This window comes from Odontesthes bonariensis, chromosome 3, assembly GCF_027942865.1.
Source record: "Odontesthes bonariensis isolate fOdoBon6 chromosome 3, fOdoBon6.hap1, whole genome shotgun sequence".
NCBI classification, from domain to species: Eukaryota; Metazoa; Chordata; class Actinopteri; order Atheriniformes; family Atherinopsidae; genus Odontesthes; species Odontesthes bonariensis.
Genome location: NC_134508.1, coordinates 35,323,154 through 35,467,332, shown reverse-complemented (window position 1 = coordinate 35,467,332; position 144,179 = coordinate 35,323,154). Strand labels below are relative to the sequence as shown.

General features: G+C 41.3%; 1 protein-coding gene, 2 long non-coding RNA genes and 1 pseudogene across 3 annotated transcripts; 1 reads left to right on the top strand and 3 right to left on the bottom strand.

Annotated features, from left to right (window-relative positions):
* Positions 1-34,953: 34,953 nt before the first annotated feature.
* Positions 34,954-35,878, bottom strand: LOC142377489 (uncharacterized). The gene is made up of 3 exons (XR_012769519.1): positions 35,832-35,878; positions 35,546-35,726; positions 34,954-35,065 (listed from the first exon to the last, which is right to left on the bottom strand). It is a non-coding gene; the product is annotated as an uncharacterized LOC142377489 (long non-coding RNA).
* Positions 35,879-36,541: 663 nt separating this feature from the next.
* On the bottom strand, positions 36,542-37,997 carry LOC142377488 (uncharacterized). Its single transcript, XR_012769518.1, has 3 exons — positions 37,909-37,997; positions 37,018-37,255; positions 36,542-36,748 (listed from the first exon to the last, which is right to left on the bottom strand). It is a non-coding gene; the product is annotated as an uncharacterized LOC142377488 (long non-coding RNA).
* A 4,239-nt stretch (positions 37,998-42,236) lies between these two features.
* LOC142376981 (dynein axonemal heavy chain 8-like) lies at positions 42,237-97,001 on the top strand. The gene is made up of 93 exons (XM_075460684.1): positions 42,237-42,276; positions 58,658-58,710; positions 58,794-58,973; positions 59,251-59,335; positions 59,638-59,789; positions 61,272-61,458; positions 61,681-61,844; positions 62,069-62,245; positions 62,733-62,846; positions 63,081-63,188; positions 63,320-63,421; positions 63,535-63,681; positions 63,768-63,965; positions 64,301-64,377; positions 64,482-64,581; positions 64,733-64,852; positions 64,942-65,077; positions 65,189-65,376; positions 65,450-65,530; positions 65,712-65,828; positions 65,970-66,089; positions 66,298-66,382; positions 66,506-66,600; positions 66,697-66,803; positions 66,907-66,973; positions 67,121-67,244; positions 67,927-68,090; positions 68,175-68,301; positions 72,888-73,123; positions 73,248-73,352; positions 73,461-73,574; positions 73,661-73,723; positions 74,018-74,118; positions 74,233-74,370; positions 74,476-74,716; positions 74,820-75,019; positions 75,263-75,416; positions 75,508-75,671; positions 75,801-75,903; positions 76,177-76,281; positions 77,458-77,619; positions 78,115-78,339; positions 78,418-78,590; positions 78,703-78,881; positions 78,965-79,152; positions 79,259-79,345; positions 79,433-79,540; positions 79,622-79,756; positions 79,885-80,046; positions 80,141-80,387; positions 81,130-81,371; positions 81,472-81,612; positions 81,705-81,936; positions 82,528-82,670; positions 82,764-82,898; positions 82,986-83,108; positions 83,199-83,412; positions 83,506-83,615; positions 83,716-83,879; positions 83,953-84,145; positions 84,245-84,367; positions 84,456-84,586; positions 85,876-86,029; positions 86,218-86,382; positions 86,578-86,804; positions 86,889-87,007; positions 87,122-87,225; positions 87,544-87,720; positions 87,803-87,970; positions 88,607-88,822; positions 89,024-89,161; positions 89,247-89,374; positions 89,544-89,715; positions 89,812-89,967; positions 90,062-90,217; positions 90,307-90,489; positions 90,641-90,746; positions 90,841-91,093; positions 91,356-91,546; positions 91,627-91,748; positions 91,837-91,952; positions 92,041-92,243; positions 92,825-92,898; positions 93,636-93,788; positions 93,876-94,031; positions 94,480-94,596; positions 94,677-94,778; positions 94,888-95,048; positions 95,577-95,733; positions 95,817-95,969; positions 96,141-96,330; positions 96,504-96,625; positions 96,710-97,001. Exons 1-93 carry the CDS (start codon positions 42,237-42,239, stop codon positions 96,995-96,997), a joined length of 13,683 nt encoding a protein of 4,560 aa, XP_075316799.1. The 3' UTR covers positions 96,998-97,001.
* Positions 97,002-103,926: 6,925 nt separating this feature from the next.
* On the bottom strand, positions 103,927-143,654 carry LOC142376980 (dynein axonemal heavy chain 8-like; annotated as a pseudogene).
* Between the last annotated feature and the right edge of the window lie 525 nt (positions 143,655-144,179).

Genomic DNA, 144,179 nt, shown 5'->3' with positions numbered 1-144,179 from the left:
TTGAAGTCGAAGAATCCTTGAGAACAGCAGGAAGGGTTGCATTAACTAGTGACGCTTTGACGTCGAGGTCAGTGGACTCGTACATGACTGTAACATTGCACCACATCACAGAGGACTGGGAACTGCAGTCTTATGTAGCCTACTCCAAACGCGAGCGGTACATGAAAGCCACACCGGGGCCAACATCGCAGACCTCCTGCGAAATGCAGCAGAAGAACGGGGGATTGCAGACAAACACTTGGTTGTTGTAACAGACAGCGCTTCTAATATCTGTGTCGCTGTGTCGGGATACGTCCATGTCAACTTAATCTCGCATCACAGCAGGAATTAAAGCTGCCAACAGTAGCCAGGCTTATGACGAGAGTGCTGCGCATCGCTGCCGCTTTGGAATGAAAGCAGAAAATGTTGCAGCTTCCGAGCCACAAACTCAAAACTGACGTAACCACGTGATGGAATAGTGCAGGGGTGGCCAACCCGCGGCTCCCGAGTGACTCATGAGCAGTCCATTTTATTGGAGTAAATATTTGAAGTAAGGTGAATTGACTGAAAACTTTTTTTTAACAGATAAGCATGTTGATCAAGATTAATTATGTTGGTATCCTTTGCAGCTGAAAATTTGTCTATATATCGTGATATTTGGTATCGTGGTGTCTCTGGCGATTCCCACCCCTACTGATTATATCGAATCGCAATACTTGTAGAATGGCAATTATCAAGAATCGTGATAAAATCGAATCGTGACCAAAGCATATTGTCCCACCCCTATCATTTAGGTCATATTTTTGCACAGCAGAACACAGAACTTTGTCCCGCTCACCTTCTGCTTCATGACTTCCACTTTGTCCTTCAGAGCTGGCACCAAACTGTTGGGCGGCAGGCCCGTCTCCAGCTGACAGATGCGGTCGCTGTATTTGCTGACCTGTGAGCTGAGCTGGTCTGGCTCCAGCTGTCTGAGTGTGGTCTGGAGGCGGGGGAACATTAAAGGACACCGTGGAGCTTAGAACCCACACTTCCTTGTATGAGTGATCAGTCTGACATCAGGTGTGCGCCTCACCTGCTGCCATCTGGCCCGTAAAGAGTCCCATTCCTCCAGGGAGTCCCACAGGAGCTGCGTCAACCTGAACTCTGCAGCCAAGTCCTTCAGTGAGCGAAACTCAGTGGCCTCCATCTTTATTCGCCAGAACAGAGGAAGAACAGAGCTGTGATGAACCAGGTTTAGACCATCACCCCACCTGCTCCTCCCTCCCAGCTGCCATCCTGACTGATTGGAGTTCGAATGTTTATCAGAGTAACTGCTCAGAAACTCTGATCCGGGGCGGCAGTGGTTCACCGTGTAAATGCCTTCATGGCCTCTGGTTTTAGAGTTTCCTGTTAGCAGTGGTTACTTTGGGCTCAGTACTCAGTTAGGCTTTGGTCCTTTGTGTTGCTCGTAACTGGAGGCAGTTAGTTTTAAAACTTGTCCTAAATGACACTGAAACACAATTACCTTTCACCCATGTTGGAGGCACAAGGTTTAGGGGTGTGAGTTAAGTGGAGAAAGAGAACTAATACTCTAACATCCCTCACCAATCTGGAGGATCCCGAGGTGTTCCCAGCCCAGATGGGATATATAATCCCTCCAGTGAGTTCTGGGTCTGCCCCGGGGCCTGAAAAAACCTCCAAAGGGAGGCGACTAGGAGGCATCTGAACCAGATGAACTCCGTTGAGCAGCTGAAATCTGGGATTCAGCAGGAATGGACCCAGATTCCTCTGAAAAACTGCAACAATCAGTATCCTCAGTTCCCAAAGCATTAAAAAGTGTCATTAAAGGAAGCTGATGGAGCAAGATAGGAAACATGACTCTGGAACAGCTTTAACTGAGTGTTGCTGCTTCAGATTCTACATTTGGTTCTGTTTCCTAAATACAAAGAAGCTGGTCAGTGAAGACTCTGAGAATCTTTTTTTTTTCTTGTTTCTGTTAAATAAACTTTTCTGGAAAAAGGGTTTGTGATTTCTGAGTTAGCAGCGACTCAGAAAGATGCTGGAGGTTGTAAAATGTGGGAGTGGCCAGGCTGAAGTTTGTGAACCCTAACTGCTGAATATCACTGCCGTTTCTGCTCTGCACCGGAAAACAACTGCGGCACCTTCAGTTTCTGCTGGAAGGAATTGTAGGAAGACGCCTGAGCCTGAAGATCTTCGATGGAAATCTGGACTTCCTGCAGTCGGAGACGCACTTGGGAGGAATCTGCGTTGATGTTGAGGATATCTGAAACCTACACGTAAAAAAAAATAAAGTAGAAGCAGCGTACATGCACACGAACACATCAGGAGCACGAAAAAAGAGGAGTATGTGGAGTATAAGGATAGCTTGTAAGATATCCATCACTGAAACAGAGATAATCTCCAGATACCTGTGACCGGACTCTGATTTCGTTGACCTTGTGCTGTAGTTCCTTCATGTCTGTGCTCAGGGATCTGCAGAACTTGCTCATGCTGGAGTTTCTCTCTACTGCTGCACAGGCGATGTAGCCAAGGAAGTCGTCCATGTAGGGCTCCACTGAGGCAAACTCCACGTGGTCGTCGAGGGGCATGGGAAGTGAGTACATTCTGATCAGATTGTACATTTTACAAACTGACTCCACCTCCTTTCCGATGTCCAAAGTCTGGGAGGGACAGAGGATGACATCAAATACAACATTTGCTGTCACCTTTGACTGTAATTGGTTATTTACTCCTGTTAACAATAAGCGCACGCCTCACCCTGTCTTCTATCTCATCCAGGTATATGAGAGAGCCGGCCATCTCAGCAGTGGTAGAGGGCCGTAACTCCAGCTTCGAATTGGCTTCTCGAATCTCGGCGAGAATGACATCTCGTTTCTTTCTGGCCTCCTCGTTGATGGCCTGAAGTGGAAGAGGATAACGCTGATTTCTGCACAGATTGGCCATTTGGTTTCATCGCAGGTTGTATTACCGAATCGTGAGGTCTGATAGGGAGCAGACTATTTCTATGATCTAAGAATTGAAAAGCTCGTCCTGACCTGCAGAGAACAGATGGAAGAAGTCACAATCTGGTCTTTGAGCTGTGTGTTGTTCAGCAGCAGCAAACCGAAATGTCTCTTCTCTTTGATGTCTAACGCCTGCTTGTGTTGACTGTTATAAGATTCCAGCATTTTCTCAAAGGAGACCAAACCTGTGAGGCCAAGTCAGAATAAACAGAATGATCCCCTTAAACATAACTCCTAATGTACAGCTTGCATACACTGATACGTAAACCGATCAAAAGGTAACTCTGCTTCTGTGAAGTCTTTCTGTAAACCTTCACTCAAGCTTTCTTTAAGCAGGTAGAGCTGCCTTTGACACACGCGCGAAACTACCAGGGTGGCACGGGGTGGCAGCTGCCACCACTGAAAAGGGGTCTGCCACCCCACCTGCCACCCCAGTCAAAAAATACCAACTGATGATTTATTGGATAATTATTATTAATATCGTTTTAAGATCAAATCAAATGCAAAACAATCCGAAATCGGTGTCAAACTGCAGAATGTTAAATTTGAAAAAGAAACACGTTGGTCCACCCCCCTCCCCCCCATCACGAATGGTTGCATCCATATCGCAGAATCTCTTTGCCTTGACGTGGAGTCAGGACTCAAGCTGTCAGATGGAGCCTGTTCACAGGTGGATAACATGCAACAAGTTTAATATGGTTTCCAAACGTTTATAATTCCTCATAGATGGAAGGCGCTGTACAAAATAAAAGTATTATTATTATTATTTTCAAGCCAGTTTGAGTCTCATTCATGAAACGTTCGTAAAGTTACGAACGGATTTGCACCAAAAAAAATCTCTGGATAACCGCTAGCTACGTTTTACCTCATGTCACGGTTAGCCACAAGATAGCTTTTCAAGCCAGTTCGGTAACTAGATAGCTGGCGCTACCTAACTGAAAAACGTTGATAACTAGCTAGCTGCTGGCTAGCCTTTGACATCTTGAACTTGAAGTTTGTTAAGAGATTTGCTGCACAGCACAGCAATCGTCGCATACAGCTTCTGTAAATTTGATACTGTATAGCAATCAGTTGATATACATGTTTTATTATTGTTATTGTTAATGGGGGAAAAATAAAGAAATTGTTCTCACAAACCTGTCTAACCTATTCTGTACACATACACTCACAAAATACTTTGGCAGGCAGGCCTTTGAGGGAGGGCTTTACTTCTAGGATAATGCTGGAATTTTGTAAAGTGCTGGGAAGTCCTCAAATTTCTAAATCATTCCTATGGCTTGATTTTGCTTTCAAAGTGCCTCAGATTGATTCGATTGAATTAACAACGTTCAACATTTTCCATCCATTATCTATACCGCTGAATCCATCGATCGGGTCGCGGGGGGGCTGGAGCCTATCCCAGCAGTCAATGGGCGAGAGGCGGGGTACACCCTGGACAGGCCGCCAGTCCATCGCAGGGCCACATAGAGACAAACGAGACAAACAACCATACACGCTCACACTCACTCCTAAGGACAATTTAGAGATGCCAATCAACCTAACATGCATGATTTTTTGGACAGTGGGAGGAAGCCGGAGTACCCGGAGAGAACCTCAACATTTTCCACCGGGGGGGGATATATCAAATATTGAATTTATCACACTTGGGTGTTGAAAAAACTGTTGTATATGGGTTCATATAAAGTACAAAGTAAGATGGGCTTCCTAAAAAATTTGACACCCTACAATATATGCCTGCCACCCCATGTATAAATCAGTAGAATTGCCACTGCTTTGACACAGTAGATCCTGCCACCTGTACTCTCTGAGATGGGGAAACCAGGCATGGCACCGGTCATACCTCAGGGACAAACACCTGGATCCACCCTCCTTCTTGCATCACTGCTCTGCAGATGATACCAAACTGTTCCTATCCCACTGTGATCCCACTGTTTCTGTGCTCATTTATCTGATTTACCCACATGGAGGAAGGAAATTCACCTTCAACTCAACCTCTCAAAGACTGAGCTGTTTGAGATCCAAGCCAATCGTTCAATCCAACAGAAAAACTGCCTCTTCAACTTCCTTCTAAGCGAAGGCCACAAGAAACCCAGGTGCCATGATGGATGAGCTCTTCTTTTCTCCTTCTCTACCTTTAAGAACATCTCTTCAGAGAACACCTCCTCTCCTCTCACCTCTAACAGCCGAACACGCCTGACCAACACTTCCTTATACTGAAGAATACACACTGAAGCTTGTTATTCCCCATTTGTACGTCACTTTGGATAAAAGCTAAGTGACTAAATGTAGATGTGGTGTCATTTAAACTGTATAAATTTAGTCAAACAAACTGAATTTGTGGTTTTCTTTCTGACTTATTTGTGTTGGTTTGAAACGCCCCAGATTCTTTGTGCTGTTAAATGTCATGTTTATGTGATAGAAAACAGAAGTGGTGCTTATGTGCTGCAGATTACCTCGATCCTGCTGCCCCATCACACCCACATTCAGACTCTTCTTCTCTTTGGAGGACATTAGAAAAGACTCAAACGTGTGACAGTACACCTTTGCCGCCTTAAAGGCCTGCTGGACTAAATCCTGAAGGGGAGGGAACAAAGGTCAGTCCAGACAGAGTACAAGCTAAACAAGTGAACAGGAAGTTAAAACCCACCCTGATGCTTTGCTTGACACTTTGAAAGTGAGTATCTGTCTGGAGGATCATCTGCAAACAGGGACCTTCTTCGTATTTGTTCTTCAGCCCCTATAATTCAACATAAAACTGCATTAAATGTAGGCATACTGTGATATTAATGACATATCAACATGAACATTTAGGACAGTTATCCTGACTACACCCATCAGGCTGTTGGGTTTTTACCTTACACTCGTCGGTCATGGTCAGCAGATCGAAATCAGGATCTGCTCCGAGCGGTTTAACTGACATCACCGTCTTCTCAAACTGCTCGATGACCTCTGCGACAGCCTCCTGCAGAAATCATTCAGGTGTAAGGTTCTGAAGAGGAAAAGGAAACTCCAAACTAACAACTGAAATCTAAACAAACCTGCCAGTCTTCCTCGGAGGGTTTGAAAGTCAGACCGTTTGAGTCCAGCATCGGCTCACACACCAACAGAGGACGGACGTTTGGGTCCTGCGACGCCGCACACTGAAGAGACACACCAGCAAAAACCAAAGTCAACGCGGCTCTGCTTCTGCTCCACAGGCTGATCTGCTGTGAGTGTCCTACCTTGGTGTCGGTTTGAGCTCCAGCAGCCTTAGCGTTGCGGCTCCAGCTCTGACTGACGGCATGGCCGGGCGTCCGAGCCACCTGCTCCTGGATTACAGTCAGAAGCTTTTCGGCTGCGTTCACCACCGGGTAATGCCAAGTGTAGACCAGCAAATAGTCGACCAAATGAATGAAGCTGGGCAGGTAAGAGACAAAGAGTGGGCGGAGTGATAACTGACCGGGGGGGTACAGTACCACACTGAGTAAAAGGTCAATTAAAAACAAGTTCAATCATTTGCAAATTATTTAGCCAGTTAAAAATAGTATAATATAACATTTCAGATGATAAAAGTAGAGATTTATTTTCTTTGTATGATAGAATCTGAACTTAATTTATGGATGCAGGTTTAAACCATGTGCACCGAAATGTACACTGAAATGTTTTTAATGGACTTTTGCCACCGACAAGCATAAAACTGAAAATAACTTTGGAATAGTGGGGGGTGCTGCAGGGTACCGGAGTCCTTTCTGCGAGCTATTCGGTCCATTTATAACCAAAGTAAGATCTGTGTCCATGTTCTTGGTACAAAGCGGAGCTGGTTTTCTCCACCAGGCCTGCCCTTCGTCACCGATCCTGTTTGTGGGATCAGTGACATGGTCATGGCTTCTTCAAGCCATGACAATGTCGGGATGAAAGTCGGCTCCTCCAGATCTGAGCTCCTGGTTCTGGGTCGGGGATGAGTCTCTGCCACAGCTGGAGAAGTTTCAGAATCGCCCACCCTCCAGGGGGAGGAGCTCCACCATCCGGAGGGAGCTCGGAGTCGAGTCGCTGCTCCTCCACATAGAAAGGAGTCAGCTGAGGTGGTTCATCTGGTTAGGATGCCTCCTGGGAGGAGGCCCCGGGTCAGAACCAGAACTCACTGGAGGGATTATATATTCCATCGGACCTGGGAACACCTCGGGATCCAAAGGAGGAGCTGGAGAGGCTTGCTGGGGAGAGGGATTTCTGGGTTTCCCTGCTGGACCTGTTGGCTCTGTGACCTCTGATAAGGTTGAGGAAGACGATGGATGGATAATAGAAGACAAAGACTTGCTGGTCATTCTGTGGAGCCTTTGAGGCAGAACAACTTCAAATCCTGGTTCATTGAATTCTTCTATCCTGAAGGCAGATCACTTTGATTATTCTAAGTAATATTTTTAATCTGAATTAATCACATTTTTATTGCTTTTAAAAGCTGGAGAAGACCTGGAGCCACCGGACAGATAAGTTGGGAATGTTTCAGATATCACTTGCATCCCATTTTTTTTTTCAACTGTTTCTCACTTTTATATTTTGTCTTTGTACTGTTCTCCATACACAGGGTTTTAGAAAATGTGTAAATGACAGCATTCTTATTGACCTTTTCCACAGCTTGAGACAGAAAGCACATAAAATCAACAAGAAGTAAGAAATGTCCTCACTGGATGAACCGGCAGGAGAAGCAGTTTAGCCCCTGACGAGGTTCCTCGTCATCTTTTGGAGGTGAGTGAAACAGCAACACTTGGATCTCGCTGCTTCTGGACTGATACTCCAACATGTAGTCACGGCCGGCACCAAGTGTAATCTCCTTAACCTTCTCTTTAAACTTCTCAAGAACAAGCCAAACCTGAAAAAAAAAAAAGGCCCACAGAGATGTAAAAATCCATGGATATACTGCACAACGGAAATGTTTCTGCACAGATGGACGACTGCACCTCTTCCAGGTGTTTGATCTGGGTGTCCTGGAACTCCTGCAGAGTGTATGTGTGCTTTCTCTTAATGTGACAGAAGTCTGGGACACAGACTTGGCTGCACATTTTCCTGATTTCTCTCAGTGCGGGACCAAGAGACTGCGCGACATATTCAAATGTTGACAACAACACAAGATACAAATGGTTTCTTTCAGCATATTTACACTGCGTGGTGTTCAGTTTTGAACAAAATTAACATCTGAACAAACCTCACTGGCAGAAGGCAGAAGGTTATGGAGGAAACCTCTAACACAACCAGACTTGAATCTTTTCAGCTCCAAAACGTTGGCCTGCCAGATGTAGAAGTACTTCCACTTTTTATAGAGAGCAAAGAAGGGGATCTGAAGTAGCCTGCGGAGGTCCACCTGCGGCTCTATGGCAGTGTACTTAGCCTTGTCCATACTCAGCGACATCTCACGAAAAAGGTTGTCGATGTTGGAATCACGGTACAGAGAGTCACGCTCCTGCTGGGTGCTGCGCCGAACCAAACGTGGCCTTTTCAGGAGACTCTGGGATAACAGAGCAGAGACAAAGTGGTGGAGAAACACAAGGAAGGATGAATTTCCTCCTGCAAACATGAAGCTGGAGCTAAAACAAAAGCTTTGGCTGACGTGTATGAACCTCTTAAGCACATAATGTGAACTCTGCCTAATCTTAATGTTGCCTTTATTCTACAATAAAGAAGTTACTTCCTCATAGAAAACACTTTGAGGAACTCGTCCACTCTGCTCTGTGAGCAGTGTTTAAGGTGCATGTTTGATTAAACTATTACACCTGTGGAAATAAAAGCTCTTGGGTGTTTGACCTTGGGGTCACCTTGCTGGGACATCCACTCCTGGGAAGATTGACAGCTGTCCTGAATGTTTTCCACCTGTGAATAATCTTTCTCTCTGTAGAACGATGAACTCCAAATAGTTTGGAAATGGCCTTATAACACTTCCCAGATTGATGGGCAGCAACAATTGCTTCTGTAAGATCATTGCTGATGCCTTTCCTCCTTGGCATCGTGTTAACATACACCTGAATGCTCCAAAACTTCTGCTTTTATAGAGGTGCTCACACTGACTGATGATCAATTAATCAGTGCATTGATCAGCAGAACCTGGCTGCTAGTAAACAAAGACACAGTGTAATATGTCATGTGTTCATCTGAGTTTGTTTTTACTGAATTTTGCCACCTGCTGAGGAGCAGATTATCTTTCTTTTTTAATGTCCGAATTGGTTGAACCTGAATTCAAAAAGAGCAAACTTTCTATTTTACCTGCCTGTAGACGGGTTGATTTATATGTGATCACAAAATAAATTCAGAGAAAGGAGCAAAGACCAAAACACAATTCATTCGTCATACAAGCCTGTCACTGACCTTTGTAGTGGACTGTGGCTCTTTCTCAGCTAAAGACAACTGAGCGTTCCTGTCTGGAAGCAACGTCAGCTGACGGGCTTTGATGCGAGGACTGTCTTGTTTTTGTGTTTCACGCCTCTTGAGCTCAACCTATTTTAACAAGAAGCAAATGACATCTGCAAAAGATCCATAACTATGATTTGATCACAGAGCACAATTTCAAATAATATCTTACAAATCATTCACATATTACATTCAATAGAAAATAGTACAAAGACAACATGTCGCAAGCAGAAACTGAGATATTATTAATATTTTGGCGGCATCCTCATTTTCATCCACTTTAGCTCGCCGTGCATGATTTCTAAACTGAATTTCAGATTTTATGAGGTTTGATATGAGGAGGGTGGATCACTCGTAATGGGAAGAAACAGCAGAATGGACTGAGAACCTTTTCCAGAACTCTGAAGTCACATTAAAAAACTGTTCAAAGAATGATGGTGTAGCCATTCCTGAGGCAGGCTCTCTGTTCCAACAGCCCTCCACAAGTCTTCAGTCTTATTTCATTTGTTGCAGATTGATTAATCGGGTCAATTTTTGCCATTAATTTAACTCATTGGCTGCCAGCCATTTTCAGTGAAGAGAGAGCCATACTGCCAAGTGTTTTACAGTATTTTGACTGATTTTCCAAGACCCACAGAAAACTGTGTCTTATGACTATGTACACACCGAAATTACCAAACGAAAGAGTAGACTCTCTTCTTTCATCAGGAAAAAAAAAGCTTGTTTCTACCATTTTCAGTCCTTTAGTAATAGACAGTACAACATAGGTTGGTTTCACCAAAAACAGCTGTTTGACCAAAAAAACGGAGAAAACAAGCTTCTTTTTTTTTGTGCAAAGTGGCACTGCTGCCACCTTGCGGGTAATTTTGCCAGTATATTCTCTGTTTAGTGTTTGCAAGCCTAAGAATTAGTGACAAACTCCGCTAGATTGTCCCCCAGCCCGCTCCGTTAAAAAACGCAATTGACGTCTATAGACGTCTTTGGCAGTCAACGTTTTTTTTTTAAATTGAAGTCTATAGACGTCAATGGCACCGAAAGAGTTAATAATAAGGAGGCGATAAACCGCCTGTGACTGACCTTTGCAGTGGACTGTGGTTGTGGGAGGGCATACGGCTGTTCGCTGTGTTCATGTCGCTGAGCGTTCCAACCTAGAAAAATCATCTGGTCACGAGCATTCGTGTGTTGAAGGATGGGATGTTTCCATGTCACACGTCTCTTCAGCACAGCCTTCGTTAAGAAGCAAATGATCCACACTGTAACTATTTATTTCAACTTCAATCCTGTTCAAATATCATCCTGAAATAATAAAACCCCGAATCCTGAAAAAGGGCGGCGTGTTTAACGTGAACAAAAACAGAAAGCAATGATCTACAAACCTCATGAACCAAGGGAAAACATGTGAAAGTGGGATATTTTAGCCCCTCGTTAAAAATGTGAACCTGATGGCAGCAGCACGTCTGAAAAAAGGTGGAACAGCAGCTACAAAAGGCTGGAAAAGGTCAATTGTAATGGCAATAAACATTCTGCAACTATTAGGTTCATTAGCAACAGGTCACCTGAGAAGAGCACCTTAGAGAGGGAGAGTCTCTCAGAGGTAAAGATGGCCTGAGGTTCAGTAGTATGCAGAAACTGTGGAGTAGTATCAGAAAAATATCTATTCTGTTCATACTGTGAATTAAATATTGATTCATGAGATTTGCAAATTGTTGCATTTTGTTTTTATTTATATTTTACACAGCATCCGAGGAGGTTTTAATATTTGCTTTCACTCTGCTTCTTTGGACTGGCGTTGCTTCACAAAGGCTGACATACCACTGGAAGGATTAACCTCAGTGAATAATTTACAATATTCCCAAATATCTCGGTTTATCTTTCTCACCTGTGGGTCTTTTACAGGTCCTGGAGGTCTTGACGGGACAGTTAAGGGCTGCAAGTCAGGGAGCTTGTGCTGCCATTCTGAAACAGTTTGTCAATGAGAGATAAACATTTTTCTGATTGATTTATTTATGAAGTATTTAAATGTGTGGTATAAGCTTTTCCTACCTCTGGAGTTGCTGTGTTTGCTTTGACCAGAAACACCAGGCAGAGAATCCCTCAGAGATCCAGAAGCCGTGTCACTTATCCTCCCAGACTTTGGAGGGCAGGACATCCTGTTCAAATCCTCTTCAAAAAAAGAATTTGTAGAAGTCCTTAAATCTACTCAGGTGAAAGATAAATATACTTTATTGTTCCTCAAATATATACACAAGTTTAGTAGTATTTTGCTCATGTACCAACAAAAAGGTGTGCTAACTAGAGCTATAAGAAAAGTATGCTAATGTCACACTTTGAACAATTTTTCATAACACAAATAATTGTACTCAATTGGAATATTTTAAAAGAAAACAGGCCTTAAATAATTTTTTTTTTGTTAAATATATATTGAAGTGCACTTATTAGACTTGTTTTCAAAAGTACAAATACTTACACTTCAAATTCTGCTTTTCTACGATTTAATTTCCACTAAGATATGTTTTGCACAAATTCAGTTGTTTCAAAATATCAAACTTAAAGTTAACAAATCATTACCACACTTTACTAAAGATTAGTCTGACTGCAAGTACACATAAGTATGCTAAAATTATATCTTTTTGTTGACCAAACTTTGCCGGAAGCGAATTTTAGCTAGTTTTAGTTAGCTAGTTTTAGGTCAGAGGCAGTTTTCAACATTGAAATCCGATTAAATTCATATTATCCAACATGGTTCATTTCTGGGGAAAAAAAAAGGCTTTCTTGATAAAATATTATTTAAATGATATTCAAAAGCACATACCTTATCAAGGTATGTGTCTTTGTGATGCGAAGTTTTTCAATTAGCATTCACGACCAACCGCAGTTATTTGTGCCGTTAATGACCGTTATGTAGCTGTAATGATCGGTTTCCCAACGACATGGATGCGAGCAGGGTTGCCCATAGATACGTAGACGCCTCGTAGACTGACGCTGCCAATTGGAGCTGACGTATCAGCGCGGCCGCCATCTTGGATGACTGAGGACGGTTAATATCTTTTTTTTTTTTTTTTTTTTTTTTAATTGCAACAACACATCAAAAACAAACATTGTAAAGGCGGGGTACAGTGCAATAACTAATCAAAAGAGGGAAAAAAAATTATAAGTTGCCATTAAATCAATAGTCCTTTCGGCATTTCGGCTGTTTAGTCCTTCTAAAGAGTTCAAATAAAATTTGAGTTCGTTTTTGAAAGGAACAAAAGATGGTTTCCTTCCTCCCCATTTACATTTATGAATATGGTATTTTCCCAAGATTATAAAAAGATTTAAAATAAAGATATACGGTACACAAAAATCATCTCTTTCAAAGAAAAGTAAAATATCTTTCATACTTAAAGAAACATGACAAGACCATACCTCAAAACACAGACGCTCAACCTCAATCCAAAAAAATCTTGAGTAAAAACATTTGTAAAATAAATGACAAATAGATTCAGACGTAATACCACAGAAAACACATAAATCTGGCAGATCAATTTTGAATCTTTGTAAAAGTGTGTTTGTGGGGTAAATTAAATGTAATATTTTAAATGAAACTTCCTTGACTTTATTATTTAGTACATATTTATTAAGGCCAGGCCAAATTTTATCCCAATCAACATAGGCAAACAAGCCATTCCAATAACTTTTACACCTTGGAGTAACAGGTATTTGTATCATCTGTCTCAACCATTTATTATTACATTTTCTATCTCTAATGTTTACACCATTAAGAAATATATTGCTATAAATGTGTGGATTAGACTGCTCGCAGGGAGCTTGAGATAGTATTCTCATAAAACCATTAAGAATAGCATCAAATACAATACTGTACTTTCTAGGCTGAATTGGGACAGCAAATTTATTTAAAAATTCTGAATATGTAAGGAACAAACCTTGATAGTTAATTAACTGAGAAATAAACAAGATGTCATTACTAATCTAATTTAAAAAAAAAATAAATTTCTTTTTAAAAGTAATGAGATGATTGTTCCAAATAATCTGTTTGTTAGGTGAGAAGTTGCGTGTGTAGGTCAAAAGCCAACAGAGGAGGACTTGTTTGAGGACGGTTAATATCCCCAACTACAATAATCATAACTCCCCAAATATTTACCAGATTTTTTGGTTTGTTACAACGGCAAAGATTTAGTTATGATACAGGACGCTGTCACACAATAAAAATACGTGCTTTCATGCTGAAAGACTTTGTATTATGCTCTTTAACAAAGATATATTGGTAAGCTATGGCATATTGATAAATGTATAAATGAATTTAAATATAAATTTCATATTTTAATAAAGAAACAAGTTTAAGTGTTCATTTGAATTTATTTCACGGTCTCTCACACACACACGGACACACACGACCCTTCTGTAAGACACATATATACAAGCTCCCATTTAGGATTCAAGGATTTTTTATTAGGGACCGAGCAGTGAAACTGCAAGGACCCTATTGTATCTGTAAGGTTTATTATTATTATTATTATTAGGGACCGAACAGTGAAACTGCAAGGACCCTATTGTATCTGTAAGGTTTATTATTATTATTATTATTAGGGACCGAACAGTGAAACTGCAAGGACCCTATTGTATCTGTAAGGTTTATTATTATTTTTTTTTTCTCCGTTTTTCTTTCTTATTCTTTGCAAAAGGTACTCGAAACCTCAGGAAATTTTTCGAGCGCCACCTGCCAGTCGACGACATGAAAGAATCTAAACTTTATATTTTTGGGAGTCGCTCATTGACTCTGTAGCGCCCCCCTATAATGCTTAAAAATGGTCCCCTTAATAGGATTAGTTTCGCGTGGGACAACGAAATTCGGTACACTCATTCATCATGCCCAGACGCACAAAAAAGTCTCCTGCCGCCATGGTCCCACGTACACAGGAAGGCGGCCATTTTGGATGGAAAGTGCGTTTTCGTGCCATTTTTGACCGATTTCACGCCTTGCTTAAGATCGAACTTGTCCTACAGATTTAATGCTACAGACTTGAAACTTGGCCAGGTTACTCTTAAGACATGAGGGGGGGATTCATGGAGAAACGTTTTCAAAACTTAAAGGGCGTGGGCTATTTGCTATTTGGGGAGTTATGATTATTGTAGTTGGGGATATTAACCGTCCTCTGTCATCCAAGATGGCGGCCGCGCTGATACGTCAGCTCCAATTGGCAGCGTCAGTCTATGAGGCGTCTACGTATCTATGGGCAACCCTGCTCGCATCCATGTCGTTGGGAAACCGATCATTACAGCTACATAACGGTCATTAACGGCACAAATAACTGCGGTTGGTCGTGAAAGCTAGTTGAGTTCAATTGTGTTTTGAGGTATGGTCTTGTCATGTTTCTTTAAGTATGAAAGATATTTTACTTTTCTTTGAAAGAGATGATTTTTGTGTACCGTATATCTTTATTTTAAATCTTTTTATAATCTTGGGAAAATACCATATTCATAAATGTAAATGGGGAGGAAGGAAACCATCTTTTGTTCCTTTCAAAAACGAACTCAAATTTTATTTGAACTCTTTAGAAGGACTAAACAGCCGAAATGCCGAAAGGACTATTGATTTAATGGCAACTTATAATTTTTTTTCCCTCTTTTGATTAGTTATTGCACTGTACCCCGCCTTTACAATGTTTGTTTTTGATGTGTTGTTGCAATTAAAAAAAAAAAAAAAAAAAAAAAAAAAAAAAAAAGATATTAACCGTCCTCAGTCATCCAAGATGGCGGCCGCGCTGATACGTCAGCTCCAATTGGCAGCGTCAGTCTACGAGGCGTCTACGTATCTATGGGCAACCCTGCTCGCATCCATGTCGTTGGGAAACCGATCATTACAGCTACATAACGGTCATTAACGGCACAAATAACTGCGGTTGGTCGTGAATGCTAATTGAAAAACTTCGCATCACAAAGACACATACCTTGATAAGGTATGTGCTTTTGAATATCATTTAAATAATATTTTATCAAGAAAGCCTTTTTTTTTCCCCAGAAATGAACCATGTTGGATAATATGAATTTAATCGGATTTCAATGTTGAAAACTGCCTCTGACCTAAAACTAGCTAACTAAAACTAGCTAAAATTCGCTTCCGGCAAAGTTTGGTCAACAAAAAGATATAATTTTAGCATACTTATGTGTACTTGCAGTCAGACTAATCTTTAGTAAAGTGTGGTAATGATTTGTTAACTTTAAGTTTGATATTTTGAAACAACTGAATTTGTGCAAAACATATCTTAGTGGAAATTAAATCGTAGAAAAGCAGAATTTGAAGTGTAAGTATTTGTACTTTTGAAAACAAGTCTAATAAGTGCACTTCAATATATATTTAACAAAAAAAAAATTATTTAAGGCCTGTTTTCTTTTAAAATATTCCAATTGAGTACAATTATTTGTGTTATGAAAAATTGTTCAAAGTGTGACATTAGCATACTTTTCTTATAGCTCTAGTTAGCACACCTTTTTGTTGGTACATGAGCAAAATACTACTAAACTTGTGTATATATTTGAGGAACAATAAAGTATATTTATCTTTCACCTGAGTAGATTTAAGGACTTCTACAAATTCTTTTTTTGAAGAGGATTTGAACAGGATGTCCTGCCCTCCAAAGTCTGGGAGGATAAGTGACACGGCTTCTGGATCTCTGAGGGATTCTCTGCCTGGTGTTTCTGGTCAAAGCAAACACAGCAACTCCAGAGGTAGGAAAAGCTTATACCACACATTTAAATACTTCATAAATAAATCAATCAGAAAAATGTTTATCTCTCATTGACAAACTGTTTCAGAATGGCAGCACAAGCTCCCTGACTTGCAGCCCTTAACTGTCCCGTCAAGACCTCCAGGACCTGTAAAAGACCCACAGGTGAGAAAGATAAACCGAGATATTTGGGAATATTGTAAATTATTCACTGAGGTTAATCCTTCCAGTGGTATGTCAGCCTTTGTGAAGCAACGCCAGTCCAAAGAAGCAGAGTGAAAGCAAATATTAAAACCTCCTCGGATGCTGTGTAAAATATAAATAAAAACAAAATGCAACAATTTGCAAATCTCATGAATCAATATTTAATTCACAGTATGAACAGAATAGATATTTTTCTGATACTACTCCACAGTTTCTGCATACTACTGAACCTCAGGCCATCTTTACCTCTGAGAGACTCTCCCTCTCTAAGGTGCTCTTCTCAGGTGACCTGTTGCTAATGAACCTAATAGTTGCAGAATGTTTATTGCCATTACAATTGACCTTTTCCAGCCTTTTGTAGCTGCTGTTCCACCTTTTTTCAGACGTGCTGCTGCCATCAGGTTCACATTTTTAACGAGGGGCTAAAATATCCCACTTTCACATGTTTTCCCTTGGTTCATGAGGTTTGTAGATCATTGCTTTCTGTTTTTGTTCACGTTAAACACGCCGCCCTTTTTCAGGATTCGGGGTTTTATTATTTCAGGATGATATTTGAACAGGATTGAAGTTGAAATAAATAGTTACAGTGTGGATCATTTGCTTCTTAACGAAGGCTGTGCTGAAGAGACGTGTGACATGGAAACATCCCATCCTTCAACACACGAATGCTCGTGACCAGATGATTTTTCTAGGTTGGAACGCTCAGCGACATGAACACAGCGAACAGCCGTATGCCCTCCCACAACCACAGTCCACTGCAAAGGTCAGTCACAGGCGGTTTATCGCCTCCTTATTATTAACTCTTTCGGTGCCATTGACGTCTATAGACTTCAATTTAAAAAAAAAACGTTGACTGCCAAAGACGTCTATAGACGTCAATTGCGTTTTTTAACGGAGCGGGCTGGGGGACAATCTAGCGGAGTTTGTCACTAATTCTTAGGCTTGCAAACACTAAACAGAGAATATACTGGCAAAATTACCCGCAAGGTGGCAGCAGTGCCACTTTGCACAAAAAAAAAGAAGCTTGTTTTCTCCGTTTTTTTGGTCAAACAGCTGTTTTTGGTGAAACCAACCTATGTTGTACTGTCTATTACTAAAGGACTGAAAATGGTAGAAACAAGCTTTTTTTTTCCTGATGAAAGAAGAGAGTCTACTCTTTCGTTTGGTAATTTCGGTGTGTACATAGTCATAAGACACAGTTTTCTGTGGGTCTTGGAAAATCAGTCAAAATACTGTAAAACACTTGGCAGTATGGCTCTCTCTTCACTGAAAATGGCTGGCAGCCAATGAGTTAAATTAATGGCAAAAATTGACCCGATTAATCAATCTGCAACAAATGAAATAAGACTGAAGACTTGTGGAGGGCTGTTGGAACAGAGAGCCTGCCTCAGGAATGGCTACACCATCATTCTTTGAACAGTTTTTTAATGTGACTTCAGAGTTCTGGAAAAGGTTCTCAGTCCATTCTGCTGTTTCTTCCCATTACGAGTGATCCACCCTCCTCATATCAAACCTCATAAAATCTGAAATTCAGTTTAGAAATCATGCACGGCGAGCTAAAGTGGATGAAAATGAGGATGCCGCCAAAATATTAATAATATCTCAGTTTCTGCTTGCGACATGTTGTCTTTGTACTATTTTCTATTGAATGTAATATGTGAATGATTTGTAAGATATTATTTGAAATTGTGCTCTGTGATCAAATCATAGTTATGGATCTTTTGCAGATGTCATTTGCTTCTTGTTAAAATAGGTTGAGCTCAAGAGGCGTGAAACACAAAAACAAGACAGTCCTCGCATCAAAGCCCGTCAGCTGACGTTGCTTCCAGACAGGAACGCTCAGTTGTCTTTAGCTGAGAAAGAGCCACAGTCCACTACAAAGGTCAGTGACAGGCTTGTATGACGAATGAATTGTGTTTTGGTCTTTGCTCCTTTCTCTGAATTTATTTTGTGATCACATATAAATCAACCCGTCTACAGGCAGGTAAAATAGAAAGTTTGCTCTTTTTGAATTCAAAGGTTCAACCAATTCGGACATTAAAAAAGAAAGATAATCTGCTCCTCAGCAGGTGGCAAAATTCAGTAAAAACAAACTCAGATGAACACATGACATATTACACTGTGTCTTTGTTTACTAGCAGCCAGGTTCTGCTGATCAATGCACTGATTAATTGATCATCAGTCAGTGTGAGCACCTCTATAAAAGCAGAAGTTTTGGAGCATTCAGGTGTATGTTAACACGATGCCAAGGAGGAAAGGCATCAGCAATGATCTTACAGAAGCAATTGTTGCTGCCCATCAATCTGGGAAGTGTTATAAGGCCATTTCCAAACTATTTGGAGTTCATCGTTCTACAGAGAGAAAGATTATTCACAGGTGGAAAACATTCAGGACAGCTGTCAATCTTCCCAGGAGTGGATGTCCCAGCAAGGTGACCCCAAGGTCAAACACCCAAGAGCTTTTATTTCCACAGGTGTAATAGTTTAATCAAACATGCACCTTAAACACTGCTCACAGAGCAGAGTGGACGAGTTCCTCAAAGTGTTTTCTATGAGGAAGTAACTTCTTTATTGTAGAATAAAGGCAACATTAAGATTAGGCAGAGTTCACATTATGTGCTTAAGAGGTTCATACACGTCAGCCAAAGCTTTTGTTTTAGCTCCAGCTTCATGTTTGCAGGAGGAAATTCATCCTTCCTTGTGTTTCTCCACCACTTTGTCTCTGCTCTGTTATCCCAGAGTCTCCTGAAAAGGCCACGTTTGGTTCGGCGCAGCACCCAGCAGGAGCGTGACTCTCTGTACCGTGATTCCAACATCGACAACCTTTTTCGTGAGATGTCGCTGAGTATGGACAAGGCTAAGTACACTGCCATAGAGCCGCAGGTGGACCTCCGCAGGCTACTTCAGATCCCCTTCTTTGCTCTCTATAAAAAGTGGAAGTACTTCTACATCTGGCAGGCCAACGTTTTGGAGCTGAAAAGATTCAAGTCTGGTTGTGTTAGAGGTTTCCTCCATAACCTTCTGCCTTCTGCCAGTGAGGTTTGTTCAGATGTTAATTTTGTTCAAAACTGAACACCACGCAGTGTAAATATGCTGAAAGAAACCATTTGTATCTTGTGTTGTTGTCAACATTTGAATATGTCGCGCAGTCTCTTGGTCCCGCACTGAGAGAAATCAGGAAAATGTGCAGCCAAGTCTGTGTCCCAGACTTCTGTCACATTAAGAGAAAGCACACATACACTCTGCAGGAGTTCCAGGACACCCAGATCAAACACCTGGAAGAGGTGCAGTCGTCCATCTGTGCAGAAACATTTCCGTTGTGCAGTATATCCATGGATTTTTACATCTCTGTGGGCCTTTTTTTTTTTTCAGGTTTGGCTTGTTCTTGAGAAGTTTAAAGAGAAGGTTAAGGAGATTACACTTGGTGCCGGCCGTGACTACATGTTGGAGTATCAGTCCAGAAGCAGCGAGATCCAAGTGTTGCTGTTTCACTCACCTCCAAAAGATGACGAGGAACCTCGTCAGGGGCTAAACTGCTTCTCCTGCCGGTTCATCCAGTGAGGACATTTCTTACTTCTTGTTGATTTTATGTGCTTTCTGTCTCAAGCTGTGGAAAAGGTCAATAAGAATGCTGTCATTTACACATTTTCTAAAACCCTGTGTATGGAGAACAGTACAAAGACAAAATATAAAAGTGAGAAACAGTTGAAAAAAAAAATGGGATGCAAGTGATATCTGAAACATTCCCAACTTATCTGTCCGGTGGCTCCAGGTCTTCTCCAGCTTTTAAAAGCAATAAAAATGTGATTAATTCAGATTAAAAATATTACTTAGAATAATCAAAGTGATCTGCCTTCAGGATAGAAGAATTCAATGAACCAGGATTTGAAGTTGTTCTGCCTCAAAGGCTCCACAGAATGACCAGCAAGTCTTTGTCTTCTATTATCCATCCATCGTCTTCCTCAACCTTATCAGAGGTCACAGAGCCAACAGGTCCAGCAGGGAAACCCAGAAATCCCTCTCCCCAGCAAGCCTCTCCAGCTCCTCCTTTGGATCCCGAGGTGTTCCCAGGTCCGATGGAATATATAATCCCTCCAGTGAGTTCTGGTTCTGACCCGGGGCCTCCTCCCAGGAGGCATCCTAACCAGATGAACCACCTCAGCTGACTCCTTTCTATGTGGAGGAGCAGCGACTCGACTCCGAGCTCCCTCCGGATGGTGGAGCTCCTCCCCCTGGAGGGTGGGCGATTCTGAAACTTCTCCAGCTGTGGCAGAGACTCATCCCCGACCCAGAACCAGGAGCTCAGATCTGGAGGAGCCGACTTTCATCCCGACATTGTCATGGCTTGAAGAAGCCATGACCATGTCACTGATCCCACAAACAGGATCGGTGACGAAGGGCAGGCCTGGTGGAGAAAACCAGCTCCGCTTTGTACCAAGAACATGGACACAGATCTTACTTTGGTTATAAATGGACCGAATAGCTCGCAGAAAGGACTCCGGTACCCTGCAGCACCCCCCACTATTCCAAAGTTATTTTCAGTTTTATGCTTGTCGGTGGCAAAAGTCCATTAAAAACATTTCAGTGTACATTTCGGTGCACATGGTTTAAACCTGCATCCATAAATTAAGTTCAGATTCTATCATACAAAGAAAATAAATCTCTACTTTTATCATCTGAAATGTTATATTATACTATTTTTAACTGGCTAAATAATTTGCAAATGATTGAACTTGTTTTTAATTGACCTTTTACTCAGTGTGGTACTGTACCCCCCCGGTCAGTTATCACTCCGCCCACTCTTTGTCTCTTACCTGCCCAGCTTCATTCATTTGGTCGACTATTTGCTGGTCTACACTTGGCATTACCCGGTGGTGAACGCAGCCGAAAAGCTTCTGACTGTAATCCAGGAGCAGGTGGCTCGGACGCCCGGCCATGCCGTCAGTCAGAGCTGGAGCCGCAACGCTAAGGCTGCTGGAGCTCAAACCGACACCAAGGTAGGACACTCACAGCAGATCAGCCTGTGGAGCAGAAGCAGAGCCGCGTTGACTTTGGTTTTTGCTGGTGTGTCTCTTCAGTGTGCGGCGTCGCAGGACCCAAACGTCCGTCCTCTGTTGGTGTGTGAGCCGATGCTGGACTCAAACGGTCTGACTTTCAAACCCTCCGAGGAAGACTGGCAGGTTTGTTTAGATTTCAGTTGTTAGTTTGGAGTTTCCTTTTCCTCTTCAGAACCTTACACCTGAATGATTTCTGCAGGAGGCTGTCGCAGAGGTCATCGAGCAGTTTGAGAAGACGGTGATGTCAGTTAAACCGCTCGGAGCAGATCCTGATTTCGATCTGCTGACCATGACCGACGAGTGTAAGGTAAAAACCCAACAGCCTGATGGGTGTAGTCAGGATAACTGTCCTAAATGTTCATGTTGATATTTCATTAATATCACAGTATGCCTACATTTAATGCAGTTTTATGTTGAATTATAGGGGCTGAAGAACAAATACGAAGAAGGTCCCTGTTTGCAGATGATCCTCCAGACAGATACTCACTTTCAAAGTGTCAAGCAAAGCATCAGGGTGGGTTTTAACTTCCTGTTCACTTGTTTAGCTTGTACTCTGTCTGGACTGACCTTTGTTCCCTCCCCTTCAGGATTTAGTCCAGCAGGCCTTTAAGGCGGCAAAGGTGTACTGTCACACGTTTGAGTCTTTTCTAATGTCCTCCAAAGAGAAGAAGAGTCTGAATGTGGGTGTGATGGGGCAGCAGGATCGAGGTAATCTGCAGCACATAAGCACCACTTCTGTTTTCTATCACATAAACATGACATTTAACAGCACAAAGAATCTGGGGCGTTTCAAACCAACACAAATAAGTCAGAAAGAAAACCACAAATTCAGTTTGTTTGACTAAATTTATACAGTTTAAATGACACCACATCTACATTTAGTCACTTAGCTTTTATCCAAAGTGACGTACAAATGGGGAATAACAAGCTTCAGTGTGTATTCTTCAGTATAAGGAAGTGTTGGTCAGGCGTGTTCGGCTGTTAGAGGTGAGAGGAGAGGAGGTGTTCTCTGAAGAGATGTTCTTAAAGGTAGAGAAGGAGAAAAGAAGAGCTCATCCATCATGGCACCTGGGTTTCTTGTGGCCTTCGCTTAGAAGGAAGTTGAAGAGGCAGTTTTTCTGTTGGATTGAACGATTGGCTTGGATCTCAAACAGCTCAGTCTTTGAGAGGTTGAGTTGAAGGTGAATTTCCTTCCTCCATGTGGGTAAATCAGATAAATGAGCACAGAAACAGTGGGATCACAGTGGGATAGGAACAGTTTGGTATCATCTGCAGAGCAGTGATGCAAGAAGGAGGGTGGATCCAGGTGTTTGTCCCTGAGGTATGACCGGTGCCATGCCTGGTTTCCCCATCTCAGAGAGTACAGGTGGCAGGATCTACTGTGTCAAAGCAGTGGCAATTCTACTGATTTATACATGGGGTGGCAGGCATATATTGTAGGGTGTCAAATTTTTTAGGAAGCCCATCTTACTTTGTACTTTATATGAACCCATATACAACAGTTTTTTCAACACCCAAGTGTGATAAATTCAATATTTGATATATCCCCCCCCGGTGGAAAATGTTGAGGTTCTCTCCGGGTACTCCGGCTTCCTCCCACTGTCCAAAAAATCATGCATGTTAGGTTGATTGGCATCTCTAAATTGTCCTTAGGAGTGAGTGTGAGCGTGTATGGTTGTTTGTCTCGTTTGTCTCTATGTGGCCCTGCGATGGACTGGCGGCCTGTCCAGGGTGTACCCCGCCTCTCGCCCATTGACTGCTGGGATAGGCTCCAGCCCCCCCGCGACCCGATCGATGGATTCAGCGGTATAGATAATGGATGGAAAATGTTGAACGTTGTTAATTCAATCGAATCAATCTGAGGCACTTTGAAAGCAAAATCAAGCCATAGGAATGATTTAGAAATTTGAGGACTTCCCAGCACTTTACAAAATTCCAGCATTATCCTAGAAGTAAAGCCCTCCCTCAAAGGCCTGCCTGCCAAAGTATTTTGTGAGTGTATGTGTACAGAATAGGTTAGACAGGTTTGTGAGAACAATTTCTTTATTTTTCCCCCATTAACAATAACAATAATAAAACATGTATATCAACTGATTGCTATACAGTATCAAATTTACAGAAGCTGTATGCGACGATTGCTGTGCTGTGCAGCAAATCTCTTAACAAACTTCAAGTTCAAGATGTCAAAGGCTAGCCAGCAGCTAGCTAGTTATCAACGTTTTTCAGTTAGGTAGCGCCAGCTATCTAGTTACCGAACTGGCTTGAAAAGCTATCTTGTGGCTAACCGTGACATGAGGTAAAACGTAGCTAGCGGTTATCCAGAGATTTTTTTTGGTGCAAATCCGTTCGTAACTTTACGAACGTTTCATGAATGAGACTCAAACTGGCTTGAAAATAATAATAATAATACTTTTATTTTGTACAGCGCCTTCCATCTATGAGGAATTATAAACGTTTGGAAACCATATTAAACTTGTTGCATGTTATCCACCTGTGAACAGGCTCCATCTGACAGCTTGAGTCCTGACTCCACGTCAAGGCAAAGAGATTCTGCGATATGGATGCAACCATTCGTGATGGGGGGGAGGGGGGTGGACCAACGTGTTTCTTTTTCAAATTTAACATTCTGCAGTTTGACACCGATTTCGGATTGTTTTGCATTTGATTTGATCTTAAAACGATATTAATAATAATTATCCAATAAATCATCAGTTGGTATTTTTTGACTGGGGTGGCAGGTGGGGTGGCAGACCCCTTTTCAGTGGTGGCAGCTGCCACCCCGTGCCACCCTGGTAGTTTCGCGCGTGTGTCAAAGGCAGCTCTACCTGCTTAAAGAAAGCTTGAGTGAAGGTTTACAGAAAGACTTCACAGAAGCAGAGTTACCTTTTGATCGGTTTACGTATCAGTGTATGCAAGCTGTACATTAGGAGTTATGTTTAAGGGGATCATTCTGTTTATTCTGACTTGGCCTCACAGGTTTGGTCTCCTTTGAGAAAATGCTGGAATCTTATAACAGTCAACACAAGCAGGCGTTAGACATCAAAGAGAAGAGACATTTCGGTTTGCTGCTGCTGAACAACACACAGCTCAAAGACCAGATTGTGACTTCTTCCATCTGTTCTCTGCAGGTCAGGACGAGCTTTTCAATTCTTAGATCATAGAAATAGTCTGCTCCCTATCAGACCTCACGATTCGGTAATACAACCTGCGATGAAACCAAATGGCCAATCTGTGCAGAAATCAGCGTTATCCTCTTCCACTTCAGGCCATCAACGAGGAGGCCAGAAAGAAACGAGATGTCATTCTCGCCGAGATTCGAGAAGCCAATTCGAAGCTGGAGTTACGGCCCTCTACCACTGCTGAGATGGCCGGCTCTCTCATATACCTGGATGAGATAGAAGACAGGGTGAGGCGTGCGCTTATTGTTAACAGGAGTAAATAACCAATTACAGTCAAAGGTGACAGCAAATGTTGTATTTGATGTCATCCTCTGTCCCTCCCAGACTTTGGACATCGGAAAGGAGGTGGAGTCAGTTTGTAAAATGTACAATCTGATCAGAATGTACTCACTTCCCATGCCCCTCGACGACCACGTGGAGTTTGCCTCAGTGGAGCCCTACATGGACGACTTCCTTGGCTACATCGCCTGTGCAGCAGTAGAGAGAAACTCCAGCATGAGCAAGTTCTGCAGATCCCTGAGCACAGACATGAAGGAACTACAGCACAAGGTCAACGAAATCAGAGTCCGGTCACAGGTATCTGGAGATTATCTCTGTTTCAGTGATGGATATCTTACAAGCTATCCTTATACTCCACATACTCCTCTTTTTTCGTGCTCCTGATGTGTTCGTGTGCATGTACGCTGCTTCTACTTTATTTTTTTTTACGTGTAGGTTTCAGATATCCTCAACATCAACGCAGATTCCTCCCAAGTGCGTCTCCGACTGCAGGAAGTCCAGATTTCCATCGAAGATCTTCAGGCTCAGGCGTCTTCCTACAATTCCTTCCAGCAGAAACTGAAGGTGCCGCAGTTGTTTTCCGGTGCAGAGCAGAAACGGCAGTGATATTCAGCAGTTAGGGTTCACAAACTTCAGCCTGGCCACTCCCACATTTTACAACCTCCAGCATCTTTCTGAGTCGCTGCTAACTCAGAAATCACAAACCCTTTTTCCAGAAAAGTTTATTTAACAGAAACAAGAAAAAAAAAAGATTCTCAGAGTCTTCACTGACCAGCTTCTTTGTATTTAGGAAACAGAACCAAATGTAGAATCTGAAGCAGCAACACTCAGTTAAAGCTGTTCCAGAGTCATGTTTCCTATCTTGCTCCATCAGCTTCCTTTAATGACACTTTTTAATGCTTTGGGAACTGAGGATACTGATTGTTGCAGTTTTTCAGAGGAATCTGGGTCCATTCCTGCTGAATCCCAGATTTCAGCTGCTCAACGGAGTTCATCTGGTTCAGATGCCTCCTAGTCGCCTCCCTTTGGAGGTTTTTTCAGGCCCCGGGGCAGACCCAGAACTCACTGGAGGGATTATATATCCCATCTGGGCTGGGAACACCTCGGGATCCTCCAGATTGGTGAGGGATGTTAGAGTATTAGTTCTCTTTCTCCACTTAACTCACACCCCTAAACCTTGTGCCTCCAACATGGGTGAAAGGTAATTGTGTTTCAGTGTCATTTAGGACAAGTTTTAAAACTAACTGCCTCCAGTTACGAGCAACACAAAGGACCAAAGCCTAACTGAGTACTGAGCCCAAAGTAACCACTGCTAACAGGAAACTCTAAAACCAGAGGCCATGAAGGCATTTACACGGTGAACCACTGCCGCCCCGGATCAGAGTTTCTGAGCAGTTACTCTGATAAACATTCGAACTCCAATCAGTCAGGATGGCAGCTGGGAGGGAGGAGCAGGTGGGGTGATGGTCTAAACCTGGTTCATCACAGCTCTGTTCTTCCTCTGTTCTGGCGAATAAAGATGGAGGCCACTGAGTTTCGCTCACTGAAGGACTTGGCTGCAGAGTTCAGGTTGACGCAGCTCCTGTGGGACTCCCTGGAGGAATGGGACTCTTTACGGGCCAGATGGCAGCAGGTGAGGCGCACACCTGATGTCAGACTGATCACTCATACAAGGAAGTGTGGGTTCTAAGCTCCACGGTGTCCTTTAATGTTCCCCCGCCTCCAGACCACACTCAGACAGCTGGAGCCAGACCAGCTCAGCTCACAGGTCAGCAAATACAGCGACCGCATCTGTCAGCTGGAGACGGGCCTGCCGCCCAACAGTTTGGTGCCAGCTCTGAAGGACAAAGTGGAAGTCATGAAGCAGAAGGTGAGCGGGACAAAGTTCTGTGTTCTGCTGTGCAAAAATATGACCTAAATGATAGGGGTGGGACAATATGCTTTGGTCACGATTCGATTTTATCACGATTCTTGATAATTGCCATTCTACAAGTATTGCGATTCGATATAATCAGTAGGGGTGGGAATCGCCAGAGACACCACGATACCAAATATCACGATATATAGACAAATTTTCAGCTGCAAAGGATACCAACATAATTAATCTTGATCAACATGCTTATCTGTTAAAAAAAAGTTTTCAGTCAATTCACCTTACTTCAAATATTTACTCCAATAAAATGGACTGCTCATGAGTCACTCGGGAGCCGCGGGTTGGCCACCCCTGCACTATTCCATCACGTGGTTACGTCAGTTTTGAGTTTGTGGCTCGGAAGCTGCAACATTTTCTGCTTTCATTCCAAAGCGGCAGCGATGCGCAGCACTCTCGCCATAAGCCTGGCTACTGTTGGCAGCTTTAATTCCTGCTGTGATGCGAGATTAAGTTGACATGGACGTATCCCGACACAGCGACACAGATATTAGAAGCGCTGTCTGTTACAACAACCAAGTGTTTGTCTGCAATCCCCCGTTCTTCTGCTGCATTTCGCAGGAGGTCTGCGATGTTGGCCCCGGTGTGGCTTTCATGTACCGCTCGCGTTTGGAGTAGGCTACATAAGACTGCAGTTCCCAGTCCTCTGTGATGTGGTGCAATGTTACAGTCATGTACGAGTCCACTGACCTCGACGTCAAAGCGTCACTAGTTAATGCAACCCTTCCTGCTGTTCTCAAGGATTCTTCGACTTCAAGCTTAGTTCCTCGGTAGAGTTTAGGCACAGCCGTCTCGGCAAAGAAATGGCGAGACGTAATCACATACCTGGGCTCAAGCGTCTTTAACATGTTGCAAAACCCGGCATTTTCCACCACGCTGAATGGACGGATGTCTTTCAGCATGAAGTAAACAATGGACTGAGTTAACTTCCTTGCACGCTCACAATGTGAAGGTAGCTTTGCCAATCTCAGTGTCCAGTGTCGGTTGATTTATTTTTTTTTTAATTATTGTGTTTTTGCAAGCGCTGGTTTCGTTTGGCCCCCCTCACCTGCCAGTGCTGCTGGGTGGTAACAGAGAGGTGAACTCTTATGTTAGTTGTGTTCCCAGAGTATTTCCCTTTCGCACTAGAGTCCCTGCAGATTGCATGTGTCATGTCAATGTCTTTCTTTCCCTCTTTGTTCAAAAGTCCAAAATAAGTCCAGACATTTGACTTAAATTTTGATGGCGCATTTATCAGTTCTCCTCCCGACATGTTGCTGTGATCACCTATGACCTAGTTCACGTGCCAGCCAGATTTTACGAGAGCCGCGCTTCGCTGTGTTGAGCGCACCAGACAGTGAACGGTTAGCACCATTTAGTGGACTAAAGAAGCAATTGATTTTATTTTGGTGCATAATACAAAGTTTATTTTTTAGGTGTATGTGACCAAAATATCGATATTTGGTGTTTCTGAATCGATACAATATCGCCACGCCAAATGTCGCGATATGTCACTGTATCGATATTTTCTCCCACCCCTACTAAATGATGTTTTATCCTTCAGCTGCCTGTGATCAGAGACCTGTGTTACCTGTGTGTGAATCTGGAAGACTGGGAGACCCTGGAGGGATTTTTGGGCTTCTCACTGAGTGTTGAGGAACTCACTGTGGCTGCTTTGGAAGAGCTCAACATCTTCTCCCACGAAAAGGACATACAAGAGGTAACACACATGTTTACACTACAAGATTGTGCTCCAATTCTGCTCCGATTCTGCTCTGATTCTGGTCCTGAAGAGCAAAACACAAAGACGACAGAGAAAATGGAACGTTTCACTTCTTTCTTTTGACTGGATCATTCAGTCAGGATCATTTCCTGTTTCTGGTGTGTCCTGATCTCACAATCACTAAGTTGGACATGCAACCATTTCACTGTTTTTGGGGGGATTTAGACCACCTTGAACCGCGTCCAGATGAAAAACGACACTCTTTAGACTGGACTGGATCAGTTCTGGAATAGGTGTTAGATATCTAGGAAAAAACAAAGGTGAAAAATAATTTTAGAGCTGCCTGGTACAGGTTGAAAGCACCTCGGTCCGGCCCCAGAGCGCATGTGACACCATTAGCTCTAAATATTTAAGATGTTGGCTGAGAGTTAAATCAAGAAGGGGGATGTAGAGAAGAGAAATGAGTGAATAAAAGCCTGCGCGATGCAGAAAACAGGCCTTTACTCCTCGTGGAAAACCTTTTTCCTGAATAAACTGCATCGATATTTGCTAAAGGTTTGGTGTGCATTACAAAATAAAGCATTTTGTGGGGGGGGGGGGGGGGGGGGTTCAGTTCTGCTGGTGGTCTGCCAACATTATGCTGCACGTGTACACACATAAATAAATGTGATGTAATGTTTTCAGGCCAAAGCTGTGACTGTGAGAGAGGCCAGATGTGCGAGTAGCACCCAGACACAGGAGGAGACGGCAGAGGAGATGCTGTGATGTTCAGGCTCCTCCTGTAGAGAAGATGGAGGCTTGTGCCATCAAACAGAGGTTCACCTCAACCACTCACGCTTTATTTATTGCTTTAACTTCTCCGACACTGTCCTGTGAAAGTGTTACTTTTATTTATTCATTTTCACAATTACCATTAAAGGAGATGAACTGGATGACTTTCACCATTTTATGCATTATTGTTGTTATTAAGTGTACGCTCCCTGTTCAGGTTTAGCATGTGGAGATAACTGACAGTAAATATCAGGTTCGTGTTGATGGATGTGTCCTTCATGTTGACAGAAAAAAGAGGCAGTGGCATTTTGTGCAATTGTTAAAGCTGAAATTGTACAAATGAGCTGAAAGATGTTGATGAGTTGTTTCTGTTGAATATAAAACTGTCACATGAGACACAAAGTTGTGTTATACCATGGGTGTCAAACTCTGGCCCGCAGTGTAATTATATTTGGCCCGCGAGGCAATCCCAAATGACTACTAGAGCTGACCACCCAGTGTTATAGACAAAACCCGAAAGTAAAGCAGCACCGCGATTACTGCGTGCCTTGCGTGTTGGTCCCATTAGCGGCAGCCCTGCAGGATGCTTTCATTGAAAAACCATTAGAGGGCACCGGCAACTGTCAGACTGTCACACTCTGCTGGCACGCAGTAATGGCGGCAGGCAAGATGGCGGGCCCATAGAGTTCTCGTCGAATTTTTGTATACAGCGCATTAGCCGCTAATACTACAAATCCCATAATGCTCTGCTGTTGTTTTGGCGCGTCAATCAGGACAAGACCCAGAAACTTTCACCGTGCTACCCCTTCCCAAAAATGTCGAAAAGAAAGGCAGAAAACCGGTGGGAGGAAGAATATCTGTTTACATATATAAAAGACAGACCTGTCTGTCTTGTTTGTGGAGTCAGCGTGGCTATAACTAAGGAGTACAACATTAGACGACACTATGAAACGAAACACGGTGATAAGTACAAGGACCTTGACATGACTCAAAGGAGACAGAAAGTAGAGGAGATAAAAAGAAGTTTGGTTTCACAACAGATTATGTTCAAAAGAAAAAGCTACATCACAAAGTGAGGCTGCTCATTTGTTTTCCACCAAAGAAGGGGGTCTCCATCCCGTGGTATTGGCTTCTCTTCTGAGTACCGGCGCATTTCAGTAAAGGCATCAGTTCCAGGTGTGCGATGTTCCTGGAATGCAAGGACTTGGGAGTCAAATTCTGCCCATATCCCACCTATTGCTGCAGGTGAGCTTGAGGTAGTTGCAGGAGCAGCCACTGAGACAGAGCCGGTGGCAGAGCTTGTACTTGGTTCAGGAGCTGACACTGAGGTCCGGTTCACTGACTGCATTTCAGTGATCAGTCGTTTTTTCACAGCTTCAACATTTGCCATATCACGGAACCCGAGGTTTTTAAATCTTGTGTCCAGGAATGTGCTGACAGCAAGACCATAAAAGGTTTCAATGGCTCTGAGACGGTGCTGGCATCGTGATCAGAGCTCAGCAGCTAGCTTGATACCTTGGCTCTCATGAGTTGCAGTTGATCTCCGAAGTAATGGAACCAGGGGTATCACTTTTGAAACTGAGGCATGTTTCTCTGTCGATATCTCTTTTGTGACCTCTTCGAATGGTCTCAGGGCATCAATGGAGAGACTAGCCATGGACCAATCTTCCTCACTCGAGCACAGTGAGCGTTTTCCACAAAGACAAAGTGCTGTAGTAACAGCTTCCTTTTGCTCAAGTAGTCTCTCAAACATGTAAAAGACAGAGTTCCACCATGTTTCAGCTGACTGGATCAGTTTGTGTTCTGGTAACTTTGGTTGTTTCTGAATTTCTTTGAGCCTCTCTGCTGCTCTTGTGCTGTGGTGAAAGAAAGCTACAATAGCTACAATTTGTCTCCCATTAAATTTTTCCTACTTGGAATCTTGTAGCGATGATCGAGTGTCTTTACAAAATTCCTAAAACCCTCATCTTCAACCACAGGTGTATATCCTTAACAATCATTTCAGCAAGAGTCCTTGTGATATCCATAGCTCTTTGGGAATCCTCTAGATAAATGAAACAAAAAACGATTGAGTCATAACCTCATAACCTGTAACAATGAGCTTAGCCTAAACATAGGAATACTACTGTTCCTTTGACAGTCAACTGGTTTTCCTCATCATAGAAATGTTTTTTAGAATTTAAAATCCATAAGCCGGCAGATATGCTGTGATGTTTACTCTGCGGGTGCTGTTTGGCGTCTCTTAGGAAACTCAGAAGGAGGACTGAAGGGATGCCCATCGTCTTCCAACCGACTGACCCGGCTCTGCAGTGTGCTGATCCGCAGGCAGGACCCTCCGACTCTGCCAACTGCTGAACCAAATTCAGTCAGCTGTATACATCCAGAGTCAAAATAAAGCTTTCATTCACTGCAAACTGCTGATGCTGCTCTACTTCTTACTGAAACTTCCCAGGTTGCATTGCCACATTTTATAGTCTTTATGAAAGCATGAATGGTTTACCCACAAGGTGGAAAACAACCACCACAAGCCGGTCGGACGCTAACTGCTGATTGTAAAAGTGGCCTCCTAATAATGCCACATCGATGAAGCTGAAACGGTGTTCAAATGAAAGTTGGCAGGTGGCTTTTTGGTGAAGCAGCGAGTGCTGCAGCGTGTCGGCGCCACGTGGACACAGAACATTCAGTCAACATTAGTCTGTGGTTCTCCAAAGATTTACAAGAACCACTAATGACTGTTTGGAGAATGCGTGCAGAGGCTTTTGGGAAAATAAAAACTCCACCATGTTCTGAGGACTGACCACTGAAAATGCAGAAGGCTGTACCACATTCAAAGGAACAATCCTTCAGCATCCTGAGGTCCTCATGAAATATCTGGGATACACTACAGGAGACCTGTTAGTTCACTCCTCTGTTCAAGTGGGTCACTTTAGGAAAGCGGAGGGACCCACTCCACTCCACTCTGCCCATCTCCTCCTCAGGGTCTGCCTCTTTTGACATCTGTGGTCAAATGATAAAGTCGCTCGTTTATCTTCTTTCTGGTTATGCAGAAAAAACAACGCAATTCCAAGTAAATAGTTGAAAACTTGACATTGTTGTCAATTTTTACAAAGATCATTTATCTTTGCATATAAATCTTAAGCCTCGTTTCCACTATGCAGTACGGTACGGTTCGGCTCGCTTTGGGGTCAGCTTGCGTTCCCACCGTACAAAGGGGACCCTCAGGGGTGGGCGGAGTGCGTGCCGAAGCGTAAATAGCAAATAACAGCAAATACCAAATAACATCCATAATTTGGAACCACCTCCAAGCTTCTTCAGCTTAAAGGATAAGACCGGTTTTTTGACATTGGGCCCTTGATTTCACATTATAACATGATGTTCTACTCACCCCTGCTTGTTGTTGGTCATTTGGAGCTGTTCCGAAGATATTCGCGAGGCGTCTGGCTGCTCTCTTGAGATATTCGGCCATGAAACAGTTTCCTATGGGCAAGCTTATACAGGCACAAACTATGCTGTTTGTAATTTATTAATTACTCTACACTAGCACTGATAACGTGGAGGTGCGTCGCTTACTTAAAAAATCCGGGTTACTAATTTTGAATTTTAGCCGAATGAATAAATAGGCAGCAGGTCTGTGGGCTGTCTGTGGCAGTAGCACCAGAGGACGTCAGTAACACCCACTTTACGACGAAAAAATCTAAATTACAGTAATCCGGATTTTTTTAAGTAAGCGACGCACCTCCACGTTATCAGTGCTAGTGTAGAGTAATTAATAAATTATAAACAGCATAGTTTGTGCCTGTATAAGCTTGCCCATAGGAAACCGTTTCATGGCCGAATATCTCAAGAGAGCAGCCAGACGCCTCGCGAATATCTTTGGAACAGCTCCAAATGTTCAACAACAAGCAGGGGTGAGTAGAACATCATGTTATAATGTGAAATCAAGGGCCCAATGTCAAAAAAACGGTCTTATCCTTTAAAGCTGCAGTCTGCAGGATTTGTTGTTGTCATACGTAAAGTCCTACTTTTTGGCATTTTAAGAGTTTACATGATCTATCAGAACGCTTAAAGTTGAAAACAGTGACCTCCGTGGTCGCAAGATGCAAGAAATGCTTATTTTTTAACCGAAAAATAAAAAGTTATTCAACTTCCTGTCCCGCCCCATCAAAGCACATGAGAACTCGTGCAGGCCTAAGTGCACGCCAGATGCGCGTACACGACTCCTCATTCATCAGCTCACCGTCATTTGCGATCATGGAAGACACAATGGCCCTCATTTATCAAACTTGCGTAAGACGAAAAACGTGCGTAGGTCGTGTGTACGTTCTTTTCTGCGCAAAGGTTGGCATTTATCAAATCTATCGTGAACGCAGGAAAGATGAAATCGCCACGACAGGTCTGAGGCCGTGTACGCACTTTTCCATTTTGACTTGCGGTGACTGCAATACAGCAGCGTCACTAGTGCGTGCTCAGGAGTCGCAACAAATCCCTAGGTTAAAATGACAGACTTATCACTTTAAAGATCCTATGACATGAAAATAAATGGAGGCTTTTATATATTTTTAGAGGCTTTAGTGGTCCCCTTATACTGTATTATACTGTATATAGGCAACATTCTGCCTTGGTGCAGAATTACAGCCAGTCCCAAAATGAGTTTTTCTTAGGATCCTCAGAATGAGCTGTTTAGGGCCTGCAGCTTTAAATGCAAATTAGGAGGAGAAAGACGGGGCAAAGCGGAGGGTGGGGGTGTGGCCTTACTTCCGCCCTTGGTACCATGCGCAAATGCGTTGTGAATCGCTATGGCACGTAGAACAGCAGTCGTTCAAGCTTTTCAATTTGACCCAGAGTCTGATCCAGATGGAGAAGAAGTTGAAGAAGTTGAAAATCAGCGACTACAGCAGGACGTCTCTGAATGGTTAGTTAAGTATTTCGCCGTTAATTTAGTTTGTTTTGCTTATGTGTTGTTACAGATATTATCATGTGGGCTTAGCTACCTATGCTGAAGTAGTTGTATGTCTAGTTATATCAGTAATCTTTGTCATAAAAAAGAGCTATGCAGCCTTCACATCCATGTAAATCATGTTACACATTACTCATGATTTATTCCTGAAGATAAATGTTCACCGTATGAAAAATAATATTTGATTTACTCCAGAGCACATTTGATGTTTACTTATTCAACAGCCACAACATCCGCATTTTCATTGAAATGCATAGCAGCCAGGTAGAGTCTGGAAGTACAAGATAAAAATATTTGTTCATATTGACAGATATTTTAAACTAAAATTCCTAAAAGTATTGAGTAAAGATTTGTTTTACCTGCACAGCATTCCAATAAAGGGAAACACTACATTTTTTGGAGCAAAACGAAGGATAACTGCATGGAAAGCCTCCAAAGATGACGTTTGGTGGTGGAGGCTCAGTTTTTCCACATCCTTCAGCGTTCTTTTCTTTGTCAGCAGAGACTCCAACTTGTAGAAAGCTGGAGTTTCTGCAAACAATAACAAAATATCTTATTAGAAAACAATACAGTAACAAATATCACAGCAATGACCTCGTTGTTTGCTTGTCTGTTTGCTGTTTTAACATTTTGCCTGCATATTGGTTGAGATACCTGCTTGGAGCCATTTCTTTTTGTCCGTTGTTGTGCGGATTGCATGCTCACACTTGGGGTAAAGAGGATTCTCATGCGTGTGGATATCTTGCATATGGTTGAGGATCGCGTTCCACTTGGAAATTCTCTCTGGCCCTGAGGTTGAATTAGCTGCAGTCCAGTATATGTGGTTGTTGATGCTTTTCATCCACTTGTTCAGTTTCTCACAGTCTTTCATCTTACATAGGACTTCCAGTTTCTTTGAAATTCCTAAAATGAAAGCAAACAACATTCCACTTAGTAAAGAGTAAGAGTGACAACTATGCTGTAGCAATTCAAAAAGAATTTCAAAGCATTTGATAATATTGACTCATAATGTCAGCATTTGACTGTCCAACATCACTGCTGTCAATTTTTCTGATGACACAGCAGTAGTTGACCTAATTTCTAAGAAAAATGAGCAGGCTTGCTTGAATGAGGTAGATAGACTTTCAAACTGTTGCCAAGACAACAACCTACTCCTATTGTTACCAAGACTAAGGAGATATATATAGATTTCAGGCAATATCAGCAGAAAGTCTACCAACCAGTCCAGATTAACGACTCTGAGGTGGAAAGAGTAGATCTTGGTGTTGATATTTCTGAACATCTGACTTTGACCAAACATGTTGATTCACTGATGAACGCCAGCGTCTTTTCCACCTCAGATGCCATAAGTACTTTAGGTTACCTGAAAACCTGAATAGTTACCTTTTGCGAAGTGCCACACATCGTAGTACTGGGTGATGTTTCTCTCCCTGAGGAACTTTTGAACTTGAGGATGACGATCGGTGACAATGCAATCCAGTTTGACGTCACGCGACTCGAGCAAGGCCAGACTCCTCGTCAGGCCCTCTTTCTCCATATAGCAGCTACCACCAACCTCGTTGCTCTGTCACCACAGAAAAAAAAACACATTAGTAGACAATGTATTATGGACCTTGATTTTTAAATTACAGCAAATAACCCCTTTACAGAGTCAATTTCAACAACTCACCTGGACCAACTGAATGTCCACAACGGTGTTAGTTTGGAGATCCATCATGGTGAAACTCCCATATTTTGCAGAGTGACCTGTTAAAAATTGAGTTTAAATAATGACACTTGGAATCACTATTCAATACATATTATGTATTCTTATATTTAGGTGCAATTCATAACTTCACATAACAACACACTGCTTAGAGCCATCAGACCTGGTCCCTGGCTTTTGTGTGTCTCAGAGCCAGCACTATTACACTCTGATTGCTGGCCTTTGGCTACAGATAGTTGGAGCTAAAGACCTTGATAAAACCACCCCCTGCCTGCTGTCATTCCTTTGAACTTCAAACAATATCACTGTACAAAATACAATACTTCAGTCAAGTAACAATACCTGGAGAATCAGCCCTCATGTCACCACCGAGTATGACTTTTTCCTCCCGAGTAAGCCGCTGCAGATTCACATCCTGTGTGACTTTCCAGTGGTGAATAACTGCAGGTTCAATGAAGGCTCTGGCATGCCGGCGAAATGTTTCATACCGAAACAACTCCAGCTTCATTGCCTTGAAGACCTGGGTGTGGAGGGGAGAAATAATACATGTAATTTGATATAAATACAAGTATTTCAGTTACGGTATCTACAGTTGCACATACTTTACCTTTTCTATTTGTATGAAAGATGCACCACTCAGGTACACAGCGGCAGAAAGGTGCATGTTTCCAGCTGGCGTGCTACCCAGGATAGGCTGGCTATTCCATTGTCTTCTAAATGTGCAGTGGGGACACCGCTGCTTCACAGACAGGAATGTCCCCAGCCTTTGAGTCTTCACATCACATGCCCGTGTGCAGACCGGACATGCATTAAACAACTGCATGATGCAGTTCTCGTACACTATGTACTTCTTGATGTGTGTGGAAGTGGAGGACTCCTCTCTATATAAAACCACAAAGAAAGCAAAACACATTTTGAGTTGATCAGATTGAGCTTTCATCTGGACAGTACTTTAAACCAGCACACTCCTTGAAGCCGGATGAATAATCTGTATGCACATAAATAATCCTAAAAGTAATGCTATAAACAACAACAGTCTCGCTGAGACCAATCCTTCATGTTGGAATGCCATACAATTAAAAAAAAATTATGAAAGTTCTCACAATCCCTACATTTTCTTCACACTCACACACAGATAATGATAACTTACAGCCTCAGTGTAGAGTTTTCGGACGCTGTGACAGAGTCTGCAGGGTCATAAGTGGAATCCTGTCCCTTTGGGGTATCCACTAAAGAGCTTCCCTCCAATGCATCATCTTCCTGCTCCTCCTCAAGATCCAATCGAGGTCTTTTGGATGGTCTCTTTACTGGTGTTGATGACAGGAACAAAGGGTCTACATTGGACGTCCCAACACCAAAGTCTTTGCAGGAGACAGTTGCCTGGACACCTGCAACAAATATCACCATTGTACCGTCAGGATGTATGTTTGTTTGATATGTCAAGTCATTCATGTGTATGACATATGATGTATTCATACAGTGACAGCACTCTTCTAACCCAATTTCACATGTGGGACAATAAAGTTAATCTCATCTTATTGAAGGTGGCTAGAACATACCTTCACTTCTTTCTTTTTTTTACTTTATTGCCAATAACGTATAGGCAATACAAACAAACACACCACACAGAAACAGACAAATAATAATAATAACAATATTATACATAAAACACACATATACAAATAAAATTGAAAATTAAAATAAAAATACATTAGAAAAAAAAAGGTTCACCTTGATTGCAAGCTTATGTTACATTCGTCTTATACAATTATATGCTTAACCAATATAAAGAATGACAGGTGTCCATCTCCTAAGGAAAAGGGGTAATTTTAACTGTAGAATGGCAGTCATATTTTCCATCACTTGGACTTGATTACACCTCTGTCTCCATTGAGCCACTGTATGAGGCTCAGGCTGCATCCAACGCATTGTAATAATTTTTCTTGCGATCATTAGTAAGACATGCAAAATATAACACTGGTCTTTAGTAAAGTTTTGTTCTGTTGTTTTCTCAAGCAAAATAAATACAGGGTCAAAATACCTTCACTTCTGATGTGGGCCTTCAAAGTCCTAAAGGATAGCTGTGTGGCTACAGTATGTGTTTCCAGTTGGTCTGTCTGGCAGGCAACATCCCTTGAGAGGCAGCTGAATAAAAGCACTTGATGTGCTGGCCTGTGTAGATACAACAAGGTCAAATTAGTACAAGTTATTACTTTGTCTATCTTCCAAATGCAAGTTTGAAGACTTAGCCCTATGCTAATCGCTAATCGCGATTTTGACATTCTCAGCTGATTGCTCTGGTTTGCAAAGATGGACGTAGTGCTAGTCATTTTAATCAGGGGAAAGGCAGATATCGTGCGCGCCATAACACCAACAGCAGGACGGCTATCAAAACAACAAATAAGTACACAACACTGGCGTTACAGTAAATGAGGTGTCCACTCGCATACCTCATGCTATTTACTGTTACATTAGCGACAGTAGCTGCATTAGCTATTAGCTGCAGAGCTAACGATACTTTCAGGACACTTTCTTGTGGTAACAAGCTATTTAACTATACTGTACATACATAAAAGCAAGACAATTATAGAGCGTTAAATTACTTACTTGTCCGAGGTCTGTAGTTGGGCCAAAGAGAGTTGGTACTGATCCAGGGTTCATTTTAAGACGATCGGCAAGGCCAGCTCGGTATTGGCCCAAGTTTTGGAAACAATCCTCCGTGAAATGTTTGGCGCACACATACACAAATCTCTTCTGTTCTTTTGTCACTTTCCCAGAAAAAACAAAATCTGACCACTGGCTCTTTAGGGGTTCTGATGCAGGAGCTTTAAAAAGATTTTTTAGATCCGTTGTACATCCATGTACAGAGCAAATGTTATGCTTTCGATCAGCCATGGTGTGTTAGATATCCTACGCAGAAAAATCAAGATGGCGTTGCGCCGACTTTCAACTGATTTTACAATGAGCTGGCCAAAGAGCTGTGGGCGGGGAAAGGCAGTTTATTGGCTCTGGGTGGAAACAACCTCCACGTCATAAGCGGGCATACGACATAAGCGGCGGCTTTCTCGAGCAGGCCTTCTGCATGGTCACATTTCCAAAGGCAGAGAATAATTTCCAGTGCATGGTTTAGGTCTATCGTCATTTTTAGACACTGGGGGACCGCAGGCAGGCTAGAGGAACTCATATTAATGTTAAACAACCTTAAAAAGTGAAAATTTCATGCCATGGGACCTTTAAAGAAGGCCCATGTTTTATTTGACTTCAACATAAATATAAACATAAACGCAAATTAAATAAATTAAACAACAACTCCGTAATTGGGAGAGTGATGGCTCATTATTCAACCGTGCACCCTCACACCGAACAAGAGAGGGGCTTTAACTGCGCATTCGCGCACGCGTACCCCTGTGGAGAGCTGTATATGGCTCCTAAAGCTGGATCTGTCTCTCGGCTGCGGGGGGAACCCTATACGCCCGAAAAGGTATGCAACATTATTATTTCATGCGGGGATCTCCATAACATTGCCCAAAACAATGGAGTGCCATTTCCAGATGTACATCCAGAGGACCCCGCACCCAGAGATCCCTTCCACCAGCCTGCACAGCCAAGAGCGCTCAGGAGGAGAGAGGAACTTATTCAGCGATTCTGACTTTCGGTAAGCATTCTGTTATTCAAGGAAAAAAGAAAGGAGAACAACGATTTCTTTCAGCATTTATTCTGAGACTTCAGTGTTTCATTTATGTCTTTCAATGTACTGTCGATAGATTGCACGGTGTGTGTTAAAGCCATCATCCACTTCACGATCTCTGTTTGTCTTTCTAGGACCTCTGTGGTCAACACGGCTGGCCGGTGTGACGCTGCAGACCGGGGGGCAGAGGCAGAGGCTTCGGATGTTGACGGGCCGCGTATTCGTCGCGCGGGTCAGGTGACCCGGATGCCATTTTGGATTCATCTGTGAATGAAAAATATTAGTTTGATTAGGAACCTCATTTGTGTTGAAAATTAAAGCAACTGTTTTATTTAAACGTCTTGGGTGTGCAGTCATTCTTACCATTCTTGAGCTCTAGCATGGGCGCATCAGTGTCAAGTTTCCCTGGCACGCCCGATGAGGACGTAGCTCCGATCACGCCAGCCACCCTCTCCTCCCAAGGCACTCAAATCCAAACCTGGACGCTGTTGACAGCTGGGACGGCTGTCAACAGCGTTGACAGCGTTTCTTTGCCGCCTTTCGTCTATCCATGTCGCAAACTCTAGAGGTGCGGCCTCTCAGCCCCTTTTTGTAGAAGGCGTGGTTAGGATCATTACGATGGATTTCGGCCGCCGGATTTATCAACAGCCGCTCGATTTTACGATGGGATTGGTGTGGTACGCATGTTCTCTAAATCCCACTTGAACCTCTGCGTACGACGAGTTCTCCGCTCATTTCTACGATGCTTTCTACGACGGCTTGATAAATGAGGGCCAGTAAGTAGACTAGCCCGTAATGAAGTTCAATAGTCTAGATAAATAAGCATGGGGACGAGCCTACCTTGTATCGCGCGTGCACAATCGGTGATTGACAGGCAGCAGAGCCCCGCTCGTAACCTGACTGGTTACCTTGGCTACCTGGAACCTGTGTGCTAGGTACCCCAAGCAGAAGGGTTTAAAAAAAAAAAAAACCTGCTGCGTCCTGTGAGCCGAGTTCCGGCCTCGTTTTGGCGTTGACGAAGGTAGTCCAGCTAGTTGGCTGGGGTCACAAAAATAAAGCGTCTTGTTTCTCAAAACAATATGCGTTCAAAAGAGTAATACATTTGCATCACAAAATGGTTATCCAGAAAAAGTCAGACCTCACAATCGCTTGGCACTATTTTTGCCTCCCTTCATAGCGACAGCTGCACCTGTTACGGTGTTTACTGCTCGGAAGCAGGGGACTGCTCGGTCTGCTTTTCGGTTTACACAGCCTGTAGTGATATGAAGGGAGAGAGAAATAGCGCCATGCGATTGTGAGGTCTGATTTTTTTATGGCTACCGATTTTGTGATGCAAATGTATTACTCTTTTGAACAGATATTGTTTTGAGAAGCAAGACGCTTTATTTTTGTGACCCCAGCCAACTATCCGGACTACCTTCGTCAACGCCAAATCTCAGCTAGAACTCGGCTCACAGGACGCAGCAGGGAGTAAGAAAATGTTCATAAATGATGTTGCTAATATGGGATGTCATACAGCTTCATGTCAAAAGAGGCGAACTATCCCTTTAAGACTTTGAAAGTCATGTAGTGTGACCAAAGCTTAACATTAAATGCCAACCTGACAGAATTTAAGCAGCAGTTTGTTTTTGTTTTGTCAGACTCAGTTGGATCACTGTAAGCGACCTGTAAACTGTATTTGGATTGGATGTCTTCATTCATCTACCTACAAGTCATTATAAGAGATGTAGACAGAGCTTAGTAGCACAATTCAGTCATTTGTACCGAATGGGAGAGGCAACTCTCAAACCTTGCTCATCTCATTCAGTTTTGCTTCACCCTAAATCCTTAAAGGCTGCCTTTTAAAGGAAACACGCTTAAAAGATGGAATTAGGGTTAAGTTGCACTTAGATAAGATTAGATTAACATCATTACAAAAATATTTCCCTTTGACTTCCTTTTCTTTATGCAATGCGGAGTCCAGTGCCTTCACCACCAAGGGACAGTGAGGCCAGATGTCAGGAGACAGAGAGCAGCACTCAAGAGAAAATCAGGGCCAGGCAGGGGACCCGAGACGATTGTTTCCTTATAATGTGGCACAAGTTGTGTAAGATATTGTTTGGGCTTCATAGAAATACAGCAGTGTAGATGTTGGTCTATTTACATTATGAACTTCTGATATAAGTCTCTCTCTCTCTCTTTCTGGGCTTTCTGCTGAATTTTCTGTTGTCCCTGTTTATCTTCGTTTGCTCAGCCCTGTTCATCTGGAGGAAGATGAGAATCTTGAAGAGGCAATTCAGTGTTGTCTACTAGAAGACTGTGCTGTTAATATTCTAAAGTAAGAGTTACAAGTATTTTTTTACTACAGTAAAACTCTTGTTTACACCAGCGTAAACATCGCAAACAACATGGAACAATTCCTCATGCACTGAAGGTGATAGTGGAGTAAATGCAGAGGTAGCCAAAGGTCTGTTTATCTTTGTCATTGTCTTTTCTTTAATATAGGTCATCTGAAATGCCGAGCAAAGAAGAAGTTGCAGGCCTTCTACAAGCTCACAGTGAGAGAGTTATAACATCGGAAACAAGACAGATCTATATCAGTCGAGCCAATGCTTGGCCAACAGCCCAACGTGTGTTTAAGAGAACCTGTTTTGCACAAAGCTGTGACATGATGCTTTATGTCACATTTGCAAGCCATGAACATGACGCTGAGGAAGATGCTGCCGACCTTGGAGGTCCCAGGCGAGAGTTTTTCCGATTACTGGTGAAGCCTATCTTCCAAGACAGTGGAGCTTTTGAAGGTTTTTTCTAAATATATTGGTTTGAAAATGCCAGAGTACACGATACAGAATGCGGTGTTAATTTATTTAATCTTTCAGGCACACCAAATGGATGCACACCAAGACTGAACATTCTCCACTTGCAAAATGGACTGTATGGAACCATTGGCAGGATGAAGTCTACAGTAATAATAACTGTAGGGGCTGAAGCACCTGCATTCCTGTCCCCGAGTGTCATGGACTACATTGTGTCTGGGGACATCCTTCAACCTAAAAAGGTAATGGGCAATATTCTGACCTGAAGACTATTGTAGCAAGCCTTTGCTTTTTTTGACTATTCCACAGCAGTACAGTTACTTTTATTTTGGTAGAATGCATTATCAAAATAATTTTGGTTTCATATTACCCAATAAATAACTAAAAATGACTTTCTTGCCATTGGTAGGTAACTAAGTGTAAGTGAAATGCTACATAGTACTTCTGTAAATGTTGATTAAATGCAGTCATTTGAGAAAATAAGATTTTTGGGGGGGCTTTTTATGCCTTTAATGATAGGACAGTTGGAGAGAGACAGGAAGCAGAGAGAGGGGGAAGACATGCAGCAAACGACTGTCCGGTGCGGGACTCGAACCGGGGCCCACTGCAGCAAGGACTGTAGCCTCTGTACATGGGGCGGCTGCTTAACCCACTACACCACTGACCACCCTGAGAAAATAAGATTTTAAAGATCTGATCTGTAATATTTAGGTTCAACAGGCAACCTTGCAGGATGATTTGGAGAAAGCAGTCAGCAGCTGTGACTAATGGCGATATAAGGTGAGGGTCTTCCACTTGTTGTCACCATGGCCAACAGAGATTTGTTTGTGAAAAATGCAGTTCTATACCATACTGTTGTGCAACGGCAGAGCTGTCTTGATCAACTCATTGATGGCTTGTCCCACTATGGAGTAAGATTCACCTCACAGTTCTGTATCATATTTGCTCCGTGCTGTGGTAAAATTACTAAGAATTGTCATATCCACATTTAACCATAACTACTCATTTTTATGGCCTTTCATTTATGGTGTTGAATTTCCTTCTAGGTTTTATCACTCCTGAGAGAGAACCCCAGCTTGCATGTGCTGCTTGACATACCAGGAAAGGTCAAAGGTCGAGCAGCTGATTTTGTAGCTGGTATTCTCAAACCAAGCTACTCTGTACTGGGGAGCAACGGAAGAGTTAGGGAGGAGTTGATGATGGGAACATTTAGGGAGTTTCTCCAATGTCTTGAAAGTAAGTTTGTATTTTTAATTCAGTATATTATACAATAAGGAAATCCAGGAAACGTACAGATTTATTTTATTCTTTACAACTCATGAAGCTGTGCCTATCTAATGTTTATGTACCATGTAACAAGAATACAGTTGTTATGATAGCTTGTAAGAATAACATTGCTTTTTCACCAAAATACCTCTACAGTAAACCATTAGTTATTCAATTAGTCATTGATTCAGTCTTTCTTAAACCTGAGTATTTCCGAGTCTCCAAGTCAACACTGGTTTCCCTTTGCTTTCAGATCAGGGGTCTTCAACGTTTTTCAGGCCAGGGACCCCCAAACTGATGGAGAGTTGGAGCAGAGACCCCCCGACTATTAATATGGCATACAATTGTGTTTTATATTTAACGGGGCCTAGTGCCGTTTATAAATATAGCTACTCTGTTATTGTACATTCAATACTAAGCTATTCAAATAATACACAGGTTAATATATTCATGTCTTTATTTTAAACATGTGCAAGGCACAGGGTTGCCGTGCCACTGCCATTTATAAACAAACATCTTGCATACAACACTGAGCTATTCAAATAATCCACAGATTTTAACTTTAAACATGCATGTAGATGGGGCAATGAATCCTCAAAGCATCTGTGAATGGCACACGTGTGCACAAAATTTGTGAGAAAAAATTGTTTGAAAAAAAAAAAAAATTTTTATTTCTTTTTTTTAAATGTTAAAAATTGTCTAATCAACCAAAGATTTCGCGACCCCCCTGCAGTACCTCCGCGGACCCCCTGTTGAAGACCTCTGTTTTAGATAAAGAGCTGAGAGACACATATGGGGACAGGACTCTAACCGAGGAGGAGGAGGCATTCCTGAAGACTTTGAGCCCTGGTCACATCTTTGCGTTTGCTACAGGGAGCAGCAAAGTCCCAGCCATTGGTTTTTCATCCAACTCCTAAATGAATATTTATTCATGATGAAGACAGATATCTTCCCACTGCACATACGTGTGCCAACGAGCTTCACCTTTTTGTGAATGCAACAACAATGACTGATGATGATGAATTCAACTACTGCTTCCTAGTGGCATTAATGAATGGATTTTTATTCAGCACCATTTAAACAAATGTCAGGATTCCACTCTTTAGTTTCGGATATGAGGTGCTATTAGTATTTATGTTGTCTACAACTGGACTAAAGTATTGTTGTGTTTTGAGATGTTTAACAGCTACCATTAAAGTACAAGTAAAGGCTTTGTTGTTGCAAGCACAACTTTAGCATAAATGTGCTGTCCTAGTTTTAATTTTTACTGTAAATCTACTAATAATTCACTGAAATCAGTTCATCAGGCTGCTGTGTTGTTCTGTGTACCCTCTGCCCCTCGCATGGTAACAACCCTAAAACTTTCCACTACAGCCCAGTGGCTGATGGTGTCCATGTGTAAATGTATTCCATAGAGGAGATTTGAGGCATATAGAGTTTGTTCATATTAGAAAGCAGTGGTTTCAATTGCATTACATAAAAAAGCTGAAAAATAAAGACTATAGCTTGTGTTTTCCCATCTTGCTCCACATTCTTTTCATCTTGTTATGAATTTAACTCGAGTTAAATTAGCAACTAGAGTTACTAGTTTTTTTATACTCAACAAACAGTAGTGAAGGAATGAAACTATGTACATTTACTCAAGTAAGGTACTTAAGTAGAAATTTGGAGTACTTTTCAGATCACATTTTTTAATTCCCCTCCTCACCATTGAAAGCCATGTTTATTCAGATTCACTGATGTTGAATATGTTGTGACAAACTGAAGAATGTGTTCTTTCTCCTCATCCTACTCCTCCTCAAGCTCTTTACAAAAGTGGACTTTTGAAAGTGCAATGAGGCTAATGTTACCCAGTTGTCCATGTTATGCTGAGATCACACATTTACAAGTTTATCCAAAATAAACTGTTGTGTTCTCTGAAACAATGTTTTGCCATTGTTGTTGTCATGTAGAAGAGGGTTAATGGCATCATTCAGTTCTTGCAAATCCCTGCCATTCAATGGGGAAAATCCTCTTCTAGAGTTTGGTGAGGAACAAAAAACTATCCCTGCTGTTGAGAGTTCTGGGTTGTGAAGATGAGGCAAATCATTGTCCAGACTAAAAAGCTGAACTGGTGTTCTATCTCCTTTAGCTGAGATAGAGTGATTGTTAAATCCAGCTTAGAATTCCTCCAAAGTACGGTTGATTCTGGGTAGAAAGAGGTAATGGAGACAAAATAGGTCTGTTGCATTATCTATGTCTAGGATACTCAGGGATTCCAGTTCATAAAAAATGGGTGCATAAATATGGCTGCAGTTTTTGTTCAAGTCTCGGTTAAAACGCTCGATCCTCTGGTTGTGTACAGAACTTCCTGTTAAGACAGAGCCTTCAGCCCTGCTTGCATGCATGTCCTCCCAAATCTGAGCGTTCTCTCCTCTGTGATCAGTCCTGATGTGCAGTGGTCTGCCAAACTGTCCAACAGCTGCAGTGAAGTGGTCTCTCACAGTTTCAGCACGATTATTGTTGGAACAGTGAAGACACATCAACATCCTACTGTAGCCGTCTATGGCACCTTGAACAACCAATTTCCACCTAATCAACTTGTGATTTCCGTCGACATGCCATATAAAATTTGGATGTGGGACAGAGTACACTCGCCGAACTATTGCTGTTCTTCTCCTGGCTAAGACACCAACTGGGTCCATCCTTAGCAGTGAATCTCTTACACGTTGTCTTTGAACCACAATGTTTTTGGAGCGGACATGCCCCATAAGCATCACTTCTCTAATATTTGGGTGTTCAGTTTTTATTTGTGACACTTCAAGATCCAATTGTTGATCACTGATGCTCTTAAATTTTGACGTTGGGATGTTATAGTCTTGCAGTAACTTGTAGAAATTTGGCCTCGAGATTGAAAGAATAGATGCCGCTTCTGTAAAGGTGGTTTTCAGTGAAAGAACATGTTCAAGCTCCTCTTTGGAAATCTGATGTCTTCCTTGTTAGTCATTCTAGAACACAGCAAAGAATATGACATTTGGCATGTTTCTATAACAAACAAGGGTTATTCAAGAGGAAATTATAGACCTAACAGATGAGCATTCACATCACTCATCATCTTTCTGACTGAAGAGAATTATAGATTGTACTGTTTGTTTATTTAAGGAATGTTTAACTAAATAACATGGACCATCAAAGATGAGAGGTTACTGAGAGGTAAATGAGAAGTAAATCAAACAAATATGAACATGAATATGAATGAGTACTTACTGAGCAAGGTCTGTTGCTGGTAAAGGTATGGTAGCGCTGGAGCAGGAACCCTGAGGAGTTTTAAAATATAAACAAAATACCAAAGACGTTATTATATTGTCACGTGTTAGTGTAAAATATGCCACCATGATTGGAAACAAAACGGAAACAGTATACCACACAGAAAACAAACAAACAAACAAACAGCCAGCTAGGTTACATGAGTATGAAAGTATACCGAGCGGTATGACGTCCCAGTGGAGGTGGTGGGTGTGGCTGGCCCAGGTGGGATGTTGCAGCTGGTGGGAGCCTGAAGAGACATTAGCAAAATATTAGCAACATTATCTTTCATGTGTTTTTTCTTTTTATACGCCCAGCAGTCAAAAACCACCGATGTGATTGGCGAAGGACAAAAAAGCAGGACAATGTAGAAACAAAGAGAGATAGATTTTATGCTTTTTTACAGTACGCACACTATACATATATATATATATATATATATATATGTATATATATATATATGTATATATATATATATATATATATACACATACACACACACACACTAGTGGTGGGCCGTTATCGGCGTTAACGTGCTGCGATAATTTGAGAGTCTTATCGGGCGATATAAAAAATATCGCCGTTAATCTATTCTCAAAGTTGGGTTGGGAACTGGGTCAAAATAGGTAGCCTAAGCAAACTGTGATGACTTTTACCTTGATATTTTAGCTCGGGTGTGGGCCGATGTACTTTGTCTGCCGTTAGGTGTGATTAAAACAGAAGAACGCTACTTTTCAGAAGCCTGTGCTAGGCAGTTTATGGAGGTCGCTTATCTGTGGGGGATAGTTGACAAAATCTGCCCTGTTGGAACAGACAGCGCTCCTAATATGGTGGCCGCAGGGAGGATACTGCGCGTGTGGCGCAACAGAGACGCACTGCACACAACGCTATCTCAACAGCAGCACCATCTGGCCCTCCCAACAAGTGCTGAATATGAGAAGTTGGCGTAGCTAGAGAAACTGCTGGAGCCATGCATGTGAATAAACTGGTCTGCCCTAATGTTGCTGACTCGCTGGAGAAGCTTCGCTTGAGAATTTGCTTTGGTAGCTTTGGTAGCTCGTGACGTCACATTTAGAATGTTCAATTCTTAAAGGCCCCGCGGCTATGCAGCACCCCCGCGGAAAAAAACATGAGGAAAGAGAGGGCAGGAACACGAATAAACATGTTGTTATTTACAATTTGTTATACAAGATATACATCACTTTTACAAATTATTATAAATAAAAAATAATCTATGCCCACCACTAATATATACATATATATACACACACACACACTTTGTTTCATGAACGAGGACACAGTGGTGCTGGTATACTTGACTATTCATGTTGTAAAACAGCAGAGCGCAAGTTACAGTGGGTAAACATACACCAGGAGAACCACCGATGCAGTACCACATAACAAAGACAGATAGCAGCAGCAACACATTTATAAAGGCAGGTGGCAGCTAGCCTGGGCGAAAGCCGACTGTTGACTCTGTCAAACAGTCTGGGAAAACCCAAGAGGAATCCGTTTCCATGGAGGGCGGGACCTTACCCAGCAACTTAAATTTATTGGAGTAACGGAGTTCCCTTAACCAATGATAATGTTTAGAAATGACGTTGGTTATGCGCCGAGGTTCATGCTTACTCTCGCGAGGCTCTAGCTCGCGAATCACGCTTCCCACATCCGCTTTCATTATACCGGTACCATTTGATAAATCAAACTTTTCCCAAAGCCAGTTGGAAGGAGAGCTACGACATCCTTGCCACTAACAAAATTGACGAGGCATTCCTCTTGCTCTCGTTTTAATTGTGTAATGATCTCCAGAGTTGAGACAACTTCATGGATAGCTTCTAGCGTTCTTCCGTCACCATGTTGATTTCCGCTGCGGTTGAACTACAATTATATGGACTACAATGGACTCCGCGCGTGAGTTCTGCGTCACCACTCGCAACTGTTTGCTGATTGGCAAAACACTGAGCGAACCGAGGTAGGGGGATTTGGCCAGACTATGTGCGGAGCCAAAATCTTTGGGCGGAAGTACGTAGGATGGCGTCGCCAGGCTAGGTGGCAGCACATGTCCTGCAACATCTCCCTTTTCTTAATTAAAGCAATGGCATATGAACTGAGACCTGAAACAAAGGCCTACTGAGTACTCAAGAAAGTTACTTGTTTTATCATGCCAAAACCTATCACTGTTGTACATTATACCGGCAGCGACAACAACATAAACATTTGGCAACATAATACAACTGGTTTTATACTGGCAGCAGCAACTTCATAAACAAACATAAACATTTGGCAACAACCAGAATACATATTTTTCTTTCCCTTCAGAGATCCAGTCTTTTAGGTGGCCTGGTAATCCGACCATAGCGTGAGGTGACTGGAGGCCCTGTTGGTGTGGAGGTTGTATCAGCAGCTGGGCTATCAGCATGCTGAGGTGGGGTAGCACACGGCGTAGCACTGAGCTCTGGCCAGTGAATCTCATTGTGAAAAAAGTATTCATACCATTTTCCTTCAGCAAAACCTGAAAATGGGTCCCACAGACCCAAGCCAGGGATAAGCAAAGCAATATTTCACCAACACACACAACACTGTATAGAAAAGGAGCACCAGCACCACACACACACTATTGTATGTTCTATTAGTTCGTAAAAGAAGGAATCGAAAACAGTCAACCTGCTGGGTGAATTTATCTAATCTGTTATCGGTACCACGTACAACTCAGAATACAAGTCTGTTGTTGAGAGCGTCATTTCCTCTTGCATCATCTGTTGGGGCAGCAGCATCAGAACCAGGGACCTAAAAAGACTCAACAACCTGATAAGGAAGGCTGGTTCTGTTCTGGGGACGACTGTGGAACCTCTGGAGACAATAATGCAAAGAAGGATTTTGCATAAAATCAAGAGAATTATGGACAACCCTGAACATCCTCTCCATGAGACTGTTATCAGAAAACAGAGTCTCTTCAGTCAAAGGCTTCTTCAGTTTGGATGCAAAACGGACCGCTACAGGAAATCTTTCCTGCCCACAGCCATCAGCATCTATAATAACTCTTTGATTTAATTGAGCTACATCAACATTTAATTTCCCTCTGGGATAAATAAAGTATTTTTGAATTGAATTGAATTGAATAAAGTGCATTGCAGTAATCTAGCCGAGATGTAATAAAGGCGTTGATTACTGTTTCAAAGTGCGTATGTGCAAGGAAGGGCTTCACCTAAGACCAGATACACTGAGACTAAGATACAAAAAAAGCTGGACTTCACTATTGCACCAATTTGCCGGTCCAATTTAAAATCACTGTCCATCTTAAAACCCAAGTTTGCGACTGTTGGCTTCCTGTATTGCACCAAGGGGCCCAAGTCAACAGGAGGGGATTTGCAAGAGCCACTGGGACCAAACACCATCACTTCTGAAACAGGAAGGAATGCCGTTGGACCATCCTACAGGATGTGACGGACCACAGTTTCTGTTGAGCATGAAAAATATAGTTTATTATTTTTGACTGGACCACAGGAGTTGGTCCTAAATAGGTGGACTTTGAGCCTCCAGCTGCTGTGCAGACGGGTGAAATGGATCGGTCATGTCAGCTTCAGGGCCTCCTTTTGAGAAGTTTTGGTTTGTAAATGTTTGTCCAGCAGACCCGAGCACGACACATTCAGCAACAATGTCCATTGGGTTTTACGTTTACATCCCCCATCTGAGCTGGGGGACTGATGTAGAATCATTTGACGGGGGCAGAATGTCAGTTGTACCATTTCCCATTGCAGACACAAACCACATATTTGTGTGATTTTATTTGATCAATTTATTTATACGCCATTTATTCTTCACAGCTACTGTTGCTGATAATGCAATATTCTGCCCGTACAGTCTGTTTGGTTCCCAAGCACCTACGTAATTGTTTTCTGGTGATGATGCACGCCTCCTCCTCATTATATCCACTCAGGAGAGTCAGATCAGGCCAAGTGATTTCTCCAAGAATAAAAAGCAACAACAGGCTGGCTGAAGATGCACTTAGACTTTCCTCAAAGCTGCTGGGGTTAAATGCTGGGGCCCTTGTCCACTTGAAAGCATGACAAGCTGTTCTTATGGAATAGCCAGCCCTTTCAAACCCTTTAATTACGTTCACATCTTTTCATAGCTGACACCTGATCTCAGGTGGTAAGCTGTTATTCAAATGAATTGTTCTGCGCTATTTATCAGCATTCTGAAAAGGCTGATTTGTTTATTTCACAAGAGCAGGAGAGCCGCACACTTTCCACATGTTATGTTGAGAAGTGATCATTTACATACGAGGTGGCTCCAGTGCTCTCTCATCTGTACCCTCTTCATACTCACTTTCCTTTTGACCTACTATCCACTGGATACAATAACGATCAGCTTAACTGCCTCGTGTGTTTCTTCAGCCTTAATGTTTGTTCTCATATATTTTCTTATGTGTGCAGCAAAGCAGTGAAAGCTTTGGTTGGCATAATGATCACCAGATGTGAACACAAACTACTTTGTAAAGCTGCCCATCCCCTTTGGCATCTTTATTTTGTTGTGTTACAACTTTGACATGTGTCTGTTTTTTTGGATTTTTATGTCATAAAAGTGAAAAATAACTGCATGTATGGGTTGTTTTTTAAGGCCTTCAATTATGATCCGTTGCTGAAACTTGCATATTATGTCCATTTTTATTCAATCAAAGTGTCTGAAGATCCCGGTATGTTTAAAGCTGTTGTGAGAAGCCCCACCACTGAGCAACATCAACTTGTGTTTCATTTTGTTAACAAGCATCACGTCGGTACGTGTGCAAAAAGATCCCGTTTGATATGTTGTGTCAGAATCATTGATCCAACTTTTAGTCTAGAGTGTTAATCTCATTAGAAATTATAAACATGTCAGTCCACATCCATCTGAACTTATAAGCAGACTCTTTTTGTCAGGGACTGACGGCACATTTTTATACTTGATCAAAGAGCCACCTGCTGGAGGAAAAGTAAGAGCAGATGTTTAACATTATTTTCCATATGATGGATGGGAAGCTGTTGTTTGAGTATCATCCGCACAGGTAAAAGTAAAGCAAAATCATTGTCATTAAGACTTTGGCTGTGGAGTCATGCTGCTTATTGCATTAAAAGTGAAAAAACACGTCGCTGAAGGTGTAAAATCAGTTGAACGACCAGTTGAACCCCATGGCTTTCGTATGCATCACGGGGAACAATGTCTGCTTTAATGTCTTTTACTAAGTTGTTTTGCAGGAGATGTGCACGTAAAATAATGTTTCTCTTATAGAATCCATCATATTGGGCACCTCAGTCTTAGTAAAAAATGGAAACGTACAGATCAAGCAACTTTGAAGCTTTTCTTGCAACCACAGGCCTCCCCTGTTATTCTTTCAGCGTGTTGCACTTCTGAAGACTGCTGGGATCACTGCTGGCATTAAAGCTGCAGTCTGCAACTCTTTTTCAAGCATAATGCCTGGAACTGTCCGGGGATTCTGAAAGTAGTACATTAAATACCCCAATACAAAAAAAAATGAGTTCTCTAGGTCCCCTATATGTCCCGCTAGGTCCCTCCAAAGCCAGCAGGTTTGTTTACAAAATTGCAGACCGGACCGGTAAAAGGTAACCAATCAGGTTTACGAGCTGGGCTCTGCTGCCTGTCAATCACCGATTGTGCACGCGCGATACAAGGTAGGCTCGTCCCCACGCTTATTTACCTGGACTATTGAACTTCATTACGGGCTAGTCTACTTACTGTGTCTTCCATGATCGCAAATGACAGGTGAGTTGATGAATGAGGAGTCGTGTAGGCGCATCTGGCATGCACGTCTACGTGCACGAGTTCTCATGTGTTTTGAAGGGGCGGGACAGAAAGATGAATAACTTTTTATTTTTCGGTTAAAAAATAAGCATTTCTTGCATTTTGCGACTACGGAGGTCACCGTTTTCAACTTCAAGCGTTCTGATAGATCATATAAACTCTTAAAATGCCAAAAAGTAGGACTTTACGTATGACAACAACAAATCCTGCAGACTGCAGCTTTAATGTAAAGTTATTCAATTCAATTCAATTCAATTTTTTTCTGTGTGAGTACACCTGAGATTGATGCCGGAGAGACTGCTTTGATTGAAACATGGTGGAAGTCCGCAAGCTTTCCAGAACTATTTAACTGTGGTATTTATAGATCAGAAGAAGAATCTATCATTCCTCTGCTGGTGCTGCAGTCTCTCCAGTCTCTCAATCTCCATGCTTTTTGGTTCAACTCATCTTTAGCAGCATTTTGTCTCTTATGGGCTTAGCTCTGTCTGAATGAGGCTAACAGAAAGAAGCCACGGGCATCTCAGAGGTCAAGTAAAAGTGTTTTGCATCTTAACAGCATGGGGCTAATGTGCTGGAATTGTGCACACACGCGGCACACTTAACCTGGAAAGTAGCCAGAGTTTCTTTGTGCTGGTTTACTCAGCTGTGGAAGGCAAGGTCCGACCGAGTCAGATGACTCAATTACGGATACCCGACCAATCTCGCCTCGGGATCAGGGGGAATCGGGGAGGGGTATCTCTGTCTGAAAGGCTCTAACAAAGGCCCTGCCCTGCTTACTCTGTTCGGACAAGGCCCATGGACAATCTGCAGGGGGGATAATCCCAGCAGCACTAAAGAGTTCTCTAAGGAAATGATGCTCACTTTAGGGTTTAACAGGTTATCTCAACATTACATCTTCATGCAGGTTACGCGTATCGATGTTTCAAAAGTTGTTGTAGAACATATCTGAAGGAGGCTGACTAAAGTATGTCACTTGATTAAAGTTTTACTGGTTAAAACCCATTTTAACCAGTTTGAACTCTGACCAAAAAAATGAATGAGTCTGGCTGGCAGATCCTTCATCCACCCTGTGGGATTGAATGTAGGCCTTCTTCACCAAATAATAGGGGGCACTCATAGTTTGACCCACCCAGTTAATGTGTTTAACCCCTTAGGGCAGTACATGACTGGCTGTTTAAAAGGGCTCATGTTTAGTGAATTTTCAAGGCTCATTTAATTTTGTGTTGATAGTTTGTATGTTACTGTTTTGTCATTTAGAATTTAAGATCATTCTTAATGAGTTGATGACGATGAAAAGATGAGTGACCTCAGGAAATACAGAGAAGCAGTGGGTAGCCTAATCTATCTTAGTTCATGCACTAGACCAGATTTGAGTTGTGTCGTAAGTAAACTTTCACAATATTTCAGTGCGCCAACAGAAGAGCAGTGGACGACTGTAAAACATGTACTGAAATATCTGAAAGGCACAATTGACAAGATGCTGTGTTACAGGAAATGTGATGATGGGTTACAGTTGGTGGCTTATAGTGACTCGGATTTAGCCTGATTAACATAGACTTTCAAATCTCTTCGAGATTCTGGTCTGACCAAGACCATAACGAATACGATTCGAAATGGCCTGGTCAACCCGCCTCCCTCGGGTTGCTACTGGTTGTGGCCAGAAAAGGCTGTGCCTAAGCTTAAGTCAATTACACCACTCTTTCCTCTGACGTATGATTTAACTACCAGCGGGGCTAACTGGTAGATTAAACTCTTACCAAAGCCAGTAGGGAGCAAGGCAAAAACGTCTTTCCTGTCAAGAAATGATTCAAGGGCTGTTCTTTGCTCGATTTTTAACGAGAATCTCCCGTCGAACACTTTTCTTACAGCATCTACAGCAGTGTCAAAAGCTTGACGCTGCTCCATGTTGATATTGAATGAAGCGCTTCCGTGTACAATCCATGGGTTGAGTGGCAGTTCAATCACGTCACTACCTTGAACACGCCTCTACCCTGGGCCGTTGGCGCTGCTCAAAGTCGATTGCTTCCCGACAAAGTGGGTGGAGTTCCCATTTTTTCGGGAACTCGAATCCACCTGAATGAGCAGTTGGCCTGAGTAAGTGTAGCAGAGCCGAAGGTGTTGCGTCACTGCGAGGGCGGAGCCTGGGTAACTCGGATTGGGCAGGAGATGCAACTGACCGACGTAGTAGATCTGGTTATTGTGTTAGCCTATGTAAGAATGGTCCTCTGATTTCTTGGAAGACCAAAAAGCAGCCAACTGTAGCACTGTCAACATGTGAGGCTGAGTACATGGCGTTAGCTGTCACTACACAAGAATGTTTGTACCTGTCTCAAATGCTTAAACATCTTGACTCTCATTATGATGTACCTGTAATTTATGAAGATGACCAGGGGGCAATTGCATTGGCAAAGAATCCCTTTAGCCGACAGAGATGCAAACACATTGACATCAAATATCATTTTGTAAGATCTACTGTAAAAAATGGTGATGTGTTTTTGGAGTATTGCCCAACAGATCAAATGGTTGCTGACCAAATGACAAAACCAGCTACAAAAGGGAAGCTTCTTGCCTTTTCTAGGTTTCTATTTAGGTGATTGCCGAACCAAAATGTGATTTTGCTCTTTGCAATGTTTTTGTTTTTCTTGTTGTAAATGTGAGAACAAGTGGGGGTGTTGATTGATGCTTGTTGAGGGCCTTAACTATCTGAGTGTGCTCTCAATTGACAACCTTGATTGAGGCCAGGTCATGTGACTTTACTTACTAACTCTCTCTGTTCATTTTCACCCAAACCTGTGTTGGTGCCTGTTCATTTTGGTCTTTGTCTCCAGGTAGCAGTTCAGTTTGTAACACAGGGTCTGCATGTGTTCAAGCAAACTTTTATTTCTTTGTTTCTTTATTTATTTGAAGATTTCACACCTTGTCATGATACCAAATTGCGAGTAGTGACATGAATATAGACAAATTAAACTAATAACGTTCAATATAGTGTGAAACATCCATCCATCCATTTTCTATACCGCTGAATCCGTCGGTCGGGTCGCGGGGGGGCTGGAGCCTATCCCAGCGGTCAATGGGCGAGAGGCGGGGTACACCCTGGACAAGCCGCCAGTCCATCACAGTGCCACACAGAGACAAATGAGGCAAACAACCATACACGCTCACACTCACTCCTAAGGACAATTTTAGAGACACCAATTAACCTAACATGCATGTTTTTGGACAGTGGGAGGAAGCCGGAGTACCCGGAGAGAACCCACGCTTACACGGGGAGAACATGCAAACTCCACACAGAAAGGCCCCAGCTGGGAGTTGAACCTGGAACCTTCTTGCTGTGAGGCAACGGTGCTAACCACCACACCTGTGAAACATCCTTTATGGCTAAATGAAAACAGCCCCCACCCTTTAGTAACGTTTGCTTTGACGTGGGACTTCCTAAAATGTCCCTTTGTTACTGATCTAATCCACGGTTCAACAGTAAACATAGAACTTCAGCAAAGAGTTTTTCACAAGGGCCCTTCATGCCTGCGCGTTTTTCAGATATTTTCATTCCCAAACAATTCTGAGCACACATGCAGTGCACGCAAGCAATTGATTATTGAATAACCAGAGTAATAAAAAGACAACTAAACTGTTATGGGAAGCTGTGTCTTTCATCACTTTATGAAAGCTCTGTTTAAACATTTGCGCAAAGTTAGAAGAGCCATTTTAGACAATGTTGATTACCTGTTAACTCAACCTCGGTAACCTATTGTCTGTTTGCTTCCTCAGACACTGAAATTTCTATAAACTGCATGTCAGGCTTTCTAAGCTATTCATATCTGAGCAATTTAAAACCTGAGAGGTTTTCTGGAAAATATAAACATATCAACAAGAGTATTTTATTCCAAATCATCTCAAGAAATGAGAAAAGCCTAAATTAAGAAAGAGAAAATTACATTTAGGAGGTAATATCTTAAGCTTTCACTGTAAATGGATAAGAACTCATATTTATCAGAGGCAAAAGCATGCATGTAGTATACTGCATCATGTCCGAATGGTTTTTGATGTACTTCTAAACTCTGAAGACAATAATGACAAATTATGGACACCAAACTAATCTCAATGGACTACCCAAACAAAGTTAAACATTTCAGATATAAACTTGAACATCAGTGTTGGCACAGATCTTTTACAACAAAATGTTGTATTTGGTGGCAGGAGTCTCAATGTTTGTCACAGTATGCTTGTGTTCTTGTGTTTTTATTCTATAAAATGATATACATAATGTGTTCTATTTACAACCAGGATCTACATAAGACATGAAAAAAGTGTTAAACATAGTGCTCAACATTTACTAAAGTGAGAAAAAGCAAGTTTTTGATATGATTTCAAACAGTTTTAGACATGAAAAGGTTCTGCATTCTCTGTGTTAGTTAAAGCTACATAGAACTTTTTTGTTTAGTCTGATCTGGTAAAAGACATTCAAAATGTACTTGTCTGTTGTTTTTGTTTAAGATATTTCTCTCCGTAAAATATCTGGTCAAAAGAAAGAAAGAAAGTCATGCAGGAGTGTGAATAGCTTGGTTTGAATTGATTTGTGATAGTGAATCACCTTTAAAGCTTCCACTGATCTGCACACTGTGCATCTTTAGTGAAGAAAAATGATACTTTATGGAAAAGAAAAGCATATTATCACATCTGGCCCATGATTCTGTGCAAGCATCGCTTGGAGGCTGTGTTCCAGATCAGCAGGGCAGTGTTTGAGTTCAATGTTACCTTTGCTTCAACATTAATCTCACACATTAGAGTGACTGGCTGTCAGCCCGTGACATGTCTTTCATGGATTAACAGTGTTACTGGAACGATTCTTTGTTCCTACTAATGCTGTGAGCAAGGTATCGAGGGAGCTATCAAACAGCAGATAATTAACTCAGGGGCCGACCGAGTTAGTAATAGAATGATGAATTATTCAGTATTTGTAGGCTCTCTCTCCTCATATTGCAGGCAACACAATAGTCACTGAGAGTCATACTCACTGAAAATTAGAAATTCATTTTTGTATACTGCACTGTATAAATACACTCAGCAGAATGACTCAACTATTTGAATAGATGTGCCCAAGCAAACAAGCAAGTTCTGTGTTAGGTTTTGTTAAGTTTGTCTTTGTTTTATGCTTATTTGTTTTTGTTTTCATGTTCTTCTTGTCTTCCAGAGTCAGTTCCTTGTATATCTCAGTCTTGCTTTTCTGCTCTCTGCTCCCCCCTCCTGGCCATAGATTCCAACAACAGTTACACACAACCTTTTGTGACACTGAATCAACTTAGTAAATCCTCAAGTGAATGAAACAACACACAAAGCTTTAATATGGGCTATCTTTCAATGTACACTGAGTGCAAGTGCACCATCATTTTTATCAAGACCGAAAGCTCATTAAAGATTGAGCTGGAGAAAAATATTTCCATGGTCCAATAATTCAGAAACTCAGAAACGACACAAGAAGAAAAGCTGAACATTGGAAGCTACAAATACGTCGGATGATAAAGTTTCGGTAAGAGCAGAATATCAAACTTGAAAAAGTGAATGAACAAACAACATAAACTGAGACGTAACGGTTGAGCTAACATACCTTATCAGCTAGAAAGAAAAATAATTAGCGTTTATTCATGCTCAAATTGATCAGGAACCTCACCAAAGTAAGTTTAAATAATATAGAAACACAATAAAAACATTTTTTTGTAATTACCTGCTCCTTTGAATTTGAAGGAATTACTTTTAAAAATGTTTGAAACATGGATCAGATGTTGCACATCCAGCGCTTAGGAACTGAGGACACTGTTGATGTCACTGTATGCATTTTATTTACTGAATTACAGGAAAAAGTTGATAAATCAACAACATTAGTGGCTAATAGTGTTTTCTCAGAGGGAATAAAGGGAACCGTTGAGTATTACGGCTTAAGGGGTGATTCTCCCTTCCAGACATCGTTATGATGGACACACCCAATCCAAAAGCAAACAAGTGTGTGTCTCAGGTAAGTTTCAGTTGTTTCTTTTTAGAATTAAAGCAGCCCATTTGATTCAGCTTATTCGTTGAGATACAGCTCTAGTTACGTAGAGCAAATACACTTCTACACTATTTACGACTCTTGTCTTCCTTCAGGCCAAACATAAGCAGGCAAGAGAAGAGAGGAAAAAGCTGCTCACCCCTGCACACAAGTACATGATTGACATCCTGGCTGACCGGCTGTCTTTGGCACCAACAGAGGTGGAGGAATTTGTTTTGGATTCTCCTTCAGTAAGTTCCTCCTCAGTGTGACTCCAAACTGGTACTAATGCTATCAAAAGCAGAAATATCTCACCAACACAAATCAGAAGTCAGGTGATCAGCTGAGGTTTTGTGGGATTGATTCATAACGCGTTATTTTTGTGGCTTTTTCTTCAGTTTGGTGTGATGCTTTCTAAACGTTTCGTTCCAAGGTTATGTTTTGTTTTTGGTTGTTTTATACTTGCATCGTAATATGATGCAATGATTAATAATGTTTTTGTGTTCTTCCTTTTTTCTTGCTGACTAGCTGCTCGCTTTTGATCATTTCTTCGCCTCGGGGGGCAGCAAAACCATTTCGTTTGTGTATCAGGAGTCCGAAGTCCCAGGAATAGGTATGAAGAAATCTGGAAAGTCTTCAATTGGAAAGACTGTCCATGCTTATTTTAATTGAAATTTTTTCCGTTTGACAGCTGTTATGCCGGGTTTTATATACTAGTATTTTTTTTGAAGTAAAATAGGAAAAACGTCCTATTTTCGAAAAACTGAAATACCGATAGATGATACAATTTTAGGGAAAGTCTTCTAATCAAATTTGATTGATTATCTTGCATGATAAAGACCCAGATATTCCACACAACATTATGAACTGGAATGTTTTTTCATCTCTTACAAAACCATTTGGATTTGATTTCAGAATGTGGGCGCGTATATCCTGGACCAAGCAAAGGGGGCAAAGCAATGAGGCTGTTTTTAGCCAATTTAGCAAAAACGTGCCTCACAGGGATCTGCTGCTCCTTCACACGGACCAGAGTGGACATTCCTGTGAACCCAGAAAACATACACGAGGTAAGGTCAAAGGTGGCGTGTCTCAGTAATTGTTAAGTATTTATTCTTGTGTTATGTGTCATATCAAAAGATGTAATCACTTTATAGAAAAGCTTTTGTTTCAGCTTATTCTTTATCACTACTCTATACAAACTTGATGATTAAAGTGTTACCCTTGCTTCTGGAAACTTTATTGAAAAGACAAAAGATAAAAATGGCACAGCTACCACAGCCCTTTTCTCATAATAGAGACTCTCTGCAGCTACGTCTTAGCTTAGCATCTTCCTTAAACCTCCGGGTTCCCTCCCTGAGCAGCTCACCTCATGGCAGTGTGTGTAGCAACGTATTACATCACAATAATAACATTGTTACAGCTGTCACGTCCAGTTATTGTCATACAAAGAGAATCTCTAATAAAAAAGTTAATTCACTAATAAACACTGTTTATACACAAGCCATTTAGGATGGCGAAGTGATCTTTGATAATGCACAATGTTCTTAAAGTTATTCATTTGTTGGTCTTTTTAACCTAAGGATTAAAACCAAACATATTTTACTTTACTAAGGTTATGTTAGGAGTTTAATGCATTATTAGCAGTTAGCTAATGTTATGTGCTCCACAACGTTATTTATTTGATGACTATGTTAAACTAACGCGAGCATTAAAACCTCCACAGACAAACACCCCACCTACAAAAAATGGCTGTTTACTGAGGAGCCTTTGATCTACGGAAACACCGTTTACAGAGTAACGACTCACCGACATGGTGTGCTGTGTTGGCTTCAAACTTGTTTCTCGTCTTGAGCGTGGGAGGGGGCGTCTTATGTAAAAAGATGGCGGACTTTGATGTGGACGGTCTACTTGTTTTTATAAATGCATGCATCTCCTTGTGATTCTTCTTTTTTGTTGCCCTCCTCTTCTCTACCTTTTTCCTGGATAAGATCTGTGAAGCGCTGAGAATATATTAAGTCTAGTTGAGTGTATACATGCAGGATGGATTCGACTCCCAACTGCATTATCTGCGTATATTAGTCTGGCTTTGAGAAGTTTGATTTCATTCCCTTGGACTGACACGTTTACATTCATTTTTAGTCTGCTCTGGTTTTTCCTGTTGCCCAGATGTGAGGTGTGAGCTGCTGTGCGTTTTGGCCGCTGGTTTATAATCTGAACGTTTCTTTTTTCAACCTCTGTGGGGTCAATTCATATGAATTTACAGAGCTGATTGCTTGTTACTTTTTCAAATGAAGTGGTTTATGTTCTTTACGTGATTTACAGAAATCACGCTCTCTATATTTGTGTACTCTGCTATCTCAACCAGATGCATTATCAGGTACCAAAGTTTGGCACAGCTGATGTAATGTCAGTCAGTAGTTCGAAGCAAGAGCACATTTTCATGAGAACCCTAACATCTCAAACCAAATCATGTTTCTCCCTCACAGTTGAAATGTTTTCTGCTTCGAATTTCATTAAGTGAAGGGTTGTCTTTTCTTGATGCCTTGCAGGAAATCTTTTTCTCAATGATTGATGCCAGGGATGGCCTCCTGAAAGGAATAAGGGATTCCTACGATGCACTGCTTCCAGCCCTTACTACAGGACAGAACTGGGGAGCTGTAGACAAGTCTAGACATGGAGCAAAACTTAAAAAGAACTTCTTCTATTCCTTTAAACATTGTTTGAACTCTTTAGATGGTAAGAATGTTTCACATTTATTGCCAACTGAATGTGAATAAGTTATTGGAGGGTGGCTCTTTAGAAAGATTGTAACTTTAAGCTCCATCTCTCGGGCAAATCTTACTCAACTGATTTAAAACCATCTTATGTTGAAGTACACAATAACAAGCAATACTGTAACCAAAAGATGGTTTGTAACCAGTACTGATGATTTTGTACTTTGTCTTATTTATACTTCAGATATCCAGAGGAGCAATGAGAGCGTCGTTCATCTGAAAACAGTCACAGATATTGACTTGTCTAAACTGGCCTGTCTGGATGATATGAAAGCTGCGGCTGCCAACTTTGACATGGTGCAACGGCTGGAAGAAATTCTGATGCAATGGTGCAAACAAATCGAGCAGGTTGGTAGATTTCAGAGTTTATATTTGATCCAACAACCTTAATTTGTGCTGTTAAATGCTAAAAATGAATTTGCGATGACTGTGATAGGCACAAAGCTCATTGGTTAGAGATGGTGACATCAGGCCAAGATGGATTAGATAGTTATGGAAGATTGGGAATATGATAGGATTGCTCAGACAGCAAAGCTTAATGGTGATGTTGGTGATGTATCCATTGTCATCAGGTCCTGATGGAGAGTGATTTGTTGAGGAAAGAGGATGATTCTGCCGGACCACTGAGTGAGTTAGAACACTGGAAACGAATGTCTTTACAGTACAACTCTATCATCGATCACATCAAAAGCCCAGAGTGTAAGGCGGTGGTGATGGTGCTCCATCTCAACCATTCCAAAATAATGAAGGTACTGACACAAGTGTTCAATGTACACAGAGTAATACCAAAGCTATTGAACATTTTCACTTTGTATCAGTTTTAGTGTATGTAGTTAAGGTTTGCTGCATGTAAAGAGAAATTAAAAACAGTCTGTGATACATAAATCATGACAAATGCCTGAAAATTGCAATGTAGAAGATATCGACGTTGGATAGCTTGCAATGATCATGGATTCAGTGTTCACTGCATGTAGGTGATCTTCACAGATGTATGAAAAAAATAGTTTTTGGAAATGATTATTTGTTAACACAGTACAGTATGTAGCCGTTCTGCATTAAGATGATGCTGAGTAGGCACTGTTTCATTTCACTGGAAAGTGTTGGTGTCACATCTGAGCCTAGTCCTGAATTATTTCATGTATTCTGATAAAATCCTATGCTAAGATCATTTGTGAATGACTAGATTTATTAAATCAATCAATGGATTCCTATTAACGCAGTCTTGTACCCGTGCAGGTGTGGCGGGATCTCGACACGAGGATAACATATCGTGTCAATGAGGCAAAAGACAATTTCAAATTCTTGTCAACACTTGAGAAAGTCTTACATCCTCTGTACAACAGTGACCCCGTATGTACATTTAACAGTTTGATTCTAATGAATAGTTTGTGTTTGGTAACACTGAATTAATATGTCCTTATTACATTGTTTTGTACTATCCAGGCGGCCATTATTTAGACAACTTATATACATTTTTTTTAACAAAGAATTAGTAAAAAGTTTGGAAGTTTGGCAAACTTAAGTGTAGAAATAGATGATAATTCATCTTCATTGACCCTCCTAAATCCTGAAATGTGATTTCAGGTTTCCATGACAGAAAATGTGCCGAAGGTCATCAGTGCCATTCACATGATTTACCGTGTTTCACTATATTACAATACAAGCGAAAAGATGTCTGCGCTGCTTGTCAAAGTAAGTGAAGTGTGTTCAGTTTCTGAAATATTTAAGTTGTCACCGGAAAACATAACTTTCATGAGAAGACGCAGTGCAAGGATCCAGCTCCCTTTGTAAAACTGTAGCCACACAACTGACCACTTTTCCAGATCACAAATCAGATGGTCACAGCATGCAGATCCTACATTACTGACGATGGCAGTTGTCTTATATGGGATCAAGATGCTGAAAAACTCATCAGAAAAATGCAGGTGACTGAAGCTGATATTACTAAACATTTGGGTTATTATTACCAAGGCTTAAGATTACACATTTTGACATCAGTAGACTGTAGCTGTCATCATGTTTCTTTTATCTTTGGCAGGTCTGTACATGCTTATATCAGGAGTATCAGACCTGTTTCCAGAAAAAAAAGGTACAAGTAATGGAAGAAACTGGCAAAACATTCCTTGAGGTTTCAGAGATGCAGATTTTTTGCAAGTTTGAGAGCTTCTGCAAGCAACTTGAAAAGGTGTTGTCTTTGTTCATTCTCTTAAATCTCCATCCCACTTCTATCATAAGGCCTTGCAATGTGACGACGAATATTGTCTTTTGTAGATCAAGAAAATAATCACAGTGTTCAAGACATTTGAATCTCTTGAAAAGTCAAACATTGAAGGCATTGAGAAATCAGCCAGACAATTCCACACTGTGTCCATGAATCTGAAAAGGAAGAAGTATGACATGTTGTCCCCGAGGACGACTGAATTTGAAACTGATTTTGTGAAGTTCATGGCTCAAATGAGCCACATTGAGGTAAGTGTAATCTACAGCTTGTACCCAAATGTTGGTTCAAGCTCATTTTTTCAGGAAGCCTCAACCAGATGAAGATCTTTAGTGAAAGTTGGGAACAGGTTCATACGTGCAACATCACAGCAACACTCATTTACTCCAAACAGCCGGTGCATTCACACATGGCCACACTTAAAAGAATTACACGTTTAGGAACAGAAAGAAGGACTAGTAAGATTGTAGAATCTCTGAGGAATGAGGATCTACTGCTTGTATCGACACAGCTTGAAGCTGAAAAAAGAAAATAATATTGACGTTGTATTCTCAGAGTATCCCCACAATCTTGTCCTTTTCCACAGAGTCAGCTCCAGGCATTTATGTGTTCGTACTTCTCAAACATCATCTCATCTCAGCAAGCTCTTTGCCTGCTACAGCGGTCAGTACAATTTGCAGAATTTGGAAGTATGACATGAAGACTCTATTCTAACTGTGGCATTAAAAGGAAAAAATATAAGCAATCTATGAAATTTGTTTTGATAGTTTTCAGAAGCTGAACCTTCCCTGTCTTGCAACTCACATTTCCAACATTTTGGGTGTTATTCTTCAGCACTTTGCTTCAGAGGTGGAGTTTGTGAAAAAGGTATTCAGTTTGCTTGGGCTTAGATACCAAACAATAAACCTTATTAAACGTATTAAGCTGAAAGAAATCTTCAGATGAGTGAAACATTTAGAATTGAAAATGGAAGAAAACTGTTAATGATTTTAGTATGTTTTGTAAACTTCATTTGCAGGTCTTTGACAATCAGAAGGATGACATTCCATTATCCAGAAATATGCCACCAGTGGCAGGCAGGATTGGTTGGGTCAGACACCTCTATAAAAAGATAGAGGAGCCGATATTGTACATGAAAGTGAGACACAGTTTCTATCAGCAAAACAACTTTACAGTTATACTTCACAGTGACATTTTAACGACGATCAAATCTCCCTTCCTTTGCAGGAAAACTCGGACATCCTATGTAGTCCCGTGGGACAAGATGTGGTCAGAATGTACAATGGGACTGCAGCTATGTTGGTCGACTTTGAGCTTCTTCAACACGAAACGTGGATGGAGAAAGTTTCCAAACTAGATCACGGTTGGTTCTCTTGTTCTGATGTCATAATTTGACACTAATGGCAGAAAACAGCCCCTGTCGATTCCATTATTGCACACTGTTAAAACGAGCTTTCTCTGTTCCGTATAACAGTCTTGAACATTACCCTGCTGGTTCGCCACCCAAATACTGGAAAATTAGTCGTCAACTTTGACCCTAAAATAACCGAAGTCATTCGGGAGGCTAAGTGTTTGTTGAAAATGGGGCATAAGGTTCCAACGCAGGCTTCTCTTCTTATCAAGATGGAAAGCAAAATAAATGCCCATCACCTCAGACTAAAGGTAAACCGGGATTTACATTTTTTTTACGGGATTGTTTAACTTAAGAGAATTTGACCTGTATGCCTTTTTATAGACCATTCTGGAAGATTTTGAATCCACTTGTGAGAGCATACCCGCAGACTTCAACAGTTTGATGGCTTCAAAAATAAAAAACGTAAGCTTTTCATACCGTGTGTACGGCAGGTGGTCCGTCTTCTTTAGTGGGAAATTGTTACTTGATGAATGTGAACCCTGCTGTAGGCAGTGGGAAGGGGTTTTGCCGATTTGAGAAATGTCTCGAGCAGACGTGTCCTGAAGAGCTTTTGATTGTAATTCTACATCCTTAAAATGTCCAGGTGGAATCTGCACTTCGACACGGTTCGGTGCTGCTGACCTGGTCTTCCCTCCTCCTGGACAAGTTCTTTCAAAATGTTGAAACTGCTCTGTCTGAGCTCCAAAATCTTGTAAAAAAGGTTTGTTGATGAATAAAAATTCTACTGATACTGAAAAGTATCAACATCAGGTTAAATGTCACATTGTTCAGATATGTTTGGGTTGGTGTGACAGCTCTCTTGGACAAAAGCCACGCTTCTAGATGCCACTTTCTTTTTCAGGTGCAGGATATTTGTAAGATACAAATTGATGATGTCCTCAAAGACATGTCTGAGACTGTTCTGATAGAGCTCCCAGAAGGCCGTGCATCTTTGCTGCAGCAGCTGGTTGACCACAATAAGGCATGACCATCTTATTTTTATTCTCCATATCCATTAATGGAAGTTAAAGTGTTTTTCATCCATTACGTGAGTTTGAAACAATCATTACTTTGTCAAAGAGCAAAGGCTCGATGTCGTGGTTTGAGTAAACTTTTGAGTTTTCCAATGAACTCTGAATTCTGTTTCATTGAAACGCTCGTAGTGCAACTATTCCTCTTTTGTTTTTCAGAACCGTTGTAAGGAGTGGGCAAAGACACTGGATTACAAATGCAGTTATGTTAAAGGAGCTGTTATGGAGTTGGGTAATGTGTTAAGTGCTATTTATGAACCAAAAGGCACCAAGATTGTGGAGGAACCTGTTCAAGGTGTGTAGCACAAATGTAAATGACTTTTCTTTTCGTATAATTAGCATCTCAGCTTTTTTTATACATATATATATATATATATTTCAGGGAGGAGTGTGACCTTCTCAAGAGAGAGCAAGAGGCTTTTAGAGGGTCCATTGAAAGATAAACAGATCAAGTTCGAAAAGGTATGATTGGATACCAACTGCACAACATGTCTTTTCTATAAACTGTTGTGTGCCAACACAGGCATTAATGCCTCAAATAAAAAATCCTCATTTCAGGAGTTTAAGAAGCTTTATGAACTCTTCAGTACAAAGGTATTCGATGCACTTGTCAAAAGCACCAAGTTATCCCTGGAGATCCTTAAAAGGAGAATTTGTGGCACCAAGTGAGTATTTCTGGGTTTAAATAAGAAGAACAGTATCACAAAGAAAGGAAATAACCTCTGAAAGAGTAAAATCAATAAATGTGTATTTTAGCACTTACCAGAGGGCAAAGATTAAGCCGAAGGTGGTCCCACTGATTCAGTCTGAAGCCCAACTGGACAAACCCAATATGGTGAGTTATTTTTTTCTTTCTACTCATGGTTGGATGATTTTCATTCGCTACAATGGTTTATGGTCAGGGGAAATACATTATCTTTAATTCTTTGCCTGTCTTGTCAAGCACTACAATGTTGCTACTATGTCTGATATTTGTCCTCAGGTAATGATTCCCAATGTAGATGAGATCCAACAGGCCATAAATCAACTTATTGACTGTGTGTTGGAGGTTAGCAAGGGTGTTGCTTGGCAGAAGGAGTACAGTCAAGATGACACACAGAACAAAGGTTACTAACTGTCAGCATGCACATACATGACAGCAGACACCTGATAAAACAAGTCCGCAAATGGGGATCTCCCATAAATTGTCATTTGATCAGTTATAATTAGGATTATTTCATTTAAACTTTCATGTATTATATTAGTTTTAATATCATACATTTTTTAAGTTGTTAGATACGAGCATGCAGAAGTCTGTGAAGATGTTTCAAGTGCACTGACTTGTGTGTGTAAACAGGAGCGAGGGGCCTTGGCTGCAATTAGTTATTGTGACGACATTATCACGAGATCATGAGTTTATTCTACTTTTATCTGAGGATAACAAAACTACTTTCCATGGGATAACAAGGTCAATTGCTATAGTTTCCACCAGAAAATGACCGTATAAAGATGCAGCTTATCAGCAGTCAACAAGCAACCTAAATCCCCCAAAAAGCTGTTATCCTGCGTAAAATGTAACTTTTAACAATACAATGGCTGCACAAATACTGCTTTAAAAATGAAATCCCACAACAGACATTGTCAAAATAGCTTACTGTTTTCATCTGACAATCAGGTGTCTGATAAGTAAAACAATCATTTGAACAGGATTGGTTTTATTCATGAAATTGTCAAGATCAACGTTTGGTTAAAACTGTGTTTAAATTAATTTATTTTCCCTTTTTTTTTGTCCTATTTTCATCACAAAAGGCAACAATTTCTTCCAGAGTGTTTTTGAACACAGGGACATTAAAAAAGTTGTGGTCGATCTGAAAACTGCAATCAGCTCCCAGAAGGAACAAGCAAGTGACGTTTTGAAGCATTTCGATCCTTTCAGGGTGATTTGGAATGTGGACAGGAACCTCAAAGTCCAGGTTTGTTTTCCCTAGAAGACATGTTGGCTGTTTTTTCCCCTATAATGATAACGGTTTAATTGTCTTCATTTTTTTTTTTTACAGGAATTTATGGGTAGCAATCCATCCCTGATTCAGATTAAATCTGAAATCCAGTACTACGACTCAGTTGAGCAAGACATTGATGCTATCAAGCCTGAGATTGTTTTTGGGTCTACTGAACTTTCAACAGGTAAGCTGTTGTTTTTTTTTTTCTTTTTTACTTCTATGCTGCCTTGCGAAAGTATTCGGTCCCTTGAACTTTTCAACCTTTTGCCACATTTCAGGCTTCACACAAAGATAGAAAATGTATTTTTTTTGTGAAGAAAACAACAAGTGGGACACAATCGTGAAGTGGAATGAAACTAATTTCAATGTGTCAAACGTTTTTAACAAATAAAAAACTGCACCGCCTTTAGCTGCAATTACAGCTGCAAGTTGCTTGGGGTATGTCTCTATCAGTTTTGCACATTGAGAGACTGAAATTCTTGCCCATTCTTCCTTGCAAAACAGCTCGAGCTCAGTGAGGTTGGATGGAGAGCGTTTGTGAACAGCAGTCTTCAGCTCTTTCCACAGATTCTCGATTGGATTCAGGTCTGGACTTTGACTTGGCCATTCCAACACCTAGATACGTTTATTTGTGAACCATTCCATTGTAGATTTGGCTTTATGTTTTGGATCATTGTCTTGTTGGAAGATAAATCTCCGTCCCAGTCTCAGGTCTCTTGCAAACTCCAACAGGTTTTCTTCCAGAATGGTCCTGTATTTGGCCCCATCCATCTTCCCATCAATTTTGACCATCCTCCCTGTCCCTGCTGACAAAAAGCCGGCCCGAACCATGATGCTGCCACCACCATGTTTGACAGTGGGGATGGTGTGTTCAGGGTGATGAGCTGTGTTGCTTTTACGCCAAACATATCGTTTTGCATTGTGGCCAAACAGTTGGATTTTGGTTTCATCTGACCAGAGCACCTTCTTCCACATGTTTGGTGTGTCTCCCAGGTGGCTTGTGGCAAACTTTAAACAACACTTTTTATGGATATCTTTGAGAAATGGCTTTCTTCTTACCACTCTTCCATAAAGGCCAGATTTGTGCAGTGTACGTGTGATTGTTGTCCTATGGACAGACTCTCCCACCTCAGCTGTAGATCTCTGCAGTTCATCCAGAGTGATCATGGGCCTCTTGGCTGCATCTCTGATCAGTCTTCTCCTTGTTCCAGATGAAAGTTTAGAGGGACGGCCGGGTCTTGGTAGATTTGCAGTGGTCTGATACTCCTTTCATTTCAGTATGATTGCTTGCACAGTGCTCCTTGGGAAGCTTGGGAAATCTTTTTGTTAGGGATGGCTCGTTTGACACGGACGCTTCGGCGCTCGTTTCATCTTCGTGAAGCAAAGTGGTTCGGCACAATGTTCCGGGGCGTGTATGAAATGGCGCTAATCACGTGATTGATGACGTCCGAAGCGCCGAATGCATTGTTTGGTGGAACCACGGTTCAGAGGTCTCTCATCGTTTGAACACTTGGGCGCGCTATTCTCTATAAAAGGAGAATGAATCCCAAACTGGTTTCCCAACCAGTTCTGTTGCCCTGTCAGAATTGAATGCAATTCATTGCTCTTTTCCATGGCTTCTGGCAAGAAAGGTTTTGTGGCTTGGGATCACTTCACCTTGGTTTCTCCTAATAAGGTGATACTATTGTATAGGGGTAGGCGGTATGCACGGTATCATACCTTATGCGGTATTTTTAACCAACGGTAGAGATTTTTTTGCCATACCTTATACCGCAATAGCTCATGAGTCCTGTAGATGGCAGTAATGCAAAGTTTTGAACATCCGCTTGGATATGCCGGGCGACAGTAATCGCAAGACAAGGTAACACGAGTAATTTGTTTTACCACCTGCGGGCTAACCATGCTCCGGAATATGAAACGAGTCAAAGCCGGTGTTCTGTCGATTTCTGCTACTTGTCGAGATTTGCTACTTTGTGGTTTTGCGCATGCGCCGAGCCGATTTTCTAAGTTTTGTTTTCACGCCCATAATGTTTTGCTACCCTGCGTCTCAGCTGGTGTGTAACGGTAACATCCTCAAAATCCTGATTATTTTCTCTTTTGGAAGACATGGAAAGTAATAAAACACTCATCGTATTAACAAGCAGTTTAACATGCACAAATGGGGTGTCTGAAACATGACGCATATTTGAGCATGTTGAATAAGTGGAAGGCGCCTATGAAAGTTCCGTTATCCAAGAGGCAGCGGCTTTTCTCTCACAGAGTTTATTCGAGGAAATGTACCTTTTCTTGTTTTTTAAATATAAATATAACGTATATATTTTTTATATTTCCTGTGTTTTCTGTTTTGCACAATAAATTTAATTTAATATTGCTGCAAACATCCTGATTGAAAGTGTTTATTTGGTGCTATGGTAACCACTGAGAAACTGTTCTGTTGTAATTTATATACAAAAGTACCATACCGCGATATATACCGTATACCGTCAGTGGCTCAAATTTTACCGGGGTATACATTTTAGGCCATACCGCCCACCCCTACTATTGTACAATATACTATTGTGTGATGTAAGATGTTTGCTAGTTTTTGTTTTTCAAGTGTAAATATAAGCTTTATTATTATTATGGGTATGCATGCTAATATAGTTCTCTTCTTAAAATAAGGGGGCAGCACATTTAAGAATCTAAGTTATGTAGGACAATACATTCATTTTGGACTTGTTTATTTAGCACATATCACAAACAAAGCGCTTGCGGCCATTATTACACAGCTGTGTCCCGTGTACCAAACGCCTCTCTGTCTGTGTTCTGACAGAAAGGTGTGTTAATTACGCAAAGTGTTTCTGAATTATTTAAAACAACTAAAGTGTACTATTATTCTTAGCTATGGATGATGTCTTTAACTAGACATCATGTAGATGGTGGGTTGACGCAGTCACTTAACTGATAGCTCAGTGATTAGCTTAGTGGCTTTTGCATCCAAAGGTTATGAGTTTGAACCCAGCATTTTACAAGTTTGCCCTGCGTTTATTTTCTTGATATGCAGAATTTTATTTTTGTAGTGTCAAGGAAGCAAAAGCTTGATTCTGTGTGGGTGGATATGATTGTAATGGATGTGCAACCATTTTCCATTGTGGAAGATAAAGGTTTCAAGGTACGTTAGCCACTTTCAATGTAACACAAGCACTTGTCATATAAAATCACAATTTTCTTTCTTTTACGCTTTTTATTTTGTACATATTAAAGTATAACAAGGACAATGAGGCTGGTTGAAGCAGATGATACTTGCGGTGCACCACCAGATGCCACTGTTCTGTGTGGTTTCAAAGCCCCGAAACTTTGGTTCATTTCCTGGCACAATCAGATGAACTCTGTGGAAGCTTCATGAGGCTTCACCGGCCATCCCTACTTTTTGTATCCAAATCCGGCTTTAAACTTCTCCACAACAGTATCTCGGACCTGCCTGGTGTGTTCCTTGGTGTTCATGATGCTCTCTGCGCTTTGAACAGAACCCTGAGACTATCACAGAGCAGCTGCATTTCTACGGAGACTTGATTACACGCAGGTGGATTCTGTTTGTCATCATCAGTCATTTGGGACAACATTGGATCATTCAGAGATCCTCACTGAACTTCTGGAGAGAGGCCCCGTTTACACAATAGGAAGACGCAGATATTTTCCTGCGGTTTGGCCTCTCATTTACACCAAAACCCCGTTTTTATCACAGAAAACGATTATTTCTAAAACCTCCGGCCAAAGTGGAGATGTCTGATAACGCCGGTTATGTGTTGCCGTGTCAACTGGGAGAAACGGCGTTTTAGGTTCTTAAACGTCACATTATGCGCCAGAAAATGCTTAACGTCATGCGAGCGCCTTATGTTTACAGTTTGTTTGGCTACTGATCAGGATTATCATGGATGATGTTAAAGTTCTACTAATTTTTACGTTTGTGCAAACGATTCTGGCCTTATTGCATTTGCCACCCCAAACCTGCTCGCACAGTTCAAAATAGAGGAGCATCACTTTTCCGTGGCTCTCCTGCGTCCAGTATCCACTGACTGTCTATATTTCCCTCTTATTGCCTTCAGTTTTGTTGTGATATTTGCTCGCGTTACCTCCTCCTTCACATGAGGAAAGTCCTCGATTCTGAGGATTTTGATTGGCTTGCATGGCTTTATTCGCGCTTTTATGCGGGTTGATGTAAATGACAAGTTTTTTGAAAACGATGTTGTGTGCACGATGTTATTATTGAAAACGGAGGGGGGGAAATATTCGTTTCTCTACACGTTTCGCTATGTGTAACTGTGGCCTGAGTTTGCTGCACTGAAAGTAAAGGGGCCGAATAATATTGCACGCCCCACTTTTCAGTTATTTATTTGTTAAAAAAGTTTGACACATCCAATAAATTTCATTCCACTTCACGATTGTGTCCCACTTGTTGTTGATTCTTCACAAAAAAATAAAATGTTATATCTTTATGTTTGAAGCCTGAAATGTGGCAAAAGGTTGAAATGTTCAAGGGGGCCGAATACTTTCACAAGGCACTGTATCTACGGCCTGGTAAGGATCAGAGGATTTATCCATTATGATCTGTTAAACCTTAAAACTGAAGGAGGGTGTACAATCTTTTTCAGGGTAAATGCTGATTGGAAAACCCATGATATTGGTTGTACCGTCACATGTTAGCCTTTGCTAGTTTTTTTTTTTAATTTGGTGTTTTAAAGGAGTGATTCAAGCTTTACATGGGAAATTCTTTCTCTTTCCTTTTTTTAGGTTTATTAAAGAAGGCATTGATGGCTGAGACCAAAGCCTGGAAGAAACTGATCTGCAGATACTTGAAGGAGGATTACAAGAAGAAAATGATTAACATCAGTTTACACATCAACAAATACCTTGTACAAGTATCGCATTCTGTTTCTAATCTGGAAGATGTGCGTCATGCCATGGGCACCCTGTCAAAGCTTCGAGATGCTGAAATTCAGACTGATATGACATTAATTTCTATTGAGGTATGACTAGGACGGTCATTCGTTTTTTAGACATATACAGTACCTTAAGCAGAGCTCCCTCTTTGACCTTTACAGTTGCAAACATTGCAGACTGATAAGAAACATGAAATAATGTTGTTTACAGGAAGCCTTTGAAATATTGACCAAAAATGAAGCAGAAGTGACCAAAAGAGAAGCAGAAGGAGTGTACAATCTGAGGCATCTCTTCACACAACTTCAGTCTAAAGCTGTTAGTACTATCAAGACATTCAGGCTTTTTTCTTTAAATGATTTTTTTCATGATGTGTTCCTCTGTAACAAAGCTTCGATAATGAATTTTGAACTCGGATTTTCTCAGAGATCAGTGCAAGATGAGCTGGTTTGCATGCAGCCCAAGTTCAAACGAAACCTTGTGGAATGTGTTGCTGTTTTCGAGAAGGATGTTTACTCTTTTAAGGAAGAATACGACTCTGTAAGTAATCTGTGAATGACCTTGTTTCTATGGGTGTTTGGAAAAATGTAGACGTTCTTATCAGCTCATATGATCCTGCATTTCAGGAAGGCCCAATGGTTGAAGGAATTCCTCCACAAGTAGCCAGCAGGCAGCTGCAAGCCTTTCAGGTACCATTACTGCTCACTCTCACCGTTCTATATTCCAGTTAATGTTTTACGCTTAAAACATGTGAGAAAGAAGAAGAAAAGCTTTCAGCTTTATTTTATCTATTTTGATAGAGACTTATAAAGACAAATTGAAAAGAAATTCAAATCAAAAGACTACAAACTACAAGAAACAGCAGTACAAAAATGTGAAATTACATTTAATTTGAATTTTGGTTTTGGTTTTATAAACATGGCAGTTTTCTTCTCGTTTGCTGAATCTAATTTTATTGCCAAAAAAATGTTCTTTTTACTCAGGCTAGATTTGATGAACTGTGGAGAAATTTCACCACATATACTTCTGGGGAGCAACTTCTCGGCTTACCTGTTACGGAAAATAACTTTCTACACCAGAAGAAGTTTGTTACTATCCTGACAAAGCTTTCTATCAGAGCCATCAATGAAAATTCCATTAATATTAACTAACAAAGATTGTAATATCTTTTAAGGATTTTTCCTTTTTTTTTTTTTAGAAAAGAGCTTGAGCTGCTTCGGAAACTCTACGGCCTGTATGATACAGTGATGAGTAAGATCAGTGGGTACTATAAAATCCTGTGGACAGACGTGGACATTGAAAAGATCAATGCAGAACTTGTGGAATTTCAGAATAGGTGGAGTATTTCTGAGCCATTACAACCTGCTTTGTGCCAGCATTGTATTTTTGATTTCTTTTGTATTCCTGTGATAGATATATTGTTTATCATCTCTATTTGTAGGTGCCGGAAGCTGCCCAAAGCACTAAAGGACTGGCAAGCCTTCCTTGACCTAAAGAGGACCATTGATGATTTCAATGAGTCGTGCCCACTGCTGGAATTGATGGCAAACAAATCCATGATGCGGAGACACTGGGACCGGATTGGAGACTTAACTGGACACCAATTTGAGGTGGAGTCCAAAACCTTTATGCTGAAGAACATCATGGAAGCCCCTTTGCTGAAGTACAAGGATGATATTGAGGTTCGCTGGAAGTTTGAATACATTTAATTCCACAGTTCTAGCAACAATATTTCTTCTTTTTGTATGTGTCTAACCTCCTTAGCCTGGCTTTCTTCATTCATAGGACATCTCCATATCTGCTGTAAAAGAGAAGGATATTGAGGCCAAATTGTCACAGGTAAAAGACTTGTGGTCTGGTCAGACCCTTAGTTTGATGACATTCAAGGATAGAGGAGAACTAATGCTGAAGGGGGCAGAGACAGCAGAGATTCTTACCATCCTGGAGGATAGCTTGATGGTACTGGGCTCACTGCTAAGCAACAGGTAATACAAGTTAACAACAGCTTCAGATTTACATTCCACTGATTAAATCAGTTCCTAAGGAGCCTTGAACTCCGGAACAATATAATGAAAGTCTGTTAAACTAAAGTGAATGTACGCACTTAGTTAAAGAGGAAGAAGTAGAAATAAACTTATCTTGTTCTTAACAGATTTGACATTTACCAACAGCATTTTACAACACCTTTAAAGTTTTACGTAGCTTGTGTCCTTATCTGCTTTGTACAGGTACAGTGCATACTACAAAACAGAGATCCAGGATTGGCTCTCCAATCTTTCAACATCATCGGAAGTCATTGAACAGTGGGTTATTGTGCAAAACTTGTGGATCTACATGGAAGCTGTGTTTGTTGGGGGTGACATCGCCAAAGACCTCCCACAGGTGCAGTTCATGCTTTCTATCCTGGGGAAAACTACACCTTAGAATGCTTCCTTAAGTAAAATTCAAACCGCCCTTTTTTTTTCTATTACAGGAGGCAAAACGCTTTCAAGATATCGACAAGTCCTGGATTAAGGTCATGCAGCGTGCTCAGAAGGTGCCAAAAGTGGTGGACTGCTGTGTGGGTGACCCAATGTTAGGGCATCACCTACCCGAGCTTCAGAAACAGCTAGAGCTCTGTCAGAAATCTCTTGCAGGGTAATTCTTTACGAACAACATTAGTCCAAATACTTTAGATTGACTCAAAAAATAAGATGTGCAGAATTAAATAGATTGTTGTTATACCAGTGCAGTGGGTGTTGATGTTACGTATTTCTAATTTAACAGTTACCTTGAGAAGAAGAGGCTCCTTTTTCCAAGATTCTTCTTTGTATCCGATCCATCTCTTTTGGAAATCCTTGGACAAGCCAGCGACTCTCATACAATTCAGGTTAGAATGAGTTTGAACATTGTTGTCACTATGAATATATGGATATACATATACCTATATATAGATATATATCATTTTTTAAATTCATTTATTTATGTATTCAGTTATTGTTTTAATTAATATAAATTACAGCCATACATCTGAATGTTTGCATGATGTCTTAAAATGAAAATTCAAATAATCACTATGACCTCTTTAAGTTTTACTTGGATAACTTTCAAGTTGACATTTTATCACTTGACAAAAGTCAATTTTGATACAATTGTGTTTCAGTCTCATCTCCTTGGAGTGTTTGACAATGTCAACGAAGCAGAGTTTCATCCAACGGAATATAACAAGATTTTGGCCGTTCTCTCACAGGAAGGGGAGAAATTACCGGTATGTCGTGTGCTTTTAAAGAGTTTAAGTGATTCATTTTGGTTTTCTCAACATGTAAAAATATTCCATTGTACAGCCCCAATTCCTAAAAGGTTTGACCACTGTTTAATGTATAATTAAAAACGGAATGCAGTGATTTACAAATCTCATGGATGGTCCCACTCCTTCTTTGTCCGGAGGACGCAGCGTCTGTGATTTCTAAAAAGAATTTTAAATTTTGATTTGTCTAATGACAAAACAATTCTACACTTTTCCTCAGTTCACTCTAAATGAACCATGGTCCAGAGAAGATGGCAGCGTTTCTGGATGGCATTCACATAGGTTTCTTCTTTGCATGATAGAGCTTCTTACTTGCATTTGTGCATGGCAAGGCAAGCTGTTCTCACAGACAGTGGTTTCTGGAAGTGTTCCTGAGCACATGTAGTGAATTCCATGACAAAATTATTGTGAAAAGTTTGTAATACAGAGCTGCCTGAGGGCCCAACGACGACAGAGATTCTACATAGATAGATTCTATCAATCTTTGAATGATATTTTGTACTGTAGACCAGTACAAGCTCTGCAGTTGCCTGATAACGAGCTGATCATTTCAATCAGGTGTGTTGGAGCAGGAAACCTCTAAAACATGCGGGGCAGTGGTCCCCGAGGACCAGGTTTGAAAAACACTGCAGTAGACGATGAAATATTGTGTTACTTTGAGGAACAGTGTTCTGAAATTGCTCCAACATTTGTTGACATAGTTTTTTTGCAGGTTGCTGACCCCCTGCTCCCTGCTACTTTAAGGGGCTTTTCCAATACCCAGTCATATCCAGCTGCTACACGTTCCTCCAGCTGTTTCCTTTTAGTAGCACTTGCTTTTCCAGCCTATTGCAGATCCCTTCCCAACTTATTTGAGACATTTTGCTACCATCAAGTTCAAAATATTCCATTAAACAGTAAAATGTCTCACTTTCAACATTTTATGTTTTCTTTGACCTAATTTCAACAGAGTGTCCCGACTATATTGAAATTGGGGCTGTAAATCCCTTTTACAGTTCGTGTAAATGGAAAAAAAAAAAAAAAAAGATTTCTAATCTTTGGTAGTTTAATCTGTAACATTGTTTGGGTGTATCAATTCTTCGGTTTTTAGAAATCTTTGATAATTGCAGTTTGATAAACGTGTATTTCTGCTTTCAGCTGGACAAATGTGTCATGGCGCAGGGAGCTGTGGAGCTCTGGCTTGGAGAGCTGTTGCTGCAACAGCAAGCCTCCTTACACTCCATCATCAGAGCTTCAGATCTAGAGATAAACGATGAAGACTTTGACCTTCTCACTTTCCTTGACCAATATCAAGCACAGGTGAGTAGACAACATTGTGGCCGCTTGGAAATACATTTAGCAGGTTGATTTCTAATGCAAGCCAGTATCTATCAGGTCGCCATGGCTTGCACCTCCAGCAGGTTGTACTGTGTGATATTTGCTTTTGTTATAGATTTTCTCCACAGCTTCAGTCTTGTACTAAATCTATGACACGACTTTCCTCCTTTGTGGAAAAAAATTTTTTAAATAACAAGTGTGAATATCTTTGGAGTTTTGTACGGAAGCCCAGAGCGGACGTGGTACGTATAAACTTTTGTTTGATGGTTTTCGATCATTTCCAGAAAACAATAATCGTTTTCTCCAGATAACGAGATAATTATCTCGTTATCTGGAGAAAACCATCAAAAAAAAAGTTTATACGTACCACGTCCGCTCTGGGCTTCCGTAGTTTTGAGAGATACGATGGTATCATAATTGATTTCTATATTCATAGAGTTCCCAAGATTCATTTTATTCTGCCTTGTCTGTTTTAAGGTGGGCTTGTTAGGAATCCAGATGCTTTGGACAAGAGATTCTGAAGAGGCCCTAAGAATCGCTGCCGATAAGAAGGAGATCATGCCTCTTACGAAAAAGAGGTTTCACAACCTACTCAGCATGCTCATTAAACAAACCACCTATGACCTGAGCAAATTTGACAGAGTCAAATATGAAACACTTGTCACAATTCATGTGCACCAGAGTGACATTTTTAATGACCTGGTAAGGTTTTTTTCTTCAGTAAATGTCTGTTCTTTTCTTTCTGTAAAACACTTGAGTTAAGCTCCGCTTTGTTTGCAGGTAAAGAAGCGTGTGAAATGTATCAGCGACTTTGAATGGCTGAATCAGAGCAGATTTTACTTCAAGGAGGATCTGGACAAAGTCATTGTATCCATAACTAATGTCGACTTCATCTATCAGAACGAGTTCTTAGGCTGTACTGATCGGCTGGTCATCACCCCTCTGACTGACAGGCAAGAAAAGAGAAAATTGATTTTTATAAGCAACTTGCTGTAATAAGTCAACTTTGCTTGTAGGTTTTAATTCCTATGTTGCATTCAAGAACAGTTTTTTTTTTCTACAAAGGTGTTATATCACACTGGCCCAGGCTCTGGGCATGAGTATGGGAGGAGCTCCTGCTGGGCCAGCCGGCACCGGTAAGACTGAAACCACCAAAGACATGGGTCGTTGCCTTGGCAAGTACGTTGTGGTCTTCAACTGCTCGGACCAAATGGACTTCAGAGGACTCGGCAGGATATATAAAGGTACATTAGGCAATGAAACAAGTCATCGAGCAGTGGTGTACAGTTTCATTTATGTGATGTCCTATTGTGTTTTTATTTTCCAGGCCTTGCACAGTCAGGGTCCTGGGGCTGCTTCGATGAGTTCAACAGAATCGACCTGCCAGTGCTTTCCGTTGCTGCTCAGCAGATCTCAATTGTTCTGACATCACGAAAGAAACACAGAAGCACTTTCATTTTTACGGACGGAGACTGCGTGAACTTGAATCCAGAGTTCGGCCTGTTTATCACCATGGTAAGACATGGAAACACACAGTCCTATTAAAAGAAACTCCTTGAAACTAGATGGAAAACATTAGATATACAGTATATACAAAGATATGTCATGCCTCTGTATCTAGAATCCAGGATATGCAGGCCGTCAGGAACTTCCTGAAAATCTAAAAGTGCAGTTCAGGACAGTGTCCATGATGGTGCCAGACAGGCAGGTGGGTCAAGGCTTCTTTCTGTGGAGAGAAACGTTTTTCTTTTTGCTGTGGTCCTAACACATCCCTCTACACTTTTGTCTCCGACAGATTATAATGAGAGTCAAACTAGCCAGTTGTGGATTCAATGAGAATGTTAACTTAGCACAGAAATTCTTTGTTCTTTACAAACTTTGTGAGGAGCAACTCACAAAACAGGTGAGAATCTTGTTAGCATTTCATAATTCCTATTTTGTTTGGTTATTGAACTACTGACATATAACCTCTGCTATTTGACAGGTCCACTATGACTTTGGACTAAGGAACATCCTGTCTGTGTTGAGAACACTTGGGGCGTGTAAAAGAGCTCGACCTGATGACACTGAGTCCAGCACTGTCATGAGAGTGCTTCGTGACATGAATCTGTCCAAACTGGTATCACACAAACTTAGTTCTTACCAACAGCTGTGATATATTGAATTGTATTGAATTGTGGGTGTGAAAGTATACTCTGTACACTGGATACAGTGCTGTGAATAAAAAAATCCATCTGTGTGTTTCAGGTGGATGAGGATGAGCCCCTCTTCCTTAGTCTTATCAATGACCTGTTCCCTGGTATCCAGCAGGACAACAGCACATATACTGAACTTCAAGCTGCTGTTGCTAATCAAGTTGAGCTTGCCGGTCTCGTTAACCACCCACCGTGGAACCTCAAGCTTGTTCAGGTGCCTTAAAATTGTTGTTTAGCATAATTATTATAAAGTTAGCTTTTGGAAAGTACTTTTCTTACTGGTATATCACTGTTGCTGTCTGGGTCAGCTTTATGAGTCTTCTCGAGTGCGCCATGGGCTGATGACTTTAGGCCCAAGTGGGGCCGGGAAGACCGCGGTTATCAACGTTCTTATGAGATCACTGAGTGAATGTGGAACCCCACACAGAGAGATGCGCATGAACCCCAAAGCAATCACTGCTCCGCAGATGTTTGGTCGTCTGGATGCAGCAACTAATGATTGGACTGATGGAATCTTTTCCACACTGTGGCGGAGGTCACTCAAAGCTAAGAAGGGTAATTCCAACATTTTGTCAACATCTAAGCTAAGAAAGTGTTTGTGATTAATACAGATGAGATCCTAAGAAAAAATATAAAACTGTCCAAATGAAAACGGGATTGTATTAAATAATATCTAAGCAATACATAGTATTGTACTTTAGACATTTTTATCATATTACATTCAGTATAACACAATATAAAGGTTGTTGCAATTTTAATGTGATGCTAAATACTGCATCTGCACGATATTACTGCCCAGCTTCAACAAGACAATGAAAATGTCAGCTCAGAAGCTGAGCACTTTTCTTAAGCTATAGATGCCAGTTCATGCATATTTAGAGCTAAAATATGAGACGTCACATGAGACAGCCAGTATGGTTTACTGCACAGTGCGTTGTAACCAAAAAACAACAAAACAAAATGGTGACCCGCCGAGCTGCCTTGGTCGTAAGCACCTCGTCCCTGACATGTAAACCCACCTTTCAGATTGACACCACCGCATACGGAACTACACTTAGCCTTGTCTGGTCCGAGGGTAGCAGCTGGAGCAAATCCCAGGCTCCTGTTCCTACGGGACCCCAAAACAGGCCCCTTTTAAGTTCTGGGAATGACAGTGGAGATGCTGTTGTCCTTGGCGCACACTGGCTCGCCCACTTTTGATCCAGTAGTGGGACAGCGGCTCATTAGTGACTGACAAAGTGCCAGAGGCTGCCGGAGAACTCAAACATTTAATTGCTTCGACGGGTTTTCTCTTCAGGGGAAGTCATCTGGATTGTGCTGGATGGTCCCGTTGATGCAATATGGATCGAGAACCTCAACTCAGTCCTGGATGATAACAAAACACTGACCCTGGCTAATGGTGACCGCATCGTCATGTCACCATCCTGCAAGTTGGTGTTTGAGGTGCACAACATGGATAATGCCTCCCCTGCTACTGTGTCCCGTGTGGGAATGGTTTTTATAAGCTCCTCAGCTCTCAGCTGGCTACCCATCCTCCAGGTACTTTTGTGATATCTAAGTGTTGAAGACTTTTTTTTTCCTGAAAAAGAACAATGCTTTGTAAGCAGTGCTTAGATAGAACTTGGCTTTTGTATTGCAGGGATGGGCCAAGAAGCGCCCTGCTAGAGAGGCAGAGAGCATCATCGGTTTATATGAAAAGACATTTGAGGATGTTTACATGTATATGAGGCAAAACCTTAAACCCAAAATGGAGCTTTTGGAGTGTAACTACATAATACAGGTGTGTATTTAAAAAAAAAAAAAGACTGAGAATAAAAACAGAATCAGATGATGCCTCGAAGCCTGAATTGTTTGACTATGTTCCTTCTTCAGTCCGTCAATCTGCTGGAGGGCCTCCTCCCAACCAAGGAGACAGAGGGCTTTGCTGGAAGCAAGCACCTTGAGCGCCTCTTTGTCTTTTGCCTGATGTGGAGTCTGGGAGCTCTTTTAGAATTAGAGGACAGAGACAAGCTGGAGGTCTTCATGAGAGGTCATGAAAGCGAAATTGATGTGCCTCAAACCAAGCCGGGAGAGACTATATTTGAGTACATGGTCAACACAAACGGTACAGTTATTTGACACGTAAAAGAGCATCAATTTGATGTTTTTTTTGTATAGTTTAAAGTGAACAAGCATTTGAATGTGGTGGCATGGTGGTTAAGTTAGCACTTCACAGCAAAAAGGGTATTATTGCGGGGTTTGTGTGCCCTCCCTGTATCTGCATGGCTTACACTGTAGTTGCGAGTGTCTGATTGTCCGTGTCTGTATTAGTCTTGTGTTGGGCGCTCTAGCGTCCCTGCCTTCTTAACCAATAGCAGCTGTTAAAGGCTTCAGCCTCCTGCTACCCTCAACAGGGTTTACAGAATCTGGTCTCATTCCAGAGGCATCAGATTCGGAGATTTTGTTAAGACCCCTTCGCACTGCATATACCCACCTGAGAGTAATCTTTAGTATCAGTTATACGTTGTTAATTGTTGTGAAATAAGATGTATTAGAAATATTTGCTTTAGATGTCTGATACTGCCTCGAGTGGTGCGCCACAGCACAGACATGAAAGGACCCATTGTGCATACGTTCAGCACATCGCCAGCTTTGACAACGATGGGATGAGAATGGGTTTATATGTGACTAAAAAGAATGGCGACTTTTGTTTTAGGTGAATGGTGTCACTGGAACAATCTTGTGGAGGAATATGTCTATCCAACTGACCATGTGCCTGACTACACCTCCATTCTTGTTCCAAATGTGGATAACACAAGAACCTCTTTCTTGCTGGAGACTATTGCCAAACAACACAAGGTGATCTTGTGGTTTTTAAAAGAATATTTAGATAATGTTTATACTTAAAATATGTTACTTTTTGTCTAAACTCTAAATGTTTTATATGTACAGGCCGTACTGCTTATTGGTGAACAAGGGACAGCGAAGACAGTGATGATCAAAGGCTATGCAAAGAAATACGATCCTGAGACGGATCTGTTCAAATCACTGAACTTCTCATCTGCCACAGAGCCCTTGATGTATCAGGTAAAAGATATTTTAAAATGCTTTTTGTGCTTGAATTTTTACAGTCCTACATTGGTTCATGTTTGCAAAAACTTTCTTCGTACACAGCGATCAGTGGAAAGTTACATTGAGAAAAGGATTGGCAGCACCTATGGACCCCCAGGAGGACGCAGGATGACCATCTTCATCGATGACATAAATATGCCTATTGTCAACGAATGGGGAGATCAGGTGTTGCTTTCTTTTTTTTTTTTAATGAACATCTGTCTGTCTATCTGTCGCTTTAATCTGATGAGTTACTTTATGTGGCTATCCAACCAGATCACAAATGAGATAGTCCGCCAGATGATGGAAATGACTGGCATGTACAATCTGGATAAACCAGGAGATTTCACCACGATTGAGGATGCACAGATTCTGGCTGCCATGATCCACCCTGGTGGGGGTAGAAATGACATCCCACAAAGACTGAAGAGACACTTTACAGTCTTCAACTGCACTCTGCCAGCCAACACCTCCATTGATAAGATCTTTGGTAGGTTGGTCTAAAATAATCCCATTTGTTCTGCTTCCATTACTGTAGTTTTCATTTTACAGTTAACGGTTTCTTCATGTTCTTTTTGTGCAGGTGTGATTGGCTCTGGATATTTCCATGAATGCAGGGCATTCCAGCCAAGCATATCAGCAATGGTTAAATGTCTAGTGTCTGCTGGGAGGATCGTTTGGCAGTGGACAAAGGTACTTACCTGGAATATGATGAGAAGTTTATAATAGGAATTGATTATAGGTATATGGTATTGATAAGTTTGTTAACTTGTTTTATGACACCACATTGAAGGTCAAAATGCTTCCAACACCATCAAAGTTCCACTACATTTTCAATTTGAGGGACTTGTCCAGGATCTGGCAGGGAATGTTAAACGTTAAGGCAGAGGAGTGTGGTGACATCTCCACCCTATTGGCTCTTTTCAAGTGTGAATGTACAAGGGTGATAGCAGACAGGTAAAATCCTTTTTTAAGTTAAAAAACAAAAAGTTGGAAGAAAGCATTACTCTAAGACTTTGCTTTGTTGCAGGTTTATTTGCTCTGAGGACAGAGATTGGTTTGAGAAGGCTGTATGTCGTGTCATCCAAGAGCACGTTGACCCAAACCTCGTTCAAGAGCTTCATTCTGAGCCGTATTTTGTGGACTTCCTCCGAGATGCACCTGAGCCAACTGGAGAGGAAGACGATGATGCCTGTTTTGATGCCCCTAAGATCTATGAACTGGTGTGAAATCTGAATTCGTACATCAGTGCTTGATAGTTTCATGGTAGTAAGTTGATGGAGGAAACTGTCACCATAATCTGTATGAACAACTTGTTTCAGGTGCCAGATTTTCAGTTCTTATCAGATAAGCTTGTGATGTATCAAGCTCAGCACAATGAGGTAGTAAGGGGCTCCACCCTGGATCTGGTTTTCTTCAAAGACGCAATGACTCATCTTGTCAAGGTGACACCTGAAGCGAGTATAGCTGATGCATTTCTTGTAGACTAGGCTAGATATAATACTGATTCTTTTTAGATTTGCTCCTCTTTAGGTCTCACGAATCATTCGCACTGACAATGGAAATGCCCTGCTTGTGGGAGTGGGAGGATCAGGAAAACAGAGTCTGACGCGCCTGGCCTCATACATAGCTGGATACAGCATCTTCCAGATCACATTAACCAAGTGAGATGAGTCATAGTTGTGAGAGCTCTGTTTGTAGGGACTTTAATCACACTGATCAAACTGTTCTTGGGGCTCTCTGAGGGTTAGAGGCGCTCCCCAAAGGACAATGAACCATCAGGGGCTTTTTTTCTGCTTGCATTCAAGTGATATAACCTGCAAACCTGTCTCAGTCGGCCTTAGGTGTCACTTTAAGTCCATTCCTCTGTTTCAAAAAAATAATAATAATACAATAATTTCTTATTATATATTGCTTATAGGCAATGTTTTAAATAGGTTTGTTTGTTTTAGTTTTTTTTACTTCCCTTTGATAGTAGTGGTTCCAGTGGTGTGTTCATACCTTCAACCAGTCACTGTACACTTACCTCATCTGGACCTATCACGTCACCTTCATGTCTCCGTTATGCTGGGAAAGCTCCCGCTCCAAAGTAGAAATTAAAGACGCCACAGAAGGAGTTCTATAAACTCTGAGCTCCTACTATAGACGTTCTTCCAGGGTCTCGGGTGATTGGTCAAGCACATGAATACAGTACTAAGATCAGCTCTAATTAACTGCTATTAATTTTATCCTTAAAAGTAGGAAACAAATAAAAAGTTCAATTCGATAAACGTACCTATTAAAGGCGGGGTTGGGGATCTTTTTCTGAAACATTTTTTTACATATTGCTTGAAATACTCTTCACACCCCCATTGCAACCAATTAATTAAAAGTTTTGACACAAATATGAAAATTTTTAGTGGCCTCTAGAACGTACAATCTAGGAAAAACAGTATCCAATCATTGTGAGCGGACCGTTCACAATGATTGGATTCTGATGCCGTCTATCACCTGCAATCTGCTTCTCCCCCCCCCCCCCCCCGTGCGCGTACCCTGCTCCGTGAACGAATTACGCGTCCAGAAGCTTGGCAGGAAGCTAAACTAGAGCCAGCTTGGCTAGCACCTAGCATTATTAAACGTATAGTTAGCATAAACTAAATACTAAATACTAAATACGGCAACAATCGATGCTTGCTGTCAGAACAGCGCTCTTGCACCTTCTTGCTCGTGCGCGTTCATGTACTCTAGAGGCGTGCCTTCGGGGGGAAAGTGAAGAAAAGGGTTGGGACTTTTTACCTGTGTATTTTCAAAATGCAGCTTCGCTGGACCCAAAATCCAGGATCTCCTACCCTACCTTTAAAATACAAGAATGAGTGTCCTATGAAGCCATGAGCTGTTTGTAGTTGCATTTGCACTGAAAGTGAAATGCTGGGCCTTCTTTCCAATTATGTGGTGTTTATTTTTCCTTACTTAGAACATACAACATGAGTAATTTCATGGATGACCTGAAACTGTTGTATAACACAGCGGGGGCTGAGGGCAAAGGCATCACCTTCGTCTTTACAGACAACGAAATCAAGGATGAGGCTTTCCTCGAGTACCTCAACAATATTCTCTCTTCTGGAGAGGTGAGATCTCATAAAGGTATAAAGGCGTATCTGAATATCTGCTGATTGTGTAACTGAACACTGGAATCTTCAGTCTAATTGAAACGGACTGGAATTGGTCCTGTATGACTGAAACAAAGAGGTGGGGCAGAATGTAACGTCTCAAAGGAAAAGCTTCGCTGGTCCTGACCATGTTGTAATCGTTTCAGGTCTCCAATCTTTTTGCAAAAGATGAGATGCAAGAGATCACCCAGAACCTGATCCCAGTTATGAAAAAGGAGTTTCCTCGAATTCCACCAACTTTTGACAATCTTTATGACTACTTTATATCTCGGTCAAGGAAGAATTTACACGTTGTTCTGTGCTTCTCACCGGTAAGTTGAAACTTTGTATATTTTCTGTTTATACCCAAAAGCAACCGCCCAAACTTTTGCTACTTTTATTCCAAATCTCTTTTTATTCACAGCATGTTTAGATGCTCAACAGTGACATTATATATACACTTACACCCATAACTATCTCCATAAATGAACCTTTTCATTGGAGTTTTACTCTACTCTTGTTTAAAGGTGGGGCAGAAGTTTCGCTCCAGATGTCTGAAGTTTCCGGGCTTGATTTCCGGCTGCACAATGGACTGGTTCACCCCTTGGCCCAATGAGGCTCTGGTTGCTGTGTCCACCTATTTCTTATCTAAGTTTCACATGGTTTGTCCAGCTGATGTGAAGACTTCAGTGATGACCACCATGGGAACTTATCATCACAAAGTATCTGAAACATGTGAAAGTTACTTTGAAAGGTATCACATTTACACAAATCCAATTTGTTCAGAAACATACGCTATCAAACACAGTCCTAACGCTGTATGTTGTTCATCTCTCAGGTTTCGAAGACGAGCTCACGTCACCCCTAAATCTTACCTTTCTTTTATAAATGGTTACAAAACATTATATGCCGAAAAGCACAACTATATCAACACTTTGGCAGAGCGCATGAATGTTGGTAAGGAATTTGAACAGGAAGGCAGTTGTGTCTTTATAAAGATTGTGTACTTTATGGAGGATTTTGTATGGTCTACTCCTGTAAAAGATTACACCAGATGTTACTGATTTCCAGGGTTGGACAAACTGATGGAGGCCAGTAAGTCGGTGGCTCAATTATCAAAAGATCTTGAAGTAAAGGAAAAAGAGCTCGCTATTGCATCTGCCAAAGCTGACGAGGTAAATCAGATACGTCCAAGCTCCTGTGACCTGCAGATAAGATTGATGATGGATGGATGTTTATGAGCAACTTTCCTCCAATCAGTACTTCCACAGTAATGTAAAACCATAAAATTAAGAACAATTTGAGTTCTGTACATAGTGAGGTAGCAGAATCAGTTTATTCATAGGTTCATTGTGGAAATTAGCTTCTGGTTTGATGTGAATAGCTGACAGAGGTTTTGTCATTTCTGAAAAGCTGTTTGAAAGGTCAACACCATGGACGCACGCGTATGATGCATTTGAAGGCATGAGATGTTTATTTTTGCATTCACCAAGGTGCTGGCAGAGGTGACAGTCAGTGCTAAAGCTGCAACCATTGTGAAGAATGAGGTCCAAGTTGTGAAGGACAGAGCCCAGAAAATTGTGGATGGAATAGAGTATGAGAAAGCTATAGCTGAGGAAAAGCTGGAGGCTGCCAGGCCAGCTTTAGAAGAAGCTACAGCTGCACTGAATGTGAGTTATCTCTGACTTATTTGAAGATATTTACACCATGCATTCTACGATATGTTACATGATATACTTAAAAACTCCACAGACCATCAAGCCAGCTGACATTGCCACAGTGAGAAAATTGGCCAAGCCTCCACACCTGGTCATGAGGATCATGGACTGCTGTCTGATTTTATTTAACAAAAAGTTAGACCCTGTTACATGTGATCCAGAACGAAGCTGTCTTCAACCATCATGGTCAGAAGCACTGAAGGTAACAAATTTCCTTTTTCTAAAAATTCAGTTGTTGCAAATGATAAATATATGAATTCCACTCATATATTAAAGGAGACACATTGTGCCCTGAGGTCTTAAATGTGTCATGTTTGGTTGAAATACTACAGAGATATAACACAGCAGCTCTTTTCAAGCCCAAATTTGCAGGCCTTTTTTTCAGTATTAGTTTTAGGAGGTGGAGTGAGCCAGCGGACTCAACTCTGCTCCTCTCTTCTGCAGGGTGTGCCTTTTTTGAGATTTGTTCTACAGCTTTGATGCTTCCATGCAAATGTAAATTTGGACACAATTCACACCTAAAAACCCTTAAAGTGCATTAATATGTGAGAAGGTACAGTAGGTAGCCTGAAAGCTCATGAAATGAAAGAAGGCCTGTAAGAAGTTGGATTATTATCAAATTGATTTCTTAAGTAAACTTAACTAAACAAAAAGCAAGAACAAATTAGTCTTGACATCTGGCTTTTGGGTTAAAGCGAATGCAGCACGATTTAAAGTTGAAGATGGATGGGGATGAAAAGATGGCAGCTGGATAATTCTGCTCTGAGTGCAAACCTGAGCGGCGTGTTCTTCCTCACAAATGGCATTTGCATGAATTCATTTGTTTTGTCCTTTTCAGCTTATGAGTGGCTCTGGTTTCTTGACAAGCCTCCAGCAGTTCCCAAAGGACAGCATTAACGAGGAAACTGTGGAACTACTGCAGCCTTACTTTGACATGGAGGATTACACCATGGAAAATGCCAAGAAAGTGTGTGGTAGTGTAGCTGGTCTGCTCGCATGGACTCGTGCTATGGCCTCATTCTTTGCCATCAACAAAGAAGTGTTGCCACTCAAGGTAAAGTTAAAGTTCATCATGTTGGCGACTGTTTTTTTTTCTTTCTTTTTCATTTTAGATTTGTCGTAGGCGGCTATTCTTCTCCAATAATGCCATTTAAAACTCTCTGTTTGAATCCATTTTAGGTAAATAGGTGATTTAACCTCATTTTTAGCCCAAAGCCTTTTTATGCTACAGTATAACTGCATTGTTTGTTTCCAGGCCAACCTTGCCATTCAAGAGAACCGTCTAACTGTGGCTAATAACGAGCTGTGCGCGGCAGAGACTCAGCTGGCTGAAAAGCAAGCAGAGTTTGACAAAGTCAAGGCCAAATGCGACGCTGCAATGAAAGAGAAACAGGTGTGACGCACCCTTTTGAAAAATGTCACGACTGCGTTGACTTAAATCTAGAGATTGTAGCTGACACAGGCGTCTTGTCTTTCAGGAATTGGTGGATGATGCTGAGATGTGTAGGAATAAAATGCAGGCTGCATCTGCACTTATTGACGGACTTAGTGGAGAGAAAGCTCGCTGGATCGAGCAACGCAAAGAATTTAAGTCACAAATAAACAGGCAGGTTACAAAGGCAATGCAATTGAATATCAAAATGTTATATTCCAAGGGGGGTTAGTCTTTAAAGAGGTTCATTACTAGAATTCAGGATTGGTTCTTCAAGGACAGATTTAAAAGGTTTTGATAATGGCTTTTATATGAGTCCAGCTGCTTCTGCCTTTGTTTTCAGACTTGTGGGTGACGTACTCCAGCTCACCGGCTTCTTGTCGTACTGCGGTCCATTCAACCAGAGTTTCCGTGATATGTTGTTGAAGGACATCTGGGAGGCGGAGCTCCGGAAGCACAAAATCCCTTTTACAGAAAATCTCAACATCATTTCTGCCCTGGTGGATGCTTCCAATGTGAGAACAATGCCAGCCTATTTTTATTTGATACTAGTCCTGTGAAAAGTAAAAAAAAATCATTTGAACCATTGACTATCATTTTTAATATTTAAGATAAGTGAGTGGAACCTTCAGGGACTCCCGGGAGATGACTTGTCAGTTCAGAATGGCATCATCGTCACAAAAGCAACAAGATATCCCCTCCTCATCGATCCACAGACTCAGGGAAAAGCTTGGATTAAGAAAAAGGAAGAGGCCAACGAACTTCAAGTATATAGCCAAATGATTTTCACTTGTGTCATTTTTACCCTAATTACACGCTTAAGTAAAGCATGTCGCAGAAGTAAACTGATTTCATGTTCAGGTCACGTCCCTCAACCACAAATTCTTTCGCACACATTTGGAAGATTGTATTTCCATGGGACGCCCAATGCTCATTGAGGATATATTTGAGGAGCTCGACCCTGCCCTGGACAACGTGCTCGAGAAAAACTTTATCAAATCTGGGACCAGTTTCAAGGTATTTTTAACCTTCATGTCCATTCGAATTTACCAATACAACTTTAAAATGTGTACACTCTTAAAATTGTCTTCAATGTTTTTTTATAGGTCAAAGTAGGAGACAAAGAGGTAAACGTAATGGATGGGTTCCAGCTCTATATAACTACCAAACTGCCTAATCCAGCATACACTCCAGAGGTCAGCGCAAAAACATCCATTATTGATTTCACTGTAAACATGAAGGGCCTGGAGAACCAGCTGCTCGGCCGAGTCATCCTCAAAGAAAAATACGTGAGTGTGCCGTTTGTTCCAGAAACGCAGCTTGCTTTCCCCATTTGGTTTAAAAATATAACTTTATCTGTGATTGTTTTAGATAACTGTTTTTCCAGTGTAAGAATATGATATTGACTGGCTCTTGGTTTTTTTTCACTCATCTCAACAGGAGCTAGAAGCAGAAAGATTGAAACTAATTGAGGATGTAACTGCTAATAAAAGAAAGATGCAGGAGTTGGAAGACAATTTGCTGTACAAACTCAGCAGCACTAAAGGTCCTATAGTTACTGTTGTAGACTAATGCCAGTTTCTCCAGTCATACCTGTTCTTTTTCCTAAAGTGAAAGTGTGTCTGTTTGTCTGGTTAAAGGTTCTTTGGTTGATGATGACTCCATGATTGGCATTCTGACCACGACTAAGCAAACTGCTGCGGAAGTTAGTGCAAAGCTCAGTGTTGCAGCTGAAGCAGAAGTAAAGATCAATGTCGCTCAAGAAGAATACCATCCAGTTGCCTCTCGAGGAAGCACATTGTACTTCCTCATCACGGAGATGAGCATGGTCAATATCATGTACCAGACCTCCTTGGGTCAGTTCCTCAAAATCTTTGATCTGTCACTCGCAAGGTATGGCTTTATCGTGATTTAAGAAGTATGTCTGCACAGTCTTATCATAAGATGTTTGAGATTAAAGCTCGGAAACTATTCCAACCATTACTTCCTCTAATGACCAACAAATTTGTCTGGAAAGAACAATAGGTTGACAAAGATGTTTCTTTAACCACGCTGTGGTGTGGTCGTATTCTTCAAATATGCTTTGTTCTCTGTGTCTTTGCCTCCCTCGTTTTTTTATGCTGATTTTTTGTTTTTAATTAATGCGCTTTTGCAGGTCTGAGAAGGCCTCCAAAACTCAGAAGCGGATTGCAAATATTATTGAATATCTGACGTTTGAGGTTTTCCGATACACAGTCAGAAGCCTTTATGAAAACCACAAGTTCATCTTCACACTCCTGCTGGCCCTCAAGATTGACTTACAGAATAACAGAATACAACACAACAAATTTCAGATTCTTATTAAAGGTAAGGTGTGCATCATTCCCAGGAAAAGTTGAATTGCCTTTTGGACTTGACATCTCTGAACATAATTGATGAAACAATAGGTGGCGCAGCTCTTGACCTGAAGACCTGTCCATCAAAGCCATTCAGCTGGATCCTGGATATGGTGTGGCTGAACTTGGTAGAACTCAGCAAGCTGCCACAGTTCACTAACATTATAAACCAGGTAAGCCATAGATCCACGAATGATCTGGACATCTGAATTCTTCATCTGCTTGTAGTGTCATCAGTTTTGGTATTGACATGGTTTGTAGGTGTCCCAAAATGGGAAAAACTGGAAAGCATGGCTCAATCTTGATGCCCCAGAGGAAGGCGTCACTCCAGATGGATACAACTCTCTTGATGTTTTCCATAAGCTTTTGCTGATAAGGTTGGGTCCTCCTACTTGAATGTTGATTACATGTTTGAATACACCATATTATAAAATGCAATCACCTCACAAGCATTTTTTCTCACAGGTCTTGGTGCCCTGATCGCACCTTGTCTCAGGCCAGAAAGTATGTGGGAGACTCTTTGGGCATGAGATTCGTTGAGCCTGTCCTCTTGAACCTTCACAGCACCTGGCAGGAAAGTGATCCTCGCACCCCCCTCATTTGCTTCCTTTCTATGGGCTCAGATCCCACCGAACAAATCGAAGCACTTGCCAAGAAACTTAATCTCGGTGAGTTTGCCCTGTCCTGCCCCATTTTTTATTTTATTTTACTGAACTTTTTTATTTTCTTTTGAAGATGTAATGCCAAAATCTCCTGACGTCTGATTGTGTTTACATTCAGACCAGTTCCCAACTTGCGACGCTATCTACTTTTGATTCAGTTAGAACTGTATGAAACCCAAATTTTGTGATTGATGTCCCTGTGACCGTGGTAACCAACTGTATCCTGGATGTTGGTTGCTGTGTGCTCTTTGCAGTGGCACCTTGGGTGTTCACTGGGCAATCCAGCTCATGTATTTGTTTTCCTGAGCATAAATTCATTTGATTGTGGCTGTTAAAATTCCCCTAATTGAAAGGTCTGTGGTTTGATCCGTGGCCCTTAATTCCCCGTAATGTTTCATCCTTGTGTAAGTGTGTGTGTTATGTTGTGTTAGAAAGATAATTATGTTTTGTATGTACAGTATAGTTAAAGGCCTGTGGCTTGTACTGCAAAGTCCTGAGTGGTGGATTAGACCAGGGGGGAAAGCACTATTTAAATGCACTCTATATGTTCATGTCTATGTAAATACTCCCACTGTTTCGGTTTACAGAATGCAGAGCAATATCTATGGGACAAGGACAAGAGGTGCATGCAAGGAAGCTGGTCAAGACATCAATGACAGAGGTGCTTTTAGAAGTTACTGAAGAAGTATAATGCATGAGTTAAGCCTTTCCAACTGAGGCAGTTCCAGGATTGGTACCAGTTCTTTGACCAAGAACCCCTCAATTCAGGGTCTGGAGGGAACCTGTGAACTCTGAGACCAGCTAACAGTTTGACCGCCATTAAAAAGATAAATAAATGAATACTGAGCAAGGGGAACATTTAGACGTAAAATCGATATAGCATCGAAAAGCTAATGATGTCATCTTTCATCTGATATTTTAGATAGTGTTAATATTGCCAGTTGTGGTTTGCAAATGGCCATACACACAGAATTGACCATGTCTGAGTGGGATTTGTAATGGAAATCAGAGTTTATAAATAGCATTGCAGCCAGGGCTTAGAAATGCCAGCTGGCAGTATTAAAACATTACATACCATTTATAAGCCTAGATGCAAACTGCATTTGTGAAAGCACCCCTCATAGGGCGGTAATCATAAATGCTGACTGTGTTGTTGGAACGAACGTATATGACCACAAGGCTCAGGAGTGGCTCTCGTGCATGTGGACAAGCAAATGGTTTCATCGAAAGTTCACAAAGTAAAGCAGCTTCCAGCAGGTGACAGCATCTGGTGAATGCTTTCATGTGGGAGTGTATTGGATTGTCCTGATGTGCAAGCTAGAGTGTTGCTTCTTGCTTTCAACAGCAATGGCTGACTGTTTGACCTGATCCGTGGCTTTTGTGTCTGGATGTGTACAGGGAGGTTGGGTCCTTCTGCAGAACTGTCACCTGGGGTTGCAGTTTATGGATGAGCTGCTAGAAACTATCACAGTTACAGAGAGCATGCATGACACGTTCAGGGTGTGGATCACCACAGAGCCACACGATCTGTTCTCCATCACACTCCTACAGGTGAGACTTGACAACATCGTCATAAAAAGGAAGGTGTTAAAAGTTTTTGTACACGCACAGACTGTCTCTCACTCTTTACCTTTTAAGTCTTCCATCAAGTTCACCAACGACCCCCCCCAGGGAATACGTGCTGGTTTGAAACGAACATTTGCAGGAATTTCACAGAACCAGTTGGAAGTCAGCAACCTGCCCATGTGGAAGCCTTTGCTGTACGGTGTGGCCTTTTTACACACTGCTGTGCAGGTACTGCGCATTCTAAGTTCACGCGTGTCATAGTGGAACTTTATTTAAAGGAAATATTAAAAAAGAATACATGCTTTGCTCCTGGCACAGTTTATATGAGAAACAGAGTGAACTAACCATATTTAGAAGTACCGTAACCTTGACAATGGCACTACTTAATTTGGTAGCTTTTTTTTCTTATTAATTTCATAATTGATAATGAAATCATTTGTGCCATTTTAATAATGCATTAGGCAAATTTTCCACCTCATTACCATATTGAGAATGTGTTGGCTTTAGTTTATTTTATAGCCTTTTGAAGTTTGAGTGGTTTGTATTTTCCAGTGTAGCACAAATCAACTCGTGTCTGTGACTTTTTTCCTCCAGTAGAAGGAAGGCTGTTCGTCATAATAACACAGGGATTTTCTGATTTTACATGGTAACCTTTTCTTTTTTTTTGCTTTGTAAGGAACGACGTAAATTTGGACCCTTAGGTTGGAACATACCTTACGAGTTCAATTCGGCCGATTTCTCTGCAAGTGTTGAATTTGTTGAAAGACACTTGGATGATTGCGGCCCCAAGAAGGTGAGCGTTTTGCAGCCCTGGTTTAATATTTGTATGTCATCCTCCCTCCCTCACTCACTACTTTGTGTCCCCCCCCACAGGATGTGTCATGGATAACCTTGCGATACATGCTCGCTGAGGTGCAATATGGAGGAAGGGTCACAGATGACTATGACAAACGCCTGTTGAAGTGTTTTGCTCGTGTAATAATCCCAGTTTTTTTGTTGATTCGTGTGTTACAACTCCCGGTGTTTTATGTTGCATTGTATTACATTTGATACGACACGTGAAGCTCAATGTTCTTAATTACAGGTGTGGTTCAGTAAGAAGATGTTTGACCCAACATTTTGCTTTTACACGGGCTACAAAATTGCGGTGTGTAAGACAATAGAAGAGTACATGGATAACATTCAGAGTTTACCCACTGAGGATTCACCCCAAGCACTGGGGCTGCACGCTAATGCTGATATCACGTAAGGAGAGTGTCGTCATGATGAGGCATTAAAGCTGCGGTCGGCAACTTTTTTTTAGTCATATTAGCTTGAACTGTCATGGGATTCTGGAAGGAGAATATTAAATAGGCTGTTTAGGAAAAATAACGAAATCTGTAGCTCCCTCTGAAGCCTGTAATCATGCTTGCAAAAACCGAGCGCTCCCGGCTGTTTTTAACCAATCAAGTTAGGGTGGAGGAATCCTACCTGTCAATCACAGCTTGTGCACACGCTGCTGAGCGTGAGTCTGCCCCAGCTTGTGTGCGCTCACACTGGTGTGAACTCACGTGCACAACCTCGTCCACAGAGGGGGAGGGGTTTGGGGGGCGATTCGGAGCTTGTTAGAGGTTGGGGGAGGGACCTGAGAGTGTATCAGTTTGAATTTTCCGACTTTAGACTCGCAATTTTGAAAACCTGCCGACTGCAGCTTTAAAAGCGGTCTTGTTGTATTTACTGTACTTAGAGTCTCTGAGGTTATTGCATTTCTCTTCTATAATGAATGTTGACCAGATACCAGACAAACACATCTGCTGAGGTGTTAGACACAATCACAAATATTCAGCCCAAGGAAAGTGGAGGGGGATCTGGAGAGACTCGGGAGTCCATCGTCCACAAAATGGCAGAGGACATGTTGGACAAACTGCCCGCTAATTACATTCCACATGAGGTCAGTTGGTAGGATCATTAGGCTTTTTACAGGCCAATGTACACGTTCTCTTAATCTAAACTCTGTAACTTTGATGGGTTCAGGTCAGAGCCAGACTGTTGACAATGGGAGCTCTTAACCCAATGAACATCTTCCTACGTCAGGAAGTGGATCGAATGCAAAGGATCATCTCTGTGGTGCGCTCGAGTCTGACTGACCTGAAGCTGGCCATTGATGGCACAATAATAATGAGTGATGTAAGATTTCTGATTCCTCAGCACATCGCTTCATATTTGCTTCTTAAGATACGCACTTCTCTGTATGTTTGTTACTCAGTTTTTTCATCAACGATTGTCTGTTAGAGTTAGATTAGATTTTCAGGAGGCTTTAAAATGCTTTCAAACTCCTGGTATGTACTTTGTTCCTAGAACCTTCGTGATGCTCTGGACAATATTTTTGACGCTCGTGTGCCCAGCCTGTGGAGGAAGATCTCCTGGGAGTCTTCCACTCTGGGCTTTTGGTACACCGAGCTTATCCAGAGAAACAAACAGTTCTACAGTTGGGTGTTTCAAGGAAGGCCCAAAGCGTTTTGGATGACGGGTTTCTTTAACCCTCAGGGTGAGTTTGTGGTTTTGATGGAATGAGGCCTTTTACAATGTTAAACACTGAGTTGGCTGCATTACTGGTTAAGACCTTGAAGTTTTGAGCATGATGGAGCTGACACGTCTTAAAGACTTCCAGCAGCTAAAGTTACACGTTATTAGACCTAATGTTTACTTGAATGTTTGCAGGTTTTTTAACAGCCATGAGACAAGAAGTAACCAGGGCGAACAAAGGCTGGGCTCTGGACACAGTCACACTGAACAACAATGTCCTGAAGAAGTCAATGGAGGAGATCACAGCCTCGCCAACGGTGAGTGGGTGTTTTCTGCTCACTGGAAATGTGAAAGGAATTTAACCGTGTGCTATTTTGTTATTGAATGCCTTTCCTCTACAGGAAGGGGTTTATGTCTATGGTTTGTTCCTGGAAGGGGCTGGTTGGAACAGAAAGAACATCACTCTCATCGAGTCCTCACCCAAAGTACTCTTCACACCCATGCCTGTCATCCACATGTTTGCCATCAAATCCAATGCTCCTGTGGATCCGAAGCTGTACGCCTGCCCCATCTACAAGAAACCAAGGCGCACAGACCTCAATTACATCACAGCAGTGGTGCTACCTACTGTCCAGTCACCAGACCACTGGATCTTACGTGGGGTTGCTCTGCTCTGTGACATCAAATAATAAACAACTGTATTACTTTTTAATGTTGTCCAAAAAACGAATAAATGTTTTTTCTGCAGATTAGGTGAATTACTTTTTGACTATGTATGTGAGACTCATCTATGGAGCCATTGATCAACTACTTAAGTGATAAAAATATTACATTAGTTTGCTTTGAGGGCTTACCACTTATCACAAGGACGTTAATGAGCCAGTGAGTAAGTAAAAGCTCCGGTGGCTCCAGCAGCTCTTTTGTTACCATGGAGATCATATATGATGTCTATGGTCTCACCTCGCCCTTCTTCTTCTTCTTCTATTTTGTTGGCGGTTGGCAAACAACTTTTGGAAGCATTACCGCCACCTATTGAAATGGAGTGTGAGTCTGGGCGAAAACTATCTCAGCTAAATATAAAAAAATAAGAATAAATAAATAATTAAAAAAAGGTATTATATCCTTCTAATCAGTCATGTGGCTTCTAGATAGTGAAAAAGGTACTTAAAGCACATCTCACTTGAGTTCTTCTGTAGTATTGTTTTAATGTTTAATTGCACACTTTCTGACTCTAGTCCTAGGATGAGGTGCTGCCTCTCCTGGTCAAACCTGACACGTTGCTCTATTACATGCTCCACGGTCTCAGTAGCACCACATACACTGGTACCCATAGGAAGCTGATATCGGTGCCTGAGTTTATAATTCCATTTACCATCTGTGCAATTTCTAAAACTATCCTGTCTGGACTCCGACATGGTACTCTGAATACTCATCAGGGCAGAAGCAGAATCTGAGGCAATTAGCACTCATACTCACACATTCCTTGGTCTATTCCCCTCTATCCAGGTCAAAGCAGCGAGGATGGCTACTAGTTCTGCGGTGTATACAGCAAGATCATTGTTTAGCCTTTCTTTTTTGCACATCTTAAGCTCTGGTACTACAAATGCCACACCCACTTTCCCGTCAGGTGACTTTGAAGCGTCTGTAAAACACACAAGTTTATCCTTGTACTGAGCTCTGATATGGCACTCAACCATTTCTTTGCTGAACTCCTCTTGCTTCTTCAACTCTAGAAGTGCTAAATCTATTACAGGTTCCTTTAACAGCCATGGTGGTACAACTGAATATGTGACAGCTGCACACAGAGTAAGTGCCTGCAGGCCTCTGCCTTTTGAGGAACCACCCACCCAAAGCTTCTACCTGGTTTATCTTTCTCCTGGCAGTGAGTTCACACAGATAGACTGATGTGGCCTTCCCTTTGCCCTCTGAGGTTAGCCCAATAGACTAAGGCCAGCTGATCTCTCCTTACATGCAGTGGCATTTCCCCCACCTCTACCTGTATAGCATTAACAGGAGTCGACTTCATTGCTCCACAACGCGTTCTTACGGCTTTATGCTGAATAACATCCAGTTTTGCCAGGAGCGTCTTAGATGCAGATCTGTAAGCCACACGACACATCCATAGTCAAATACAGACCTAATAAGGCTGATGTATATCGTTCTCAAGGCTGACCTGTTGGCTCCCCAGTCCACCCCTTTCAGACAGCGCATGACATTCAGTACCTTTTTACATTTCTCAATCATTTTTTGCATGCGAACAGACCAAGTTAATCTCTTATCTAACCACAGGCCTAGATATTTAAAACAGTTTACTCTCTCTAGTTCTGCGCCTGATAACTTCAGCTTCAAACCCATGGGAATGTTCTTTCTAGTAAAAAACAAGGTTTTAGTTTTGTCAATAGATATTCTAAATCCCCATTCAAGGGCCCACGCTTGGACATGGTCTACTGCCTGCTGCATTTTACGCACAATGAAATCAACATTTCTGCCCCTTATCCACATTGCACCATCATCTGCAAACAAAGCAACATGGACAGATTCCTGCACCTCTTTAAAGACATCATTAATCATGATCAGGAACAATATCGGGCTGATAATGCTTCCTTGCGGAGTGCCGTTTTCCACTGTATATTCACTGCTGAACTCTTCATTAATTTTGACCGTGATTCTCCTGCCTGATAGGAAATCCTTGACCCACTGAAACATTCTACCCTTGATACCCATTTGCCTGAGTTTAATTAGGAGTCCCTCTCTCCAGACCATATCATAGGCCTTCTCTATATCAAAGAATACTGTCAGTACTGTCTCCTTATCAACTTGGGCTTTCCTTATTGAGTCTTCTAAGGCCACTACTGGGTCCATGGTGCCCCTTCTCTGCCTAAATCCACTCTGGTAGCTGTACAAAATATTTCTCGTTTCTAACCAGTAAACCAACCTATCATTCACCATTCTTGCCATTATTTTACCCAGCTGTGAGGTCAGCGCTATAGGTCTATAGTTTGATGGCATCTTTACATCTTTCCCAGGCTTCCTAATAGGGATTATTACAGGGATTATTATTACAGTCAATTTCTCCAACATAATGTAGCATATCTCATCCCTTCCTGGGGTGGACCTACCCACTTTCTTTAACGCCCTATTCAATTCACTCAGGTTAAAGGGCGTATTTAGAGCATTCTGCTGCCCCATCTCCTCCTCTAACATATGCCTGTAGCTATCTATTGTGATTTCTCTTCTTCTTGCCTCACTGGGAGTAAGATTCCCTGAGCTGTGTACCTGTACAAGTGTTTTAGCAATGGCTTCTGCCTTATCCTTACTGCCTATAATAACTCTGTCCTCTGCCATCATTATTGGATATTCCAGCTCTCTCCTAATGCCTCTCATTTTTTTAATCATTCCCCATACATCCCCTATTGGGGTAGTTCTGTCTAAAGTTTCACAAAATGCTTTCCAGTACTCCCTCTTAGATTTTTTTAACTTTAGACCTCACTACCACTTGACACTGCTTGTAATTTATCAAATCCTCAAAGTTCAATGTTTTCTTTAAAATTCTAAACGCTTTGTTGCGCTCTTTGATAGCCTTCCTGCACTCTTTGGACCACCATGGCACTATCTTTCTTGCCCTACCTGTAGGGGTGGGCGGGATGCACGGTATCATACCTTATGCGGTATTTTTCACCAATGGTAGAGATTTTTTTGCCATACCTTATACCGCAATAGCTCATGAGTCCTGTAGATGGCAGTAATGCAAAGTTTTGAACATCTGCTTGGATATGCCGTGCGACAGTAATCGCAAGACAAGGTAACACGAGTAATTTGTTTTACCACCTGCGGGCTAACCATGCTCCGGAATATGAAACGAGTCAAAGCCGGTGTTCTGTCGATTTCTCCTACTTGTCGAGATTTGCTACTTTGTGGTTTTGCGCTAGCCTGGGCGAAAGCCGACTGTTGACTCTGTCAAACAGTCTGGGAAAACCCAAGAGGAATCCGTTTCCATGGAGGGCGGGACCTTACCCAGCAACTTAAATTCATTGGAGTAACGGAGTTCCCTTAACCAATGATAATGTTTAGAAATGACGTTGGTTATGCGCCGAGGTTCATGCTTGCTCGCGAATCACGCTTCCCACATCCGCTTTCATTATACCGGTACCATTTGATAAATCAAACTTTTCCCAAAGCCAGTTGGAAGGAGAGCTACGACATCCTTGCCACTAACAATATTGACGAGGCATTCCTCTTGCTCTTGTTTTAATTGTGTAATGATCTCCAGAGTTGAGACAACTTCATGGATAGCTTCTAGCGTTCTTCCGTCGCCATGTTTATTTCCGCTGCGGTTGAACTACAATTATATGGACTACAATGGACTCCGCGCGTGAGTTCTGCGTCACCACTCGCAACTGTTTGCTGATTGGCAAAACACTGAGCGAACCGAGGTAGGGGGATTTGGCCAGACTATGTGCGGAGCCAAAATCTTTGGGCGGAAGTACGTAGGATGGCGTCGCCAGGCTAGTTTTGCGCATGCGCCGATTTTCTAAGTTTCGTTTTCACGCCCATAATGTTTTGCTACCCTGCGTCTCAGCTGGTGTGTAACGGTAACATCCTCAAAATCCTGATTATTTTCTCTTTTGGAAGACATGGAAAGTAATAAAACACTCATCGTATTAACAAGCAGTTTAACATGCACAAATGGGGTGTCTGAAACATGACGCATATTTGAGCATGTTGAATAAGTGGAAGAGGCCATTGCTAAAACACTTGTACAGGTACACAGCTCAGGGAATCTTACTCCCAGTGAGGCAAGAGGAAGAGAAATCACAATAGATAGCTACAGGCATATGTTAGAGGAGGAGATGGGGGAGCAGAATGCTCTAAATACGCCCTTTAACCTGAGTGAATTGAATAGGGCGTTAAAGAAAGTGGGTAGGTCCACCCCAGGAAGGGATGAGATATGCTACATTATGTTGGAGAAATTGACTGTAATAATAATCCCTGTAATAATCCCTATTAGGAAGCCTGGGAAAGATGTAAAGATGCCATCAAACAATAGACCTATAGCGCTGACCTCACAGCTGGGTAAAATAATGGCAAGAATGGTGAATGATAGGTTGGTTTACTGGTTAGAAACGAGAAATATTTTGTACAGCTACCAGAGTGAATTTAGGCAGAGAAGGGGCACCATGGACCCAGTAGTGGCCTTAGAAGACTCAATAAGGAAAGCCCAAGTTGATAAGGAGACAGTACTGACAGTATTCTTTGATATAGAGAAGGCCTATGGTATGGTCTGGAGAGAGGGACTCCTAATTAAACTCAGGCAAATGGGTATCAAGGGTAGAATGTTTCAGTGGGTCAAGGATTTCCTATCAGGCAGGAGTATCACGGTCAAAATTAATGAAGAGTTCAGCAGTGAATATACAGTGGAAAACGGCACTCCGCAAGGAAGCATTATCAGCCCGATATTGTTCCTGATCATGATTAATGATGTCTTTAAAGAGGTGCAGGAATCTGTCCATGTTGCTTTGTTTGCAGATGATGGTGCAATGTGGATAAGGGGCAGAAATGTTGATTTCATTGTGCGTAAAATGCAGCAGGCAGTAGACCATGTTCAAGCGTGGGCCCTTGAATGGGGATTTAGAATGTCTATTGACAAAACTAAAACCTTGTTTTTTACTAGAAAGAACATTCCCATGGGTTTGAAGCTGAAGTTATCAGGCGCAGAACTAGAGAGAGTAAACTGTTTTAAATATCTAGGCCTGTGGTTAGATAAGAGATTAACTTGGTCTGTTCGCATGCAAAAAATGATTGAGAAATGTAAAAAGGTACTGAATGCCATGCGCTGTCTGAAAGGGGTGGACTGGGGAGCCAACAGGTCAGCCTTGAGAACGATATACATCAGCCTTATTAGGTCTGTATTTGACTATGGATGTGTCGTGTGGCTTACAGATCTGCATCTAAGACGCTCCTGGCAAAACTGGATGTTATTCAGCATAAAGCCGTAAGAACGCGTTGTGGAGCAATGAAGTCGACTCCTGTTAATGCTATACAGGTAGAGGTGGGGGAAATGCCACTGCATATAAGGAGAGATCAGCTGGCCTTAGTCTATTGGGCTAACCTCAGAGGGCAAAGGGAAGGCCACATCAGTCTATCTGTGTGAACTCACTGCCAGGAGAAAGATAAACCAGGTAGAAGCTTTGGGTGGGTGGTTCCTCAAAAGGCAGAGGCCTGCAGGCACTTACTCTGTGTGCAGCTGTCACATATTCAGTTGTACCACCATGGCTGTTAAAGAAACCTGTAATAGATTTAGCACTTCTAGAGTTGAAGAAGCAAGAGGAGTTCAGCAAAGAAATGGTTGAGTGCCATATCAGAGCTCAGTACAAGGATAAACTTGTGTGTTTTACAGATGCTTCAAAGTCACCTGACGGGAAAGTGGGTGTGGCATTTGTAGTACCAGAGCTTAAGATGTGCAAAAAAGAAAGGCTAAACAATGATCTTGCTGTATACACCGCAGAACTAGTAGCCATCCTCGCTGCTTTGACCTGGATAGAGGGGAATAGACCAAGGAATGTGTGAGTATGAGTGCTAATTGCCTCAGATTCTGCTTCTGCCCTGATGAGTATTCAGAGTACCATGTCGGAGTCCAGACAGGATATTGTTTTAGAAATTGCACAGATGGTAAATGGACTCATAAACTCAGGCACCGATATCAGCTTCCTATGGGTACCAGCACACGTTGGGTTACGAGGGAACGAGTTGGCGGATAAGTACGCAAAGAAAGCATGTGTGACCCCTGAGGTTACCTTAGAAGTAGCTTATAGCAAGTCAGAGATAAAGTCACTTGTCAAGACAAAGTCCAGGGAGATCTGGCAGAGTGAGTGGAGTGGTGCAGCTACTGGGAGAAAGTACTTTACCATCCAAGGGGTGGTTGGTCATGCTAGACCAACAGCAAGACCCACCAAAGAGGAGGACATCATATCTAGGATGAGGTTTGGGCGTTCTGGTCTGAACAGTACGCTATTTGTTTTTAAAAAGCATGCTGATGGAAAGTGTAGTGTATGTGGTGCTACTGAGACCGTGGAGCATGTAATAGAGCAACGTGTCAGGTTTGACCAGGAGAGGCAGCACCTCATCCTAGGACTAGAGTCAGAAAGTGTGCAATTAAACATTAAAACAATACTACAGAAGAACTCAAGTGAGATGTGCTTTAAGTACCTTTTTCACTATCTAGAAGCCACATGACTGATTAGAAGGATATAATACCTTTTTTTAATTATTTATTTATTCTTATTTTTTTATATTTAGCTGAGATAGTTTTCGCCCAGACTCACACTCCATTTCAATAGGTGGCGGTAATGCTTCCAAAAGTTGTTTGCCAACTGCCAACAAAATAGAAGAAGAAGAAGAAGGGCGAGGTGAGACCATAGACATCATATATGATCTCCATGGTAAGAAAAGAGCTGCTGGAGCCACCGGAGCTTTTACTTACTCACTGGCTCATTAACGTCCTTGTGATAAGTGGTAAGCCCTCAAAGCAAACTAATGTAATATTTTTATCACTTAAGTAGTTGATCAATGGCTCCATAGATGAGTCTCACATACATAGTCAACAAGTAATTCACCTAATCTGCAGAAAAAACGTTTATTTGTTTTTTGGACAACATTAAAAAGTAATACAGTTGTTTATTATTTGATGTCACAGAGCAGAGCAACCCCACGTAAGATCCAGTGGTCTGGTGACTGGACAGTAGGTAGCACCACTGCTGTGATGTAATTGAGGTCTGTGCGCCTTGGTTTCTTGTAGATGGGGCAGGCGTACAGCTTCTGATCCACAGGAGCATTGGATTTGATGGCAAACATGTGGATGACAGGCATGGGTGTGAAGAGTACTTTGGGTGAGGACTCGATGAGAGTGATGTTCTTTCTGTTCCAACCAGCCCCTTCCAGGAACAAACCATAGACATAAACCCCTTAAACCACAAACTCACCCTGAGGGTTAAAGAAACCCGTCATCCAAAACGCTTTGGGCCTTCCTTGAAACACCCAACTGTAGAACTGTTTGTTTCTCTGGATAAGCTCGGTGTACCAAAAGCCCAGAGTGGAAGACTCCCAGGAGATCTTCCTCCACAGGCTGGGCACACGAGCGTCAAAAATATTGTCCAGAGCATCACGAAGGTTCTAGGAACAAAGTACATACCAGGAGTTTGAAAGCATTTTAAAGCCTCCTGAAAATCTCATCTAACTCTAACAGACAATCGTTGATGAAAAAACTGAGTAACAAACATACAGAGAAGTGCGTATCTTAAGAAGCAAAAATGAAGCGATGTGCTGAGGAATCAGAAATCTTACATCACTCATTATTATTGTGCCATCAATGGCCAGCTTCAGGTCAGTCAGACTCGAGCGCACCACAGAGATGATCCTTTGCATTCGATCCACTTCCTGACGTAGGAAGATGTTCATTGGGTTAAGAGCTCCCATTGTCAACAGTCTGGCTCTGACCTGAACCCATCAAAGTTACAGAGTTTAGATTAAGAGAACGTGTACATTGGCCTGTAAAAAGCCTAATGATCCTACCAACTGACCTCATGTGGAATGTAATTAGCGGGCAGTTTGTCCAACATGTCCTCTGCCATTTTGTGGACGATGGACTCCCGAGTCTCTCCAGATCCCCCTCCACTTTCCTTGGGCTGAATATTTGTGATTGTGTCTAACACCTCAGCAGATGTGTTTGTCTGGTATCTGGTCAACATTCATTATAGAAGAGAAATGCAATAACCTCAGAGACTCTAAGTACAGTAAATACAACAAGACCGCTTTTAAAGCTGCAGTCGGCAGGTTTTCAAAATTGCGAGTCTAAAGTCGGAAAATTCAAACTGATACACTCTCAGGTCCCTCCCCCAACCTCTAACAAGCTCCGAATCGCCCCCCAAACCCCTCCCCCTCTGTGGACGAGGTTGTGCACGTGAGTTCACACCAGTGTGAGCGCACACAAGCTGGGGCAGACTCACGCTCAGCAGCGTGTGCACAAGCTGTGATTGACAGGTAGGATTCCTCCACCCTAACTTGATTGGTTAAAAACAGCCGGGAGCGCTCGGTTTTTGCAAGCATGATTACAGGCTTCAGAGGGAGCTACAGATTTCGTTATTTTTCCTAAACAGCCTATTTAATATTCTCCTTCCAGAATCCCATGACAGTTCAAGCTAATATGACTAAAAAAAAGTTGCCGGCCGCAGCTTTAATGCTTCATCATGACGACACTCTCCTTACGTGATATCAGCATTAGCGTGCAGCCCCAGTGCTTGGGGTGAATCCTCAGTGGGTAAACTCTGAATGTTATCCATGTACTCTTCTATTGTCTTACACACCGCAATTTTGTAGCCCGTGTAAAAGCAAAATGTTGGGTCAAACATCTTCTTACTGAACCACACCTGTAATTAAGAACATTGAGCTTCACGTGTCGTATCAAATGTAATACAATGCAACATAAAACACCGGGAGTTGTAACACACGAATCAACAAAAAAACTGGGATTATTACACGAGCAAAACACTTCAACAGGCGTTTGTCATAGTCATCTGTGACCCTTCCTCCATATTGCACCTCAGCGAGCATGTATCGCAAGGTTATCCATGACACATCCTGTGGGGGGGGACACAAAGTAGTGAGTGAGGGAGGGAGGATGACATACAAATATTAAACCAGGGCTGCAAAACGCTCACCTTCTTGGGGCCGCAATCATCCAAGTGTCTTTCAACAAATTCAACACTTGCAGAGAAATCGGCCGAATTGAACTCGTAAGGTATGTTCCAACCTAAGGGTCCAAATTTACGTCGTTCCTTACAAAGCAAAAAAAAAGAAAAGGTTACCATGTAAAATCAGAAAATCCCTGTGTTATTATGACGAACAGCCTTCCTTCTACTGGAGGAAAAAAGTCACAGACACGAGTTGATTTGTGCTACACTGGAAAATACAAACCACTCAAACTTCAAAAGGCTATAAAATAAACTAAAGCCAACACATTCTCAATATGGTAATGAGGTGGAAAATTTGCCTAATGCATTATTAAAATGGCACAAATGATTTCATTATCAATTATGAAATTAATAAGAAAAAAAAGGCTACCAAATTAAGTAGTGCCATTGTCAAGGTTACGGTACTTCTAAATATGGTTAGTTCACTCTGTTTCTCATATAAACTGTGCCAGGAGCAAAGCATGTATTCTTTTTTAATATTTCCTTTAAATAAAGTTCCACTATGACACGCGTGAACTTAGAATGCGCAGTACCTGCACAGCAGTGTGTAAAAAGGCCACACCGTACAGCAAAGGCTTCCACATGGGCAGGTTGCTGACTTCCAACTGGTTCTGTGAAATTCCTGCAAATGTTCGTTTCAAACCAGCACGTATTCCCTGGGGGGGGTCGTTGGTGAACTTGATGGAAGACTTAAAAGGTAAAGAGTGAGAGACAGTCTGTGCGTGTACAAAAACTTTTAACACCTTCCTTTTTATGACGATGTTGTCAAGTCTCACCTGTAGGAGTGTGATGGAGAACAGATCGTGTGGCTCTGTGGTGATCCACACCCTGAACGTGTCATGCATGCTCTCTGTAACTGTGATAGTTTCTAGCAGCTCATCCATAAACTGCAACCCCAGGTGACAGTTCTGCAGAAGGACCCAACCTCCCTGTACACATCCAGACACAAAAGCCACGGATCAGGTCAAACAGTCAGCCATTGCTGTTGAAAGCAAGAAGCAACACTCTAGCTTGCACATCAGGACAATCCAATACACTCCCACATGAAAGCATTCACCAGATGCTGTCACCTGCTGGAAGCTGCTTTACTTTGTGAACTTTCTATGAAACCATTTGCTTGTCCACATGCACGAGAGCCACTCCTGAGCCTTGTGGTCATATACGTTCGTTCCAACAACACAGTCAGCATTTATGATTACCGCCCTATGAGGGGTGCTTTCACAAATGCAGTTTGCATCTAGGCTTATAAATGGTATGTAATGTTTTAATACTGCCAGCTGGCATTTCTAAGCCCTGGCTGCAATGCTATTTATAAACTCTGATTTCCATTACAAATCCCACTCAGACATGGTCAATTCTGTGTGTATGGCCATTTGCAAACCACAACTGGCAATATTAACACTATCTAAAATATCAGATGAAAGATGACATCATTAGCTTTTCGATGCTATATCGATTTTACGTCTAAATGTTCCCCTTGCTCAGTATTCATTTATTTATCTTTTTAATGGCGGTCAAACTGTTAGCTGGTCTCAGAGTTCACAGGTTCCCTCCAGACCCTGAATTGAGGGGTTCTTGGTCAAAGAACTGGTACCAATCCTGGAACTGCCTCAGTTGGAAAGGCTTAACTCATGCATTATACTTCTTCAGTAACTTCTAAAAGCACCTCTGTCATTGATGTCTTGACCAGCTTCCTTGCATGCACCTCTTGTCCTTGTCCCATAGATATTGCTCTGCATTCTGTAAACCGAAACAGTGGGAGTATTTACATAGACATGAACATATAGAGTGCATTTAAATAGTGCTTTCCCCCCTGGTCTAATCCACCACTCAGGACTTTGCAGTACAAGCCACAGGCCTTTAACTATACTGTACATACAAAACATAATTATCTTTCTAACACAACATAACACACACACTTACACAAGGATGAAACATTACGGGGAATTAAGGGCCACGGATCAAACCACAGACCTTTCAATTAGGGGAATTTTAACAGCCACAATCAAATGAATTTATGCTCAGGAAAACAAATACATGAGCTGGATTGCCCAGTGAACACCCAAGGTGCCACTGCAAAGAGCACACAGCAACCAACATCCAGGATACAGTTGGTTACCACGGTCACAGGGACATCAATCACAAAATTTGGGTTTCATACAGTTCTAACTGAATCAAAAGTAGATAGCGTCGCAAGTTGGGAACTGGTCTGAATGTAAACACAATCAGACGTCAGGAGATTTTGGCATTACATCTTCAAAAGAAAATAAAAAAGTTCAGTAAAATAAAATAAAAAATGGGGCAGGACAGGGCAAACTCACCGAGATTAAGTTTCTTGGCAAGTGCTTCGATTTGTTCGGTGGGATCTGAGCCCATAGAAAGGAAGCAAATGAGGGGGGTGCGAGGATCACTTTCCTGCCAGGTGCTGTGAAGGTTCAAGAGGACAGGCTCAACGAATCTCATGCCCAAAGAGTCTCCCACATACTTTCTGGCCTGAGACAAGGTGCGATCAGGGCACCAAGACCTGTGAGAAAAAATGCTTGTGAGGTGATTGCATTTTATAATATGGTGTATTCAAACATGTAATCAACATTCAAGTAGGAGGACCCAACCTTATCAGCAAAAGCTTATGGAAAACATCAAGAGAGTTGTATCCATCTGGAGTGACGCCTTCCTCTGGGGCATCAAGATTGAGCCATGCTTTCCAGTTTTTCCCATTTTGGGACACCTACAAACCATGTCAATACCAAAACTGATGACACTACAAGCAGATGAAGAATTCAGATGTCCAGATCATTCGTGGATCTATGGCTTACCTGGTTTATAATGTTAGTGAACTGTGGCAGCTTGCTGAGTTCTACCAAGTTCAGCCACACCATATCCAGGATCCAGCTGAATGGCTTTGATGGACAGGTCTTCAGGTCAAGAGCTGCGCCACCTATTGTTTCATCAATTATGTTCAGAGATGTCAAGTCCAAAAGGCAATTCAACTTTTCCTGGGAATGATGCACACCTTACCTTTAATAAGAATCTGAAATTTGTTGTGTTGTATTCTGTTATTCTGTAAGTCAATCTTGAGGGCCAGCAGGAGTGTGAAGATGAACTTGTGGTTTTCATAAAGGCTTCTGACTGTGTATCGGAAAACCTCAAACGTCAGATATTCAATAATATTTGCAATCCGCTTCTGAGTTTTGGAGGCCTTCTCAGACCTGCAAAAGCGCATTAATTAAAAACAAAAAATCAGCATAAAAAAACGAGGGAGGCAAAGACACAGAGAACAAAGCATATTTGAAGAATACGACCACACCACAGCGTGGTTAAAGAAACATCTTTGTCAACCTATTGTTCTTTCCAGACAAATTTGTTGGTCATTAGAGGAAGTAATGGTTGGAATAGTTTCCGAGCTTTAATCTCAAACATCTTATGATAAGACTGTGCAGACATACTTCTTAAATCACGATAAAGCCATACCTTGCGAGTGACAGATCAAAGATTTTGAGGAACTGACCCAAGGAGGTCTGGTACATGATATTGACCATGCTCATCTCCGTGATGAGGAAGTACAATGTGCTTCCTCGAGAGGCAACTGGATGGTATTCTTCTTGAGCGACATTGATCTTTACTTCTGCTTCAGCTGCAACACTGAGCTTTGCACTAACTTCCGCAGCAGTTTGCTTAGTCGTGGTCAGAATGCCAATCATGGAGTCATCATCAACCAAAGAACCTTTAACCAGACAAACAGACACACTTTCACTTTAGGAAAAAGAACAGGTATGACTGGAGAAACTGGCATTAGTCTACAACAGTAACTATAGGACCTTTAGTGCTGCTGAGTTTGTACAGCAAATTGTCTTCCAACTCCTGCATCTTTCTTTTATTAGCAGTTACATCCTCAATTAGTTTCAATCTTTCTGCTTCTAGCTCCTGTTGAGATGAGTGAAAAAAAACCAAGAGCCAGTCAATATCATATTCTTACACTGGAAAAACAGTTATCTAAAACAATCACAGATAAAGTTATATTTTTAAACCAAATGGGGAAAGCAAGCTGCGTTTCTGGAACAAACGGCACACTCACGTATTTTTCTTTGAGGATGACTCGGCCGAGCAGCTGGTTCTCCAGGCCCTTCATGTTTACAGTGAAATCAATAATGGATGTTTTTGCGCTGACCTCTGGAGTGTATGCTGGATTAGGCAGTTTGGTAGTTATATAGAGCTGGAACCCATCCATTACGTTTACCTCTTTGTCTCCTACTTTGACCTATAAAAAAACATTGAAGACAATTTTAAGAGTGTACACATTTTAAAGTTGTATTGGTAAATTCGAATGGACATGAAGGTTAAAAATACCTTGAAACTGGTCCCAGATTTGATAAAGTTTTTCTCGAGCACGTTGTCCAGGGCAGGGTCGAGCTCCTCAAATATATCCTCAATGAGCATTGGGCGTCCCATGGAAATACAATCTTCCAAATGTGTGCGAAAGAATTTGTGGTTGAGGGACGTGACCTGAACATGAAATCAGTTTACTTCTGCGACATGCTTTACTTAAGCGTGTAATTAGGGTAAAAATGACACAAGTGAAAATCATTTGGCTATATACTTGAAGTTCGTTGGCCTCTTCCTTTTTCTTAATCCAAGCTTTTCCCTGAGTCTGTGGATCGATGAGGAGGGGATATCTTGTTGCTTTTGTGACGATGATGCCATTCTGAACTGACAAGTCATCTCCCGGGAGTCCCTGAAGGTTCCACTCACTTATCTTAAATATTAAAAATGATAGTCAATGGTTCAAATGATTTTTTTTTACTTTTCACAGGACTAGTATCAAATAAAAATAGGCTGGCATTGTTCTCACATTGGGAGCATCCACCAGGGCAGAAATGATGTTGAGATTTTCTGTAAAAGGGATTTTGTGCTTCCGGAGCTCCGCCTCCCAGATGTCCTTCAACAACATATCACGGAAACTCTGGTTGAATGGACCGCAGTACGACAAGAAGCCGGTGAGCTGGAGTACGTCACCCACAAGTCTGAAAACAAAGGCAGAAGCAGCTGGACTCATATAAAAGCCATTATCAAAACCTTTTAAATCTGTCCTTGAAGAACCAATCCTGAATTCTAGTAATGAACCTCTTTAAAGACTAACCCCCCTTGGAATATAACATTTTGATATTCAATTGCATTGCCTTTGTAACCTGCCTGTTTATTTGTGACTTAAATTCTTTGCGTTGCTCGATCCAGCGAGCTTTCTCTCCACTAAGTCCGTCAATAAGTGCAGATGCAGCCTGCATTTTATTCCTACACATCTCAGCATCATCCACCAATTCCTGAAAGACAAGACGCCTGTGTCAGCTACAATCTCTAGATTTAAGTCAACGCAGTCGTGACATTTTTCAAAAGGGTGCGTCACACCTGTTTCTCTTTCATTGCAGCGTCGCATTTGGCCTTGACTTTGTCAAACTCTGCTTGCTTTTCAGCCAGCTGAGTCTCTGCCGCGCACAGCTCGTTATTAGCCACAGTTAGACGGTTCTCTTGAATGGCAAGGTTGGCCTGGAAACAAACAATGCAGTTATACTGTAGCATAAAAAGGCTTTGAGCTAAAAATGAGGTTTAATCACCTATTTACCTAAAATAGATTCAAACAGGCTGAGAATAGAGAGTTTTAAATGGCATTATTGGAGAAGAATAGCCGCCTACGACAAATCTAAAATGAAAAAGAAAAAAAAAAAAAACAGTCGCCAACATGATGAACTTTAACTTTACCTTGAGTGGCAACACTTCTTTGTTGATGGCAAAGAATGAGGCCATAGCACGAGTCCATGCGAGCAGACCAGCTACACTACCACACACTTTCTTGGCATTTTCCATGGTGTAATCCTCCATGTCAAAGTAAGGCTGCAGTAGTTCCACAGTTTCCTCGTTAATGCTGTCCTTTGGGAACTGCTGGAGGCTTGTCAAGAAACCAGAGCCACTCATAAGCTGAAAAGGACAAAACAAATGAATTCATGCAAATGCCATTTGTGAGGAAGAACACGCCGCTCAGTTTTGCACTCAGAGCAGAATTATCCAGCTGCCATCTTTTCATCCCCATCCATCTTCAACTTTAAATCGTGCTGCATTCGCTTTAACCCAAAAGCCAGATGTCAAGACTAATTTGTTCTTGCTTTTTGTTTAGTTAAGTTTACTTAGAAATCAATTTGATAATAATCCAACTTCTTACAGGCCTTCTTTCATTTCATGAGCTTTCAGGCTACCTACTGTACCTTCTCACATATTAATGCACTTTAAGGGTTTTTAGGTGTGAATTGTGTCCAAATTTACATTTGCATGGAAGCATCAAAGCTGTAGAACAAATCTCAAAAAAGGCACACCCTGCAGAAGAGAGGAGCAGAGTTGAGTCCGCTGGCTCACTCCACCTCCTAAAACTAATACTGAAAAAAAGGCCTGCAAATTTGGGCTTGAAAAGAGCTGCTGTGTTATATCTCTGTAGTATTTCAACCAAACATGACACATTTAAGACCTCAGGGCACAATGTGTCTCCTTTAATATATGAGTGGAATTCATATATTTATCATTTGCAACAACTGAATTTTTAGAAAAAGGAAATTTGTTACCTTCAGTGCTTCTGACCATGATGGTTGAAGACAGCTTCGTTCTGGATCACATGTAACAGGGTCTAACTTTTTGTTAAATAAAATCAGACAGCAGTCCATGATCCTCATGACCAGGTGTGGAGGCTTGGCCAATTTTCTCACTGTGGCAATGTCAGCTGGCTTGATGGTCTGTGGAGTTTTTAAGTATATCATGTAACATATCGTAGAATGCACGGTGTAAATATCTTCAAATAAGTCAGAGATATCTCACATTCAGTGCAGCTGTAGCTTCTTCTAAAGCTGGCCTGGCAGCCTCCAGCTTTTCCTCAGCTATAGCTTTCTCATACTCTATTCCATCCACAATTTTCTGGGCTCTGTCCTTCACAACTTGGACCTCATTCTTCACAATGGTTGCAGCTTTAGCACTGACTGTCACCTCTGCCAGCACCTTGGTGAATGCAAAAATAAACATCTCATGCCTTCAAATGCATCATACGCGTGCGTCCATGGTGTTGAGCTTTCAAACAGCTTTTCAGAAATGACAAAACCTCTGTCAGCTATTCACATCAAACCAGAAGCTAATTTCCACAATGAACCTATGAATAAACTGATTCTGCTACCTCACTATGTACAGAACTCAAATTGTTCTTAATTTTATGGTTTTACATTACTGTGGAAGTACTGATTGGAGGAAAGTTGCTCATAAACATCCATCCATCATCAATCTTATCTGCAGGTCACAGGAGCTTGGACGTATCTGATTTACCTTGTCAGCTTTGGCAGATGCAATAGCGAGCTCTTTTTCCTTTACTTCAAGATCTTTTGATAATTGAGCCACCGACTTACTGGCCTCCATCAGTTTGTCCAACCCTGGAAATCAGTAACATCTGGTGTAATCTTTTACAGGAGTAGACCATACAAAATCCTCCATAAAGTACACAATCTTTATAAAGACACAACTGCCTTCCTGTTCAAATTCCTTACCAACATTCATGCGCTCTGCCAAAGTGTTGATATAGTTGTGCTTTTCGGCATATAATGTTTTGTAACCATTTATAAAAGAAAGGTAAGATTTAGGGGTGACGTGAGCTCGTCTTCGAAACCTGAGAGATGAACAACATACAGCGTTAGGACTGTGTTTGATAGCGTATGTTTCTGAACAAATTGGATTTGTGTAAATGTGATACCTTTCAAAGTAACTTTCACATGTTTCAGATACTTTGTGATGATAAGTTCCCATGGTGGTCATCACTGAAGTCTTCACATCAGCTGGACAAACCATGTGAAACTTAGATAAGAAATAGGTGGACACAGCAACCAGAGCCTCATTGGGCCAAGGGGTGAACCAGTCCATTGTGCAGCCGGAAATCAAGCCCGGAAACTTCAGACATCTGGAGCGAAACTTCTGCCCCACCTTTAAACAAGAGTAGAGTAAAACTCCAATGAAAAGGTTCATTTATGGAGGTAGTTATGGGTGTAAGTGTATATATAATGTCACTGTTGAGCATCTAAACATGCTGTGAATAAAAAGAGATTTGGAATAAAAGTAGCAAAAGTTTGGGCGGTTGCTTTTGGGTATAAACAGAAAATATACAAAGTTTCAACTTACCGGTGAGAAGCACAGAACAACGTGTAAATTCTTCCTTGACCGAGATATAAAGTAGTCATAAAGATTGTCAAAAGTTGGTGGAATTCGAGGAAACTCCTTTTTCATAACTGGGATCAGGTTCTGGGTGATCTCTTGCATCTCATCTTTTGCAAAAAGATTGGAGACCTGAAACGATTACAACATGGTCAGGACCAGCGAAGCTTTTCCTTTGAGACGTTACATTCTGCCCGACCTCTTTGTTTCAGTCATACAGGACCAATTCCAGTCCGTTTCAATTAGACTGAAGATTCCAGTGTTCAGTTACACAATCAGCAGATATTCAGATACGCCTTTATACCTTTATGAGATCTCACCTCTCCAGAAGAGAGAATATTGTTGAGGTACTCGAGGAAAGCCTCATCCTTGATTTCGTTGTCTGTAAAGACGAAGGTGATGCCTTTGCCCTCAGCCCCCGCTGTGTTATACAACAGTTTCAGGTCATCCATGAAATTACTCATGTTGTATGTTCTAAGTAAGGAAAAATAAACACCACATAATTGGAAAGAAGGCCCAGCATTTCACTTTCAGTGCAAATGCAACTACAAACAGCTCATGGCTTAAAAGGACACTCATTCTTGTATTTTAAAGGTAGGGTAGGAGATCCTGGATTTTGAGTCCAGCGAAGCTGCATTTTGAAAATACACCGGTAAAAAGTCCCAACCCTTTTCTTCACTTTCCCCCCGAAGGCACACCTCTAGAGTACATGAACGCGCACGAGCAAGAAGGTGCACGAGCGCTGTTCTGACAGCAAGCATCGATTGTTGCCGTATTTAGTATTTAGTATTTAGTTTATGCTCACTATACGTTTAATAATGCTAGGTGCTAGCCAAGCTGGCTCTAGTTTAGCTTCCTGCCAAGCTTCTGGACGTGTAATTCGTTCACGGAGTAGGGTACGCGCACAGGGAGAAGGAACGGTCGGGGGGGGGGGGGGGGGGGGGTAAAAAAATGTTCCAGAAAAAGATCCCCTACCCCGCCTTTAATAGGTACGTTTATCGAATTGAACTTTTTATTTGTTTCCTACTTTTAAGGATAAAATTAATAGCAGTTAATTAGAGCTGATCTTAGTACTGTATTCATGTGCTTGACCAATCACCCGAGACCCTGGAAGAACGTCTATAGTAGGAGCTCAGAGTTTATAGAACTCCTTCTGTGGCGTCTTTCATTTCTACTTTGGAGCGGGAGCTTTCCCAGCATAACGGAGACATGAAGGTGACGTGATAGGTCCAGATGAGGTAAGTGTACAGTGACTGGTTGAAGGTATGAACACACCACTGGAACCACTACTATCAAAGAGAAGTAAAAAAACTAAAACAAACAAACCTATTTAAAACATTGCCTATAAGCAATATATAATAAGAAATTATTGTATTATTATTATTTTTTTGAAACAGAGGAATGGACTTAAAGTGACACCTAAGGCCGACTGAGACAGGTTTGCAGGTTATATCACTTGAATGCAAGCAGAAAAAAAGCCCCTGATGGTTCATTGTCCTTTGGAGAGCGCCTCTAACCCTCAGAGAGCCCCAAGAACAGTTTGATCAGTGTGATTAAAGTCCCTACAAACAGAGCTCTCACAACTATGAATCATCTCACTTGGTTAATGTGATCTGGAAGATGCTGTATCCAGCTATGTATGAGGCCAGGCGCGTCAGACTCTGTTTTCCTGATCCTCCCACTCCCACAAGCAGGGCATTTCCATTGTCAGTGCGAATGATTCGTGAGACCTAAAGAGGAGCAAATCTAAAAAGAATCAGTATTATATCTAGCCTAGTCTACAAGAAATGCATCAGCTATACTCGCTTCAGGTGTCACCTTGACAAGATGAGTCATTGCGTCTTTGAAGAAAACCAGATCCAGGGTGGAGCCCCTTACTACCTCATTGTGCTGAGCTTGATACATCACAAGCTTATCTGATAAGAACTGAAAATCTGGCACCTGAAACAAGTTGTTCATACAGATTATGGTGACAGTTTCCTCCATCAACTTACTACCATGAAACTATCAAGCGCTGATGTACGAATTCAGATTTCACACCAGTTCATAGATCTTAGGGGCATCAAAACAGGCATCATCGTCTTCCTCTCCAGTTGGCTCAGGTGCATCTCGGAGGAAGTCCACAAAATACGGCTCAGAATGAAGCTCTTGAACGAGGTTTGGGTCAACGTGCTCTTGGATGACACGACATACAGCCTTCTCAAACCAATCTCTGTCCTCAGAGCAAATAAACCTGCAACAAAGCAAAGTCTTAGAGTAATGCTTTCTTCCAACTTTTTGTTTTTTAACTTAAAAAAGGATTTTACCTGTCTGCTATCACCCTTGTACATTCACACTTGAAAAGAGCCAATAGGGTGGAGATGTCACCACACTCCTCTGCCTTAACGTTTAACATTCCCTGCCAGATCCTGGACAAGTCCCTCAAATTGAAAATGTAGTGGAACTTTGATGGTGTTGGAAGCATTTTGACCTTCAATGTGGTGTCATAAAACAAGTTAACAAACTTATCAATACCATATACCTATAATCAATTCCTATTATAAACTTCTCATCATATTCCAGGTAAGTACCTTTGTCCACTGCCAAACGATCCTCCCAGCAGACACTAGACATTTAACCATTGCTGATATGCTTGGCTGGAATGCCCTGCATTCATGGAAATATCCAGAGCCAATCACACCTGCACAAAAAGAACATGAAGAAACCGTTAACTGTAAAATGAAAACTACAGTAATGGAAGCAGAACAAATGGGATTATTTTAGACCAACCTACCAAAGATCTTATCAATGGAGGTGTTGGCTGGCAGAGTGCAGTTGAAGACTGTAAACTGTCTCTTCAGTCTTTGTGGGATGTCATTTCTACCCCCACCAGGGTGGATCATGGCAGCCAGAATCTGTGCATCCTCAATCGTGGTGAAATCTCCTGGTTTATCCAGATTGTACATGCCAGTCATTTCCATCATCTGGCGGACTATCTCATTTGTGATCTGGTTGGATAGCCACATAAAGTAACTCATCAGATTAAAGCGACAGATAGACAGACAGATGTTAATTAAAAAAAAAAGAAAGCAACACCTGATCTCCCCATTCGTTGACAATAGGCATATTTATGTCATCGATGAAGATGGTCATCCTGCGTCCTCCTGGGGGTCCATAGGTGCTGCCAATCCTTTTCTCAATGTAACTTTCCACTGATCGCTGTGTACGAAGAAAGTTTTTGCAAACATGAACCAATGTAGGACTGTAAAAATTCAAGCACAAAAAGCATTTTAAAATATCTTTTACCTGATACATCAAGGGCTCTGTGGCAGATGAGAAGTTCAGTGATTTGAACAGATCCGTCTCAGGATCGTATTTCTTTGCATAGCCTTTGATCATCACTGTCTTCGCTGTCCCTTGTTCACCAATAAGCAGTACGGCCTGTACATATAAAACATTTAGAGTTTAGACAAAAAGTAACATATTTTTAAGTATAAACATTATCTAAATATTCTTTTAAAAACCACAAGATCACCTTGTGTTGTTTGGCAATAGTCTCCAGCAAGAAAGAGGTTCTTGTGTTATCCACATTTGGAACAAGAATGGAGGTGTAGTCAGGCACATGGTCAGTTGGATAGACATATTCCTCCACAAGATTGTTCCAGTGACACCATTCACCTAAAACAAAAGTCGCCATTCTTTTTAGTCACATATAAACCCATTCTCATCCCATCGTTGTCAAAGCTGGCGATGTGCTGAACGTATGCACAATGGGTCCTTTCATGTCTGTGCTGTGGCGCACCACTCGAGGCAGTATCAGACATCTAAAGCAAATATTTCTAATACATCTTATTTCACAACAATTAACAACGTATAACTGATACTAAAGATTACTCTCAGGTGGGTATATGCAGTGCGAAGGGGTCTTAACAAAATCTCCGAATCTGATGCCTCTGGAATGAGACCAGATTCTGTAAACCCTGTTGAGGGTAGCAGGAGGCTGAAGCCTTTAACAGCTGCTATTGGTTAAGAAGGCAGGGACGCTAGAGCGCCCAACACAAGACTAATACAGACACGGACAATCAGACACTCGCAACTACAGTGTAAGCCATGCAGATACAGGGAGGGCACACAAACCCCGCAATAATACCCTTTTTGCTGTGAAGTGCTAACTTAACCACCATGCCACCACATTCAAATGCTTGTTCACTTTAAACTATACAAAAAAAACATCAAATTGATGCTCTTTTACGTGTCAAATAACTGTACCGTTTGTGTTGACCATGTACTCAAATATAGTCTCTCAAATAAACAAATAAACATCCTCAAATGTCTTTTCATATAAACCGATGATGCTCTCTGCCTCTCTAGCAGGGCGCTTCTTGGCCCATCCCTGCAATACAAAAGCCAAGTTCTATCTAAGCACTGCTTACAAAGCATTGTTCTTTTTCAGGAAAAAAAAAGTCTTCAACACTTAGATATCACAAAAGTACCTGGAGGATGGGTAGCCAGCTGAGAGCTGAGGAGCTTATAAAAACCATTCCCACACGGGACACAGTAGCAGGGGAGGCATTATCCATGTTGTGCACCTCAAACACCAACTTGCAGGATGGTGACATGACGATGCGGTCACCATTAGCCAGGGTCAGTGTTTTGTTATCATCCAGGACTGAGTTGAGGTTCTCGATCCATATTGCATCAACGGGACCATCCAGCACAATCCAGATGACTTCCCCTGAAGAGTAAACCCGTCGAAGCAATTAAATGTTTGAGTTCTCCGGCAGCCTCTGGCACTTTGTCAGTCACTAATGAGCCGCTGTCCCACTACTGGATCAAAAGTGGGCGCGCCAGTGTGTGCCAAGGACAACAGCATCTCCACTGTCATTCCCAGAACTTAAAAGGGGCCTGTTTTGGGGTCCCGTAGGAACAGGAGCCTGGGATTTGCCCCAGCTGCTACCCTCGGACCAGACAAGGCTAAGTGTAGTTCCGTATGCGGTGGTGTCAATCTGAAAGGTGGGTTTACATGTCAGGGACGAGGTGCTTACGACCAAGGCAGCTCGGCGGGTCACCATTTTGTTTTGTTGTGTTTTGGTTACAACGCACTGTGCAGTAAACCATACTGGCTGTCTCATGTGACGTCTCATATTTTAGCTCTAAATATGCATGAACTGGCATCTATAGCTTAAGAAAAGTGCTCAGCTTCTGAGCTGACATTTTCATTGTCTTGTTGAAGCTGGGCAGTAATATCGTGCAGATGCAGTATTTAGCATCACATTAAAATTGCAACAACCTTTATATTGTGTTATACTGAATGTAATATGATAAAAATGTCTAAAGTACAATACTATGTATTGCTTAGATATTATTTAATACAATTCCGTTTTCATTTGTACAGTTTTATATTTTTTCTTAGGATCTCATCTGTATTAATCACAAACACTTTCTTAGCTTAGATGTTGACAAAATGTTGGAATTACCCTTCTTAGCTTTGAGTGACCTCCGCCACAGTGTGGAAAAGATTCCATCAGTCCAATCATTAGTTGCTGCATCCAGACGACCAAACATCTGCGGAGCAGTGATTGCTTTGGGGTTCATGCGCATCTCTCTGTGTGGGGTTCCACATTCACTCAGTGATCTCATAAGAACGTTGATAACCGAGGTCTTCCCGGCCCCACTTGGGCCTAAAGTCATCAGCCCATGGCGCACTCGAGAAGACTCATAAAGCTGACCCAGACAGCAACAGTGATATACCAGTAAGAAAAGTACTTTCCAAAAGCTAACTTTATAATAATTATGCTAAACAACAATTTTAAGGCACCTGAACAAGCTTGAGGTTCCACGGTGGGTGGTTAACGAGACCGGCAAGCTCAACTTGATTAGCAACAGCAGCTTGAAGTTCAGTATATGTGCTGTTGTCCTGCTGGATACCAGGGAACAGGTCATTGATAAGACTAAGGAAGAGGGGCTCATCCTCATCCACCTGAAACACACAGATGGATTTTTTTATTCACAGCTGTTGGTAAGAACTAAGTTTGTGTGATACCAGTTTGGACAGATTCATGTCACGAAGCACTCTCATGACAGTGCTGGACTCAGTGTCATCAGGTCGAGCTCTTTTACACGCCCCAAGTGTTCTCAACACAGACAGGATGTTCCTTAGTCCAAAGTCATAGTGGACCTGTCAAATAGCAGAGGTTATATGTCAGTAGTTCAATAACCAAACAAAATAGGACTTATGAAATGCTAACAAGATTCTCACCTGTTTTGTGAGTTGCTCCTCACAAAGTTTGTAAAGAACAAAGAATTTCTGTGCTAAGTTAACATTCTCATTGAATCCACAACTGGCTAGTTTGACTCTCATTATAATCTGTCGGAGACAAAAGTGTAGAGGGATGTGTTAGGACCACAGCAAAAAGAAAAACGTTTCTCTCCACAGAAAGAAGCCTTGACCCACCTGCCTGTCTGGCACCATCATGGACACTGTCCTGAACTGCACTTTTAGATTTTCAGGAAGTTCCTGACGGCCTGCATATCCTGGATTCTAGATACAGAGGCATGACATATCTTTGTATATACTGTATATCTAATGTTTTCCATCTAGTTTCAAGGAGTTTCTTTTAATAGGACTGTGTGTTTCCATGTCTTACCATGGTGATAAACACGCCGAACTCTGGATTCAAGTTCACGCAGTCTCCGTCCGTAAAAATGAAAGTGCTTCTGTGTTTCTTTCGTGATGTCAGAACAATTGAGATCTGCTGAGCAGCAACGGAAAGCACTGGCAGGTCGATTCTGTTGAACTCATCGAAGCAGCCCCAGGACCCTGACTGTGCAAGGCCTGGAAAATAAAAACACAATAGGACATCACATAAATGAAACTGTACACCACTGCTCGATGACTTGTTTCATTGCCTAATGTACCTTTATATATCCTGCCGAGTCCTCTGAAGTCCATTTGGTCCGAGCAGTTGAAGACCACAACGTACTTGCCAAGGCAACGACCCATGTCTTTGGTGGTTTCAGTCTTACCGGTGCCGGCTGGCCCAGCAGGAGCTCCTCCCATACTCATGCCCAGAGCCTGGGCCAGTGTGATATAACACCTTTGTAGAAAAAAAAAACTGTTCTTGAATGCAACATAGGAATTAAAACCTACAAGCAAAGTTGACTTATTACAGCAAGTTGCTTATAAAAATCAATTTTCTCTTTTCTTGCCTGTCAGTCAGAGGGGTGATGACCAGCCGATCAGTACAGCCTAAGAACTCGTTCTGATAGATGAAGTCGACATTAGTTATGGATACAATGACTTTGTCCAGATCCTCCTTGAAGTAAAATCTGCTCTGCTTCAGCCATTCAAAGTCGCTGATATATTTCACACGCTTCTTTACCTGCAAACAAAGCGGAGCTTAACTCAAGTGTTTTACAGAAAGAAAAGAACAGACATTTACTGAAGAAAAAAACCTTACCAGGTCATTAAAAATGTCACTCTGGTGCACATGAATTGTGACAAGTGTTTCATATTTGACTCTGTCAAATTTGCTCAGGTCATAGGTGGTTTGTTTAATGAGCATGCTGAGTAGGTTGTGAAACCTCTTTTTCGTAAGAGGCATGATCTCCTTCTTATCGGCAGCGATTCTTAGGGCCACTTCAGAATCTCTTGTCCAAAGCATCTGGATTCCTAACAAGCCCACCTTAAAACAGACAAGGCAGAATAAAATGAATCTTGGGAACTCTATGAATATAGAAATCAATTATGATACCATCGTATCTCTCAAAACTACGGAAGCCCAGAGCGGACGTGGTACGTATAAACTTTTTTTTTGATGGTTTTCTCCAGATAACGAGATAATTATCTCGTTATCTGGAGAAAACGATTATTGTTTTCTGGAAATGATCGAAAACCATCAAACAAAAGTTTATACGTACCACGTCCGCTCTGGGCTTCCGTACAAAACTCCAAAGATATTCACACTTGTTATTTAAAAAACTTTTTTCCACAAAGGAGGAAAGTTGTGTCATAGATTTAGTACAAGACTGAAGCTGTGGAGAAAATCTATAACAAAAGCAAATATCACACAGTACAACCTGCTGGAGCTGCAAGCCATGGCGACCTGATAGATACTGGCTTGCATTAGAAATCAACCTGCTAAATGTATTTCCAAGCGGCCACAATGTTGTCTACTCACCTGTGCTTGATATTTGTCAAGGAAAGTGAGAAGGTCAAAGTCTTCATCGTTTATCTCTAGATCTGAAGCTCTGATGATGGAGTGTAAGGAGGCTTGCTGTTGCAGCAACAGCTCTCCAAGCCAGAGCTCCACAGCTCCCTGCGCCATGACACATTTGTCCAGCTGAAAGCAGAAATACACGTTTATCAAACTGCAATTATCAAAGATTTCTAAAAACAGAAGAATTGATACACCCAAGCAATGTTACAGATTAAACTACCAAAGATTATAAATCTTTTTTTTTTTTTTTTCCATTTACACGAACTGTAAAAGGGATTTACAGCCCCAATTTCAATATAGTCGGGACACTCTGTTGAAATTAGGTCAAAGAAAACATAAAATGTTGAAAGTGAGACATTTTACTGTTTAATGAAATATTTTGAACTTGATGGTAGCAAAATGTCTCAAATAAGTTGGGAAGGGATCTGCAATAGGCTGGAAAAGCAAGTGCTACTAAAAGGAAACAGCTGGAGGAACGTGTAGCAGCTGGATATGACTGGGTATTGGAAAAGCCCCTTAAAGTAGCAGGGAGCAGGGGCTCAGCAACCTGCAAAAAAACTATGTCAACAAATGTTGGAGCAATTTCAGAACACTGTTCCTCAAAGTAGCACAATATTTCATTGTCTACTGCAGTGTTTTTCAAACCTGGTCCTCGGGGACCACTGCCCCGCATGTTTTAGAGGTTTCCTGCTCCAACACACCTGATTGAAATGATCAGCTCGTTATCAGGCAACTGCAGAGCTTGTACTGGTCTACAGTACAAAATATCATTCAAAGATTGATAGAATCTATCTATGTAGAATCTCTGTCGTCGTTGGGCCCTCAGGCAGCTCTGTATTACAAACTTTTTACAATAATTTTGTCATGGAAATCACTACATGTGCTCAGGAACACTTCCAGAAACCACTGTCTGTGAGAACAGCTTGCCTTGCCATGCACAAATGCAAGTAAGAAGCTCTATCACGCAAAGAAGAAACCTATGTGAATGCCATCCAGAAACGCTGCCATCTTCTCTGGACCATGGTTCATTTAGAGTGAACTGAGGAAAAGTGTAGAATTGTTTTGTCATTAGACAAATCAAAATTTAAAATTCTTTTTAGAAATCACAGACGCTGCGTCCTCCGGACAAAGAAGGAGTGGGACCATCCATGAGATTTGTAAATCACTGCATTCCGTTTTTAATTATACATTAAACAGTGGTCAAACCTTTTAGGAATTGGGGCTGTACAATGGAATATTTTTACATGTTGAGAAAACCAAAATGAATCAGTTAAACTCTTTAAAAGCACACGACATACCGGTAATTTCTCCCCTTCCTGTGAGAGAACGGCCAAAATCTTGTTATATTCCGTTGGATGAAACTCTGCTTCGTTGACATTGTCAAACACTCCAAGGAGATGAGACTGAAACACAATTGTATCAAAATTGACTTTTGTCAAGTGATAAAATGTCAACTTGAAAGTTATCCAAGTAAAACTTAAAGAGGTCATAGTGATTATTTGAATTTTCATTTTAAGACATCATGCAAACATTCAGATGTATGGCTGTAATTTATATTAATTAAAACAATAACTGAATACATAAATAAATGAATTTAAAAATGATATATATCTATATATAGGTATATGTATATCCATATATTCATAGTGACAACAATGTTCAAACTCATTCTAACCTGAATTGTATGAGAGTCGCTGGCTTGTCCAAGGATTTCCAAAAGAGATGGATCGGATACAAAGAAGAATCTTGGAAAAAGGAGCCTCTTCTTCTCAAGGTAACTGTTAAATTAGAAATACGTAACATCAACACCCACTGCACTGGTATAACAACAATCTATTTAATTCTGCACATCTTATTTTTTGAGTCAATCTAAAGTATTTGGACTAATGTTGTTCGTAAAGAATTACCCTGCAAGAGATTTCTGACAGAGCTCTAGCTGTTTCTGAAGCTCGGGTAGGTGATGCCCTAACATTGGGTCACCCACACAGCAGTCCACCACTTTTGGCACCTTCTGAGCACGCTGCATGACCTTAATTCAGGACTTGTCGATATCTTGAAAGCGTTTTGCCTCCTGTAATAGAAAAAAAAAGGGCAGTTTGAATTTTACTTAAGGAAGCATTCTAAGGTGTAGTTTTCCTCAGGATAGAAAGCATGAACTGCACCTGTGGGAGGTCTTTGGCGATGTCACCCCCAACAAACACAGCTTCCAAGTAGATCCACAAGTTTTGCACAATAACCCACTGTTCAATGACTTCCGATGATGTTGAAAGATTGGAGAGCCAATCCTGGATCTCTGTTTTGTAGTATGCACTGTACCTGTACAAAGCAGATAAGGACACAAGCTACTTAAAACTTTAAAGGTGTTGTAAAATGCTGTTGGTAAATGTCAAATCTGTTAAGAACAAGATAAGTTTATTTCTACTTCTTCCTCTTTAACTAAGTGCGTACATTCACTTTAGTCTAACAGCCTTTCATTATATTGTTCCGGAGTTCAAGGCTCCTTAGGAACTGATTTAATCAGTGGAATGTAAATCTGAAGCTGTTGTTAACTTGTATTACCTGTTGCTTAGCAGTGAGCCCAGTACCATCAAGCTATCCTCCAGGATGGTAAGAATCTCTGCTGTCTCTGCCCCCTTCAGCATTAGTTCTCCTCTATCCTTGAATGTCATCAAACTAAGGGTCTGACCAGACCACAAGTCTTTTACCTGTGACAATTTGGCCTCAATATCCTTCTCTTTTACAGCAGATATGGAGATGTCCTATGAATGAAGAAAGCCAGGCTAAGGAGGTTAGACACATACAAAAAGAAGAAATATTGTTGCTAGAACTGTGGAATTAAATGTATTCAAACTTCCAGCGAACCTCAATATCATCCTTGTACTTCAGCAAAGGGGCTTCCATGATGTTCTTCAGCATAAAGGTTTTGGACTCCACCTCAAATTGGTGTCCAGTTAAGTCTCCAATCCGGTCCCAGTGTCTCCGCATCATGGATTTGTTTGCCATCAATTCCAGCAGCGGGCACAACTCATTGAAATCATCAATGGTCCTCTTTAGGTCAAGGAAGGCTTGCCAGTCCTTTAGTGCTTTGGGCAGCTTCCGGCACCTACAAATAGAGATGATAAACAATATATCTATCACAGGAATACAAAAGAAATCAAAAATACAATGCTGGCACAAAGCAGGTTGTAATGGCTCAGAAATACTCCACCTATTCTGAAATTCCACAAGTTCTGCATTGATCTTTTCAATGTCCACGTCTGTCCACAGGATTTTATAGTACCCACTGATCTTACTCATCACTGTATCATACAGGCCGTAGAGTTTCCGAAGCAGCTCAAGCTCTTTTCTAAAAAAAAAAAGGAAAAATCCTTAAAAGATATTACAATCTTTGTTAGTTAATAATAATGGAATTTTCATTGATGGCTCTGATAGAAAGCTTTGTCAGGATAGTAACAAACTTCTTCTGGTGTAGAAAGTTATTCTCCGTAACAGGTAAGCCGAGAAGTTGCTCCCCAGAAGTATATGTGGTGAAATTTCTCCACAGTTCATCAAATCTAGCCTGAGTAAAAAGAACATTTTTTGGCAATAAAATTAGATTCAGCAAACGAGAAGAAAACTGCCATGTTTATAAAACCAAAACCAAAATTCAAATTAAATGTAATTTCACATTTTTGTACTGCTGTTTCATGTAGTTTGTAGTCTTTTGATTTGAATTTCTTTTCAATTTGTCTTTATAAGTCTCTATCAAAATAGATAATCTTCCACTCATAATAAAGCTAAAGGCTTTTCTTCTTCTTCCTCACATGTTTTAAGCGTAAAACATTAACTGGAATATAGAACGGTGAGAGTGAGCAGTAATGGTACCTGAAAGGCTTGCAGCTGCCTGCTGGCTACTTGTGGAGGAATTCCTTCAACCATTGGGCCTTCCTGAAATGCAGGATCATATGAGCTGATAAGAACGTCTACATTTTTCCAAACACCCATAGAAACAAGGTCATTCACAGATTACTTACAGAGTCGTATTCTTCCTTAAAAGAGTAAACATCCTTCTCGAAAACAGCAACACATTCCACAAGGTTTCGTTTGAACTTGGGCTGCATGCAAACCAGCTCATCTTGCACTGATCTCTGAGAAAATCCGAGTTCAAAATTCATTATCGAAGCTTTGTTACAGAGGAACACATCATGAAAAAAATCATTTAAAGAAAAAAGCCTGAATGTCTTGATAGTACTAACAGATTTAGACTGAAGTTGTGTGAAGAGATGCCTCAGATTGTACACTCCTTCTGCTTCTCTTTTGGTCACTTCTGCTTCATTTTTGGTCAATATTTCAAAGGCTTCCTGTAAACAACATTATTTCATGTTTCTTATCAGTCTGCAATGTTTGCAACTGTAAAGGTCAAAGAGGGAGCTCTGCTTAAGGTACTGTATATGTCTAAAAAACGAATGACCGTCCTAGTCATACCTCAATAGAAATTAACGTCATATCAGTCTGAATTTCAGCATCTCGAAGCTTTGACAGGGTGCCCATGGCATGACGCACATCTTCCAGATTAGAAACAGAATGCGATACTTGTACAAGGTATTTGTTGATGTGTAAACTGATGTTAATCATTTTCTTCTTGTAATCCTCCTTCAAGTATCTGCAGATCAGTTTCTTCCAGGCTTTGGTCTCAGCCATCAATGCCTTCTTTAATAAACCTAAAAAAAGGAAAGAGAAAGAATTTCCCATGTAAAGCTTGAATCACTCCTTTAAAACACCAAATTAAAAAAAAAAACTAGCAAAGGCTAACATGTGACGGTACAACCAATATCATGGGTTTTCCAATCAGCATTTACCCTGAAAAAGATTGTACACCCTCCTTCAGTTTTAAGGTTTAACAGATCATAATGGATAAATCCTCTGATCCTTACCAGGCCGTAGATACAGTGCCTTGTGAAAGTATTCGGCCCCCTTGAACATTTCAACCTTTTGCCACATTTCAGGCTTCAAACATAAAGATATAACATTTTATTTTTTTGTGAAGAATCAACAACAAGTGGGACACAATCGTGAAGTGGAATGAAATTTATTGGATGTGTCAAACTTTTTTAACAAATAAATAACTGAAAAGTGGGGCGTGCAATATTATTCGGCCCCTTTACTTTCAGTGCAGCAAACTCACGCCACAGTTACACATAGCCGGGTATTTAGAGAAACGAATATTTCCATCCATGCCATGCAAGCCAATCAAAATCCTCAGAATCGAGGACTTTCCTCATGTGAAGGAGGAGGTAACGCGAGCAAATATCACAACAAAACTGAAGGCAATAAGAGGGAAATATAGACAGTCAGTGGATACTGGACGCAGGAGAGCCACGGAAAAGTGATGCTCCTCTATTTTGAACTGTGCGAGCAGGTTTGGGGTGGCAAATGCAATAAGGCCAGAATCGTTTGCACAAACGTAAAAATTTGTAGAACTTTAACATCATCCATGATAATCCTGATCAGTAGCCAAACAAACTGTAAACATAAGGCGCTCGCATGACGTTAAGCATTTTCTGGCGCATAATGTGACGTTTAAGAACCTAGAACGCCGTTTCTCCCAGTTGACACGGCAACACATAACCGGCGTAATGGTAAATGGCCGGTGAAGCCTCATGAAACTTCCACAGAGTTCATCTGATTGTGCCAGGAAATGAACCAAAGTTTCGGGGCTTTGAAACCACACAGAACAGTGGAATCTGGTGGTGCACCGCAAATATCATCTGCTTCAACCAGCCTCGTTGTCCTTGTTATACTTTAATATGTACAAAATAAAAAGCGTAAAAGAAAGAAAATTGTGATTTTATATGACAAGTGCTTGTGTTACATTGAAAGTGGCTAACGTACCTTGAAACCTTTATCTTCCACAATGGAAAATGGTTGCACATCCATTACAATCATATCCACCCACACAGAATCAAGCTTTTGCTTCCTTGACACTACAAAAATAAAATTCTGCATATCAAGAAAATAAACGCAGGGCAAACTTGTAAAATGCTGGATTCAAACTCATAACCTTTGGATGCAAAAGCCACTAAGCTAATCACTGAGCTATCAGTTAAGTGACTGCGTCAACCCACCATCTACATGATGTCTAGTTAAAGACATCATCCATAGCTAAGAATAATAGTACACTTTAGTTGTTTTAAATAATTCAGAAACACTTTGCGTAATTAACACACCTTTCTGTCAGAACACAGACAGAGAGGCGTTTGGTACACGGGACACAGCTGTGTAATAATGGCCGCAAGCGTTTTGTTTGTGATATGTGCTAAATAAACAAGTCCAAAATGAATGTATTGTCCTACATAACTTAGATTCTTAAATGTGCTGCCCCCTTATTTTAAGAAGAGAACTATATTAGCATGCATAGCCATAATAATAATAAAGCTTATATTTACACTTGAAAAACAAAAACTAGCAAACATCTTACATCACACAATAGTATATTGTACAATAGTAGGGGTGGGCGGTATGGCCTAAAATGTATACCCCGGTAAAATTTGAGCCACTGACGGTATACGGTATATATCGCGGTATGGTACTTTTGTATATAAATTACAACAGAACAGTTTCTCAGTGGTTACCATAGCACCAAATAAACACTTTCAATCAGGATGTTTGCAGCAATATTAAATTAAATGTATTGTGCAAAACACTGCATGAAAAGAGGGATTTGTGGATGTATGTGGCCCCTTACATGTCCGCATACGTTAAGCCCCTGCATTTGCGGTGGTAAAAGTGAAAACTTGGCCCAAGTTGTCGCAAATTGACCTGGCAACTGCTCCCCCATGCCCCCCTCCCCTCCCCTACTTAGGAGAGCCCTACTTAGGAGAGCCTTTAATATGTAAATGCCAGTGATCAGGTCGGGAGCTGCCACAGTCATTTTCAAGTGGGGTGGGGTGAGGTGAGGTGGGGGGTGGGCAGGCCTGTTTCTACACGTTCCTGACCATCACCTCCAACTCCAGCCAAGTTTGTTGCTGTGTTGTCTTGAAAAAGAAGAGGTGCACGCTGTCTGCTGGTGACAGGTGATGCATATCTGGGTTTTTTTCTCCCAAACACCTCTTTTGTAACCGCTTTTTGTGGGCAAAATTCAAGGATTCAAAGGTTTATTGTCATGTGTGCAGTTAGAAACGTGTTTCCCTGAACAATGAAATTATTTTCTTTGTTGCCCACACTGGATGTCCAAATGTATAATAATAAAGATAAGATAAAGATAAAATAAGCATGCAACAGCAATATTCTAAAAGGTTTCTTAAATAAAATAGAAATAAAAATATAGAAATCTGGCCTGTATACATAATGTGCAGTAGTGCGCTCAGTGTTTTATTGTGTATGGCTTAATTCGGTGTCACAATGGTCACAATATCGCCGAGGTCTTTTCTTTGTCCTTGCAGAGTCCATTTTTGTGTCAAAACAGTGCAAATTGCCAGCTGTGGTCAGACAACATTAAATAGCAAAAGGACGGGAGGTTGTCTGGAGTATTCCGTGTAATGACGTCTACGCATATGATTGGTGGAGCTTAACGGCTCGCATAAGCTCTCGTTCAATCACGTATGAGAAACATTGTGTCGTGCAGTGTAAACAAAAAGTTTAAGGAGCAGATCTGGCGGCTTGCTTTCAACTCCCCAGCAACTCTCTGCGGGTCTACAGGTTTGTGTGTTTTTTTCTACTTGCACATGACCATTTGATTGTTTAATTTTAGTCTTGTTGACACTGTACAGCACTTGGGACAGTTCTCGCTGATTTTAAATGTGCTGTATATTAAATTTACTTACTCACTTGCTTACAGGCAGATAAAATGAAAGTCCTGTTGAATGCTATGACCGGGATGTCTCGTATGGTGGCCAGCACTGTGGATACGGTCGTGGAGAGGGTGCTGGAGGGAATCGACCAGAGATTCGCTAGGTTGGAGGCAAGATGGCCGTCGAGAACGGACTGAAGTTACATTCCAGAGAAGTTGAAGAGTGCACCTCCGAGAGAAGGCGGATACAGAATCCGAAAACTGCGGTAAGAGTAGGTTATTGACTGTGGCTTTAGGCTAAACTCAACTTAATTGTGTCCATCACGTGAAAACCAGTGTGAGTTGCTTTATTTAAAAAAATGAATTTCGTGTTTTCAATTTATAGGAAGCAGTTCGCCGCCTGCATAACTCACCGTGGCATTATAATCCAGGTCAAGGGTAAGAATAAGTGAATGTTCTCCCAATATATTGTTGAGTTGGACCCGATGTTACGTTAATGCAGGTTTTTTTTTATTAACCATAGGCCTGTTGTTTTTACAGGCTACTGTCACCTCACAATATGGATGTAACGAGTCGCTTGAAGGAGGCGGTGTCAAACAGTCCGAACTTCAGAGAGGCAGACGGGGACACTATCCAGGGTGAGCGGCGCTGGCTTTTACCACGGCTGGCACTGATACTTTTAAGCACTGGTCATTTTATTCATTCCTCTTGTTGTTTTTTTTTAGCTGCGTGACGGACCTGTGTGCTGTGCTACAGGCGCGTCTTGAAGCCAACCCGAAATACTCACAGTCTCACCACAGAAGAGTGAAAGAGAGTAAGAACATATACGCTGTCAATATGACTTTTGTTACTTTATAAACAAGTTGTCAATATGCTGTGCATGGATAGACTATGTTTTGATTTATTGGTTATTCCAACAGCTCCCAGAAGCCAGCTTCTGATCCAGGATGAGGACGTCTGACAAGGGACCGGAGGAATGCGAAGAATGCGGATTCCAAACGGCGGCGTTTAGACTTATTGTGTATATCGTAGGCTACAGCAGTGTGTGTATATAGTTTTCAATTCTTTATTATCAACATGGTTCTTATTACAATGTAAGCTATGTACATTGTGTGGTGTGGCAATAAAAGCGCTTTAAAAAGAAAAAAAAGTTTTCTTTTTCATTCTCAATAGATTCACATCATTCATGCCTGCATTAGCCTAGTCATAGTGCAGCTTATAAGAATGACGTGAATATATGAAGTACACAAACATCCCAGGAATATTAGTAATCATAATCACAATTATTAATCATAATTGCTGAATGATATGCCCATATAAAGTATGCATATATTAACCTTATTGGCCAATGGGCGGACAGCTTTACAGGAGCTTTTTTATGTAATCACGTGCCTTTTTCGTCCAATACCAGCGAGGCCAGTGAGAGGTTCAGGCACTCTCACAGCGGGGTGCTAATCGCTGGGCCATTAGCACCCCGCTGTGAGAGCCCGCCGCGAGTCGGGTTCGTTTCCGACGATTTTCTCGCTCAACAAACTTAAAGTTTGTCTGCCTGCAAGCGCCCAGGTGCGTCCGAAAATTAGGCAAATTCGCGGAAGTTCACTGCCGTCCACAGTGACACAAATCCCTCTTTTCGTGCAGTGAAACAGAAAACACAGGAAATATAAAAAATATATACGTTATATTTATATTTAAAAAACAAGAAAAGGTACATTTCCTCGAATAAACTCTGTGAGAGAAAAGCCGCTGCCTCTTGGATAACGGAACTTTCATAGGCGCCTTCCACTTATTCAACATGCTCAAATATGCGTCATGTTTCAGACACCCCATTTGTGCATGTTAAACTGCTTGTTAATACGATGAGTGTTTTATTACTTTCCATGTCTTCCAAAAGAGAAAATAATCAGGATTTTGAGGATGTTACCATTACACACCAGCTGAGACGCAGGGTAGCAAAACATTATGGGCGTGAAAACGAAACTTAGAAAATCGGCTCGGCGCATGCGCAAAACCACAAAGTAGCAAATCTCGACAAGTAGGAGAAATCGACAGAACACCGGCTTTGACTCGTTTCATATTCCGGAGCATGGTTACCCCGCAGGTGGTAAAACAAATTACTCGTGTTACCTTGTCTTGCGATTACTGTCGCACGGCATATCCAAGCGGATGTTCAAAACTTTGCATTACTGCCATCTACAGGACTCATGAGCTATTGCGGTATAAGGTATGGCAAAAAAATCTCTACCGTTGGTGAAAAATACCGCATAAGGTATGATACCGTGCATACCGCCTACCCCTATACAATAGTATCACCTTATTAGGAGAAACCAAGGTGAAGTGATCCCAAGCCACAAAACGTTTCTTGCCAGAAGCCATGGAAAAGAGCAATGAATTGAATTCAATTCTGACAGGGCAACAGAACTGGTTGGGAAACCAGTTTGGGATTCATTCTCCTTTTATAGAGAATAGCGCGCCCAAGTGTTCAAACGATGAGAGACCTCTGAACCGTGGTTCCACCAAACAATGCATTCGGCGCTTCGGACGTCATCAATCACGTGATTAGCGCCATTTCATACACGCCCCGGAACATTGTGCCGAACCACTTTGCTTCACGAAAATGAAACGAGCGCCGAAGCGTCCGTGTCAAACGAGCCATCCCTAACAAAAAGATTTCCCAAGCTTCCCAAGGAGCACTGTGCAAGCAATCATACTGAAATGAAAGGAGTATCAGACCACTGCAAATCTACCAAGACCCGGCCGTCCCTCCAAACTTTCATCTGGAACAAGGAGAAGACTGATCAGAGATGCAGCCAAGAGGCCCATGATCACTCTGGATGAACTGCAGAGATCTACAGCTGAGGTGGGAGAGTCTGTCCATAGGACAACAATCACACGTACACTGCACAAATCTGGCCTTTATGGAAGAGTGGTAAGAAGAAAGCCATTTCACAAAGATATCCATAAAAAGTGTTGTTTAAAGTTTGCCACAAGCCACCTGGGAGACACACCAAACATGTGGAAGAAGGTGCTCTGGTCAGATGAAACCAAAATCCAACTGTTTGGCCACAATGCAAAACGATATGTTTGGCGTAAAAGCAACACAGCTCATCACCCTGAACACACCATCCCCACTGTCAAACATGGTGGTGGCAGCATCATGGTTTGGGCCGGCTTTTTGTCAGCAGGGACAGGGAGGATGGTCAAAATTGATGGGAAGATGGATGGGGCCAAATACAGGACCATTCTGGAAGAAAACCTGTTGGAGTTTGCAAGAGACCTGAGACTGGGACGGAGATTTATCTTCCAACAAGACAATGATCCAAAACATAAAGCCAAATCTACAATGGAATGGTTCACAAATAAACGTATCTAGGTGTTGGAATGGCCAAGTCAAAGTCCAGACCTGAATCCAATCGAGAATCTGTGGAAAGAGCTGAAGACTGCTGTTCACAAACGCTCTCCATCCAACCTCACTGAGCTCGAGCTGTTTTGCAAGGAAGAATGGGCAAGAATTTCAGTCTCTCAATGTGCAAAACTGATAGAGACATACCCCAAGCAACTTGCAGCTGTAATTGCAGCTAAAGGCGGTGCAGTTTTTTATTTGTTAAAAACGTTTGACACATTGAAATTAGTTTCATTCCACTTCACGATTGTGTCCCACTTGTTGTTTTCTTCACAAAAAAAATACATTTTCAATCTTTGTGTGAAGCCTGAAATGTGGCAAAAGGTTGAAAAGTTCAAGGCAGCGTAGAAGTAAAAAAGAAAAAAAAAAAAACAGCTTACCTGTTGAAAGTTCAGTAGACCCAAAAACAATCTCAGGCTTGATAGCATCAATGTCTTGCTCAACTGAGTCGTAGTACTGGATTTCAGATTTAATCTGAATCAGGGATGGATTGCTACCCATAAATTCCTGTAAAAAAAAAAAATGAAGACAATTAAACCGTTATCATTATAGGGGAAAAAACAGCCAACATGTCTTCTAGGGAAAACAAACCTGGACTTTGAGGTTCCTGTCCACATTCCAAATCACCCTGAAAGGATCGAAATGCTTCAAAACGTCACTTGCTTGTTCCTTCTGGGAGCTGATTGCAGTTTTCAGATCGACCACAACTTTTTTAATGTCCCTGTGTTCAAAAACACTCTGGAAGAAATTGTTGCCTTTTGTGATGAAAATAGGACAAAAAAAAGGGAAAATAAATTAATTTAAACACAGTTTTAACCAAACGTTGATCTTGACAATTTCATGAACAAAACCAATCCTGTTCAAATGATTGTTTTACTTATCAGACACCTGATTGTCAGATGAAAACAGTAAGCTATTTTGACAATGTCTGTTGTGGGATTTCATTTTTAAAGCAGTATTTGTGCAGCCATTGTATTGTTAAAAGTTACATTTTACGCAGGATAACAGCTTTTTGGGGGATTTAGGTTGCTTGTTGACTGCTGATAAGCTGCATCTTTATACGGTCATTTTCTGGTGGAAACTATAGCAATTGACCTTGTTATCCCATGGAAAGTAGTTTTGTTATCCTCAGATAAAAGTAGAATAAACTCATGATCTCGTGATAATGTCGTCACAATAACTAATTGCAGCCAAGGCCCCTCGCTCCTGTTTACACACACAAGTCAGTGCACTTGAAACATCTTCACAGACTTCTGCATGCTCGTATCTAACAACTTAAAAAATGTATGATATTAAAACTAATATAATACATGAAAGTTTAAATGAAATAATCCTAATTATAACTGATCAAATGACAATTTATGGGAGATCCCCATTTGCGGACTTGTTTTATCAGGTGTCTGCTGTCATGTATGTGCATGCTGACAGTTAGTAACCTTTGTTCTGTGTGTCATCTTGACTGTACTCCTTCTGCCAAGCAACACCCTTGCTAACCTCCAACACACAGTCAATAAGTTGATTTATGGCCTGTTGGATCTCATCTACATTGGGAATCATTACCTGAGGACAAATATCAGACATAGTAGCAACATTGTAGTGCTTGACAAGACAGGCAAAGAATTAAAGATAATGTATTTCCCCTGACCATAAACCATTGTAGCGAATGAAAATCATCCAACCATGAGTAGAAAGAAAAAAATAACTCACCATATTGGGTTTGTCCAGTTGGGCTTCAGACTGAATCAGTGGGACCACCTTCGGCTTAATCTTTGCCCTCTGGTAAGTGCTAAAATACACATTTATTGATTTTACTCTTTCAGAGGTTATTTCCTTTCTTTGTGATACTGTTCTTCTTATTTAAACCCAGAAATACTCACTTGGTGCCACAAATTCTCCTTTTAAGGATCTCCAGGGATAACTTGGTGCTTTTGACAAGTGCATCGAATACCTTTGTACTGAAGAGTTCATAAAGCTTCTTAAACTCCTGAAATGAGGATTTTTTATTTGAGGCATTAATGCCTGTGTTGGCACACAACAGTTTATAGAAAAGACATGTTTTGCAGTTGGTATCCAATCATACCTTTTCGAACTTGATCTGTTTATCTTTCAATGGACCCTCTAAAAGCCTCTTGCTCTCTCTTGAGAAGGTCACACTCCTCCCTGAAATTTATATATATATGTATAAAAAAAGCTGAGATGCTAATTATATGAAAAGAAAAGTCATTTACATTTGTGCTACACACCTTGAACAGGTTCCTCCACAATCTTGGTGCCTTTTGGTTCATAAATAGCACTTAACACATTACCCAACTCCATAACAGCTCCTTTAACATAACTGCATTTGTAATCCAGTGTCTTTGCCCACTCCTTACAACGGTTCTGAAAAACAAAAGAGGAATAGTTGCACTACGAGCGTTTCAATGAAACAGAATTCAGAGTTCATTGGAAAACTCAAAAGTTTACTCAAACCACGACATCGAGCCTTTGCTCTTTGGCAAAGTAATGATTGTTTCAAACTCACGTAATGGATGAAAAACACTTTAACTTCCCTTAATGGATATGGAGAATAAAAATAAGATGGTCATGCCTTATTGTGGTCAACCAGCTGCTGCAGCAAAGATGCACGGCCTTCTGGGAGCTCTATCAGAACAGTCTCAGACATGTCTTTGAGGACATCATCAATTTGTATCTTACAAATATCCTGCACCTGAAAAAGAAAGTGGCATCTAGAAGCGTGGCTTTTGTCCAAGAGAGCTGTCACACCAACCCAAACATATCTGAACAATGTGACATTTAACCTGATGTTGATACTTTTCAGTATCAGTAGAATTTTTATTCATCAACAAACCTTTTTTACAAGATTTTGGAGCTCAGACAGAGCAGTTTCAACATTTTGAAAGAACTTGTCCAGGAGGAGGGAAGACCAGGTCAGCAGCACCGAACCGTGTCGAAGTGCAGATTCCACCTGGACATTTTAAGGATGTAGAATTACAATCAAAAGCTCTTCAGGACACGTCTGCTCGAGACATTTCTCAAATCGGCAAAACCCCTTCCCACTGCCTACAGCAGGGTTCACATTCATCAAGTAACAATTTCCCACTAAAGAAGACGGACCACCTGCCGTACACACGGTATGAAAAGCTTACGTTTTTTATTTTTGAAGCCATCAAACTGTTGAAGTCTGCGGGTATGCTCTCACAAGTGGATTCAAAATCTTCCAGAATGGTCTATAAAAAGGCATACAGGTCAAATTCTCTTAAGTTAAACAATCCCGTAAAAAAAATGTAAATCCCGGTTTACCTTTAGTCTGAGGTGATGGGCATTTATTTTGCTTTCCATCTTGATAAGAAGCGAAGCCTGCGTTGGAACCTTATGCCCCATTTTCAACAAACACTTAGCCTCCCGAATGACTTCGGTTATTTTAGGGTCAAAGTTGACGACTAATTTTCCAGTATTTGGGTGGCGAACCAGCAGGGTAATGTTCAAGACTGTTATACGGAACAGAGAAAGCTCGTTTTAACAGTGTGCAATAATGGAATCGACAGGGGCTGTTTTCTGCCATTAGTGTCAAATTATGACATCAGAACAAGAGAACCAACCGTGATCTAGTTTGGAAACTTTCTCCATCCACGTTTCGTGTTGAAGAAGCTCAAAGTCGACCAACATAGCTGCAGTCCCATTGTACATTCTGACCACATCTTGTCCCACGGGACTACATAGGATGTCCGAGTTTTCCTGCAAAGGAAGGGAGATTTGATCGTCGTTAAAATGTCACTGTGAAGTATAACTGTAAAGTTGTTTTGCTGATAGAAACTGTGTCTCACTTTCATGTACAATATCGGCTCCTCTATCTTTTTATAGAGGTGTCTGACCCAACCAATCCTGCCAGCCACTGGTGGCATATTTCTGGATAATGGAATGTCATCCTTCTGATTGTCAAAGACCTGCAAATGAAGTTTACAAAACATACTAAAATCATTAACAGTTTTCTTCCATTTTCAATTCTAAATGTTTCACTCATCTGAAGATTTCTTTCAGCTTAATACGTTTAATAAGGTTTATTGTTTGGTATCTAAGCCCAAGCAAACTGAATACCTTTTTCACAAACTCCACCTCTGAAGCAAAGTGCTGAAGAATAACACCCAAAATGTTGGAAATGTGAGTTGCAAGACAGGGAAGGTTCAGCTTCTGAAAACTATCAAAACAAATTTCATAGATTGCTTATATTTTTTCCTTTTAATGCCACAGTTAGAATAGAGTCTTCATGTCATACTTCCAAATTCTGCAAATTGTACTGACCGCTGTAGCAGGCAAAGAGCTTGCTGAGATGAGATGATGTTTGAGAAGTACGAACACATACATGCCTGGAGCTGACTCTGTGGAAAAGGACAAGATTGTGGGGATACTCTGAGAATACAACGTCAATATTATTTTCTTTTTTCAGCTTCAAGCTGTGTCGATACAAGCAGTAGATCCTCATTCCTCAGAGATTCTACAATCTTACTAGTCCTTCTTTCTGTTCCTAAACGTGTAATTCTTTTAAGTGTGGCCATGTGTGAATGCAACGGCTGTTTGGAGTAAATGAGTGTTGCTGTGATGTTGCACGTATGAACCTGTTCCCAACTTTCACTAAAGATCTTCATCTGGTTGAGGCTTCCTGAAAAAATGAGCTTGAACCAACATTTGGGTACAAGCTGTAGATTACACTTACCTCAATGTGGCTCATTTGAGCCATGAACTTCACAAAATCAGTTTCAAATTCAGTCGTCCTCGGGGACAACATGTCATACTTCTTCCTTTTCAGATTCATGGACACAGTGTGGAATTGTCTGGCTGATTTCTCAATGCCTTCAATGTTTGACTTTTCAAGAGATTCAAATGTCTTGAACACTGTGATTATTTTCTTGATCTACAAAAGACAATATTCGTCGTCACATTGCAAGGCCTTATGATAGAAGTGGGATGGAGATTTAAGAGAATGAACAAAGACAACACCTTTTCAAGTTGCTTGCAGAAGCTCTCAAACTTGCAAAAAATCTGCATCTCTGAAACCTCAAGGAATGTTTTGCCAGTTTCTTCCATTACTTGTACCTTTTTTTTCTGGAAACAGGTCTGATACTCCTGATATAAGCATGTACAGACCTGCCAAAGATAAAAGAAACATGATGACAGCTACAGTCTACTGATGTCAAAATGTGTAATCTTAAGCCTTGGTAATAATAACCCAAATGTTTAGTAATATCAGCTTCAGTCACCTGCATTTTTCTGATGAGTTTTTCAGCATCTTGATCCCATATAAGACAACTGCCATCGTCAGTAATGTAGGATCTGCATGCTGTGACCATCTGATTTGTGATCTGGAAAAGTGGTCAGTTGTGTGGCTACAGTTTTACAAAGGGAGCTGGATCCTTGCACTGCGTCTTCTCATGAAAGTTATGTTTTCCGGTGACAACTTAAATATTTCAGAAACTGAACACACTTCACTTACTTTGACAAGCAGCGCAGACATCTTTTCGCTTGTATTGTAATATAGTGAAACACGGTAAATCATGTGAATGGCACTGATGACCTTCGGCACATTTTCTGTCATGGAAACCTGAAATCACATTTCAGGATTTAGGAGGGTCAATGAAGATGAATTATCATCTATTTCTACACTTAAGTTTGCCAAACTTCCAAACTTTTTACTAATTCTTTGTTAAAAAAAATGTATATAAGTTGTCTAAATAATGGCCGCCTGGATAGTACAAAACAATGTAATAAGGACATATTAATTCAGTGTTACCAAACACAAACTATTCATTAGAATCAAACTGTTAAATGTACATACGGGGTCACTGTTGTACAGAGGATGTAAGACTTTCTCAAGTGTTGACAAGAATTTGAAATTGTCTTTTGCCTCATTGACACGATATGTTATCCTCGTGTCGAGATCCCGCCACACCTGCACGGGTACAAGACTGCGTTAATAGGAATCCATTGATTGATTTAATAAATCTAGTCATTCACAAATGATCTTAGCATAGGATTTTATCAGAATACATGAAATAATTCAGGACTAGGCTCAGATGTGACACCAACACTTTCCAGTGAAATGAAACAGTGCCTACTCAGCATCATCTTAATGCAGAACGGCTACATACTGTACTGTGTTAACAAATAATCATTTCCAAAAACTATTTTTTTCATACATCTGTGAAGATCACCTACATGCAGTGAACACTGAATCCATGATCATTGCAAGCTATCCAACGTCGATATCTTCTACATTGCAATTTTCAGGCATTTGTCATGATTTATGTATCACAGACTGTTTTTAATTTCTCTTTACATGCAGCAAACCTTAACTACATACACTAAAACTGATACAAAGTGAAAATGTTCAATAGCTTTGGTATTACTCTGTGTACATTGAACACTTGTGTCAGTACCTTCATTATTTTGGAATGGTTGAGATGGAGCACCATCACCACCGCCTTACACTCTGGGCTTTTGATGTGATCGATGATAGAGTTGTACTGTAAAGACATTCGTTTCCAGTGTTCTAACTCACTCAGTGGTCCGGCAGAATCATCCTCTTTCCTCAACAAATCACTCTCCATCAGGACCTGATGACAATGGATACATCACCAACATCACCATTAAGCTTTGCTGTCTGAGCAATCCTATCATATTCCCAATCTTCCATAACTATCTAATCCATCTTGGCCTGATGTCACCATCTCTAACCAATGAGCTTTGTGCCTATCACAGTCATCGCAAATTCATTTTTAGCATTTAACAGCACAAATTAAGGTTGTTGGATCAAATATAAACTCTGAAATCTACCAACCTGCTCGATTTGTTTGCACCATTGCATCAGAATTTCTTCCAGCCGTTGCACCATGTCAAAGTTGGCAGCCGCAGCTTTCATATCATCCAGACAGGCCAGTTTAGACAAGTCAATATCTGTGACTGTTTTCAGATGAACGACGCTCTCATTGCTCCTCTGGATATCTGAAGTATAAATAAGACAAAGTACAAAATCATCAGTACTGGTTACAAACCATCTTTTGGTTACAGTATTGCTTGTTATTGTGTACTTCAACATAAGATGGTTTTAAATCAGTTGAGTAAGATTTGCCCGAGAGATGGAGCTTAAAGTTACAATCTTTCTAAAGAGCCACCCTCCAATAACTTATTCACATTCAGTTGGCAATAAATGTGAAACATTCTTACCATCTAAAGAGTTCAAACAATGTTTAAAGGAATAGAAGAAGTTCTTTTTAAGTTTTGCTCCATGTCTAGACTTGTCTACAGCTCCCCAGTTCTGTCCTGTAGTAAGGGCTGGAAGCAGTGCATCGTAGGAATCCCTTATTCCTTTCAGGAGGCCATCCCTGGCATCAATCATTGAGAAAAAGATTTCCTGCAAGGCATCAAGAAAAGACAACCCTTCACTTAATGAAATTCGAAGCAGAAAACATTTCAACTGTGAGGGAGAAACATGATTTGGTTTGAGATGTTAGGGTTCTCATGAAAATGTGCTCTTGCTTCGAACTACTGACTGACATTACATCAGCTGTGCCAAACTTTGGTACCTGATAATGCATCTGGTTGAGATAGCAGAGTACACAAATATAGAGAGCGTGATTTCTGTAAATCACGTAAAGAACATAAACCACTTCATTTGAAAAAGTAACAAGCAATCAGCTCTGTAAATTCATATGAATTGACCCCACAGAGGTTGAAAAAAGAAACGTTCAGATTATAAACCAGCGGCCAAAACGCACAGCAGCTCACACCTCACATCTGGGCAACAGGAAAAACCAGAGCAGACTAAAAATGAATGTAAACGTGTCAGTCCAAGGGAATGAAATCAAACTTCTCAAAGCCAGACTAATATACGCAGATAATGCAGTTGGGAGTCGAATCCATCCTGCATGTATACACTCAACTAGACTTAATATATTCTCAGCGCTTCACAGATCTTATCCAGGAAAAAGGTAGAGAAGAGGAGGGCAACAAAAAAGAAGAATCACAAGGAGATGCATGCATTTATAAAAACAAGTAGACCGTCCACATCAAAGTCCGCCATCTTTTTACATAAGACGCCCCCTCCCACGCTCAAGACGAGAAACAAGTTTGAAGCCAACACAGCACACCATGTCGGTGAGTCGTTACTCTGTAAACGGTGTTTCCGTAGATCAAAGGCTCCTCAGTAAACAGCCATTTTTTGTAGGTGGGGTGTTTGTCTGTGGAGGTTTTAATGCTCGCGTTAGTTTAACATAGTCATCAAATAAATAACGTTGTGGAGCACATAACATTAGCTAACTGCTAATAATGCATTAAACTCCTAACATAACCTTAGTAAAGTAAAATATGTTTGGTTTTAATCCTTAGGTTAAAAAGACCAACAAATGAATAACTTTAAGAACATTGTGCATTATCAAAGATCACTTCGCCATCCTAAATGGCTTGTGTATAAACAGTGTTTATTAGTGAATTAACTTTTTTATTAGAGATTCTCTTTGTATGACAATAACTGGACGTGACAGCTGTAACAATGTTATTATTGTGATGTAATACGTTGCTACACACACTGCCATGAGGTGAGCTGCTCAGGGAGGGAACCCGGAGGTTTAAGGAAGATGCTAAGCTAAGACGTAGCTGCAGAGAGTCTCTATTATGAGAAAAGGGCTGTGGTAGCTGTGCCATTTTTATCTTTTGTCTTTTCAATAAAGTTTCCAGAAGCAAGGGTAACACTTTAATCATCAAGTTTGTATAGAGTAGTGATAAAGAATAAGCTGAAACAAAAGCTTTTCTATAAAGTGATTACATCTTTTGATATGACACATAACACAAGAATAAATACTTAACAATTACTGAGACACGCCACCTTTGACCTTACCTCGTGTATGTTTTCTGGGTTCACAGGAATGTCCACTCTGGTCCGTGTGAAGGAGCAGCAGATCCCTGTGAGGCACGTTTTTGCTAAATTGGCTAAAAACAGCCTCATTGCTTTGCCCCCTTTGCTTGGTCCAGGATATACGCGCCCACATTCTGAAATCAAATCCAAATGGTTTTGTAAGAGATGAAAAAACATTCCAGTTCATAATGTTGTGTGGAATATCTGGGTCTTTATCATGCAAGATAATCAATCAAATTTGATTAGAAGACTTTCCCTAAAATTGTATCATCTATCGGTATTTCAGTTTTTCGAAAATAGGACGTTTTTCCTATTTTACTTCAAAAAAAATACTAGTATATAAAACCCGGCATAACAGCTGTCAAACGGAAAAAATTTCAATTAAAATAAGCATGGACAGTCTTTCCAATTGAAGACTTTCCAGATTTCTTCATACCTATTCCTGGGACTTCGGACTCCTGATACACAAACGAAATGGTTTTGCTGCCCCCCGAGGCGAAGAAATGATCAAAAGCGAGCAGCTAGTCAGCAAGAAAAAAGGAAGAACACAAAAACATTATTAATCATTGCATCATATTACGATGCAAGTATAAAACAACCAAAAACAAAACATAACCTTGGAACGAAACGTTTAGAAAGCATCACACCAAACTGAAGAAAAAGCCACAAAAATAACGCGTTATGAATCAATCCCACAAAACCTCAGCTGATCACCTGACTTCTGATTTGTGTTGGTGAGATATTTCTGCTTTTGATAGCATTAGTACCAGTTTGGAGTCACACTGAGGAGGAACTTACTGAAGGAGAATCCAAAACAAATTCCTCCACCTCTGTTGGTGCCAAAGACAGCCGGTCAGCCAGGATGTCAATCATGTACTTGTGTGCAGGGGTGAGCAGCTTTTTCCTCTCTTCTCTTGCCTGCTTATGTTTGGCCTGAAGGAAGACAAGAGTCGTAAATAGTGTAGAAGTGTATTTGCTCTACGTAACTAGAGCTGTATCTCAACGAATAAGCTGAATCAAATGGGCTGCTTTAATTCTAAAAAGAAACAACTGAAACTTACCTGAGACACACACTTGTTTGCTTTTGGATTGGGTGTGTCCATCATAACGATGTCTGGAAGGGAGAATCACCCCTTAAGCCGTAATACTCAACGGTTCCCTTTATTCCCTCTGAGAAAACACTATTAGCCACTAATGTTGTTGATTTATCAACTTTTTCCTGTAATTCAGTAAATAAAATGCATACAGTGACATCAACAGTGTCCTCAGTTCCTAAGCGCTGGATGTGCAACATCTGATCCATGTTTCAAACATTTTTAAAAGTAATTCCTTCAAATTCAAAGGAGCAGGTAATTACAAAAAAATGTTTTTATTGTGTTTCTATATTATTTAAACTTACTTTGGTGAGGTTCCTGATCAATTTGAGCATGAATAAACGCTAATTATTTTTCTTTCTAGCTGATAAGGTATGTTAGCTCAACCGTTACGTCTCAGTTTATGTTGTTTGTTCATTCACTTTTTCAAGTTTGATATTCTGCTCTTACCGAAACTTTATCATCCGACGTATTTGTAGCTTCCAATGTTCAGCTTTTCTTCTTGTGTCGTTTCTGAGTTTCTGAATTATTGGA

Bases quoted from the DNA above. Each gene is read 5' to 3' on its own strand.
- LOC142376981 (XM_075460684.1), top strand. From the start codon at position 42,237: ATGACGCTGAGGAAGATGCTGCCGACCTTGGAGGTCCCAG. The intron at 75,020-75,262 runs GTAATACAAGTT...TGCTTTGTACAG, and splicing joins GGCTCACTGCTAAGCAACAG to GTACAGTGCATACTACAAAA. The intron at 83,616-83,715 runs GTACTTACCTGG...ACCACATTGAAG, and splicing joins TCGTTTGGCAGTGGACAAAG to GTCAAAATGCTTCCAACACC.